Source organism: Ixodes scapularis, unplaced genomic scaffold (assembly GCF_016920785.2).
Source record: "Ixodes scapularis isolate PalLabHiFi unplaced genomic scaffold, ASM1692078v2 PGA_scaffold10__122_contigs__length_95168666, whole genome shotgun sequence".
Taxonomy (NCBI): Eukaryota; Metazoa; Arthropoda; class Arachnida; order Ixodida; family Ixodidae; genus Ixodes; species Ixodes scapularis.
Window position 1 is genome coordinate 44,869,697 of NW_024609836.1, and position 144,179 is coordinate 45,013,875.

General features: G+C 45.4%; 1 protein-coding gene across 1 annotated transcript; it reads left to right on the top strand.

The window, feature by feature from the left end:
* The first annotated feature begins 1,451 nt into the window (after window positions 1-1,451).
* Window positions 1,452-116,124, top strand: LOC8050663 (two pore potassium channel protein sup-9). The gene is made up of 2 exons (XM_029992592.4): window positions 1,452-1,734; window positions 115,253-116,124. The coding sequence occupies exons 1-2, from the start codon at window positions 1,452-1,454 to the stop codon at window positions 116,038-116,040; spliced, it is 1,071 nt and encodes a 356-aa protein (XP_029848452.1). The 3' UTR covers window positions 116,041-116,124.
* Window positions 116,125-144,179: the final 28,055 nt, after the last annotated feature.

Consider the following 144,179-nt stretch of genomic DNA (forward strand, 5'->3'; position numbering starts at 1 on the left):
AAGAGAACATGTGATAAGGCAAAATGGTAGCAGCTGACGTCAACATGTCGCATGCTCCTTAGCAAAAAAAAAAAAAAAAGATGCATAGCAGATGCTTATTTGTTTGCTAGGCTTTTATTTGTGTCGCTTTTTTTATGAACTGATGAGTTCACTGCAATATATTGTGATATATCGTAGCGTAAGTCTGGTAATGGGTGCAATTCCACAAGACACGAATGTTGTTTGATTTCATCTAGTTTATCGGAAAACCGACTTCCAGTTTTTTTACTTGGACATGGGCAAACTAGACTGCCTTCGGGGAGTGTCCTTTTTGGTGATCGAGTGGCTCCTTTCAGCATTATTTTGGCGCGCGCGCGCACTTTTAAAACCACACTCTGGAGAGAGAAAGCATGGGCTAAGCGGGAAAATATGCAAGTCTCCAAGCTTCTCAAACCTGTCATTTGAATGTTCTTTTGTGTGTATCTCCGCTTATGGGCACCTGAAATGTAAGAAATGAGTGGTGTTAAATATCATTTGAAAGCGTCGAGCTCTTCCATTGTAGGAACAGCAAACTACAATTACGAATAACTGTGTTTTTCGTGACTGTCCTCTATGATAAATAACGTCTTTCTTAAAAAAAAAAAAAAGAAAAACAAGAACAAACTTTAGCAAACTTGTTTGTGGCCAATCTTCGTAGCTTCACATTTTTTCGTTTCGAAGAGGACCAGCAGGTGCTCTCGGCCTCGGTCTTCAGAGAGCGATCCATCCAGGCATAAACGTTCATCAGAAACCGTCGGCCAGTCCGACGGAATTCCTTCATCCCACACCGGCCTCTCTGATTGCAAACCGGAGTCGGCAAGCGCGGTCACTCAGCCGTGCCAAAGCCCCGGTTTCCTGGTGTGGCGACTCAGACCAGAGCCTCACTATGACGTCACTTGATCACGTGGTGCTACGTCACGCGATGCGATCGATGGGAAGGGGCGGGTCTTCTAGAGTGCCTAGAGTCAGGACAGGAAGTAACTCAAGCCATGGAGGACGTTGGCAATGTAATGGCGGACGCCTTTTGCTCCGATCGGCTGGATGCGCGCGCGCGTGCGTTGTCGAGAGGCAGTAAAGAGACGAAGGAAGGGGGCGACGCTGGCAGACGATAGACGCTTTCGTCTCCTCCTCGCAGCTCGCGTTGCGAGACGCGGCCAATAGACCACGTGAGCGAGGCTACCAGTTCAAGGAGAGTAGCTTGGAAACACTCTGAAACCTAGGCACACTAGGGTCCTCGAGCGACGGCAGTGCCGCGAACGCGACGGCGGCGATGGGGGAGGCCAGCAGGCTGCAGGGCCGGCAGGGGAGCCGTTCCGACACCGACGGCTGGGCGACGGCGTCGGTGGAGGTCTCACGCTAGGCCTAAGCCCGTCATGCAGGGCGGCCCAAGATGTGCCGGCTCGCTGAGGTAACACTGACCGGGCCGCACTGCCATGAAGCGGCAAAACGTGCGTACCCTGTCCCTGATCGTGTGCACGTTCACGTACCTGCTCGTGGGAGCGGCCATCTTCGACGCACTCGAGTCCGACCACGAGGGAAAGATGAACAAGACGCTAACCTACATCGAGGACATGCTGGTGCGCAAATACAACATCAGCGGTGACGACCGCAAGATATGGCAGACGGTGGTCATCAAGATGGTGCCTCACCGTGCGGGCACCCAGTGGAAGTTCACCGGGGCCTTTTACTTTGCCACCACCGTGCTCACCACCATCGGTGAGTTGCTGGCCTCGTGGTCCTTGTGGGCTGGTCTGGTGGACCTACTCGCGTGGAGGATGCATCGCTCTACTTGTGCAGTTTCTAGCCTACTCGCGAATTGGTGCGGTTCATTCACCTGTTGAGCGGTCCCTGAAGAGCAACAGGGCGGTCGATGGCTGTGACGTTTGTCTGCTTAATGATTCATCTGACCATGATAGCTGGACGTGGATGCGGCTCTGCGCTAGTATGAGTCATAGGCGTACTGTAAAGGTGTGATAGAATACCTCCGATTTTATTCAAATGCTGTCTTAACCTTACCTCGTGCTGTAAGGCGACGATTCGGGAGATGGCCACGCTACGGCTATCAGAATCCATAAAAAGCTAGTAGTTCATAAAAGAAAAGGCGAAAGCCAACGTTGTCTTAGTAGCTCGCTTATTTCTTTTTTTTTTTTCGAAATTTTGTGGTTGATGTAACATACAGTGCAACCTTGAATGTGTAGTTAAATGACCACACATGAGGGGCCGAAAGGAGGCAGGGGCTTTCCGTCTAGCTTCACTAGCACAGTAGAGAAAACGACAGAGGTAGGAAAGAACGAAAGTGATACGTTGCCAATAATAAGAAATCATGCGCATAGAAATGATATGCTGTTTAACAGGTGATTTTAGACCTATCCTCGAACTGTTTATTCGCGCTGTGAAGAGCAACATATATCATATTCGTTCAATAATGAGAGCGATCCTATTTCCAAGATACATATTTTGGGCTCAGTCATACTTGGTGGTGGGATATTGGTTGGCGAGTTTTGTCTTGCACACATTGGCTACATTGATATGTCACAGAAGCCTCATAAAATATTTCTGGTTCAACAGATTTCTGATTATCCTTCAGTAAATCAACGTTTTTTATGTTTTTTTCTTCTTACCGTAATGGTTGGATTTGGGCGATTGCTTTGCGTATGGATTCGTTCGGAACTAACATCGCCGGCAGGTTAAGGATGCAGAAGTTCAACCATCCTGCACGTGTTCCCAGCCTTCCGTCGTGCTTTCGCTCTGCGTGCTCACGATGACACCGAAGTGTTATTGAATGCACGAAGCTCGCGCTGGAGGCACACGTGAACGCGCATCTTCCTGCTCGAGCTCTTAGCTTGGACCGGTGGCTCGCCGCCATTTTTTTCTCACTCTATAATATTCTTTTGCAATTTTCCTATCGATCAGATGCTGCCCGAGTTGAGTACTACAAGTGTCCTTTCCCTAAAACCGTGGTCCCTCTGCTATAAGTACCATCGTGCAAAAAACCGTCTACATGCAGACACTGTCCGTGCTTTTTCCTTGTATGACGTCACATTTGTCATAGACAAAACTGCCTGCAGAAATGTTCGAAGCATGTGTGAAGCAAACGTGCTTCGAATAGACCCCTTTCAAAAGTGTGACAACTCTGTGCGCCTCGGGCAACAGTGTGCGCGCTCTCCATGGTGAAGGAATGTTTGTTTTTTTCGGCCCGCTGGCTGTGCGTGAAAAAGTGGCATGGCAAATGAAGTAACGCGGCTGTTTCCCGCCCCCGGCTGGGAAAATAACCTTGCTAGCTAGCTTGCTGAAACCTGAAAACAAAGATGGTGAGATGATGACAAATCATGACAAATATAATTAAATCATGATGTGTCTGCAAGTCCCCACGAAACTTGCATAAAAAGATGCCCTCAAGGGGAACCTAATGCGGTGCTGTTCCAATTCTGCATGGAAGCATAAAGTAAAATGGTGTTAGTGGATGCCTCAGTAACATAAAAGAAGAGTAAAAAAAAAAAAACGCGCCTGCAAGGTAAAGATTTTTTTTTTTTCGCGCGTTTATTGTTAAAGTGTAGAAAATGTTCGTTGGACTGATACGGGAATTCGACTGCTCGTTTAGCCTCGCCAATGCTAACTGTCTACCGAGCAACACCAAATAAATGTGCGATGAAATAACAACGTAGTGTATGAAGCAACTGCAGGCAAAATTGTGAGGCTGGCCGAAAGGCAACGCATCCGTCGGGTAAAACCGACGCTCATTTGTCCGCGTCAAACGTATACCTGGCTAACAGCAATAGTAAAGAAAACTCAAAGCAGTATAATGCAGAACTAATATATTATCCTGATTAAGCAAATGCATGAGAATTTGTGAGGTTAGCCAAACGGTCGCGGCAGCGGACGGTCCGATAGCTACATATAGGTACTCCCTTCCGTCCGAATTTGTCAGTGTATCCATATTGCGTGCAGACCGGGACACAGCACTGTGTTGGCATCTTCACTGATACTCTGGGGCGCGTAAACTGTCCTTAAAGCAACACATGAAGCGCCTAAAGCTCAGTTGGCGCACAGCGAGATTGCGCCCTGCTTTCCTTCACCATGTCACGCAACTGCTGACCACCTCGCTGTTGCCATGGTTACCATGCCGAGAGACACTGTTGCCGGGTTTTCTACAAGGGGTCTATTGACGCTTCAGGCGTCTCTGAAGGCATGCTTCTTCCGGCATGCTTCTGCCGGTACGAGCAGAGTGACCACGGCACCACGCAGGACAGACGTACTCTGTCTTCTACTCACTATCCCTCGATGGATGAAAGACGACGGGCTCGCGAGGGTTCTGCAGGTGTTGCAAGAGCCGTTTTAAAAAGGGGTTGGAATAAGAACATTCGTGAACTGCAAATCAACAAATGCATTTTTATTAGAATATCTCTGACTACAAAATGCAGAAAAAAGATTAACACACTTTATTTTATTTTATTTTACAGGAAATGATCTGTATCTAGACTCTCGCTTCGGTTGAACGTAGCTTGATTTTTTAATATCAGCCATCTGCTTGCTCCTAGACTCACGCATATATATATATATATATATATATATATATATATATATATATATATATATATATATATATATATATATATATATATATATATATATATATATATATATATACACAGTGCACGAAACCGCTAATGAAAACGTGACATTGGTGTCTGTGTTGCAATTTTTTTTAGTTCATTTTCCGCCCAAGAGAAAAAGTAAGGCGAAAAAATTATGTAATTTTACCACTTCATTTTATTTTTCTTGAGCAGGACATTCCACCACGGTAGTAATCTTGATCAGGACCTTTCAGTTATGAAAAGAAAAGAAGAAAAAAAGTCTGGAGATTAGACGTGCACTATTCTTAACAATGTTTCAAAAGTACATTAAAAAAAAATTTTACGTTACACGGGTTTTATCATAAGCGCCCTTTTTTTATCTGCCATCTTTGTGATCGGGAAAGCAGACGATGAATCGGCACCTGTTCTGACCGGCATACCAGTTCACGACAAATTCACGTAACCGTACTTCGCACGCGTAGAGCAAAGAAGACGAAGAAGAAGAAAAAAAAGCGCTTTTTGTCTGTAGGTGATTTCCTAGGTCTAACGTATACGTTCAACAGTGTGCGTACAGCGTCCTGCACATCCCTCAGCCGCAGTCACACCTCGTACATCATACAGCAGGCACGGAGTTTCTCCGCAGACAAAATGGCAGAATTCTCTGCGGACACGACTCGGCCATCAATTCGAAGCACGTTTCCTTCTTACCTATGCATGCTTCGAATATGTCTGCAGAGATATTTTTAATGACTTATGTGACAGGACCCTAATACAAGGGAAGAAACGCACCTCATACAGTGTTTGTAGACTGTCCTTTGTAGGATGTATTGCGTTTAAAGGCCGACGACCAGACTCGACATTCTGCAAGGCAGAAGATCCTCCTCACCATGGGGGAGGAGGAAACAGGCAACGGTGGACAGGGTAGAAGGGGGGAGAGGAGGAAGCGAGAGAAAAGTAAAGCGCGAACTGGTCGTCGGTCTTTAAGGAAATTAAGAAAACAAGTACAAGCTTGTTGCGTTGGCCCATATGCAACATCTTCGACGACGTGTACATTTTTCGCAGGAAAAAAAGGCTGGTCTAACGGAAAGAAGAACAAATTTAAAGACTCATGTTGCCATATATCCTCCAAATAAATTATAGCGGTGGTAGCAGTGGTGTTTGACAACGCGTCATGCATTCGTACCGTGCAAGGAGGATTCCTATACCACTCCAGAGTTTTAAGCACGAAGCACCTACTCTTAATTGAATGAAACGAAATTAGAAATATTTTGTGGGGAAAATTTCTCCACACTGATTTAAGCGGGATGGATTTTTTCTCTTTCTCTCTAAGTTGAGCTACTTGGCCACGGCGAAGATCACACACGGCGTGAGACACACCGCCGATCAGCTGGTATTACGGACCATGTACGGCTACCGCCGTACAGAAAAAAAAAGGGGAGGTAAAAGAAAAAACGACGACACAGTTTGAAATTTGCGAGATACAGGACGGCACGTCTTTCCCGCGTGAAACAATAAATAACGATACATCTTTCATAGTTTCCTTCGTGAAAGGTGTGTCGTCGCGTCCGTTTCCTTGTTTTGTCCTTACAGTAACGTATCATTTCACCAAAGGTCCTCGCCTTCTGCTTAGAAACTATATACGTCGCTGGAAAATGTTAGGGAAAATACGGTTCTCTTCGCGCTTGCAGCAGACGACATGTCAGATGGAGCACCGCAAGTGCTCGGTCGATGAAAGACGGAGCTGTCGAACTTGGGATTTGCGTGGGGAATCGTGGGGATTGGGGTTTACGTGGGGAATGGTGAATACCACCTGCACGGTGCGACTACGTGAGCATGCTGTAGTTCGCCGAAAAATTTGAAGCCTTTCGTCGATAATCTACAGTTCGTTCAGTTGAAGGAAAGGTTTCGGGCTGGACCAACGCAAACTTCTCAAACTAAGCTAAACATTTTCTTTTTTGTGAGATTTGTGAGCAGAAATGTCTGTCCACATGAGCTTAGTGAGCTTAGTGAGCTTATCGAGCTTAGTGGGCTTTTGTGAGCTTAGCGAGCTTAGTGCGCAGAAATTTCCGCTTGAAGAACGGCTCATTGCGAAAATCTCTTTTTATATATTAATATTAGTGTTAAACTTACCTTCAAACAGTTTTGGAGTTCCATTGAAGCTTTGGTAGGCGTTTGAGAGGTTTTGCTGATGAAAATGTGATAATCAAAATTCATATCGTTGTCATAATGTATTTTAGTGCATATATAATCTAATGGTCTATGGAGTTGCAAACTTACGAAGACTTTCTAAAATATAAAAATAATTTTGCTAAAAAAAAACTGAAATGATTAAGGTGAACAGAAAAACTCCAGCTGTTACCTTAAGTTATCGGTCGTGTAAAGATATGCTGCCGGTGTTATGTAAAATTTTATTTCAATCTCGGATTTTCAAGAGGATGCGTGTCGGAAACTTTTTCAAGAAATTATCACTGTGTTCAGCACCTTGTTTTGATCATATTAATTGGCGTGTTAGCCGCGGCTTTGTTTTTAAGGCTACCAAACCATCCACTATCTACATTTATTATATCTTTCTCTTTCTTTTTTTCTCTACTGATGTGTTAAATAAAAAAAATTCTCGCGGAATTGTTTGGAACTGAACTATTACATAACTACGCATATGAATGATATCTTAAAGGTATAATAAGATTGCAGAATTTACGAGGTGTGTTGATGCCCTGGTAAATACCCCGGTATATATAAAAAAAAAGATTGAGCTTATATACAATCCAGAATTAATAAATTTTAATGTTATTTTTTATTGGTGTTAGAATAAATTAGCGGAAGAGGCGTCGGTGTCAAATTATGTCTTTGTTACAAACCAGTACAGTATCAACAAAAATGCATACGCACAGACAATAGGAATTTGTATGGTCACATCTGCAAAAGAAAAGAACAGACACACGACTATATTTTTTTTAAATAATGCAATACCTTTGCGTAAAAAGCAATTACTATCTACCACTTTACAAGTCTTATCCACCAGTTGACTCGCGCTGAAGAATGTTATCTCACAAAAAGTTTACCAATGCTTTTTGTTAAAAAAAAAAAAAAGATTTTTTACTCACAATTTGTGTGTTCCAATTTTGTAGCCCCATATTTAAATCCTATAACCTATTTATATTTAATTTATCCTTTGGGTACAAAGCGGTGTAATGAGAGCGACATTTTCATCACTAGTGAACATTCTCATGTTCACAAGACGCGGCACCGCGGGCCTCCATATGGCGCGGGCTGCTGCCTTTCCGCGGTGCCGCGGCTCTCCAGAGCCAAATAAATAACGTCTAAAGACAACAGAACAAACAAAATAAAAGTTAAGAATACAAAATAGTTAAACAACGGAGAATACATGGTTTGATACACTTGAACAGAAAGTTTTTTTTTTTCGTTCTTTTCTTACGAGGTTTATTCTTAAAGTAGCGTGTTCCGATTTGTATTAACTGCCTATTAACCGTTTTCTGTTTAATGGTATGCTTGATTAAAATTGAGATGATCAAATTGACAAATACTATAGTGATTTGTTATTTTTTTGTAGCCACAAATTTGTTGATATTTATCGACAGAATTGCGAGTTACGGTTTTAGTGCCCGTGCTGTTGCTGCCTCGTACAATATCTTCAAATACAGAAAATACTTGCCTGCCAAACTAGTTCTTTGAAGTTCTAACGTAAATCACTGACTGATGTATGTCTAATATTTACATCCAGTAAAAAAAATTCTGCAGCAATGAATACATTCGGAATTGTTCCTATTGATAATTTGATCATCTGCTATGACCATGATTTATTCAGGCTGATGCAAGTGTGTCGTGTTTGTGTTTTGAAATTGGGATGTTAGCCCCGCATGGGGGCCTGGTATCTCCGCTGTAGATGAGAAATTTTGCCAGTGCAGTATCCCTGCTAACCTGGGATCGTGAACGTGAATCACGCAGTAGGGACACGAGACAGCACGTCGCTACTATGCTCATCTAGATCAAATCGGGCGAGGCTGGGGATTGAACCCCGAATCCCTGGGTTCTGCCAGCGCGAGCTTTCACTCCATATACTCCGAGCTGTCGTGTGATGACAAACTCGTTCACCAAATCCCCCCTCCCCCCCCTTTCAGCTTGATGGCTTAATGTTTATTCTCATTGTATTATGTACCGTCTAAAATTAAAAAAAAAAAACGCCATACATTCATTTAGTTTGAAATCATTCGGATGCACATTGTCACCAATTCATTGTTAAAACTTGAAAAACTTTTTAATTTTTTTATCATGCAGTGCATTCCGAGATGGTTTCCTCATATTGGCTTTACTCTACGCAAAAAATTTAGGTTCAGGTACCTCTCCGTTCTAGCACGTTGTTTCCATCGCACCCTTGGTACTTTTAACCAAGGGCACAAACGACACCTTCATAAGCTACAAGTGTCTCTAGTTTGGCTTCGTAAAAATTATTTTAATAATTTTCTAGCCTGCTGCAAATATAAAAATATAATTATAATAAAAAAGCGACTCCCGTGTGTATGGCGCAATTAATTTTATTCCTAAAATTGGTTCACCCCCCCTTCTCCATTCCTCCCTATTTTCGGACATAACTAGCTGGCAGGTCCTTATCTGACCCGACAGGTGTTTCCCGGAGTCTTGACCTCCGATTTATAGTACACCCGCATCATAATACGCTACAATTTAAAGGAATCGCTATCGGACAACTTGTGTCATACACGACTTACCCCAAAAGACAGGTAGGCTCATTCACAAACCCATATCCAATTTATGACCGAGAAAGCGTGGAAGCTTCTGTATACGTATGTATTTTGAGGATCGAGATATTATTAGTATGGTAGAAATTCGCATGCAATATGAAGGGTTCAACGTTTTCGGTTTAAACAGATAAGAAACAATAAAAGCATGCCGAATTTGTTCTTTAGAATTCGGTTTGAATCTAAAAAGGTCAGTATTTTACACCCGATATTGCAGCTATTTTGTGTGTGTGTGTGGGGGGGGGGGGGTGGGGGTTGTTAACTCATTGCAGATTTGTTATGGGGCTGGTAGCTTATTATGGGGCTCTCACTTTCTAAAGTCAGGGGAGGATTTAGCTGCAAACACGCAATGTTTGGGCTTGCTTTCTTGGTTAAATCTCTGTTCTCGTTGGGGATCGGTTATCGTGCTCCGAGTTCAGTGTGATTTAAAGAAGTGATTTAAATTGTTCCTTGTCAAAAATGTTTCATAACTTGCCAATGCATAGAGGCAGTTTCAAGATTTGTCAGAGTTCAAAACTGCCTTCTGTACATGTTACTTTGACAACTGGTGTAGACATTTTTTTTTTAATCTGTCTTTTAATATTTCTGGCGAAATTACCTATTTTTTGAATTTTCAAATTTCTTAGGAACTCACTGACCTAAACACATGCATTTTTGACCAGACTCTAATTGTATACATTGCTGAGTGCTTATAAAAGAACAGGTGTAATAGAATACATATAATCGAAGAAAAAAAAAACGCAACATTTTTTGCCGTAAAATATACTTTCCAATGCATACAGAATATTGGATTTTAAAATAAAAACCAACAAATGTACGCCAAATTAAAAAAAAAAGAAAAACCGAATTCATTGAACTTTAATTATATGGCCACAGAGAGCTAAAGAAAGGCAGAGTACCGACAATCTTATTCTTCACGAAGCAAAACATGTGACATTAAAAGGCCACACCCCGCGTTTCTTTAGTTGTTGGCGACTACAGCCTCACGCTCTCTCTCTCTCTCAGCCGTCTTGTGTTCTGATCCTTTGCCAACACAAAACAAAACAGGCCAAAAAAAAGCTGTGTATTAAGTGTTTTTTTTTTTCGTTTTTTCGTTTTCCGATTGCCTTATGTAATCCGTACTCATACTTCGTTTCAGTTTAAGCCGAGACGCAGCCGATGCTACAATCCTGAACATGTGGCCCTGAACACCGCTTGCACTGCGCGAGAGCACGTGGCTGGCAGGGGCACTGAAAGCCAGGAGCTCGCGCCTGTAGCATCTGCTGTGTCTGAACTTAAGCTAAAACGAAGTATAGGAAGTCTCAAATAAAGTTTCGATAAGCGATTCGGGCATATAAAAAACCCTACCAAAAATGCAAAAACCTAACCTAACCTAACCTAACCTAACCTAACCTAACCTAGCCTAACCTAACCAATGACAGCGAAAGTGGCATCGTCATCCCTGGCGATCAAACTTGGCACGGTTTAATGGGCATAATTTGAGAACACACCCCCTTAACAGAGTGGGTATATCTAGAAACAAAACTGAGGCAATACATTTATTTTTCTAAAATGGTTGGACTGTCTTAGAGAAACAGCAGCAACAAACGCGGTTAAGTGTTTCCCGCACTCAAATTCACAATCATTTACGAAGGTGAACTGACGCCATATTGTTCGCACACATTTGTCACAAGTTAAGGTGTGTGTTGCATTTGAGAAAATGAGTCCATACTCCTTTCTCTAAGCATATAGCTGAAAACGCGCAGCAGGCACTATATCTCTTTTATGAGCGTTTAGACTGTCCCAGACGAACAACCACAACAGCCATAGTTGGATGTTCAAACGCAACTATACTGCGCAACAGCCTGCCACTTGCTAAAATGCACGAAGAAGAACAGGCGCCACCTTCTCATGGCAGCAGCGAGATCGGGGAACTCTCCTCGAGAATGAATCGTTACACGAAGTGGCAGCTTGGCGAAGCTCGCTTATCGGAGTAGGTCCGCGGACAAGGCAGGAAATTGAAGTCGGATCTGTCTGGCGCAACAGATGTACCTCAACCCCTCCGGGCACCAAGGGCAACCGTAGAGCCGCGTGCAGACCGGGGCTAATGTTGGTCGGAAAGTGTCTGGTTGCCCCCCTGACATCAGTCGTGGTTATGGCCACGACGTCGTTTTTGCGCCTACTTCTGTGCCACGAAAGAAAGCGATAAGCATGAAAAACAAGTAGAAGACCGCATCGGAGGCTCCAGATGCAGATGAATAGTTGCGCGAGCTTGCAAGAGGATGTTATCTACCCAGTGTAACGAAGATGGTCAAGCGCCTAGTGACTTGTATTCAGTAGGGAAGGGAATGGTATAAACCGACTCGCTGTTTACAAACAAATAATTTCTTAATGGCCCACAGCGCGCAGCAGCTATGGGCACTACGCATGCGCAGAAACCGGATAAAGGTGAAGTGGAGCTTCTGTGCGTGTGCCGTAGAGACGACAGTGGATCTCACGCTGTAAAACGAGCCCCGAAAATTTGGCACCTGCACGTTGAAAGCTCAAGCTTTCATCAAATGTGAATTGAGGTAGTGGAGTTTGCCCGGTAAAATTTCAAACCGTAAGTCTCTACATGTAAAAAAAAAATGAGACCAACAAAGCTGCCAACGCCAACGGCGGACGGGTTCGCAGACGACCGAGTTAGCGATGAATCTAACGTGTGGCGCCATCTCCCGAAACACGCGTTAAGTAGTCAACAAAGAGCGACGTCTGCTCGTTGCGGCTAGTAAACCGGAAGACCCGTAAGAACCTGCCAAAGAGTGTACTGTCAGTTTGATTCTACAGATCATAGGTATAGCCCTGCGGCAGGATGTCGGATGTCCCGACGTGTGTATTCTCGCAATATTTAGACCGAAATTTTGAGCATCCGCGCTTTCTGTGTATTTTGATGAGGTTCTCACATAAGCCTGTTCAAGTTCAAAGACAAATTGAATCCAAAATATGTAATAAAAGATCGGCACGCTGCGAAGCCTGTCCTCTTCTTTCCTTGTGCACATCGAAAGGGAGGGCATTCAAGCATAAAGAAGATGGATGGACTTGAAATAAGACAGACTTAATCGATCAACCACGGGAAAAAAAAAAATGCTGGCAGCGCCGATTTGGTGTGACTGCTTTTTGAGCTGAATTTGCTTTCTTCGCTCCTTTGGCCGCTTTCCTCACTTCATTATTTAACAAAAAATTTAAAAAAAGAATAAATAAATAAATCGCAGAAAGAAAAGAAAGAAACGAAAGTGAATTTCTGCAAACGCGATTTTCATATGGTCCGTGCAGTTAAACTATACAACTTTTTAGGTTTACGAATATCTCCTTTTCCTTTAAGCATTTGTTTTTACTCGTATTTAACGGTATAATATATATCACACTATAATTACTTTTGTGTCGAAGCCAAGTGTTGGAACTATGTAGTACTCACGGTAGTATAAACGTATATAGCTCGGCCATGGCTGTAAAGCGAGCCGCGTAAGCAGGCACCCGACAGAATGTAACGAGTTTTCATTTTCCTCAAAGTCATATATTAGTGGCGCGTGTTTTTCTTTTTTTTCTATCTGGTGGAATTGCAAGGCGCTTATTCGTTCCCGTGAAAAAATGAAAACATCTTTGACATTTTAGAAAGGCGGACGCCGACGCAAGATGACCAAGTGGCGCCGAGATTAATATTTAGAGTGCCTAGAGAGTTTGACGCAGTACGTCATAGTTGAGAACCATGTACATTACGGTGGCGGTCATTCAGGCTTAAAATAATCAGGCGTAACCTAATTTTCCGCAAGAGTTAATCATCCACGCTAGGTAAACTTCGGAGACAATGACAACAACAACAAAAAAGACTCCATGGCTTAGATATTTTAATTAATGCAACAGAGGGGCGATAGTACATCGTAGGGTTTTTAATGAGCAGAATTTAACGCAGATTGCTTTTACGCCAGGATTTAGCGAGGAAACTGTAATGTCACGTCCCGTGGCCACATGTCGACACGTCACGTGTGACATATCGCTTCTCGTGGCAAGGGCTAGTCAAACCAACAGTTTCGCTCCGTTGCTCATCTTTGTAAGTCAATCAATACACGTTTTACTAGTTTGTAAAATCAAGGCCGTTTGATGGATATTATCTAGCCCTGATGGGAAAGGGATAATGGGAGATTCGGGTCATCGTCCTTTGAATGGCACGTTGCACCACCTGTGGGACTCTGTCGTCTGTGTCGACGTCCGTCGTTGTAAATATCAAGCACGTTCTCTTTTTTTCACAGAAACGTAGATATACGACCTCAAATTTCGCAGGGTAACATAAATTTCGGTTACGCGGCTCCATCTCCGCATTAAGCTTTCATCAGATTGCCGGTACTTCGGCCGGGTTTCAAACACGCCAACCCAGCACGCGCAAGCCTGCGCTCTGCCTAGGAACCATCATGGTGTCAACTACGGAGAGCAAATAAAAATACGAAATCCCGACAACACGAGGCCTCGAACACAATCCCGGGTCCGCCAATATGCACCCTGTTGCATGTTACGTTGATGTCGTGCGGTGATGCAGGAAACAAGTTTTCCGGCACATTTAATTCAGCATTGTGGGCTTCACGGGAAAGTTGCACAACTTTTTATGACGCCTAATAAAATTTAAAAAAAAAACGAGTTTCAGCGCGTGGTTACCTGCTGACATCGGTGCCTAAATGGCAACTTGAGATTAGCAGAAAAATCACGGGTTGTCAGTAGCTTCTAACGTAAAAGAGGACGATTCCGATTTTGAGCCCTCGTGGGTTTAACATAGAGGTAAGTAGCGTACAGCATAACCACAAGCTTCTAGCGAGAAAAACAAAATATGGCACAGCAACTCAGGGCGCAAACGAAGTACTGGATATCACTATAGACGTAACACAACTCGAAAGGTGTAGCCCAAAACAACCCAATGCCGTTTGAACACGGGACATTACAACTCATTTCCAAAACGCCGCTTGCATTTGAACCCATCAACCCATTTCGAAAACGCCCTGTACATTTAAACCATTTTCGTACTAGTAGACTTCTGAATTTTCGTCTGAACACCCTTCTTGTTTTAAAAAGAAAGTTGGATTTGCATTTGTTTTCTATTTTAATGCATTCCAAAAACATGTCTCATTCAAACACCTGTCCACATGCATTTTTCAACAAGTTCTTGGAGAAAGTCCTTCAAATACGCTTGTGCGGAACAGACTTTGCGCAATAAGAAGAACCTCTTATGGGTGAATTAGACATGGAAGGGAGGGCTGCGATTAAAACTTTATTTATTATTATTTTTTTACATTTTTAGACATACAATTGAAATGCTCAAAGTGCATTTCAGCAGTATGCCTGGAAGAAGGAAGGCTGTTTTGAGAAGGGCTGAAATGAGTTCACCAAGGCTGATAGCCTCTCGTCAACGGCAACATGACAAGTGTCAAAGCGTAAAGAATGTTTCAGGAAAGGGCGATGTGATTAAAGTCACGAATACATGAAATAAGATATGAACGACTGGACGGAAACAGAACTTCTTTCATTTAGCAACAACATAGATTACACAAAACAAAAAGCACGTCCCAAAGGTTCCAACGCTCTCGAAAGGGGAAATAAAAATTTGCTGAAGGAAAGTTGAATTTACTAGAAATTTTAGTTTACAAAGCACTAGCGTCATGGCAAGGTATCGGTAATCTAGTCGTTTCTGGTGTTGGGAATTCGACCTCTGTTTTTATCAGTCATAATGAAGGTGCTGAAACATTATTGTTGACAAACGACAAACATTGCAAATGATTCATTGATTTTTCTCCCAAAACTGTTGTGCCCGCACAGTATTCTAGTATCTGAGAAATCTGGGGTTCAGTCATCGCACGTGCGTCTGTGAACGACGATTGGATGAGAAAACTCATTTGAAGCTTTTGATGTTTCCAAGTTGTGTTCTCTAAGTCAATGGTCGATGATTATTATTGATAAAAGTTGAAATAAAGTGTTTTTTTTTCTGGGCCGGGTTGAAATGGGGGGCGGCAAAGGAAAGGTTACCGGAGAAAAGCTCACCGGAGATAAGCTCACCAGAGAAAAGCTCACCGCCAAACTGTCCGATGCTGAGAATGACGGATGCGAAGAAAATCTCACCTACACGAATCTAACAATCGAGCGTTGACTCAGGTGACATATTCGTTCACTCAGCTGAAGTATGATGGGATGCCTTATGCGCATACGGTCATTATGCACTTCATTAGCAGAATATATAAATATTTTTAAATATCAAAACGTCCTGTAACACGTCAGGCGTTGCCAAACGAAATTAGAATAAATAATTTCGATAAAACGTCAATTAAATCTAAAAAGAAATACCGGGGGGAAACATAACCAGTGAAGAGGGCTGCAGCTCGAGTAGTTTCTGGATATTAATTTATGAAATTACTTTTTATGTGGTATACCGACACCGAATTTCCAAATCTCCACACTTCACCATTTGTTTAATACGCAGTGGTTTTCATTCTTACCTTATTCGAACGCAAAAGAAAAAAGGTCGTATTTCCTCTATCCCGGCTACGTCATACTCTCACGCGAAATGGGTTAACATAGAAGCGGAACGAGGGCTACAGTCAGCATGGTAAATGAAAATCAAGATGACTTAAATCCAGATTTAAATCAAACTGGTTTTACCGGGATGATTTCAATAGAACCTTATCCGCAGAAATAATCCCAAGATATTTCTTTTTACTTTCCTGTGTTTTTTTTGTTTTTTTTTTCATCTTTTGATGTTTTTTATATGGCCATATATTTTGTGTTTAAATCAAAGAATCATCACGCAAGAAGTATTTATATCGGACTGAACACGAGCAAAAATCAGTGATGTTCGGAGCAAATCGATGCGCTGAGCTTTATTGCAACTTCCTACTTCGTTTATCAATTACGTCACATATATTTTTAATTAAATCAGAACGCAAAAGACTCAAGCGAAAACTGAGTAAGTACTGTCGCACGAAAGAAATTCAGATCGGGGAAAAAAAAAAAGCCAATACAGCTTTTTAGCTATCAAAAAAAAGAAAAAAAAGCGGTTTTTGTTTTAGTATGGCGAATTTTCATGACCAAAAACCTGTAAAAGTTTTCGACATTCTCTTCTCCGCATTGTTTTCACTAATCTCAATATTTGATCAAATAACCTGCCGCGTTTAAAAATGCATATAGTGATAAATATTCAATATTTTCTTATTACAATGAAATTAGTCTGATTTAGATCAAATAAATCTGACTTTAGTTCTTAAAAATCTTGTTTTTTTATTATTTTTATTTTCATTTTACCCACAGCAGAGCGACCTGGTGTGAAGTGTGCACACTGCGTGGTACTGTCAACCTACACAACGGAATAATTTTTTTTTTTTTTACATTTTAGTGATTGTTATTAAAACTACTAGTTTGATGCAAACTGCCGATTCGGGGCACAGACTTATGCGATGAAAGTTCGACGCTTATAATGAGAAAAATCGCTTCGCGCTAACTCTGTCGCACGGTGTACCGCCTGCGTGAAAGACGCCTGAATCCTTCGTAGCACTACTTTTAATAAATGGTAACGACCACCTGACACAATAATTTAATTCGAGGGGAGATTTTCTCTGGGTCTGCCAAAGGACTGGTGAGCTTTCCTCCGGAACCACAGAGAAAAGGGGTGAGCTTTCCTCCGGTGAGCTGTTCTCTGTAATTCGAAATGAGAACCACCCACCCCAAGATTGCAAATAACAAAAAAAAAAAAAAAAAAAAAAAAAACATTTATTTGGGTTGCGCAAATTTTATATTTGTTCGTTTTTCTTCGAAGTCGTGCCGCCGCATTAGCAGATACTATTTTGGTATCAGACGACAGATCGGTATGCGTCGTTTTTTTTTTTGTTTTTTTTTTTGTGTATCTGTCGTTTTTGCTCCCTGCAGTCATGGGGTTGTGTTATCTTTAGTAATTTGGTACGTAACACTTGCCGAAAATTGGCGTCATCCGCAAGAAAAATACGGCTGCCCATCTTTCAGCACATGCTTTTTTGTAGAGCTCAGCTACGCATAATTTTAAATCATAAGCTTGGTTTTGACGACCAACGATCGATACAGGCCCCTTTCACGAATGCGGTCGGGCGTTTTTGGGCGCATGCCTATATGGACGCTCGTGAACAAATACCGCACTTCGTATCTCTTTAAACTTTTATCGCTTTTATAGTAACCGAGAAACCTCGCTTTCGCGAAACATCCTCACAATTGTCAGTTCGCCATCACGAGTTCGATCATCGATGTAGTAAGTTTTTATATCTTTAGACTTGTACTATATACTCATTACAAATCATCAAATGACTCGTAATCAATTACTATATTTTTAGTAATTTGGCAATCATTTCAATACATTTATTACAAAGGAATCACAATAATAATCTGATAACTTTTGGAAGTATACTAAAAAATGCCTGTACTCGCTGCGTTTTCTCCCTCCCTCTTCTAATGGCGCCTGCTCCTTGTTTGTAGAAGTTTCCTCCCGGGAAATCCACAAACCAAGTCTGCCGACAGCAGGACGGTTTACCAAAATTGGTGGATTAAGAATACAAGTCGCCTATAATTAGGTGATTCTAATAGACTATTTGCTAAATTACCCAAGCTCAAGGAGCATGCGCGCGCCTAGTTACACGCTGTGCGCGTACTGCCTTCTGCGACAGTAAACTGTTCTAAAGTAAAAATCCAAAAACAAATGGCACTTTGCACGGGCGTTCATCAACGAAGTTATCTTTGTTATTTACTTCAACTATTTAATACAGGTAAGGCGAACGCCTATACCGCGTGTACCTATTTTCCCAGCATTCTTTTTGATGCTTGGGTAAATTATCCAAGCATGTAGCTAGGTCTTGGGTTGCCAAAGGCATGGTAGCGCTTTTTTGGACGAGGACAAAAGAAAGAGAGACAAGACAGACAGGGTTGGTTGATTGATAGGATCGAAGCGTGTATATATGCCTCATTTTCATGTTGATTAAATAGTTGCAGTCAGCGCTCGTGTCTGTCTTGTCTCTCTTTCTCTCTTTCTTTTGTCCTCGTCCAAAAAAGCGCTACCATGCCTTTGGCAACCCAAGACCAATACCAACTAGCCCAACATACAGCTTTGATGTAGCTAGGATTTTGTTTCGGGGGGGGGGGGGGGGGGGGGGGGTGAAAGGAGGCCCTAGCAAAATGGAAGATTTCGGGGGCGGCCTAGGCCCCATGGATCCCCCCCCCCCCCCCCCTGGCTACGTGCCTGAATTTATCACAAGGTATATATATTCAATAACGGAAAGTACGAAATACCAGTTTTTAAAACGGCAGAAAGTTATCTTTATTTTGAAAATTTGAAGTAACCGGAGAAATAACGGCCAATTACTTTTCTTCTCAAGTAATCTAATTGATTACTTTTTAACCAATGATAATGGTAATTGATTACATTTTACCAGCAACGTGCACAAGACTGCAAGCGGGCACACTCGCGCTGGTCGATTACAACACTGTAATGGCGAAATTACGGTGTGCTCCAGACAACACACTGTTCAGCGTTTGAGAGCTCAACCAGTCACTAGAGATGCCGAGTTCAATGCTCCATCTCACAAACATCTGCAGTGAGTACACAGGCATGGCCACGAGCGCGTGGCTTTAGAAAATGCCTCTTATGTACGATCCCTTGTAAAAACAAAAGCAGCGTTCTGTCCGTGTTTTTCTTCGTCCGGTCTCTCGTCCTATGCGCTGAAATCTCACGTACGTATCAACTCGCCGAAGCTTCAACAAGGCTGAGCTAGGCTCGCGCACGTATTCCTTTGTCTTTACGGCAGACATTTCTGAGATGGCGTAAAGAAAAGGGTCCGTTTGCGGGTATGGAACTTTTGGGCCGCCTTACACGTCCCCGGGTCAGAGATTTCCTAAGGTCCCTTCAAATGCTATCATCATTCCAGACCGACCAACACCTCCCGTATACACTATTTCTGTCGGAAGCGCTGCTCCGAGGTCGTCGTGTTTACTAATTCTTTCTCCTCTTCTAACGCCAGTGTGCGCCGCGAGGCGGCGCTGCCTACGTTGGGAGGCTATAGAAAGCTTATTGCAAAGAGGGTCCATCTCGAACCATGGGGAGTGTTTAGCAATTCAATGGCGGACGCCTTCTGCGGACACTCTCTTAATGCAGGCTCTCTAGGGGCACGAGCAGACCACGCATATCGCGCGCCAAGCCCTAGCGTGAGCCTCCTGGGGGTCTGTATTACTGAGAGTTTTCAACTGTTTCGATCGTGGTCGCGTGGTTTATGGGCCGCGTTTGCAATGCGAGCTGCGAGGAGGTGACGAACGCGTTGATCGTCTGCAAACGACTCCGCCTTTCCTTCCGGCTTCCTCCTCGCCACTCGAAAACGCAGCGCATGCACACTAGCGACCGATCGCCGCAGCAGGTGTCCGCCATTAAGTTGCAAACGCTCCCCGTGTTTTGAGATGAACCCTCTCTTCAATCTAGGCTCTCTGTTTTGCCCCAACGAAGGTGGCGCCCCCACCCTGAAGCAACGGCGGTGGCGTGCAACTTCTTGTACTGTGCCCCCCCCCCCCCTTTTTTTTTTCTTTACTGTATTTTCCTCCGTTCAACAGGCACAGAGAATACAGGAGGCGTTTCACTGATATACCAGCTATTCAGGTGTCGGTGGTGTACGGACCACGCAAAAGCGAGCTCATTCGCACCACGCCTGAATGAGCTCTCGAGCTTCGCGGCTTTTCCTGTCATGTAGCGGCTATCTCAAGGCGAAGCCAGAAAGGAAAGCGAACCTTGGGTAGGCGGCGCCGTTCAGGCGCCCTTGTCTTCTCCCCTGGAAGGCCTATTCTACATTATGTGCCCGTCTTTGTCAGCGTGATCGAGCTAGTGCGTTCTTTCTTTTCTACGTGCCCACGTTTCAATATGCGTGCGTATACTTCCCCGCAGGGGAGTCAATACAGTATTCAGATGTGTACGTCATCCTATAAATAGTAGGCACGCATATCCGCCTTTCGGAAAGGGTGGGTGCCTTAGTGGTGACAGCTTATAAGCACCGAATTCTGGCGCTCTCCTTCAAAAAGAAATCAACAAAAAGTTGGCGAAGATCAATCGGCCGCGCGGTCGGGTGGACTAGTACGTAACAGCTAAAGTATTTCGAGCAGAAAAAAAAAAATTCTCATCACCAGAGATGTCGGGGATATGAAGGAAGGTGCGATCATTTATTCAGGAACGTACGCCGCGCTCGGAATTGGTGGTAGGAGAGAATGCGGAAGTTGAAATAATGCCGAAACTGTACACCCCGGATGGACTCTGAGAACTGTTTTTGAACATCTGCTTTCAGGGAACGTGCATTTTTGTTGCTGCATTCCTTTTTTAAACGCAAGTATTGCCAGTTTTTTTTTTTTTTTTTTTTTGTCAGTTTGAACGCTATGAATGTGCAGTAACACGCAAGGGGCGTTTTTTTTCGTTTTTTTTTTCAACGAGCAGCAATTGTTGTTGGAATAAAATGCAACAGAACGCATGGTGAAGGAATATGATACTTTCAGAAGTTCATCGAGCAACATTGTCCGCCACCATTTTTTGTTTACGAAGCGTGTGGTTGGAACCGACTCCTCGCCGAACGCTGACGTCACACTCGTTTTTCGATACGAGCTGAGCCGAGTTCACGCCGAAGGCTGACGCGACCCTCGTGTCCTATACATGCTCGGAGTACGTGCCGAAACAATGGCGGACTCGAATAAATTGGACGCAGCGGCTACTAGATGGCGCGCACTTCTGAAAAAGGCTATACTGTAAAACCCTTAATGTTCGCGAGTCCTTTCTTTTCTTTAATAACTGATCAAAATAAATGAAAAGGAGACATTGGCTGCTGCTATAGCAGCGCCGGCTACTCCTTTGAACTTGAGTGTTTAGTGTCCATTTCCTTGAGAGTTCACAGCTGTCACATAAACTAAACACTGCACAGAACACCCTGCAATACACTCCAAGTTATAAAAGTACACTATTTACATCAGGGTGCAATGATTTGTCATGCTATTTATATATATTCCTACAGTCAAACGTACGTGGTGCACTGTACAATATATAAACACTAAAAGGGCGATATGCACATTAAATTATTCAAACACTTTTTACATTAAAAGCTCAATTTAGCGCGATAGTATAGAATCAAGGTGTATTATATACAGAATTTTACAGTTGAAGGATGTATGTAACGTAAATTTATCATATAATGATGTTTCCACTTTGGTGTTGCGTTTCTGTTGTTCTTGTTGAAGATGTATAACTCTCAATAACTGTCCGCTATTTTAGTTTCCAAGATGAAATCGCGTAAGGCAAACAGAGCCCTTTTTTGTAGAACTGGCGTAGGCCAAGGTCCTAGCATCTTCTTTAGTGACAAGGGGCGGTCGTCAAGTACCATGAGCCGTAAATTGAGCTCCTTTCGACACTTTACGAATCTCGAGCATTCTAGTAGGAGATGAGTTTCATCTTCGACTGACTCTCCACATGCACATTCTGGAGATTCTGCGCGATGGATGCGGTATAAAAAACTAGCGGTATAAGCAACATTGAGACGAAGTCTATGTAGTAATGTTTCTATCCTGCGTGGGAGAGATATGGGTACGCGGAATTTTATCTGAGGGTCGATTTCAAAAAGAATGGAGCGTTTAGAGTGTTCGTCAAACCACGTGGAACTACACTTTGTGCGTACCATTGTCCTTAATATTTCCCGAGTGTCTCCACGGGAAAGGGGAACTCGTTGATATTGCCCGTCCCAGTGTGCCTTTTTGGCGAGGCAGTCTGCCGCTTCATTGCCCGTGAGGCCACAGTGTCCTGGGACCCACTGAAGTGCAATGTCGTGGCCTGCCTTCATTGCCGACGTGATTTCAATCAGAATTTTGTAAATGTATCCGCCGTTGTTACTCTTATAGTTCATTGATTGTATGGATGTGAGAGCCACTTGCGAGTCACTGCATATGACCCATTTCTTTATCATGCTTTCATGCCGAATATATTGTAATGCTGACAGTATGGCATGTAACTCAGCTGCAGTAGAGGATGATCGATGTGATAGCCGGAATGAACGATGTGTGTCTAAAGATGGTATAACAAATGCAGAAGCTGATCCTTGATCGTCGGTAGATCCGTCTGTGTACACTTGAGTGAAACTGGGGTACTGATTGTATACATGGAAGAGAGCCAGTTGTGCCGCCACCGTACTGCTCACTGAGCTTTTCTTCTCCATTCCATTTATTGTGGTCTGAACTTTAGGCATCGTCAACGTCCAGGGAGCAGGTGAGGCCGGTACTTCCCATTGTGCGTAACTTGGTAGGTGGCGCTGATGTTCTAAAAGAACGTTATGTACTCGTGCGCCTGTTCTGCTCATAATGTTATGAAAAATAGGATGGTCGATATGTTGTGTCTTTAACCGAAAAAAATGCCTGCAGGTTTCTTGTATTCGAAGGACCGAGACTGGCGGCTCTCGTGCCTCTGCAAAAACTAGAGTACCGGATGTTGCGCGAGGCACTCCCAGGCAGACTCTTAGACTACGAGCCAATAAGTAATGTAGACGAGTCTCGGCAGTGCGCGAGAGGCCATGGAGCACTGGTATAGAATAGGCTAGTGTTTGACGTACTAGCGCTACGTGCAGGTGGAGGAGGGATGATGTTGAGCCTCCCCATTTGGTTCCCGCAATGCAGCGTAAGGCATTGATTATCCTATTAACTTTTTGTTCCATCGCAGTCACGTGCGTGTTCCACGTAAGGGTTCGGTCTATAACTATACCCAAAAATCGGTGGGTCTTGACAATTTCTAGTTGTTCTCCGTCTACAGAGAGTCCGAAGTCTTTTAGTCGTTTTAAGGTGAAAGGGAGAACTGCCGATTTGGTCGCAGAGAGGTCCATTCCATGCTCTTTTAAGAATGACACAATAATGTCTAGACCGTTCTGCAATGATGCTTTAACAGTATCAATAGAAACTGCTGACGCCCAGATGCATATGTCGTCTGCGTAGATGGAATACTCTAGCTCTGATGGAAGGAGACGTGACAGCTGATTCATAACCGCGTTGAAGTGAGTGGGGCTCAATACGCTGCCCTGAGGAACCCCATTGTGAAGAGTATGTTCCTGGCTTTTGCCTTTGTTTGTGTCTACAAAAATCTTGCGTTCATTGAGGAAGTCTGCTATCCAACGTAGGGTGCGACCGCGAACACCGAGTTCAAGAAGTCCATGTAAAACATGACTATGATTAACGGTGTCAAATGCCCGTTTGATGTCAAGAAATACGGCTACGGTAATGTTACCTCGGCTTCTTTCGTGTTCTACATGCGTTACTAGGTTCAGTATACAATCCATTGTGCATCGTCGTCTTCTAAAGCCAGCTAGGTGCGGTGAAAGTGCGTTGTTTTCTTCAACCCACCAATGCAATCGCTCGTTAATTAATTTTTCCATAACTTTGCCAATACAGCTTGTTAGACTCACGGGGCGGAATGACTCCAGTGACATGGGCGATTTTCCTGGTTTCAGAAGAGGGACAACTTTCGCTAGTTTCCAGTCCTCTGGTAGACGTTCTTGTTGCCATATGTTATTAAATAGTTGAAGAAGAAGCGTGGTTACTTTAGGTCCCAAGTTCGAAAGGGCTCCGTATGTTATGCCATCTGGTCCTGGCGCTGTTTTTCTACCGGAAATGGTTTGTAAGGCAGCCTCCAGTTCGGGCATTGTGAATGGGAGATCCAACTCTGAATGAGTTGACCAAAATTGTGCATCTATTTTTTGTTTTACTGCGTTGCATGATGTTGTGAATTCTTTAGTACATGTCGCATCGCCCGGCCGCGTGAGCAGTTGGCAAAACTCGTCCGCAACGAGGGCAACAGAAATATCCCGATGTAATGCCAAAGCCCGGAATGGGTGAATCTGAGTGACAGGAGTTCTAAGTGCTCGGAGTATGTTCCAGATTTTGGGTATTGGCGTAAAAGGCGAAAGAGAATCGCAGTTACTGCGCCAGCGTTTTTTGGCAAGCTTTTTTAGTTGTCGACGCATGAGGGCATGCGTCCGTTGAGCCTCTAAGTAGTGCTCAACTTGCCCTGATCGATTGTATTTCCGTTCAGCCCTTCGTCGTATAGCCCGTAGCCTCTCATATTCGGCATCTACTCCAATACATCCCTGAGGAACTGATATTACCCGCGTGGAGCGTTCCATATTTGTGCGAATGCTTGTAACAAGATTTTCAAGTGTGCAGTCAGTTGTATTTATGGTTTTAGTATTTAAGTGTCGATAAACTTTCCAATTTGTTAGTTGAGTTCTACGTTTCTGAGGAGACTGCAAAAGTTTAGGTTGACACACGAGGATAGGAAAATGATCACTTCCCCTTGTCTCGACATCTGTGCGCCAATCCATTCCAGATGATAAGTTGTGGGAGCAGAGTGTTAGGTCTAAACAACTAGAATAAGTAGGACCGCGCAAGAATGTTGCGGATCCATCATTCAATACCGTTAGGTCAAGATTTTCAGCTGCGTTGGAGATCATATCCCCACGAATATCGCATCGATCACTTCCCCAGAGAGGATTGTGGGCGTTAAAGTCACCAGCAACTACGAATGTTTTCCCAAGCTTCCGGATCATACGGGAAAACTGTGTAAGAGTGATGGGTGTAAGGGGTTCAAAGTACACACTTGCAATGACTATGCAAATCTTACCGATGTTCACTTTGCACGCCACATATTCCGGTGCATCCTCTTTCGATGTAGATACGACAGTTGATGGCAGGTCCTTTCGCACACACAACATTGCCCGACTAGGGCCAGAAGGTCGTGTCGTTTGATAGGTCACATAGTTGGGCAGTCGGAATTGGGCTGTGACTCGTGCTTCGGAGATGGCGAGAATTGGGAACTGATGGAGGGCAACAAACTGCCGAAAGTCGCCGCTCTTTGAACGCAAACCATTGGCGTTCCATTGGAACAAAAAGGCCTGTCGGTACCGTTCATTCATTTGTAGAATTTGAGTTGATCGGAGCACTCGAACGTGCAAGGATATGCTCCATTGAAAGTAGCATTTGCACTTCAGGAAGGTCTCTAGCCTCCGGTAGTGTTGTAACAATTGCCTTCAATGCAGCAAACAAAATCGGGAGCAGCAGCTTTTCCAGCTTTTCGGATCGGGCAGTTGTGTTTTGTCGGAGAGACGTTGAATATGGGTTGGTGTCGGCTGTCTGTGCCTCAACTGTTCTTGCGGTCAGAGGCGTTGGCGTCTGCGTCGAGTCACGTATTGCTGGCTTGCGTGGAGGAACCCGTGGAGGAAGTCGAGGTGGTATCGGTGGTGGAGGCGGTGCCGGCGGTGCCTCTGGTGGTGGTGCCCTAGGTCCGGCAGCTCCGATGGCTTCAGCGTAGGTATATCTTGATCTTTTCTGTATTGGGTTTGGAGGCGCAGGAGACACAGATCTCACTGCCTCTGGATTCGGTGGTGGCGAATGACGCTTAGTCGTCTTGCCGTGAATCAGTTCGTGTTTACGTAATGCTCCTATTTCTTTGTTTCGCACACAACCCGCGAATGACGCCGCATGCGGTCCACCACAGTTTGCGCACTTGGGGTGGTTTCTGGAGCTGCACTCTTTATAGTTATGTGGGCCTGCGCACACCTTACATCGCTGTGGTCCGCGACACGTATTAGCCACGTGTCCATGCCTTTGGCAGCGGAAACAGCGTACCGCCTGTCCAAAGTATTCCTCCACCGGATGACTGGTGAATCCCAGGAAAACGCGTGTGGGCATTGGGCTGTCTTCTCTAAATTGTAGGATGACGCTGTCCCGTGGCTGCTTGACGACACTTCCGTCGCCTTGAGGTACGTAGGCAATTTGCCGTTTGACAGACGTAACCCCTTTGTCAGTGAGGTACTCCAGGAGTTGTTCCTCTGTGTACTCGTTTGGGACATTTTTTATCTTGCCCAGATTCCTTGAGTAAGGCTGCGGCACATTGGCCGCGACATCAATTCCAGCAACTGTTTTCAAGGCTAGAAGCTTATTTGCTGATGACAAAGAGGCAACACTTACCACAAGGCTTCCATCTTTGGTGATTTTATGTGAGCTCACTTTCTCTTGTGCTGTGGTGACAATTTCGTTGGCGATTCGGTTAGGGTTCACTTTCCAGAAGGACTGCGCCTTCGTTGACTTGAAGACGATGGGGATGCCTTTCGAGCGCTTTTTGCGGTATGTCACTGTTGTGAAAGGTGTCTCATCAAGATCAACGTCAATTTGGTCTCCTATTGAGTAGTCAGAAGTGCTTGCTCCGTCCGACGGAAGGCATAGTTTCTTCTCTGGTGTTTCTCCAGAGTCCTCCATTGCTTGACGTGTAGGGGCTGAACAACCAGCTGGAAGAATCAATTGAGGTGATCGTAGTAAATGTGGTTGGCAAACGCCATGGAAGGGGAGACGAGCCTCCACCGCCTTGTTTTGCCCGTTGGTGTTGGGACACGATTGTATCTGCGGAGCAGATCTCTTGCTCGCGGTCGCGGATTGGTGAGACAGTTCTTAAATTACCTCTCACGGCGAGGTTTTCCTGTGGTGTTGTTTAAGCAGCAAATAGAAGAGAGCGGAGGAAAAATGGACGTTTCTCGTCCAGACACTTCTTCTTCTTTTCGTTCGCGAGCCCTTAATTTTCGCGAATTTCGCGAATTGAAATATTCGTGAAATTTAAGGGCACGCGAAAATTTTGATCCTTAAGAGTTTCAATGAGGGCGTCTGCAATTCGCGAAATTTAGTGGCGGCGATTATGTCCTCTGTGACCGATTCGCGAAAAATAGGGGCCGCGAAAATAAAGGGTTTTAGAGTATTGTGAATGTGTGCAGGACAGTTCCCTTTTTCGTCCATTAACCCCTTCTTTTGGGGGCACTGCATCATTAAGGTCCGTTCACGCTCTTGCAACCGAGTACGACCGAGAGAGACCAGACCGGTTTTTAATCCTCTTACGACGTCTTAGAACCAGCTCCGCAGCAGCGCGCCCCGTCCTAAGAAGTCGCAAGAGGCTTAAAAACCGGTCTTGTCTCTCTCAGTCGTACTCGGTTGCAAGAGTGTGAACGAGCCATTATAGAGAGCTTCGGAATATGGGACCCCGACGACGCTTCGGGCTCCCCAGAACAGCTTGCGGCGTCGCACTGCGCATGCTCTATATTCGATGCCCTAGATCTGTTTTCTCCGATATGCCGCCGCGCGTATACAGTCTGACTGTGAAATGCTTCCGCGCCTGTTTATTCTACTAATACTCAGTTCCTACTCCCCCTTACGCGGCCCCCACTCTTACGCAGCGGAGGTGGAAGAGAGTGTATAGACCGTTTTATCGTGGGTAGCGCCATTTTGAGAGCGAGAGAGAAAAGGAGAAAGGGCTCCCGGCGCTTTCCCCCTTTCTGGTTGTGTAGAAAGAGTGAAAGTCCCGGATGGGAGGCTTGGCCGGTGTTGTGTGTCTGCTGTGCCCCAACTTCGTTCGCGCTTTCTTTTCTGTTTTAAACTCGCAAACTTAATTAAAGCCACGGGCTACGACGGCAACAGTCCCCCGGTCATCGGGATACCATTGCTCCGTCATAGGGTGCACGAATAACGACAGAAAGCGTCGAATGCTGCACAAGGACCTCGTAGCTTGAATGGAATCCGGCGAGGCAAGTACGGCGCTTTCCGCATGACTGGAAATGATGAACCATTCATCAATTTTTGCTTTCTATAGGCCTATTTCAACGTCCTTTTGCTTCGTATAAGTGAAAAGTGAGTGCACTTTTAGAGTATTGCTCTTTGCTAAAGATTTGAATCTTTAAGCTCAGGCCACTCCCCTTCCTTATAACAACATTAAAAAGGAAATACACTCGCCTTTACCTCAACATGTTAGTTGTGGAATGCTTGCTGCAGCGATTACGAGCGCAGATGAACTTCAGATTGTCGATAAATTTGAGTTAGCGGTGTATACAAATGAAGGAAATGTCATGGAATTTTGAGGCAACAACAACGAACTTTGCGAAATGGCGTTACTTCGTCCGACCTAGATTTAGTTTAAAACGCGTTGGTAAACACTCGTCTAACTTGACGACAGCTCCTGAAGTTGCTATGGATAGCTCACAGAAGCGTGTCGAGTATTCAAGCTAGATATATCTCAGTGTATCAGCAGTGCTGACTAATACGTATACAAACACGGCGAGCCTCAAATACTATCCAAGATGTTTTCCAGCTGCACTCGTTGTCACATCAAGAAGAAAAAAAAAGTTTCGCGCATTATTCATGCGCTGCACGAAGTACTTCTCACAAAATGTGGTAATTGAAGGACAAAACGATGTTTTTAGCATTCGAAACGTTTGTGTCTCGATAAACTAACATAAAGCTAATCTAAGGCGTACCCATACATATCATAAATCAACGCATGAAGAGGAAAATTAATAACATTACGCGAGGAGTCGGACTTTTTTTTTAAATTTTCACTGCGTTTGTTTAGAGTTGATTTCCACACAATGATGTGACCACCGCACTATTTGAGAAGAGCTGTGGCAAAGGCCTCACCCTGGTACATTCGCCCACATTTCAACAATATCTAAAACAAAAATGGCAGAAACGTGGAAACAAATGCGATTTAATTTCTCTCTTTCTGAACGTCAAAGCTAACGACGCTTGTATGCTCGCTGGGCCGTTACGATAGTCACTGTGCGAATTTTCGACACTTTCAATGATCGATTCTAATACATTAAAGAGATTGTCCGGTCAAATTTTGTTTTTGAGAAAAAAAATTAATATCATTGTTATTGCCTCGAGACGCATCGTACGTGCAATTTCTGAATTTTATATGCCCCTCTGCATGAGTAATTGAATTTATACTGCTCCAATCGCACTCTAGCGTAAACGCTGGTTTCGGTGGCAACATGGGAGCTCTGACGTCACACAATGCAAAGAAAGCATTTCTGTCTCGTCGTTTACCTGCGAGTGAACGCCTCAGCGTGCTTCGTTTTTGTTGTGCTCGAGTTGTTTCGTGGTTGGATGAGATTTGTGTTGCGCGGTTGGGTGCCAAAACCACCGGGCAGCACATGCGAGCCAAGACATGACGTTCAGTCATGGGTAAGTTACTTTTAAAAAGTAATTCGTTACAGTTACAGTTACTTTCAGAAAAAAGTAGCGAAGTTACCGTTACAGTTACCGCAACAAAAGAGTAACTCGTTACAGTTACAGTTACTTTTAAAAAGTAACGACGTTACTTTTCAGTTACTTTTCTATAACACAAAAAATTTTTTGAAAAAACTAGAAAACGCTTCTCACAACGTTTTATTGCAAAAAATTAAAAAAAGTACACCTTTTACTTCATATTGTAACTTAGCAGCAGTTGCTTCTTTAAGTTAGGGTTTGAAAGTTTCCACGCCAGAGTAGTGGCGCAAATCAAAATACGAAACATGCGCAGTGCGGAGTAGTGGCGCTAATCAAAATACGAGACATGCGCAGAGCCCTTCACGTGTATTATTGTTTTACGGTTGATTCACCCGATTAAAAAGCGTTTGCACAGAAAAAAGAAAAGACAGCGTAGGTAGTGCTTCAAGACACTAAGATGTAAGTGTTAGGCACGAAGTACAAGCGCGTGCGTACACTCTAAGCCCTGTCCCACTTAGTAAGAGGGACATTTCTTTGATTTTTTCCCACTTAACTTTAAGGGGGGCGACAGACCTCTTAATATTGCATGGAGATTCTCCCTCTTAATTAAGTGAGACACCACCCCTCTTAAAGTAAGCGAGACGGCGTCTCCCTTAAATTTGAGGTCAGAGTCCCTTGCTAAGAGGGACATTTTTTAGATATTTTCTTCCTTAAATTTGGAGGGACGGTGGCCCGCTTAAAATGCAGGGGTATAGTCCCCCTTAAGTCGGGGTCACGCTGCTTATACATCATACAAAACACATTCTGCAGACATGTTCCGGAACGAGTCGGCGCGACATCCGTGCCTCGTACGCCACGAGGCAACCAACTCAAGAGGTTGCTTTGTCACGTGGCATACAAAGCACGGATGTCGCGGTGACTCGGTTTGGAACATGTCTGCAGAATGGATTTTGTATGATGTATAAGCAGCGTGACCCCGACTTTAGGTTATCTCTCTTATTGGATCGTAGAATTTCTGCTCCTTCGTGTTTGGACTGTCGGGTGACATGCTGCACTGCAGTGATGCAGTTCATCGCTCTTTCGCTGATATTGTTAAACCAAAGTTATTCTGTGCTGCGTAACAGAATTGAAATTTGATCTGTATATTATGTTTGAAAAACGGAATCAATGTGTTAAATAAAACAGTAACAATCTTTAAGGGTAAACACGTGTTTTATTTGCCATGACACAAGAAAATATTTTGAAATGTCTTTATCAAAATAGTAATTTTATACCGATGTTCTGGTAGCTTTTACGGATAAAAAAAGGCGTTAGAACGACGCCAGAAATCGGAGTTTCTTGGAAACTATCACAAAAAAAAATTCCGTGCTGCAAAGTGACTCTTTTTGCCTATCATAAACAGCAACATAATAATCGTGTTGAATTTTTTTTTTTTTTTTTTTTTAGGGGGTAACGTAAAAAAAATAAGTATACAATTTTTTCCCCCACAACACTTGGAAAGAAAATCAGCATAACTCTCGGAGGCAGCTCGGCGAATGTAGATGCCGAAACATATGATATTATACAAAACAGAAAAAAAAATGAATTGCGATACTAAGCACCACAAGCGTGACGTTTTAAAATTTTTTGGTCTAATCTTATGTTTCGTCATCGTGATTCGCTGAGCTGCCTCCGTGAGTTTAGGTGATTGACTTTCCAAGTGCTGTTCCGGAAAGTAGATTCCTGTGCTTTTTTTAGAGCGTAGTTACCTACTTCATAGCATTAAAACGAATTATTCGGCGTCTCTTGCCATCAGCAGAAGCTCAGAATTTATGTTGTTTTTGAACGGCCATGAGCAATTGTCTGAGCTTCTCTGACATAAACTGAATCGAAACACTTTATTTTCAACGAGCAGACCCTAGAGGAGTCCAAGGGTTTGTCCATATGCCATAGGGTAAAAGAGTCCCGTTATGTAATACACCCATAAGCACATGACTAGTGCCCCCTCCGTAGTCGTGCTAGCGGAGAGTTTCACTGACCGGTTCCCAGAAACGATCCGTTTCTCCGAACCGAAGAAAGTCGTGGGTCCTGGAACTTTTTCGTCAGGGGTAAAATCGTCCTGCAAGCAGCAATTGTTAAAAAAAAGATTGCGTCAGCGTCAAACTTAGATTTCTATTTTTGCATTCGCTTTTTCACATACCATCAGTGATGAGAGAACTTCTGGCCAATCGAGACCGGAGAATGGTCTTAACGTTCAAGAATGTTGTCGGGTTGTCTCCGCAAAAGGCCCGTTTTTGCCTCCTCCAGTTTTCCCAGCATGGTGACGATCGTGTTATGGAACCGAAGCTGTGCATCCACCTTTAGCTGAATGAAAGACCATATTGTTTTCCTTTAGATGCAGAGAGTGGGAATTAGAATGAAGGTAATGAAGCGCTTTCACCTGTTTTCAAGCAGTCGGTAGGAAACAAATGCGAAAATGAAGTGCAAACAGCTCAAAGATTCGGAACCCAATTTGTATACAATGAAATAGCGAGTGACATTAGCTTATGACGTAACTTCTGCTACTATTGATATTTGGTACGAGAATAGACTGCTGTTTTAAGTAATTTACGAGAATCGTTTTTGTGTTAGCAAGACAAAACGAAAACGCATTTAGTAGTAGATGAACATTAGAAGCCCCGCCCCATGTGCTTTGAAAAGCATGGATTGCATTTGCGGCTCGAAGCTGCAGAAGAGATCTAATGCATGTTTTAGAAAGCAACATAATCGAATAAAAAATTATATTTCTGTAGACATTTCGGCGCTAGCCATTCATTTATTCTTTTTTTCAGAAGCAACGCATATGCCAACAGAACGTGAATAGAGCCTACCTACATACCAGAATACAAAAAGTTCATAATTACCGAGTTCGTTGTGGGCCGTGTGCGGGTGGCCGCAGTAAGCTCACCACTCAGGGTGGTGCGTTCCACCGTGCAGAGGGTCCCGGTAGAGCTCTTTACACGAGCAATCCGAGCAGAACCTCCGTCTGATTCCCTTCATGTCAACATTCGCTGCCATTGCCTCACTCTGAAAACAAGATTTTTAACGGTCAGTCATTTAACGCCCATAGTCAACCTAGCCCTAAGCGCCTAAGAAAAAAAAAAGAATAGAAAAAGAAGTTCTGTTTATATATTTTTCGCAGATGTACCACACAGAAAAAAAAAATATTCAACCAGCTACAGAAAAGAAAGAGCATAATAGACATCATGAATAAAACCTCCAAAAACAAAAGCATGGTCAACGCCGAAAAAAAAAAAAAAAAACGGTAGCTTTGCCGGCGCGACCGTCAAAATATAACGAACAAAAAAGTACGCCAAAAAAAAAAAAAAAAAAAGTACTCCCGGGCCGCCGCTTCACCCTGCCCCTCTTTCTGCAGACGTCGCGACGCCGACGCAACGCGAACGCGCGAAGAAAAAAAACCTTTTTTTCTTCTTTTTTTTTTTTTTTGTGGTGTTTGAATTAAAAGCTCGTCCACCTCCCCCCCCCCCCCCCCCTTTCACATACATGCACACACATTATGGGTTTTTGCTCGCCTCCCACTTGAGAAAAAAGTTCATAATCACTGCAACGCTAACGATGTCTACAACATAACGTTGCAGTGTAAATTGCTGTATTGAATTCTGAAGGCGAACAAACGCAAAATCGCCTACATAGTTTCCGTCAATCAAACGCTCTCGAGCGGTCAACCTCAAGCATTTAGAGTGCACACCGAGAAACAAATCGGCGAGCCAAGCTTACAAACACTGACAGCCCCAGCTAGGGTGCCTTTATGTTGGCTATGCCTCAGGGAGGGCGATGCCATCCTTTGTAGTACCCGATGCCGACAGTGTGCGCTCACGGATAAAGTAAAGGGAAATTGCCGGTAATAAAATGCCGGCGTAGCAGTGCCAAAGCTAGCAGCTCGAGCTGGGAGAAGAACGAACGCGCGTTCAAAATTAAAAAGTAGACAAAAGCGTCGGACAGAAAATGGTCTGATATCACCAGCCTAGGACATACGCGTACACATTGGGACACCCTAGCCCGCTAAAAGTGTTTTGTAGGAAAGAGAGCCCTGCGGCTCACGGCAGGGCAAACGATTAGCGACGCTTTGTCCTTAGCTGAACGAGCAGATCCAGGAAGCGACCGCGTCCGCGGACTACAGCTGAACACCCTCTCTCTACATGCAAAGGTCGTGCATCTCACAGCCAGCGTGAAAATATTGATGGCTCGTTATTCCCACCCGCAATGCACCCAAAACAAAAGCGTCAATATGACAGGATTACTCACCCGAAGGAAGTCAAACGAGCAGCGTGACGCTTGCTGCTCTCCGCCAACGACCGTTTCCAGGTCTCCGTGAATTGGCGCGAAGCCTCAGCACCATCCGAACTCTTTGCCGTGGATTAGTGCGCCTGCCCCTCTCCTCCTGACCGAACTACATTGGTCCAGTTCAGAGGGACTAGTCCCCTCTTAATATGAAGGGAGACGCGTGAATCTTTCTGTCGGTCTTTCCTGTTCAGAGGGACTAACGAAACGGTTTCCTTGGTCTCTCTTAATATGTTGGTGTCCCTCTAGATGTTGCTATTTTATTTTTCAATTTCCCTCTTAAAAAGAGCTGTCCCCCTGAAAGCATTGTTGTCCCCTCTAAAATCAGAGGGACAACGTTTTTTATGAGGGACCGGTTTTAGAGTGTAAAGATAACTAGATATTTTTTTCATAAAATCTACACGTGGCTATATTCGGCTCGTTACTCGCGAGAAAGAACGTATTCACAACTTTGTGCAAGGCCAACTTGACACTCGAAATTTCGGAATAGACGATTTGGACAGTGCAAGGAATGGCTTAATTGCACCTCGTTCAGTGATATATTATTCATAAAACACTGCAAAGTAACGACAAAAGTAACGTCGTTACTTTCATCGTTACCTCAGAAAAAAGTAATAGAACTACAGTTACAAGTTACATTTTTAAAAAGTAACTCGTTACATTTACAAGTTACCAAAAAAGTAACGAAGTTACAGTAACGCGTTACTAGTAACGCGTTAATACCCAAGACTGATGACGTTCCACACTTTTCCGCGAGACGTGCAGTGACGAGCAAAATGGATCATCGCAGTGCTGGGTTCCCGTCAAAAACGAGACCCCGCTTATGCGGCAACCATCTCACAGAAGAGAACTACGAGCTGAGCTCTAAGCGGACAGAAGGCTGGTAAGCTGAGGTGTGATGCTGTGCCAACGATATTAAACAACGTCCATCCACTCCTCGCCCAAATCGGACCAATCAATTTGTTTATGCTGCGAAACCGAAACCAACAGCTACACCACCTGGAAACGATACCAGAAGTTGTATTTCGCACGCGTGCAGCCAAATTATGTTTGACCCGCATGTGCAAAATAGAGCGTGGCTACGATTCACCAAGCTCGTCCAAGTCAAGTGACGACATGTATTTGCACGATTCGCCGGTTGCCTTCGACCCGCGGTCATCGCCTCTGGGGGAAAGACCCGCAGCCTCATCACCGATCTAGGGGATCCGCCGATATGTGTACCCAGATCCCGCGTCGTGTACCTAGTTGCCGCTTCAAAGGCGAAATCTGCATCCTTTGCTTTGTAAGCGCGCTTCTAATTCGATCGGTGGCCGTCGCAGGTGTGTTTGCGCGAAACGGCATACGTTTGCTCGAAGCTTAAATGGCTGTTTTCGAGTAATATCCTGCTAAAAGGCGTTACTTTTTTTGCACACGCTTGGGAACCGCAATAAAAGAACCGTATTTCAGTAGGGTGCAGCCTAGGACAGTCGTTCTCAACCGTCGATGTTTCGCGGACCCCTTGTGGATAGGCGGAGATGATGGAGGACCCCGTTCGTGGTGAGAGGAAAAGAAAGGTATAGGTTAAATATAATAATGATTTAATAAATGGATATAACTAAGGACTAGTGTGAAGTAGATCTCTCTTATTGACGTTCACACGAAAAAAACTCGCCCAAAAACTGCAACATTTCTTTTCGACTTGAAAAAAAAAAAGACAACTTTTATTGCCGGGCTTGACTGATGAGGCAGGGCTTCGTGGACCCCTAGAAGGTCTTCGCAGACCCCCATTTCAGAACCACTAACCTAGAAGACTATATAATTGGAAACAAAATACAAGACATCCATCGACCAACGGTTGTTATCCCGACCATCCGACAAACCTTTGCGTTTTGTGACGTCACGCAGCACCTACGGATGTCAGCCATTGACACTGGTGAAATTCCGGGTGCAGTTTCGTACATACGCTCATGAAAGGTTTAGTTAATAACGGGAGATCATATATCAAAATAAAAATGTTGTTTGTCTACATGAAGGGCTCCCGGCCTCGACGTAACGAGCGCGAAAACTTAAGTACTTCCGGTTTTGACCGGACAATTCCTTTAAGGCTCGTTCACGCATTTCCGTTTTATGGTGTGGTGATACGTTGTGCCGGCTTGTGACCGCCAACTGCGAGACAACACACTGGCGCCACCTATCAGGCAGCTCTGGAATACTTCCGATCAATATTTCTAAACTAAATATCACGCGTCATTTTTTCACCACGACCTTAAAATATTTTTCCATTGTAATAAGCGTCAATTTCTCATAGACGTTGCCCATATTTAATGTCGCAAATAATGAGAAAAGAAAAATTCAGTCGAGCAATACGCAGGTCTGATATGTTCCGGTTCTGGCGCTACACGATAGATGGCGCCAGTGTGGAAGTCTGTTCTTTAGTCGTATATGATAACAAGCGTATTCTACTACTACTACTACTACTGCTACGGTGCCCGGAAATGGTCTTCGACCGGTGTGTTTACCGCTACCAAAAGAAACTGGTCCCTCGATTTCCGTCTGATGACGTCATAAAAGTGTCACGATGTCGCCGGTCGCAATTCTGGCGGCGTCACAGCAGCGGTGGTAGATGTGTTAGACGCCTGTTCTGCCGCAGGTCGCTCTCCACCTTGACGGGCCACGGAAGCTTCAGCAGTCGGGAGTGGGACGCCGCGACGACAGCGACATCGCGCGTTTTCTCGCGCTTTTCTTTTTCCCCCAGAGATTTTACTCCCAACCGCCAGGATTGAAAGATCCGACAACGTAACAGCTTTGTGACGTCATTTGCTGCCATTTCGGGACCCCTTTCGATGCACGGGCGGAACGGAACGCTAAACACTCCGGTCGGAGACCGGATCCAGGCACCGTACAACTACCTCGTCGTAAGTGGCCACAAGTGGTCACAACTCGCTCGCTCACACACAAACCCAAATGCATGAACCAGCCTTTAGTGTTCGACTCAGCCTTTGTATCGAATGCTGGCCTTTCTCCCGACTCCCAAAATATTTCTGAATCGGGGCCAAGTTTTCTACGGGAAGGTTCGCTACAGCCCCGTTGAGTGCGCTTCTTTACCGGACGTTGGTGCACCGCGGAGTAGCGACACCGGCGGAGCCGACAACGCGCAAGGCACGATCTTGCGTGCTATGTTTGCCGAGCGTCGCGTTCACTAAGCGTAAACTGTGGGCCGTATGACGACCAATCGCGAGAACGTGCTTTTCTCGGCGTCTCTGCCTATTCGGGAGCACTGGAGTGCATTAACATCTGTCCCCTTTTCTTTCCGTTTTAAGAACGAATAAAAGAATCGTATTAAGGCAGGGCGGGGCGACCTTGAGAGAGACGGCGTTGCGTGCCGAAGACACCGAAACTGCCCTTCAGAGTCCACTTCGCTCGCAGTAAAACGCAATTTTGAGTATAGTCGTATGTCTGTAAACGTTGACGAGGGAGATGTTATAATACAATCGCGGATACGTTTTAGAGTGCTGCTGAGCCGTTGATTGTAAGGCACTGTGCCACCGCGTCTCATTTTGAACGACTAAACCTTTGGCAGGCTCTTTCTGTCGGACCAGGAAATATTTGTACGCTTCATTTATTCGACGGTTTCGCATCTATTGTCTGGTTTCTAAAGCAAACGTTTTAAAAAGATAAACTTAAAAAAAAAAAAGAAACTAAAAACACTATTGCTGTGTTTGATCTCTTTTTCTGCTTCATGGCCAATTCCGACTAGCAATGTGCGATTGACACTGTGGTGCCGTTCGTTAATTGAAAATCAATTTCCTCGCTTAGCAAGAAATTTATACTCTAGGAAATTAAAAAAAGAAAAAAGATCCAGACTGAAATATTTTGTTTTCTCCAGAAGCAATAGAAAGAATGCGTTGAGAAGCCGGAAATGGGTAAACTATAAAAAGCAAGACAGAAACGTGACTACCTATTTAAGAACTGAAAATATTTTAAATACAAAGTATCGGGTTGCCGCGTGATTCCCTTATTCTTTTATTTTGTATATTTCTTCACTCCGATAAAATCAAATATATTCAAAAGGGTGCTGCATGAAAATTGCCATATATATATATATATATATATATATATATATATATATATATATATATATATATATATATATATATATATATATATATATATATATATATATATCTCGAGGAGACCCGTACCGAAAGCATAATTTTAATTTTTTTTTCGTATAATTTTGTAAAATGAATTTTTGTTTTGTGTTTTATTTGGCTTGTATAGATCCCGCAACCCCTTCAAAATGATGTGAATGAAAAAAAGTTTTTTTTTTTAAAGTGCGCGTTAATTGTTTTATTGGGCTTCAAAAAATCTTTATATTTCTATTTTATTTTTATTACTAGACGCTTTTTTTCTTCTTCTCGTTATAATCACTGAAAGCTTAACAACATAGGGCGTGGCTTGGAATACACCCTGAAAAAAAAAAATAGCTCTTAAAAGGTTCTTTGTCGCTCCAAGAACTTTTTCCGCTCGTGAAAAAAGCACCACCGCCACCTGGCGCACTAAGAAGGCAATTGGGCGATGAAAAACTCTTTCTCATCATAGAGGAAGCTTAAAAGGAACCCTTATAGATTTTTCACAAAAGAACCTTTTTAGGGGGTGCTTAAAAGACCTTTTTAGGGTGCCTTGCATACTATTACCCTGGAGTCTTGAACGTGCATCACGCTGTAGAGAGTCTACCACCGAACGCCGGTGCGTTGGTCATCCGGATCGAAACGGGCAGGAATGGAAACCGAGCCCATGGATGATTTATTAGGCTTGTTTTCATAGATCGCACGGTCTACGAAAAGAGCCCTGTTCATTACAATGCCAAAGTTTAACGTATCCGCAACGCTCAAGTAAAAAAAAAAAGAAGAAAAAAAGAAACTATATGAATGACGTGCAAACATCCTGAACGTGTCACCTCGTGTAGTTCCTTTTTTTAGAGCGGAGCTGTTAAGGGCTAGTTACCTCAGAGTCATGTCCCCCGCTATGAAATGAAGACACCGAGCTATGAAAACCTACCGCCACCTATGAGCGACGGCGGCAACTCACGTATCTGGTTGCCGCCGTCGCTCATAGATGGCGGCAGCCTTTCCACACTGGCGTAAGCTACCGCCCGATCCAAAGGGCTCAGCCGTATTCATCCATCCATCCATCCATGGCGTGCCGACTTGCGGCCGGCCATTACTTTTCATCGAACGCTGGTCTTCCATCTGCACCAAAATAAAAATACTTTTTTTGTTGTTTTTTTACAACGGCAGGTTTTAATTATTTCACGACTGATTTTCTGCTTTCTGTTTTTCTTTTCTCTGTCTGGGGACGGTAATTGCGAAGCTCCAGAAATGCATCTGGAACCCTTCGGATGATGTGCTCAAGCTAAAAAATACAAAAGACGCCTGAAAAACGAATCCGTCGAGAATGCAATTGCGCGAAGAAGCGACGGACAAATGGAAGCTTAGTTGCGTGACTCCTAAAATCGTGAACATAATAATCAACGGCCTGTGACTCTAGGTGCACTGGATATTTTTAGAGTGTTGTTTGAGATCGGTCGCTTGGGATTTGATATCAAGGCTGCCTCGTGCAGTGGGTGAAAAGTGATCTGCTACCTTCGCTAGAGTCCCCCGAAAATGTGTAGCCTTTTGATTATTCTTTAATTTTTTTTTTATTTGTATTTGTCAGGAATTGAGTCATTCTGCGAAAATAAAGTAATTCGTGGGAATGTCTTTCATCTTTTAGACGCGCGTTCGAGAGTGAGTGGTGAGTGAGCTGTTTGTGGAAGAAGTGTACTTTAGGGAACTACACATGCCTTTCGCTTCTAAAAGTAGCTGTTCATCATTGGACAGGGAAATCGGATACATTTCGGGGAACGTTTCCTGCGAGAGATTCGGAGGGAAACCTCGTGTAGCTAAAAATAGCTTCTCTTCTTGGCCGAACCACCCAACGTTGACGATATTTGATGTTGGTTCCTTTTTATTTATTTTTAATTTCGCGGAGGTATAGACATCGAACATTAAACCGACGGAAAGATTAAAAAAAAAAAAAAATCTTTGTCGGCTTCGACCTAGCCGTTTCAAAATAAAACAATAAAATATAGACTCCACGAACGGATTTAAGGTTCAATAGTTTCGAAACCTGGTATCACGTGCCGTTAAAATTTTAGGCGTACCAAAACCTTCTTCAAGCACGAATGTGGTATGTATCTAAGAAAGGGGCGCAAGAGGAGATTGAGAGAACACGGATTGTGTTTCTTCAACGAATATTTTGCCAATCTTTTGTGCCCCGCGTACGTTACCCACCTTGTCCCATAATGCCTTAATGAAAAGAACGTAATTATAATTTATGTAAAACTAAACAAAGTTCAGTCAGTGTCTTCCTTTTCGGTAGTTGAGGGGAAATTCGAGTTCGGGGCTCATGCTTTTGTTCTGCTGGCAAAGTACGTCTATTCATTTAGGCATAGAGAAAGTTTAACTACTACTCCTACGACTTTATTGGCTTCTAATTTTGCTTAAACCGATGTCATATTTGTATGCTCGTAAAACTAAACTTGGATTTGAATTTTTAATGTATAGACCGTGTTGGGGATATGTACCTAGAGACTTCAACAACAAACGTGCCTTGAATCTGATTTTGATCACTTCTCTCTCAATTTATTTTTAATATCCGTCAAAGCACGGCCTACAAAACCATTTTCCGCATGGTAGCATAATCCCTCTTGACACCCTTCCCATTTCCCCCTCTCCCACTGCTTTTGACGGCTGTTTGAGGAACTCCTTTTGTTGCTGCGTTTTGGTGCTGGATAAAACGGGATAAGCTCCAGGCTTATTGAAGAGGGCATCTTAAAACATAGGCTTGTTATGTTTGAACCAGCTCCTTTTCCGCGTTGAAGAAGAATACATGGTGGTTTTTGATTTTTTTATGGAAATGAATGCCTGCTAAAGCTACTTCAATTTACTTATAAAAATTGTTTCGAAAAAATCTTTTTTTTTTCTTGCTGTTTATTATATTTATTACATATTCAACATAATATTAAAGGATGATTTTACAGGATAGCAGTGTCATGAAATAAACTATAGTAACTAAAACATTTCTAAAAAAGACAGAAGCGATTTTTTTTTTTTTTCATATTCAGCTTGATAATTGTTTAGAGGTGCACTTTTTCTATCAGTGAATTCTCGTTTTTCTTCTTTTATTTTTTTTGTGCGCGTGTACCTTGCAAACTTTCTTTTTTTTTTTCTTCTTTTTTTTACGCACTGCTTTAGTCGTAGTTATGTCCGAGTCCCACTAGAGCAACAAACAGAAACAAACGACAGCGACAAGCCTCAAACACATGCAACACGCTCGCGATGGAACCTCTGGCAGGCGTTTAGTCGTTGGGTGCTCGTGAAGTAAGCACGAGTGATTGCAAGCCTGCCAAAGATACCCTCGCGTGCATGATGCTCCGTGTTTGAGCACAGCCTCCTTTATTCTATAAAACCTGCCAAATCGCAAAAGAATCTGGTTTGAGGCTTGTCCTTCTCGTTTGTTTTTGTTTGTCGTTCTAGTGGGACTCGGGCGTTACAGAACAAAGCTGATTAGTCACTCGAGGCACGAGCTCTATGGAAACGTGTTGGAGTACCTCCATCACGCTCCACTGTGAACAAGATCGCGTAGTCTCATTGCAGGTACGCTCGACTATACTTGGAAGAGTCCCAACTAAAAACTAAGTTGCTATTTGAGTCCTTCCGTTCCACAGGGAGATGTCGTCGGTTTTCATCGCGTCTCTTTTTACTACGAGGTAGCAGGCCATGCAACCACTGCACGGCAATCGCAGCTGACGCTGATTAGTCCGTCGAACAAGCTTTGACTTCATTCAGAAAATCCAATATTCTTAGAATAGTGGCAGTCCTGGTGGAGAAAACTAACGAAGTGTGTTTCTTTTAAAGATGCTATCGCGCAAGCTCATCCTTATATCAGCTATTAACGTTGCATCAAGTATCTCGTGGTAATGAGATCAATTAAGCAGCGCCAAAATCGCAAGTCGCTAGGTTTCTTTCCTGTCTATGATTGGTTCAGCGATGATAGAACACGAACAGGAACATGACGAACACCCCGATGGTGAGCATTTGAAGCTGCCTCATTGGACCCCCTAGCTCGTAGCGTCCGCTGTGTCTGGACTTAAGGGGGCACGAAACCACTTTCCGCGATAGTCTATTTATGATCATAGCTCCATCTATGATCTTTAAGCATCACAAAAAATCCAAACATTACATTCATGCGTGGCAGATTTTTTATTTTTTTTATTTATTAAAATCGGTGTCAAAATATTGGTTACCTCGCAACTATCCCAGACATCGGAGAGTGCCGTCGGGTGAGGAGAAGGCCTTCTCCTCGTCCGAGGTTGCTCTCCGCCGTCTGCTACAGTTCCGATGTAATCGATCACTTGATACTGATTTTAGTAGAGAAATAGGCCACGCAGGAATGTAGCGTTTGGATTATTGGGATGCTTAGAGCCCGTTCATTAAGTTAGGGACTATCGCGGAAAGTGGTTAGCGAAGTACAGAACACTATTTGCCGAATTCGACTATAGTGACTAAGATCAATGTTACCGCCTAGAAGGCAATTGGCCTGCGCCACCCCAACTTTCCCCAAACGTCAGTAATGTAGTAACTGACAGAATGATAGCGACAGGGCGTGTCTTTCTTAACGCCCAGTATCCAGCACGTGCTCCGCGTTTTTTGACGTGCTTCGGCTGCGCACGCGCGCTCTGTATATATATATAGTAGTTTCGTTTGCATAGGCCAGAATGGGAACCTCGCGCGCATTCAAGGTAAAACCGCAAACATACTCACTCTGAATGATACTCAGGCAGAATGGTTCAATATACAATGCAAGCAGTAAAGCGAGAGCGGACAGCGTCGCCTAACAAAAGATTTTAGAGGAATGCGTTCACTGACTAGTTTATTAGCCATTAATGTTACGTCTTAGCTGCCATCCGCCGTTCGGCCAGGCGCGACGCGAGTATGACACGCTCCGGTGGTAGCCAGTATGGGACAACGCCCCCTTTATTGCTTGGAACACAGATATATAGAGAACGCCACGACTAGTGACGTCAACAGGGAAACTGCTATCGGCTTGATAACAGCGAATAGACAGGATGTAAACAATGACAATGCAACATTTCTTCTTCTCTTAATATTGCAAACGATCGATCGGTTTCCGTGTCCGCGTTGAGCGTCGTAAGGCTGGTTGGTCTTGACCGTCGGGGGCTGGCACGTCTTGCTCGCTCGGTGGCCCCTGGCTGTCCGGCTGTCCTAGTGTCACTGGCGGCCCGACGTTGTCCGAACCGTTTTTAGGACCACTTAGACTTTCAGTCGGACCTTGTCTGCCACGGACCTGGTCCATGTGTCGACGTACTGTTCCCTCCGGAGTCTCGATGACCAACATCCTTGACCCGAGCTTGTTCTGGACGGTCCCCGGTGACCATCTTTCACCTTGGCCGAAGTTGCGGACCCACACCGGTGCTCCAAGGTCCCAGGAGTCTCCTTGAACCTGCACATCGTCGGACAATAACGCAGGCCGGAACGGTACACTCATGTCCAGGCGCGAACGAATGCGGTACCCGAGAAGTGTTTCCCCTGGGGACTTGCCACACGCTAAAGGCGTCCGACGATAATTTATCAGAAGCTGCGCCAGCCTTTTTCCCAAATCTCCCCCAGTTAACTTAGCGAGGCCGAACTTGATCGTCCTGACTGCCCGTTCAGCCAACCCGTTAGACTGAGGATGATAGGGCGCACAGCGGAGGTGACACACATTGTTTCTTTTCACAAAATCTTCAAAATGCTGACTAATGAACTGAGGTCCATTATCAGAAACGATTGTTCTGGGCAGACCGAACCTGCTGAACAGTTCTCGGAGTTGATTCACAGTCGCCTCTGCCGTTGTTGATCGCATGATGCAAGCTTCAATCCATTTGGAATGGGAATCGACGACTATCAGCAACATCCTTCCCTCAACTGGTCCTGCAAAATCGATGTGCACTCTCGACCATCTTTCTTTTGTTTCTGGCCAATTCACCGGTGAGCACGCAGGCGGCATTGGGGCGGCTTGTACGCACTCGTTACAATTTCCGCTCAGTTGTTCCACCTCCCGGTCCAGTCCCGGCCACCAAAACAACGACCGCGCATTTCTCTTCATGGCTGATACCCCCTGGTGAGATTCGTGCAGCAGCTTCAGGATGTCCGGGCGGGCCCGTGTCGGAATCACGAGGCGCCGGCCCCAGTAAAGTAGCCCACGGCACGTAGACAGCTCGAGCTTCCGGGAAAAATAAGGCTGTACCTCTGTCTGGTTCTTCAGAAGGCTAGCAGGCCAGCCGTTCTGCACGTGCTTGATGACCTGCAACAACGTATCGTCTGTTTTCATCAAGTCTTCTAGCCGCTGCGCGGACATAAATGCTTCGTCTACGCGGTGCAACGTCAGCACAAATTCCGGGAGGTCCTCTTCCACTGGTGGTCCTTGCCGTGGAAGTGGCAATCGACTCAGCGCGTCAGCGTTTCCGTTTTGTTTGCCGGGTCGAAATTCTATTTTGTACCGAAAATCGCTGAGTAGCAGAGCCCACCTTTGAATCCGTCCAGACGCCAGTAGCGGGACAGGCCGGTCTTCTCGAAGCAGACCCACAAGTGGTTGATGGTCCGTGACTAATACGAATTGGCGTCCCAGTAAATAATCACGGAACTTGATTACGCCAAAGATCAACGCAAGTGCCTCCTTTTCGAGTTGCGAATAGTTCTTTTCGGCGGAGGTCAATGTTCTTGACCGAAAAGCTATTGGTGTATCGACACCCCGGATCTTGTGCGATAGGACGGCGCCCACTCCTGTTGGGGACGCGTCACATTCCAGTCGCAGTGGCTTCTCAGGGTCAAAAAATGTCAGGACCGGTGATGTCAGCAGCGCGGCCTTGGCCTGTTTGGCGGCCTTATCTTGCCTTGGTCCCCAATTCCACCTTTGATCCTTGCCGAGCAGCTCGTATAACGGTGCTAGCAGCGTCGACATATTGGGCAAGAATCGGTGATAATACGTCAGAAGCCCAAGGAAGGAGCGAAGTTCGCTTACATTTGACGGCGTCGGTGCATCTCGGATGGCCTCCAAGTTTTTCTCGATTGGATGTAGTCCTTCCTTGTCGATCTGGTGGCCCAGGTAAGTGATGTCCGGCTTCATAAATTGGCATTTTGATCGCCGAAGCCTGACACCCATGTCCCGGAAGCGTTGCAGCACCCTGCTCAGGTTGTCGGTTCCCGGTTGTTCCGCTACCAGGACGTCGTCCAGGTACACTTGCACGCCCTCCAGATCTGCGAGCATGCTCTCCATCTTTCTCTGAAAAATCGCCGGCGCGGAAGCAACTCCAAACGGAAGGCGATTGAAGCTGTAAAGGCCACGATGGGTGTTGATGACTGTTAATTCCTTCGACTCTTCATCCAATACCACCTGGCTGTAAGCATCCCTAAGGTCTAAGGTGCTAAATAAAGAACCGCCCCGCAACGACGCAAACATATCAGCTATGTTAGGTAGCGGATACTGCTCTGTGTTGCACGCCATGTTCGCTGTCAACTTAAAATTGCCGCACAGGCGTATCGAGCCGTTCTTTTTCTGCACCGGTACAGGGGGCGTTGTCCCATACTGGCTACCACCGGAGCGTGTCATACTCGCGTCGCGCCTGGCCGAACGGCGGATGGCAGCTAAGACGTAACAGTGGCGACGAGGATGGGATAACGCCCCCTTTATTGCTTGGAACACAGATATATAGAGAACGCCACGACTAGTGACGTTAACAGGGAAACTGCTATCGGCTTGATAACAGCGAATAGACAGGATGTAAACAATGACAATGCAACAATTAAGACTCGTGAAATTATAATATGCCATCTGTAATCCTTCAAAAATAATGGATCTTATATCGGTATGCTTGAAACTTTGGCCAAGAATGTCACGAAACAGTCAGCTAAAGGCTTTTTCTAAGTAAACTTATAACATGGCGACTTTGCTCAGCTCAGAGTTACAGCACTCCGAGATACTGCTCGCAACATGAATATCGGTCAAAATATTCCGGCCTTGTATGCAGCATGTCTAATGAGGCCCAACAACACTCGTTATCACACACCTGCAAACGGCGAGCTAGGACTTACATTAATATTTTATAGTCAACATTAGTAAGGCTTATTGAACGCTAGGAGTTAACACTGCGAAGCTTAACGGAGTCGTCACGCTTTGGGACTAACACTGTGTGTGTGCGTGAAAAGGAAGGGGGATTTTCTTTCATATGCCTCGGTAAATACTTCAAGTAACACGGATGAAATTTCATGTTTAAATGTGCTGTAAAAACCAGCAGTTAAGCTATCTGGGCTTGGCGATTATCCGGGTTTCAAGTCACCTATCGCTCTTGTTACCTCTGACAAGCTGATTGGTTGTTCAAAGTCCTTATCGGTTTCTTTATCCATCAGCAGTAGACGCAAAAAGGCGTCTCTAAATCTCTGTGGCGGGGCGTTACAACTAAACAACTTTTAAAGTGTTCAACAAACGCCTCTTTAATGTAAACTTTATCGCTTACAAAAAAAAAAGTGTTCTATTTTAACTGCATCATTAGATCACGCTTTTTTCTTTCCCGTCGCCACCATTCTTTTTTTCGGCTGACCTCTTACCAAGAAACGCTCTGAACGCGCCCATATAGCCGCCCCTTTGTATCGGTCACGATCCAGGCTCTCGAGTTTGGCTTTCAAGTGGTTAATATCCTCAATGGAAACGCCAGGTGTTCGGCAATCTTCCTGCAACAGCTCCTCCAATTTTTTTTGGTGCTCAAATTCTTGATTCTTCTCCTGCTACTTGAGGAGACATGTCCTTTCAAGTGCAGATAATTTAATTTTTTGTTAAATGTCTCCCAGCACTCGATTGCACTGCCTCCTTTCAGTTGCACGTCACACCAGGTTGTTTTCATATTGGAAAGAAATGGTTCATCCTTCAAAAGTTGCGCATTCATTTTCCATAATTCTGATGAGCAATCACCCCCCCCCCCCCTCTTTTTTTTTACCTAACTGAAAGGGTATAAAGCAGTGATCGCTAAGCGCAACTTAGTCTACAGAGTAATCCCGACGTAAATATACCAGATCCGATGAGATATCTGCCCGGTCCAGTCTAGCGTGACTGACACCCTGAAAGTGCGTGAAAGGAATAGAGTTTGACTTGGACACACAACGCGCGACGTCTTCCAGAACAAAATCTTCAATAATGTTATTTAATTCTAAGGTACTGCCATCCCTAGAGCGCGTTCGGGTGGACCTGTCTTCAGTCCGGTAGACACAATTAAAGTCACTCAAAATAATGAAAAAACGATTGAACTGGCAATGTTAATAAACGTTTTGAGAAAAAACAACGGCGCTTCTTAGTTTTATTAGGTGCAAAAACACTTCTCATTTCATTTTTCATAAATGGGAAGTCGCACTTGACAAACCTCTTATAGGGGCAGGTCATGACAGTTTGCACGGCAGCGCTCTAGGGATTTCCTGTGGAACAAGCAGCAGCACCAGCTAAGAAACCAACAGCATGACTCACACAAAACTTATACCGCGCCAGAAAAGGCCGCGCCGTGCAGTCGGTCTGGGCCTCGCTCTCGACTTTGGTCTCCTGAATTGCGACAATATACAAGTCGTACTCCGTGAACAGCCGGTAGAGCTGTTGCTGCCGTCGTCTGGTTGAAAGTCCGTGGACCCTCAAAGTAGCCACGTGCAGGGCGTCGAGGAAAACCATTGGAAAGAGAGTCTCCGACCTCGTACGATGGGCTCACCTCTCGCTCTACCTGGGAAGAGACGAGGAGCGGCTGCGGCCAGCACGTTGTCTCCTCTTGCCCGTCGCCACCAACCAGTGACGCTCAGTCTGCTGTAGCGATTAATCGGTTCCCTGCTCCGGGTCGCTGAGCCGCCAGTTGACCGTCTAAGTCGCGAAGCCCATTGCAGTACCATCTCCGGCGTCCAGTGCGTCAGTCGCGTCCTTTGCAGCCAGTGTCGTCTCGATGGCGGTCTTCGCATTGGGCTCATTTTCAAAAACAGTTCTTTCTGACGTCAATGCTACGGCGGACACCTGGCCTGCTAGCATCGCTAACGGCGCGCGTAGCTGCGCACCGGACGGGTAAAGGTCTTGCGAAGAAATCCCCGCGGTTGGAGTCGCGTCCGCCTCGGCCTCGGCCTCTTCCTCATTCATTACGAGGTTTGTGTCCTGTCTGTCGGTGGTCTTGCTGGCAGAAGCTCAAGCGTACGACCGTACGCAATCCGAGGCCTCCTTCCCGAAGGCTCGACACTCCTCGCACCTCGGCACTCTACAGTCGCGCCGTATGTGTCCCGTGCGTTGGAAGCGGAGGCACACCGGTGCGCGTCCCGGGACAACAAGCAGCGTGCCTCCATTGGCGGAGCTGATGCGGCAGGGACTCCGGTGTTAAGTCGTCACGGAGTACCATGCGTACGATGGTGGTAGTAGAATTCACGTCCGCCAGGCCCTCGATTTTCCCCTTGTCGCGGGTGACACCCCTGAGTCCCGTCGAAGGGCGTCTGCAGATACGTCGAGTGCCACCCAGTGGACTTTTACCTTCAGCTCTCGTTTTTCGGGATCAATGACCAGGCATGGTCGCCCCTTCACCAGCATGGTTCCTGCCCGCAGAAGCTTCTCTTTGGCGGAGGTGGTGTGCAGCTTCAGCAGCCAGACGTGCCCCATTTGAAACGCGCCAAGTCCTGCCACGTCTTCCTGAACTCCCACCTGGACCGGAGACCGACGAAGTATGCAGCACGGTATGGCCGCCCCCGGGTATCAGCATGCAGCACAAGGCTGCATTTCATGGCATCTCCTGTCGGCAGGATAGGCAATATCACTGCGTAATCATTCGGAACATTGCCGCGTACTGCATCACCGTGGCTCGGAGTCGCCGTCATCGGACTCGCTGCGGAGCGTTCCATTCCACGTGCGCTTGCTACCGCGTTCGAAATTGGAATCCGGCCACCGATCCCCCCCTACGCACCCTGTACATAATCGGCGCCCCGTGCATAGTCCGCCCTTAGTGCCCGGTCCGAACGTAAAAATTATCATACACAGCACACCTTTACAAATGCCTACTGTATTAGCTCACAAAAAGCTTTATCATGCATGAATCAACATTATTACAGTCCCTTAATCATAAAATCCTTCACGACTTGTCGCAGTAAACGATCTAGAAGAAAACAAATCATTGCATGGTCCGCACCTGTAGATGGTCCGCATTGGTTGAATTTTCTACTTTTAAACATGTCTACTCCGTGGACTATAGTGAGAAAATATACGGTACTTAAAGATGGAGATAAATGTTCGTGTAAGCTACTCTCAGCAATAGGTCATGCGCTATATTCTTGCCAGCTATCATCATCATGACGTCCCGAGTCGCCATATTTGTGTTGTTTTTTTTTTTTTTACATCTTCAAACTGTGGACGAGGCGCATCTACATTAAACTCGATTTTCACGATAATATAGGCCAATGAATTGTACACTTAGTGGGTTGCTGTTTAGTTTTGTTTCAAAGAAGAGAAGAAAATAAACGACCGCGAAATACTGGAAAAGAAATTGTCAGCAACGAGGTCGCAATACTCGTCACTCAGGCAGTGAACTCGGTCATCTAGGTCAGTGAAAGGTCTTTATCGAAGACGCTGTGTAAAAGGTTCATAGTAGATTTGCAGCACGTGATCATATTTTAGACCTACGACTCCCACTTAGCCGGGACCGTGCGCGAGACTATCGCTACTGGATTTCCACATTAGGGGAAATTTGATAATTGATCATTAGTACACTAGATGGCGCTTTTCTTTTTGAATATGGTCTATACCACCGAAAAGACAAGGTCTTCACATGACGTCACCGTTAGTGAATCCCGAAGATATATTAGTAATGTCGGACTGTTAACCACCACAAACAGCGTACTGAGAGCGAAGGGATAGAAAGTGTCAGATCCATGACAGTGTTAGCGAATCAAGATGAAGTGAGGATAGCTTAGACCAAAGACGACAATGAAGAACACGATTGATAGAATTGCTTAGAGGAGAGACTGAATTGGGGCATAGGTCACGTGACGTCAATTTTTCCGCTATATTTAGCGGGGAAACTGAATTGGTCCCTATGTCTCGTGACGCCAGGTCACGCGACATCAATTTTGCCGCTAAATTTAGGTGAGGAACTGGATTCGTCTATAGGTCTTGGATATCAATTTCCCCGCTAAATTTAGCGGGAAATGTACGGACGGACGGAAGGACAATATCTGGGTATTGGGAGGTAGCGTTAAAAAGTATTTCACGCTTCAAAAGCAGGTTGAATAGTTTGCTAGATATGCGCTTTGTACCTTTAAGTACCTTGGAGTTTATCGTATCCGAACGGGCCGTTGTGGTAGTATTTAGATTATCTATCATGTTTTCAATGCCTTGTGTTGATATCTTGATGACACTCATAAACTGTAGTTTACATCATTTATATTTAGTATTGTTAAAATGTCCTCCTGTGTAAATATAGATGCAAAATGGTTGTTCATAACAAGAGGACAATCAACATCAGAAAAGAGTTCACCTTCATGGTTAGTCAGAGATATTCTGTTCGTTGTTTCGTTGGGAGCAATAAGCTTCCAAAATTTTTTAAGGTTTTGATTTAAGATTGATGGAAGGGAGATCATGGCAGTATAATTTCTCTTTAAACTTTCGGGGGTGGTGAACATTTAGATTAGCAGTTGACGTGTACCTGTACCAAACAAGATCGATATGGACGTGTTGGGCAACCCCAAATGACATTTTCTTATTTCGCAGGGATTTTTAAGTTCGATTAAACACAGGTGTATAACTATTGAAAAAAAAAAAAAAAAGAATGAAATAGTAGGACAGTGGTTGACAAGATAAACTATTTTGCTTTGATAGAGTGTCCAATTTTCGTTAACCGTACGATCTAAAAACGATATGGAAAAGTTATTAAACATCTACCAAGTTCTTCACTATGTCCATATTCGACTATGTTCATTCGAACATAGTCGATCAGCTTTGTTCTAATCGTGACTTCAAGAATAACCTTTGAAGTTCTAGGACGGTGAGGCTCGAACATATCTAGGCTAATATGAATTAGTTCATGATCACTCAGGCCCTTTATGTATGTACTTTATTGAAATAATAACACTATAAAAAAGCCCGTGCGTCTGCTTTCCCGCACAACACTCGGAGAGCCAATCACCGCAACTTGCGGAGGCAGCTCAGTCGACGACGATGCATAAACATATGTTTAGAACCAAAAACGCGGTCGGAGTTGTGACATAAAGAAATTCAAGCCTGACGTTTTGCATTGCTTAATGTCACAACTCAGTCACCGTTTTTTGGTCTAAACATGTTTCGGCATCGTCATTCGCTGAGCTCTCTCCGTAAGGTGCGGCGATTGGCTCTCCGAGTGTTGTGCGGAAAAATAAACGCACTTTTTTTTTTTTTTTTTTTTTTTTTTTTTTTTAAGAGTGTATATTAGGGTTAGACACCGGACAAAATTCAAGAATGCTGTTCAGGCGTGTTGACCGATCAATGTCTTGTTCAAGACCGCGATATAACGTCCTCGCAGCTATTTTTTTTTTTTTTATTTGTGTTATTATTATGCGATGACCACTGGGGACCCGGCCAGGCCATACGTACCATACGCGGCCAATCGTCGGATCGGTAATACGACGTCCCAAAAAGGACGGCTGAACCTCGATCAGACATCGGAAATCACGGCCTCGCGTGAGTACACACGATGGGATGATTGAGCGGCGCCCGATGGTGTTTCACTGTCTTTCTGACATTCGTATTCAAAATACGAAAGTCGTCAAGGAAACGACAGATTAACATATAAGCTCTTCACAGCTTCGTTTAAACATTATCGGGTCTGAAAAAGAGATTACGCTGTTTGTTTTTTTGTTTTGTTTTTTCCTTATGTGTAGTTTTTATGGGCAGGGGAAGCGGGCAAAGCAACACTTAAGGCGGTTCGTAATTTAATGCGTTCGACTTTGCATGGATGATCACACCTGGCCGAAATGAACCGAGCAGGTGTGAAGCAGTTTGTTTTGAAAAGTGATTCGCTGTACCTTGCAGAAAACCCGGAGTCGGTGACGTGACGCCAAAATCCTGATTAACCCACATGACTTTTCGCGTAGAATGAAAGTGAATAAAAAAAAACCGACATGGTAATGCGAATTAAAGGTCGCCGCATGTCTCATATGATATCACTGTATAAAATTGAATAATTTGTGGGCGGGATTCGAACCCAACACCCTTCGACTGCGAGCCAGGCACGCCACCGAGTAAGCCACGCAAGGCACGCTTGTTGCGTTCCACTCTTAAAGGCGAAACTTAAGCGTCCTCCAAGTTTTTATGAAAGAAATATCAGCAAGTTTTTCGTCATCTTTAGCTCAACCCAAGTGTTTACTTCATTAATTGAGCGGAACGAACATTGGGGGATAATTCATACGAAGCACTACAAAGACCAAAGGGGCCGTTCAGTTTCGTAAGAGTCCCTTTTCCAAACCCCATCAAACAACATTGGCGGTCGCCATTTGTTAGACAGAAAGCGTGTGATTGGCCCCGAGCCCACGCCGAACGCTGACGCAGAACTCGTTTTCCAATACGAGCTCAGGCGAGCTCAAACCGAGCGCTGACGTAGATCTCGTGCCCAATCTGTGTCAGGACATCGACTTTCTTAGATCCATCGACGCCTCCACGCAGCAGGTAGCACGGGGCGGGGCGCCTACGGCTTTCTTTAGTTACTTATATCACATCGATCCCTGAGTTACAAAAAAAAAGAAAAAAAGAAAAAGCGCATTTAAAAGCGGTGTCAATGCGACAGCGGGAACAGCTCGATGAAACAAACGAAGAGAACGAACGCATAACTCGCGGGAAGTCGTCCATTTTTGTATCTCGCTTCTTGAGTATCACTCGAGAAACGCGATAGAAAGAGATGCGCCCGTCACCAAAAGATTTTTTTCGCTGGAGGGGGTTCGGTTGATTTCGTCTTGTTCTTGGGCACCGCGCGTCAATCGATATACTTAGACAAAGGAAGGTCCCTCCCTTTCTGACATCATCTCTCTTTTATTCGTTACTTTTTCTTGTCTGTCTTCTAGAATGTCGGGATCAAATGCGCGGGGCTTTGTTTCTTTGTGTGTGTGTGAGTGTTTCTACTTTTAGGTCGGAGCCTTTTCGATCACTGCCTGGAAAGCGCCTTTGACGCATTGTTCAAAATGACAACTCGGGGTAATGGATTGAAGAGCTGGCACTTTCATTTTTATACGCCGACGGCCGTGTTTGGCCAGGTTTCGCAGCGGATTCGGTGTGCGTGTCGTGTGTGCGCTGGCCCGCTGCGGGGAATTACACTGGAATGCCACAGTGATATGAACAAAACACAAAACACCGATTGACGGCATATGTGACGTCACAACTTCTCCGCATAATTTAGTGGGTAAATTTTCCCTCTTATTTTCTCACCACGCGGCAAACTTGTGACGTCGCATTCATGTGACGTCAATATACGCCACAGTGTCAAGTGACACTACATCCCGTTATGTCACGCTTTGCCCGCTAACTTTAGCGGGAAGCCTTTTAAATTGTGACGTCACAGTTACTTCACGTGACGTCACGACTTTTCTGTTAGGTTTCGCGCGAAGCGTTTTAAATTGTGACGCCAGATAACAATGTAATTTTACCTTTGCCACACTTTGAATGGTGGTGGGAAACGATTCGTGTGGTTTGTGTGTAGCCCGTGTGCGCAGCGCCTCCGCTGTTGCCTCTATTCGCTCTTTCTCGCGTTAGTTGAAACCTGGTGGCGCCAGTGTGCAAATAGCCCCCAATCACTTCAAGTTCTGATCTAGACCGCAGGTTTCCCAGTATTTACGAAACCAAATATGCACGCTATCTTCTGGAAATGGCCACTTATAGCACCATCAGACTTAATTCACACTTATGATATATTGAGGAGTAAAAAATTGGAAAATATACGGCGACCCGGAAGTGTGCCGGGGCGATGCAACTTATGGCGTCACTTAGCCTGCTGCCTAGCAAAAAATGGCGAATTCATTTGAAGACGCTGAAATGACCCGGCAATTCTTTCTTCACTCTAATTTATTAAAGTATTGTGTCAACGCTATGGTGACTGTCATCTCGCAAATTTGACCCAAAATAGCGTATACGCTTTGGACGGCCTGAAGAATCCTGTAACCATAAATTGACATGCGTTGGAATATTCTCGAGCATGTAATCCGTCTTGCTTATCAGTGCCCTAAAATGTCGCAGCTCACAACGTTATTGGTCAAATATTTATTGACAATTTTCCTTGACAAGAATAACTTTTTTTGTTCTATAATCTATTTGACCTTATCATGTACCGCAGAAAAGGCTAAAAGCGCAAGCTTCTTGCTCTAGTGCTCAACTCGGTGGCTCAAGCTGTCGTGCTTCTAGCCTTCGCTGCGGTACAACATAAGATGAAATAGAGGGTTTGACCTTTCCTTTTGCAGGCCCTGACCTGCTGGAATGTTTCGAGGCGTGCTTATCGCCAAAAGAATTCCCTGTGACTTTAACAGTTCGTAATTGGTTATAGTTACGATTTCGAGTTTTCGGAGTTTATTTTTCGTGAAATTCGTGGGTGTTTTTCGGAGTTCATTTTCGCTAAACATGTGGGGTTGCATGAACTGCGCCACAAGAGTGAGGTAAGGAAACTTATGTTGGTGCAAGTTCCACCACTTCAGCAGATCGAATTCAGTCTCCTGAATTCAGTTGAAGGCGATGCATTTGTCGACTTCGTCACTTGCCGTGTTTGTCATTTCGCCGCCGGTGTTCTCAAATCAAATAAAGTGCTCGTTCGGATGTCTTCTCTTCGAAGGGAGTTATGAAGCGGAGATTTTTCTCCGCTTCATAACCTCGACATTTTCGACCTCATCTTCCTTCGTCACTTGACGTTCTTTGACAGCTGCGATCATCTTCCTGACGTCATTTTAAACGAAACGCCTTTCTGAGTCGTCGAGCAGAAGCAGGCTTTTTTGTTTGGGGTGTAGAGACCCAGCAACCCTGTGCAAGGTGTGCCATTCCAGTTTTTCTTGGAGAAGCCGGGAGCAGTACGACTCTTCGAGCTCCTGCAGGAGCTCAGAATCGTTACTTCCTTTCTCCAGTTGCTTTAGAAGTCACGTTCGCCACACCACCACCAAATAGAGGGTTGGACTACATCAGGGGTCTCAAACACGCGGCCCGCGACTCGTTGGGACGCGGCCCGCTGGCAACCGGCTACGAGTCCCGGTTTCCATGTCTCGAGCGCTAGAAATAGCATGCGCCATCGTGATCTTATCTAGCCGATTCATTTTCGCTCGAAATTTGCTCCGCTCTTTTAACGTATTCACATAGTTTTTACTTAGTTTTGTTCATTTGCACTTTGTTCCCTCAAAGGTTTGCTTCCCAGCTTTTTGTAATGTACACCAATTCCGCTACTAGGCTGCAGGCTGGAGCTCTTTGATAAAGTATGCATTTTGGCTGCGCGAACTCTCACTCAGCAAGAGCAACTGACAAAGATAAAGCTACGAACTCGGGATTCTCGCCTAAAAAAATATCACTATTAAAATGCAAGTATGGGTGTCGTAATAGAAATCGTCAGGAAAGCAAGAAGTGGCAAATTAAGTTATTATTTTCAGAGACATATTGAGCTTGGTTAATACCCGAGTGAATTGAGCAACGAGGACGACGTGTATACTTGCTCTCTTGTTCTATCAAAATGCGAGCAGGTTGGCGGGGCGGTGTCATTTTAATTATTTCTATCACATCAGGTCAGGGCCCAAAGTAGTCATATAAACAAATCAAATGTAGAAATGTCCCTGGCAAAACTGAATTTACACAATGCAAAGGCACGAGGCTTCTTCTCTTTCAAACCGTCTGACCTCCCCCCCCCCCCCTTCCTTTGGACGTTGGCCCTCGGCCTTCCCAGTGCAGGCTATCCGGCCCCCAACGCTCAGATGAGTTTGAGACCACTGGACTACATGATGACTCCAGGGCATCACTAACCGCCTAGGAGGGTACGAGAAAGTTAACGAGATACTCTAAAGTGCCTTTCCCCATGTCAACGACGCGGCTTGTTTCGCCTTCTTATGTCAGAACTGCGACGATTTGGTCCCATTGCTGAAGAATGAATGAGAACATGACTATGTTGCTGTTCCACCTAGTCTTGACGTCTCCCTTGAGCGAGAACTCTAAACAGCACTGAAGCCAACTCGCTTGAAGAACGTAACCAAGGATTGACAGGCTCGGAGAAGATCTGAAAGAGCAATGGCATCATCCCCTTGGTTAGCACGCATTGTCGTCTCAAGAACAGTGCTGAGAACGTGCGCAGAACAATTTAGGCGCACCAGTGATCTCAGTGCCAAGATTAACTCTCTCCGTAACAAATGCAAAGTTTTTAAGACAGTCTTAAAAGTCAAACTTCAGCAGTGCCTGGAGTACTGCAGATCGGATGTTTTCACCTGTTTTCTTGTTCTCTTTGTCGAGTTCTTTAGTGCAAAGCACGCGCTCCGCCAACTTGAAGTTCTTCATGTAGCGCAGCGTACTTATACCAAGGTAGCAGTTTTGTCGGTGATCATCCGTCCACAAATCAAGGGTTGCCGCTGCGCCTTGCAACTCAACGGTGGAACGTAGTTCCGCTTTCACAAGCTTTCTTATTTCGTCGGCGATACGTGCCATATTCCGAGACACCGTGTTCGGGTTCAGAAGCAGTGATGCCGGGTCGAGTTTACCGCACTTAGTTCCAATACCAAGGAAGCACGGCGCCAGCATCCTCAAACCTTGTCCAGCAATCGCTTCAAACGGTCTCCCATCTCTCGCAGTAAATTTCTCCACGGCGCCCTTCACGACACTCTCCTTCATCGCGTTTGTCCCGGAGAAAGAAGGCTTCGGTTTCTCAAGGTATCCCCAAAGGGTTGGATTTACCGTTTTACATCTGTGCCTCAGCAGGTTAGATGTGCCTCTCTTGTAGCTCGAATATTGATACACCTTTCTTGCAAGTGCTGCATGCAATAAAGTCCTTGACAACTTCGACTTTGCCAATTATTTCTCTCAATCGTTTCCACATCTCCGACTTTCCCGTCTTCGCACTCGGTGTGAACTTACCACTTCAACATTTCCTGCTGATGACGTCGTCGTCCATGTCGATTTTCTTGCTAACCACCAGAGGTTATGATCACGTTTAGACTAGCGAAATCAGCAGAAATCACTCTTACAGTTTTCTTCACCACCGAAGGGCGATCGAAAACTTTCACCCCTTTACTCTACCCTAAACCCTAAAGTCAGAACGCCTGGAAAAAGAGGTCATAAAAAAAATTAAAAGAATTCGGAAAGAGAGGAGGAGAAGCAGTGGTAGGAAGACAGAAGCCTTTCTTTCTCCGTCTTTCCTTCATCGTAATATGTAAAACGCAGAAGGAAAAAGAAACCACTTTTTTTTTTTTTTTCGATTTGCTCGGGGCAGTTATGGAAGCAGCACGCGGCAACCGCCTGCATTGCTGGCGCCCTGGCGTCGTCGCCGGACCAATATGGACCACCAGAATTCCTTGGCTAGAATTCTAAGCACAGAAAAAAGAAACACAAGGGCAGTTTACAAGCTGTTTATGCGCGTGCGCTGTTGATTCCGAAATTTTGCATACCTTGACGTCACAGCCTCGCACTCGCTGTCGAAGCACTTCTTTCTGTTTTTGGTATCATGATCACACTACGCTTTGCTAAGAGGAGGAGGTTTCTTCTACTTCCTTGTGACTTATACGTTTGAGGTTGTCTATCCCCGAAGGAAGTTTTCCGTTCTTTTCCTGTTAAGGCATAAGCTTTCCCGTGACGATTGATGCTCTACATTCTTTACTTTTTCTATTGTAGTATTTTTGACAAGACAGGACGCACTAACTAAAGCGATCTCCGGTGAGAGTCAGATTTTCCTTAGGATCCCCATTGTTCCTTCGAAACTCGTTTCGTGAAGACACGCTTCGTGGACAACTTTTCATGGGCATACATTTCATGGACACACGGTTCGTCGTCGCTGTACGTCTTGTGGAAGCTCGTTCTGTGGGCACATGCCCCTGCAACGTTTCGTCGACAACGCATTTCTTCACCAAGCAGCAGAGCGTGATTTACTGAGGCGTGCTTAACCAAACCATACCTCCCCGCTCTCTCTCTCTTTCTTTCTCCCCCCCCCCCCCCCCCCCCCCCCAAATGTAATCCTGGCAAGACGCAAACAGTTTGTTACGAAAACAACAGAGTTGTGTGGGACGAAACGTCGCAGGTTTTCCGATGAAACGAACACGGAAAGCCTTTTGATCAAACGAACTGTAGATCAAACGTCTAATGTCGACGAAACTATCTGTAGATGAAACGGCAGTCGACGAACTGAATGCCTACGGCAAAAATTTAGATCCGGATCCGCGGATATCCGCATCCGCAGGCCCTGACATCCACATCCGATCCGCAATCAGTGGCAGATCCAAGAAGAAGGTGCGGGGGGGGGGGGGGGGGGGGGGGGGGTCCCCCAAAAAAAAAAGTCGACCCCCCTCCCCCCCAACTTCTCGGAGGGCAATTTGACATGGGTGGACCCCCCTTGCAAAAGAAAGAATGGGAGAATAGTATCCTTAAAAATGTTCCGCCCCCCCCCCCCCCACCCCCCTCCGAAAAAAAAGAAACCGGAGTTCTGGATCCGTTCCTGTCCGCAATCCGCCAAATCTAACTCCGCATCCGACAGTTTACTGCAGATATCCGTAGATAGGCAGGGCTCTCCGATGGGGAGCAGCTGGAAAAGCAAAGCGACCAGCGGGTCTGGGAACAACTGAAACTATGGATGAAAGGTTACGTGAGAGTGCTCTCTAAGTGATGACAAACAGCTTCGAAAACGCGAGTCCGCTGCTTGGCGCCACTGTTGTGCGAAGATAGGTGATAACAACGGCCGCCGCACAATATATACGTAATCTCGGGCAACCTAGAGAGAGAAATTAGCATTTATTGAAAGGAAGACAGCGAGGTCAGCCAGCGCTTTGTGCCGGCTTGCTACGCTGTGAAAGAAGATGAAATTAAAAAAAGAAAAGGAAATAAAAAGAAATAGTATAGACAAAGATAGCAAAGATACGAAGAAAGAAGATAAAGAGATGAAAAAAAAATGCGCACGCACACAATACACACACACATACAAACTCACAAAACTGTTATGTTGGCAAGTGTTGGCTCACTTTGCAGCACACTGGACTGCAGTTCCTTAAAGTGTTTGTTGAAGATGTGTCTTCTTAATGAAATGTAAAAGAGCTTCAGTGGCCTTGTAACTGTCTGCAGTGGAAGGCCAGGGTCCAAACAGAAGCTTCAAGTCCACCTGGTCCTCTTCCTTTAATTTCAGGCGAGTCTTCAGTGCGGTCCTTTCAATATTGTAATCCCCGCAGGCACACAGGACGTGTTCGATGTTATGAATTGTTCTACACGATGAACAATCGGAAGATTCAGCTTTGCCAATTTTATGAAGATAATATTTAGTATATGCAACATTGAGCCGCAAACGATGTAACACCGTCTCAAGTTTCCTTGGTAGTCCTCGTGGTATCCGGAATTCGAGTTTAGGATCAATACGATGAAGGCTGTAATAGTGATATTGTGGATTTTCCCATAAAGATAGTGAGATTTCATTTCCGATAGATTTGATTAAATGATTGGCATCAGATCTTGAAAACGGAATAGATACAGAAATTGTGCTCTCGTGGGCGTCTTTAGCGGCTCTATCGGCGCACACGTTTCCAATTATCCCGGAGTGGCCCGGTATCCACTGCAAGATGAAGTGATGTCCTTGATTCGATGCATACTGAATAGCCTGTAAAATATCATGGACTAGTTGTGAGTTAATGTTGTCTTTTCTTATCGAAGATAGAGCGTACAACGCAGATCTGGAGTCGACAAGTATTGCCCAACATCGTGGGCTTTCAGTGCCCGTGTGTACAACAGCTGCACGAATAGCTGCTAGTTCTGTCGCTGTTGATGAGGTGGCGTGGCTTAGTTTAGCCTTTATGTATGTGGCTGTGGATGGAATGTATACCCCCAGGGCTGAAGATGTGGGAATTGTAGAACCATCGGTGTAGATATGAGTAAATGACTCGTAAGTTCTTTGAATATATTCGAGAGATATCTGTGTAATTACCGGGGAAGGAGCTGAATTTTTTTTAGTGATTCCTGGTATGCTTGTTCTTATTTCCAAGTGAGGGTACTTCCAAGGTGGATATTGTGGAATCGCAGCTGCCTCAATTGAACTTGGCATATAGTCTTCTAGTACCATAATAACTTGCGCAAAGCCAGATGATGGTCTATATTTGACAATGTCTACCAGGTGGTGTTTATACACTCTGGTTTTGTGTCGTAGATGAGCTCGCAGTGTTTCTTGCGTCCTTAATATTGCGGGAGATTTCGCACGAGATTCCGCCAGAGTTCCAGAGGTGGAGGTACATTTTGGCAATCCAAAGCAGGCACGAAGTGCTTGAGCTTGCGCGCTTTCAAGTTCTTTAAAACAAGACCGCGAGACACGTTGCATGACTGGCAAACTGTAGCGCATAAGACCGACAAATAGAGCGTTATACAGAGCCATCAGCGCCGATACAGAGCATCCCCATCTGGTTCCACTGATCATTTTGATTATATGTGTAAACGAGGTGAGCTTTTTCTTTAACCGTTTAATATGGGGTCCCCACGTCATTTGCCTATCGAGAGTCACGCCCAAAAATGCATGTTCGGAGACATATGGGATTGGGATTCCTTCTAAGTTAATGGGGTACCTGTATGTTTGTTTCATTGTAAACGCCAACGCCGCAGACTTCTCTGGTGATATGTACAAGCCTCGGCTGCTAAGGTACCGTGCGGCAATGTTGAGGGCTTTTTGTAGCCTGGCTCTGTTTATATATAAAGACTTGCTCGATGACCAGAAACATATGTCGTCAGCGTATAAAGATACATGCACAGAAACAGGGAGTACCTTCAGAAGGCCTATAAGGCATATGCTGAACAGCCATGGACTGAGTACCCCACCTTGGGGAACCCCCTGTTTGACCTCATGGAAGTCAGTGTTGCCATCTTGTGTTGATATATAGACTTTTCGTTCTTTAAGGTAGCTGGAAATCCATGTAAATAAGCGCCCTCCGAAACCAATCGCCTTCATGTCGGAAAGTATGGCCTCGTGTTCTACCGAATCGAAGGCTGCTTTTATGTCAACGAATACTGCGGTGGTGACCTGCTTGACTGATTTCATTTGCTCTATACTAGACACTAGATCTATAACGTTGTCAATACTGCATCTGCCACGTCGGAAACCATTCATGGATGAAGGATAAATGCATCTATTTTCAAGATCCCACTCCATGCGTGCAAGCAGCATGCGTTCCATTATTTTGCTTATGCAGCTAGTTAATGCGATCGGGCGATATGAATTGATATCGAGTGGTGGTTTCCCTGGTTTGAGAATTGGTATTACGCGAGCGATTTTCCAATCTTGGGGTATAATGCCAGTCTCCCATGAGGTATTGAATAAAGTGAGTAGGGCCATTCTAGCAGTTTCCCCCAAGTGACGTAAGGCTGAGTAGCGTATGCCATCTGGACCTGGACAGGACTTAGTGTTGAATGTAGCAAGTGCTATGTCTAGTTCCTTCAAGTTAAAACGGTCGTCCATAGAATTACATGCACTTACAGAAACGTGACCATCTGGGGCACCCTTGCTGTGATTGTTACCGGAGGGGCAGCTTGTAATCTTTATGCAGAACTCTTCTGCCACGACTGTTTCGGGTATTTGCCGTCTCAAAGAAATGGCTCTGAAGGGGTGAATTTGCTTTGGCCTTACGCTGAGGCTTCGCGTGATGTGCCATATTCGGGTAGTTGGCTTCCTGGGATCAAGGCCGGAACTCAGTGACCTCCAGCGTCTTCTTGAAAGTTTGTCTAAGTGCCGCTGTACACGTTTTTGTGCTCGTCTGGAAGCCTGAATATCTTCAACGTCTTGTGTTTTTCTTGCTTTTCGTTCAGCCCTTCGACGGATGGCACGAAGACGCTCATATTCTCCATCAACCGTTGTCTGCGGGTTTGTCACGTTGAAATATTTTGTTGCTTCTGAAGTGGAAGATGTTATGGCATTCACAAAGGATTCTGTTCCAGTGAGCATAAAACTGACAGCTTCCATTTTTTCTTGAAATATTTTCCAGTCGGTAGAAGGTACCGAGAAGCGTTGTTTGGAACAACGCAGACCTCTCACTGTGGTGTATGTCGGTGCATGGTCACTTCCGTGAGTTTCAATGTCAGCGAACCATGTAGTTTCTTCAGCAAGACCTGAAGATGCAAACGAAATATCTAAAGGGCTGTTCACTGATGCACCTTTAAAGAATGTAGGACTTCCATCATTTAGTATTACGAGATCATGGTTTAGCGTAATTCCAAGTAATGCCCTTCCTCGAGCATTATTCTTCGCACTTCCCCACAGTGTGTGGTGAGCATTAAAATCTCCTGTCAGAAGACGTGGTGGCGGGGTTTGTTGGAGAATAGCTTCAAGTCTCTTAGTGTCAAATTCTGCTCGAGGAGGTATATAACCAGTTATAACACTGAATGAGATATCGCCTTTTTTTATAGTCACAGCAATATATTCATTTGTCCTATGGGACGAAATATTGTGCTCAATAAATGTGAGATCTTTTCGAATGCCGAGTAATACTCTGCTAAGACCGGTTTCTCTGTGGGAGTGAAGAAGCTCATAACCAGATAATCTGATGTTAGGTCCTACTCTTGATTCCGAAATTGCTACTACAGGAAATTTGTGTTTGAAGAGGAATTGCCGAAAATTTGACAGCCTATTTCGAAAACCTCTTGCGTTCCATTGAAGGACAGTGGCCTCACTTCGTAATTTATCTAGTGACACCAGAGCATCACGAATGGAAGGACAGCATCAATTAACGTAATAAGCGCTTTGGCTATAGGCGAATCCCAAGAGCAAAGAAGATTGCGGATGACATTGACAACTGTCTGAATCTTGGCCTCAGACATTGGTGGTTGCTGTCGTGTAGACTTCTCTTCGGGTCGTTTGGTTTCTCCTTCTGATTTATCCGTGGATTTTGAAACTTGTGTGGGAAGAGTTGGAAATTCATCTTCACTGTTCCACTTGATTGGGGGACTACTCGTGTTTTTCTTCGCGTATTTCTGCAGGTGTCTCAGGTTGGACTGCTTGGCTGATGAGGAGTCTTCGCTCGTTGGGAGTTCTTGAGCTGCAGATGGTTTCTTTTCCTTTGACGCAGTCGTTTTAGGGGTCTCTTCTGCCAGTTGTTCTTTCGATGCGAGCAGCGCCGCTTTCGCGGACGCATAGCCAACTTTAGCTTGGCTCTTGTACTTGTATATCTTTTGTTCTCTTTGGTATGCCGGACAAAGATGAGATGTCGAGTCATGAGCTTTGCCGCAGTTCGTGCAGAGGGGGTTGTCTGCATTGCAGCCGGTGCGTTCATGTGGTCCTCCACAGCGTGTGCAACGTGACTCTTTCGTGCACGCGGTTCGAATGTGTCCAAACCCATTGCATTTCGAGCATTGGCGAGGTTTCTCTACAAACGGTTCCATCCTGTATCTTGTATATCCAATCGTGATGTATTCCGGCAAAATGTCTGTGTTGAGGACAACCTTAACAACTTGGGACGTGCCTAGCCGACGAACGGAGATAACAGGCGCCGTAGCTCGTATAGCCACCTGAAGTTCCGTGTCGTTTATGTCTGACGGTACTCCGTATACAACTCCGATGGCCGATTCACGGGGAAAAGGCTCGTAGGCCTGGACAGGGATGCCTCCGATGGTGGTCAGTGCAAGCAAAGCTTTTGTCGCATCTCTGTTTCTCGTGTCTATAGCGAGTAGATTCAGCCTTCGGTTTGGCCTGACAAGGATAATTCCATCTGGGGCAGTCATCTCTAGCTTCTCGGTGATTTTCAGCGGATTGATTGTGGCGATTATTTTGGATGGATCTTTTGGCTTCAGTACCACTACAAGGTGGGGATGTTCTTGTTTCGTGTTTCTGACGGTCTTATTACTTGTCTCGGAGCTGCTGGAAGCTTTGCGTTTTTTGCGACTCTGGACCAGATTATATGGGTCGGAATCGTCACCGGGATCGTCAGAGATGCTCTCGTAGTAGGAGATTGTGCTCGAAGCACTTGACGTACCCATAGGCAGATCTTCCATTTCGACTGAAGGTATGTCCAGGCCGGAGGAAGGGCCGACCTCGGCCATGACAGATGAGCGATCGACTCAATTCGAAGAAAATGTTGCCTTTGGCTGGCCAGGGAGGTGAGAACTTTGATTAAAAAGGAAAAATATAGAGACGAGCTCAGGATCAGCAACGATAAGTTCGACTTCTTCTTCCTTTTTTTTTTTTTTTTCTCGGGCAACCTAGATGTCACAAGCACTAATGGAAGGATGGATAGGGTTGCCGCTTCTTCGAGGCACGGGAACCATTGCCTTCTTCCGACGTTTTTACGCTGTGTGTACCCAGTTTTTCCTTCGCCTTTTTTTTTCTGTCTTTACTTTGTCCACTTTCCAGGTCCCACTTCCCTAATGGGTGTAGGAACGGGATAGTGTGCCTAGAGTTCAGAGTGTTTCTGAGTTCTCGATCGGGGACCACGCAGTTTGTGGGGCCGCCTTTGTAATATGAGCTTCGTGGAAGTGACGGAAACGTTGATCGTCTCCAAGCAGCTCCGCCTGTCCGCCTGCTTTCCTCTTTGCCACGCCTCGACGCAACGCGTGAGCACTTGCGCGACCAGTCCTCGCAAAAGGGCGGTAGCCTTTAAAGGACAAAAGCTCGCGAGTTCATGGTTTGAGTTCCTTCTTCTCTTAAATCTAGGCTCTCTTGGTCGGGAAGATCTTACACCGGGTTCGGTGATGTGCAGTCTCGGACAAACCTCCGCATTCCCTTCTCGCCAAACATTGACAGAGCCGATGCCCGAAGGTTCCGGAATCAGTCCCCCAAACTGCAAACCAATAGAGATTTTTTTTCTTTCAGCGATAGTTGTGATGGGCTCTTCACCCCCCCCCCCCCCTCTCCCCCCTCCTGATGCAGGGTATCCGTCGTAAATATCGTCACGATGTCATGTGACATCAGGGTGTCACATGACGTCATGATATTCGTGACAATATACGCTTGGTGAACATCATCTATCTAGTTGTTTTTTTTGTTGTTGTTTTTTTTGTTCTTTTTTTAATAATAATAGGGGGTCATGTACTGCTTATACATCCAACGATTCATCATACAAACTTCTGCACACAAATTGTAACGCGAGTCACCACGAGATCTGTGCTTCGAATGCCGCATGGTAATGAGCTCAAGGAGAAACTTGTCACGCTGCATTCGAACCTCGGGTATTGCGGTGACTCTCGAGTTTCCAAACTGACTTTTGCAGTGCATGTCGATGTTCCAAATTACTCGGGACTATATTGACTTTCTTTTTATCGTTTGCGTTCAGTGGAATTGGTGAAAGGCTGTCTTTGCACCCGAGCAACTCCATATATATATAGTCTCGAAAAAGGTCTGTCTCAGGCCGAAACGTCGACGAACTTTACGAATATTATGTTTTAAAAACTCCAACAACCGTCTCAAGTGCGTTTTCTGCCGCATATATATATATATATATATATATATATATATATATATATACCGGGTGTTTCTGCGAAGACTTTCAAAAATTCTAAAAATTAAAGCGTCAAAAAAAAAAAAAACTTTCTTCTGGAACAAACTACCAGCCACGGCGGACGTCAGGAATTGCCAAAAACATAGTAATTAGCCAACTAATTAATTAAAATGTGTTAATTAACTTTTTAATTAGTGGAAATAGACATATGGTTCTAATTAGAAAATTGCTGAGCGTTATCGAAAACCACTAAATCAGTCATTTTCAAAAAGACTTTCGGCACGCGAGAAGCGTAGTATTGTACTAAAGTTACCACTCGTGGAGCAGGTACAAGGCTGGGGCTAGATAAGAAGCGTAAAAATCGCGCGGGCGCCTTATCGCTACCGCTAGCTTTGTACCTGCTCAAAGAGCGGTAACTTTAGTGCACTACTACGCTTCTCACGCGCTCAAAGTCTTTCTGAAAACGACTGATTTAGTGGTTTTCAATAACGCTAAGCAACTTTCTAATTGGAACCATATGTCTATTTCCCTAATTAAAAAGATAATTAACAAATTTTAATTAATTAGCTGGCTAATTAGTATGTTTTTGGCGATCCCTGACGTCCGCCGTGGCTGGTAGTTTGTTCCCGAAGACAGTTTCTTCTTTTTTCAAACGCCCTAATTTTTAGGATTTCTGAAAGTCTTCGCAAAAACACCCATTATATTATCCGATAGCAAAACAAGTACGGTCCGGCCGGCATAGGCGCGCGCCTGCGCGCGCCTTTGAGTTTCTTAAGAAAACGGCGGTGGGGGACGTGGCACGAAAGGAGGGCGAGAAGGATCGCCCTCGATGAAAAGGGAGACAATGCGTGGAGAGGGGGAGTTGCGCTACTTTTTAGCATAGACCTTTTCGGCAAGGGCGCCGCCATCTTGAATTGTCGTCACTTCCAGTATGGGCGAAAACTTTGTTTTGCCGTCGCCACGCCAATTGAAGGCAATTCGGACATAAACGTAACCGTCACACATTCACCTTTTGCCTCCCCTCTATTTTTTTTTTACTATTTGCAAATTGAAACGTTTTGATATTTTTTCGTCGCCCATACCGAATATGCCTACTTGGCGGTCGGGTGCGAGAGTAAGCGGAAAAGGTTTATACAGTAAACGATTTAATTTTCGCGAGGATCTAATTTTCGCAAATTTCGCAAATTTCCTACCATTCGCGAAAAATAGGTCCCGAGAACAATGCCGGTAAAATGTAAACACATTTGGAATCTATATTGAGATCCCACCGCGCCGCGAAAATTAGAAGCCGTGAACTACTCCAAATCTTCAGCTTTGACCTAAATCGCCAAATATTGATCCCGCGGAAAATGAGTCGTTTACAGTATGTAGGTTAGGGATGTACGTCAAGGGGTTGCCGTCGGCTCAGTTCAGATAAGACGAGGCGCGCTAGTTCGGACGTGTGGTTTTTGTTTTTGTTAATTTTCATATGTGTTACTCCTCAAAACGTGTAGGAAACGTAATAAAAAAGATTTTGCGAAAAACAGTATTTTAAGAAAAAAAATGTTGAGTGCGCCAGATCGGCATATTCGCTTCTTGAAGTTTTCGTTTATGTCATGCTTTGTGACTCCTACCACGCAAACCACAAATATCAGAAATCTCAAATATTTTGCACTTATAATATGTCATAGGAACTGTCGATTTAAGTGAGTACAGCATTGTAAAGGTCATCTCTTTTGCGTCAGAAATGCGCAAACATGGCTCCTTTAATGTTTTGTCACTAGATTTCTACGCCGTTATCTAAACAAATTGAACAGCTGCAACATTAAAACTCATGTCAAATATTTTTATTAAAACGTTCTTTCGAATGATATATAAATCATTACTTTATATCTAAAATTTAACGTTTTATGTCGCTCCAAATTTATCCTAATGTACAAAGGTAAAAAAACTTAGAGGCAATTAAAAACAAAAAAAAAAATTCTTTCATTTTTTTAAATGTATAGCTATACTTCTCCACAATACCCTTGTGTTTATTCATGAAACAAAAAAACACGTTGCATCAAAGAATGAGTAAATAAACAGGCGAGCTGATTGAGGTTACACTTGTTTGAAAAACCGGAGACAACGGACGAAGAAGGGGACAAACACAGAACGTCTCCAGCGCAGCTACTGAACTTTATTGACACAACCATTTATATATCATCTCTCACACATACTTTTCCCGGAATTCGCACGCGTCCTTATGACCTTTATGATAATGAAAAACAGCGCGAACAAGGACGAGGGATAAGTAGTTGCACACAGACAGAGCGCTGATTTTGTAGCTGCTGTAGTTAGGAGATACCTTGATGACATTTTGATATGTTCGGTTGCGAAAGAGGCACTACAGAAGATCAAAGAAGTCATAGTAGAGGCAGCGCCTGAGTTGAGCTTTAGCAGTGAAGAACCCGATGAAGGTATGCTGCAGTATTTAGATCTGAGGTTGAACACGCCCTCGGGTTGTGTTGGGAATGTGGCAAGCTCGAGGCAATTAAAGCCCTTGTTGCCATACAAAAGTTGTCATTTGAAATCGGTCAACTGACAACGCTCTAAACAAATCTTGTCAACACGAGGTACAGGAAGCTGTAAGGATGCGATTGGTACGCGTAAAGCAGGCGGGGTATAGGAGTGACATTGTGGAGGAGGTCGCAAGGAAGTTCTTGGAGAGATTCAGAGGAGTGGAGAGGGAAGAAAGGGAGGAACCAGACAGGGTAGTGGGCATTCCATTTTTTTTTTTTTTTTTCATAATTTTTTACACAACCTGTTGGCGGTGGAAGGGAGGTTCCGACGTTAGGCTGGTTTTTCTCTTCCGACTTTAAGTTGAAGAGGCTTACTCCGTTTGTGGGTGGAGCACAGGGTTGACAAAAAAACTTGTATGACGATTAAGCTTCGCCTTTAAGCGTGGAACGCGATAGCGTTGTCGGACCCCCTTCGCATCGCCTTCTCGTTCGCTTCTCATGCTCTTCCTCTAAGTAAGCAGAAAGTGCCGTGGACGCGGCCTTGTAAGTAGCATATCTGGCTCGCAAACGAAGGGTCGTGGGTTCAAATCATGCCTAAAATTCTTCAAATATTTATTTAAGGTAACCTTATAAAGAGAAATCATTTGAGACATGCGGCGTCCTTTAATTGGCATTACATGTCATGTTTCAGTGGTGTAGCCAGGATTTTATTTAGAGAGGTTTTCAACGGCATTAATCCCCCCCCCCCCCCCCCCCAAATGACGAAGCAGGATCAGCTCGGCGGTACAGACGCTCACGCAAAGATAAGGGAGGCGCTGTTAAGATAAAACGGGTAAAGCTGCATTGTCATTTTTCAAAACAGAGCAGGCTTCATTTACAGGAATACGGGCGTTGTGGCTCACTGTTCTACTGTCGTCGCAGTTGCGGCCCACCAACTTTAAAAGCTTCCTCACAGCACACAACTCCCTCTGCTTTTTGAGGTAACACAGCATTACCAACGCGTGCCGGCCAGACAAAACAAAAAGATTGCGTTACTGTCACAAAAAAAAATAAGCAGCAAAAAAAAAAAAAATCTCGACGCTGAAAAATTAGAGCAAGCGTCCACGCACAAACACTAGGAAATATTCCAAGCCGCCATTAAAATGGCCGAGTCCGCGGAAGTTGAAATTCAGATGCCGCGAGTAGCAAGTCGGCAACGTCATCGCTCTAAGATTCCCGCTGGAAGCACGGAAGAGCATTTTAAGCAATCCGTGTTCCTTCCTTTCATGAATTACCTGATCACGCAGTTAGATGGGAGATTAAAAAAGCACCGGCGTACGTTGCAATTGCTTTCGTCGCTTCTACCTGCAAAGATCTACGAAAGCGGGGCTGCTCCCGGCGCTGAAGAGTTTTCGGAGCTCTATTCAGGCGTGGTTTCAGTTCCTGAACTCAAATGCGAGCTGCTCATATGGGCTGTCAAATGCAAAAGAGAAAAATGTGAAACGCCCGTCACACCTGCGCTACAGGTGGTCGCCCTCTGTCTGGAGGAACTACTGCCAAACGTCCATCGTCTCAAGAAAGATCCTAGCGACTCTGCCCGTAACAACGGCGGAAGCTGAGCGCTCGTTAGTTCTCTTCACTACGACGGTTGAAAAGATACCTGAGAGCGTCCAGTTCGAATGAGGGACTGCTCGGTCTAGCGCTTTTGAATGTTAACCGCGACATTGAAGTTCAATCGGAGGACGTGCTAGATATTCTTTGCCGTAAATGCAGCCGGTTGCATCTTAATGTGTAGGCACTTGGCATAAATGAGATGATCAAGAGAGCCTGTAAATTTTTTTCTGAGATGACTAGTCACAGTTTCTTTTCCATTCGTTGTAATTTCTAGTCGAAAGCACGTAATTCTGATCAGTACTTAAGGTGTGCGTGGGCGCAGCGCCACCCGTTGCTTACGGTGCAATGGCTTTTACAATTCATTTAAAATTCCTCACATTACTGACGTGTTTTGTATTATCACCATGTGCTCTTTTTATTATGTTCGCTTTGGTTTGATAGGACTGTGCGTTTTAGTAACGATAGTTTGATATACTTGGCCTTGAAATTGCCATCCTTCACCCCACAAATGTTTTCAAATATCCGTCCTCTATATGTCTGAGATCAAGTTCCGCATCCCATCAAATAAAGATGAATGAAGAAATATTACCTACTTTATTTATTCGAGCATTTCCTGTACTCCACAAACACTTTTCCCGAAAGCGTTAAGTTGTACATAGTCCGCACTCCCCCTTTTAGTCCATGCCACGTGGAAAACCGACTAACAGGGAGCGAGCGGATCCCGGGCCGGAAGGGGGGGGGGGGGGGGGGGGGGAGGGGGGGTTGTACTCCCTTCCCCTTTTACCTACGCCATTGCATGTTTTTAATCACTTTCATTCCACGAGTGACGTCACGTTTTACGTGAACGTTGTGGGTTGTTTGAAATGCCCGCACGAGTTCATGTGGTTGTGATGCCATGACCCTAGCGACCAATCAGGATTTTTCCATCACGACGCCACCGAAGCCGATGCTGGCTTGTTTCCGACACAAGCTCCTTTTTTAACGCTATCGCGTTACAACGGCGCGGGGAAGCCGCCGTTGATTGCCAGGTGGGAGTAGTGATGATATCCCAATGGTGTGTGGGTTTTGGTACGTGGGACAGACGAAAAGGTGCCTATACTCCGTCTCACTAAAACCGTGCAGTACAGCTCAAGCTGCAGGGGAGAGACCGCGGGCAAACCTTTTCAAAAGGGGGGAAAGGAGGAACGGGAGAGAAGGGCTGGAATCCACCCGTTCCTTCTTTCCCTATTCTTGAACAGGTCGGGGGACACTCTCTCCCCTGCAGCTTTGCACACGAGGGCGCTCAACAACAAGTCTCCGAATTCTGAGATCGCTAAACACGTTCAGGAATGCAATAATTGTTTGTCTAATTGGGGGAAAACTGTTACGCAAAGAGTCTTGAAAGAAAACATCCAAAATTCGTCCCTCGGAATTTGTATCAGTGAACCGTCGACAACACTAGATGGGTACAGGTACCAATGAGTCGTGAGCCGCACTTGGACCCGCGAGGAGCCTTAGTTTGGGCGTCCCTGGTGCAGAATAAAGGGCGATTCACACAATTGCGTCGAGTTCCATCTGGTGCAACTGTAACGGCTTGCGGCGTGCGGGTTGCTATGGCAAAAGCTGCGTCGGCTCAAACAAAACCAGTTTTTACCTCGCTTTGTTGGAGCTGACCCAGCTGTTGCCATAGCAACCCGTACGTCGGTCGGACTCAACGCAAGTGTGTGAATCGCCCTTCCTCTGAAAAGAAAAGTGCACTAAGAGAAAACAGGCGATAATTGCGTGTGCTCTGGGGTCCATGCCGTCCCTGGTTCCCGTAAAGCCCCTCTTTAGGTTCACGAGGGAAGCCATCGCCGGCTTGTGGGGTTTGCTTTCGGTCTGAGCGGCCTCCTTTCTGGTTTAGCGCTGATTAGGTCGGTGCCGATTGCGCGCGTCGCTTTTAGTGCTCGTGGAATTTCGCTTTTGGCGGCGGCGTTGGCTCCTGGGGCCGATAGTATATTGACAGAAGTGTTGCTTGGAACCGCTGCCTCCGGCGAGTCAAAGCGATAACAGTCTCTCTGCAAACTGCGTGCACGTGGAGACAGGGTTACAACGGATGCCCTTCATACCTCGTGGCTCTAAGATTGGTTTTAAAGGGATTGTCCGGTCAAATTTTGTATTCGAGAACACAATTGAATACCATTATTATTGCCTCGAGACACATCGTGCCTGCATTATATGAATTTTATATGCCCCTCGGCGTGAGTAATTGAATGTATACTGCTTCAATCGCATTCTAGCGTAAAGGCTGCTTTCGTTGACAACATTGAAGCTCTGATGTCACAAAACACAAAGTGAGCATTTCTGTCTCGTCGTTTGCCTGCGAGTGAACGCTTCAGCGTGCTTCGCTTTTGTTGTTGTGCTTGACTTGTTTCGTGGTTGGGTGCCACAACCACCGGGCAGCACATGCGAGCCAAGACACGACGTTTTACTCTTTTCCGCGAGATGTACAGTGACGAGCAAAGTGGATCGTCGCCGTGCGTAGGGACTAGGTTCCCGTTAAGATCGAGATCCCGTTTATGCAGCAATCATCTCGCAGAAGACAGCTACGAGCTGAGCTCTAAGGAACAGAAGGCTCGTAGACTAAAGTGTGATGTTGTGCCAACGATATTAAACTACGTCCATCCACTCCTCGCCCAAATCGGATCAATCAATTTGATTATGCAGCGAAACCGAAACCACCGGCCATCTGGAAACGATACCAGAAGTTGTATTAGCACGCGTGCAGCCCAATTCTGCTTGACCGGCCGCGTATGAAAATGAGGCGTGGCTATGATTCACCAAGCTCGTCCAAGTCAAGTGACGATATGCATTTGAACGATTCGCCGGTTGCCTTCGACCCGCGGTCATCGCCTCTGAGGGAACGACCCGCCGCCTCATCACCGCTCCAGCGGATCCGCCGACATGTGTACCCAGATGCCGCTTCAGAGGCGAAATCTGCATCCTTTGATTTGCAAGTGCACCTAGTTCGATCGGTGGCCGTCGCAGTTGTGTTTGCGCGAAACGGCATACGTTTGCTCGAAGCTTATGGCTGTTTGCGAGTAATATCCTACTAAAAGGCGTGACTTCTTTTTGCACATGCTTGGGAACTGCATTAAAAGAACCGTATTTCAGTGAAGTACAGCCCAGACTATATAATTCGAAACAAAATGCAAGACATCCATCGACCAACGGTTGTTATCCCGAGCATCCGACAAACCTTTGCGTTTTGTGACGTCACGCAGCACCTACGGATGTCAGCCATTGACACTGGCGAAATTCGGGGCGCAGTTTCGTACCTACGCTGATGAAAGGTTTAATTAACAACGGGAGATCACATATCAAATAAAAATGACGTTTCTCTACATGAAGGCTTCCTCGACGTAACGAGCGCAAAAACTTAAATACTTCCGGTTTCGACCGGACAATCCCTTTAAGGGTGGGCGCGAGGGTCTTTAGGCTTAGCGGCTTTGCTTTGCTTTCCGATCTATCACGTCGAACGACGCAAGGCGAGGAAACAGCTTCCGCATCGGTAGAACGCTATCCTTTAAATATACAGACACCCTGATTATCGACTGTTCTGCCGAATAAATTTAAGCCTAGTTTTGCCTGTTGTTTCAAGAAGGGCTCGCTGCCACGTTTCTCAACTAATATAATCAGAGAGCCGGAATTCGGCTTACTCCACAAAGGCTTTCAACTTCTCTTCCCGGAATCCTGCGACCGTGAGACAGCGTCAATCAGTTCGTGCATTAATTCCTTATTTGCCACATACGGAGTCGACAAATTTTCTTGCACTCGTTGGAATTATCACAATACATGTGAGTGCTTAGAGGAATTCGTCAGTCTGGTTTAAAGAGGGGCAAAAACGGACATCTCAAGGCACCCTCCTGCCAACGCGTGAGCAGCTAGTGCACTCAGTATCTTTACTCATATTTTTTTTTCCTTTTTTATTTTATATTTGTCATTTTACTCGAATAAAAATTCAAGAATATATTTCTTTTTTAATCTTAACGGACGTCTCAGTGAAAGTTTGCCAGTGAAGTCACAGGTTTACCTGGGTCAGCCAGATCTAAAACCGCCATGAATTGCAGTTTAACAAGCTTGGTGGCTCACACATTCCCACCTCATTGCGAATATAGATCTAAATATATGAATATAATTTGCACCACTGTTCTTACTTTTCTACTACTTTCTGTAAACAAATCGTAGTAGTAGTGGTTACAAGCGGAACAAAATTCGGGTAAAGCTCCTAGAACTTGTAACTTGAAACGGCAAAACGAAAACAGGCTTTTTAGTTAAATAAATACAAACGACGAGCAACGGAGGTATTGTTTTAATTAGTAGAATACTTGAACTGGAGCCCAATACCCAAACACAGGGCAAAAAGATATAGTCATAAAATACACGGAATCAAAAGATATCTCGTCTGTGGCATTAGGAAAAACTGACGGTGTGGAGGCTACATTTTTCAGCTCTGTAACTTCGAAGGAAACAAAATGATGCAAGATTTTTTTTTTTTTTTTAATAAACGCAAGAGTATTGTGGAGAACTATCACTATAAATTTCAGAAAAATCGAAGATGACATTTTTTTTTAATTGTCCCTTGAAATTTTTTTAACTTTGTACTTTAGAACAAGTTTGGAGCGACATAACAATTTCAGTTCTTCAAATAAAGCAATGATTTATATATTATTCAAAATACCGTATTCCTTTTTATAACGGTTCAGAAATCTAGTGACAATACATCAAAGGAGCCATGTTTGCACATTTTTGACGCAAAATACACAATCTCCACAGTGCTCTACATATTTAAATTAATTGATTCCAATGATCTATTTATAAGAGCAAAATATTTAACATTTCTGATATTTTTACTTCGCATAGTAGGTGTCACCAAACATGACATAAACGAAAACTTCGAAAACCGAAATTGCCGTTCTGAAGCACACAAAATTCTTCTCTTCAAATATTATGTTTTTCTGCAAAATATTTTTGATTGCGTTTCCTACACACATTGAGAAGTAACATATAAAAAGTAACAAAAACAAAATAAAAAATGAAGTAACGCCGCATTAGAGCGCAGCTCTTGAGGAGGAGGAGGGGAAGGGTACCGAGGGGAAGGTACATCCTTCTTACCTCCTCCTCAACCTGTCTGCTACTCCTCCCCCCAGCAGCGTCGCCGTAGCCTCACGAGGGTCACGTGACCCCTATGAGGTCACGTAACGATGACGTCACCAGTGACGTCACTGATGAGGTCATCATTACTAGTGACGTCACCAGTCACGATGACGATGCGGATACCGATGACGTCATCAGTGACGTCACTGATGACGTCATCAGTGACGATGACGATGACGATGCGGATGCCGTCATCAGTGACGTCACTGATGATGCCATCAGGGACGATGACGATGACGATACGGATGCCGATGACGTCATCACTGAGGACGTCATCAGTGACGATGGCGATACGGATGCCGATGACGTCATCAGTGGTGTCACCGATGGCGTCATCAGGGACGATGCGGATGATGTCACTGATGACGTCATCAGTGACGTCACGCGTCCCATAATGCACAGCGCGGTTACGCCGACGGCGACGCCGCACAAGCCGGAAACGGGCGCTAAGAGCTGCGCGCTAAAATACGTGCGGACTAACGTGCATGATCTATCTGAACAGAGCCCGTCTCGGGGTCCGTGTCTCGAAATCAGCGGCAATCTCCTTGGTTGTGTGTGCGAGTGACAATTGCATCGCTTGAGTGGGTGTGCCCTGTAATGTCTTCGCCAGTATTTTCGAAGCCGTAGTAAAGAGACCGCTACTTGACCGCGCGAGGAGGCTGAGCGGGGTCCAACCTCTGCCGTTCTGATTCCGGCGGTTGTGTCGCCCGCGTCTGTGTAATACCTGTCTGCGTCTGATGGGATACCCGTGTAAGTACCAAGCAGACATTAGCGAATGTTCTTCCAGGTAAGCAGAAATGTACATAAACGCAAGATACATGAGGACACATTAGGGCCCGATAAGGTGTCGCAGCTTTGGCTGTACCGTAAATTCACGCAGGACTTTTTTTCCTTTTGTGTGTGTGTGTGTGTGAGAAGAGAGAGAGAGAGAAAACGAGAGGGAGCGCATAATGAGAGGGGGGGGGGAGGGTGCTGTCAGTCATTTCTAGGCCTCTACGTCCGTTCCCCTAACTCTGAGCTCAAAGTTTTAGTACGGCTTTAAGCTTCGATTCGGCAGCTGGTTTTCACTAGGACTTAAAAGACTCGCCTCGGTCGACAATTCCGGTTCGGTGACCGTTATTAATCCTTTTATTCGCGCATTGCCACCGCTTGTCACCCAGAAAGAAGCATATTAAAAGGACATGGTCGGGGCTTAACATTTCACGTGATTTAGTCCCCTCGGTTTCAATGTTCTTGTGACTTATGTTTAGGCAGTGCTAACGCGTTAAAGAAGCGGCGTTATCAGTGATGCTTTACTCCCTTCGGCAACCGTAGTAATGGCTTTACTTTGCGTTGTTGAAAGAGTAATGGGTACGTAGCTTACAGTGTGTATAGCAATGGGAGCTCGTAGAGCGGTGTTAGGCTGGAGCGGTAAAAATGTCATGCTGGGAACCCAGCGGGTGCAATATGCTGTATATACATATTACCACTGATTAACCATCGATGAGATTACATCAGGACTTCCACGAGGCAAACATAAATTACATCTAAAAAGATTTAGCAGCGCCCTCGAAATTTTGTTAAATACCCTGGCAGCAACATTCTCGGGAGGTGTTGCTAGGAGGGGGAAGGGAAGGGAGAGTAAAAAAAGAGTGAAGGATGGAGAGGGGTGGGGAGAGGGAACTGGTGTGCCACGTGACTATTTTCCCGCTAAATTTAGGAGGCAACCTGAATGACTGTATCGGTCAGTGGCGTAGAGCACTGCACGGGCCGGAATTTCTAGGCCCGGCCCGACCCGGCCCGGTAGAGACACGACCCGGGCCCGGCCGCGTATAAGCAAACCATATCCCGTACAGCACCTGGCCACGCCCCCTTGTCACGTGACATGACGTCACTTCCGCCAAGGCAATTTGTCATGTCACGTGACCTGACGTCACTTCCGCTCCAAACCGAAACCAGTTGTTTTATTGGTTAGCGAATTGTCACGTGACATGACGTCACTCGCGCCGCTGTGGCAAGGTAAACATGGCGCCCGCCGCCGCCTGAAGCACGAATCGTACGCGGTCGATCATCGGTGCAGTCGCGGCTGAAGCCAGAAACGCTTGAGACGGGAAGCCTACGTGATCGACGCAGTCGCGGCTGAGACGCTGTGAACGCGGTGACGCGAGGGACTCAACACTTGGTGACGCAACTACGCGACGCCCGCAGTATGCGACGTCTCGCATCGTGCTTCTGCACAGGAGTGCGTAAAAGGCGCAAGTACTTCTCTTAGCGTTCTCAACTCGTCGCTTGATAAGAGCGAAGCAAGGTTACTACCAACGCCTACCGCTGGTTTCCGAAGTCGAGCCTTCGGTTTCCAACGTCGGGTCTCGATGTCGCCGCTATTCTTGCCGCGCAGGTTCGTCGCCGACGCGGCGGATGTGAACCATGTCATGCATGAACGCTTGCCTTTTTCGATACGAAAATATGCTCTGTCGTCACGAACGCTTACGCCGACCCACAAGCTGAATTTGAAGTATTGTCAGCATTTTTATTTCGCCTGTACGTTGTCATCGCATCACCGTTACTCGCGGCGACGCAGATCTTCGTGCTTGCCTTCTAGCGGTGCCGCGGCTCTCCCGACCCAAAATAAAAAAAGCTGCTCTACGCTCGAACCGCAAATTGGGGAAGTGGTAAAGAAATTAGCTTAGTACCGTCAGAAACACTCGTATGACGATAGGCATGCCCAGTGGAACTATGAAGAGAAAAAACAAGAGTGCATACTTTGAACTCGAAAAGTTTTTATTTCTTATTATGAAGTTTTTATTTCACCACATTAAATATATTGTTGCAATGCAGTGCTGGTTTCAAAGAATGCTATTTCCTCAGTCCCTTGCAAAATGGCAAGTTCACACTGAAAAGCAACAGTTTACGTGTACAAAAAGAAGTTCACAAATGGTAATAGTTTCTCTCGAGACCTAGGGTAAAGCAAACGGGCATGTCGCCTCAAACGCACATGAAAGCTGTAACTTTGGAAGCTACTACAGCTTATTCATGTAAAAGCAGCTTCACACACTTGCAACAGCTTATGACCTGTGGCTGACCAGTCAGTCACAAGAGGCTTAATTCGGTATGAAGTCATTCCCTTCGTAAGCAGTTTGCAGGTGAGTGAAATAGCCTTAAAGTGTGACACCTTTCGCTGTAAACACCAATTGTAAACAATGAATAAACCTCTTCTGTTCTTACTTAATTTGCACCATGTCGGAATTTTACATCACACTTGTGTGCCTGTGAAATTGTATGTGCATGTGACAAAATGTGAAATTGAGCCCGAAACTGACACGGCTGCAAAATAATCAGTTTTAAGAACTCGTGTCGGATTCAAAATTGCACCCAAAAATCCTGGACACGGAGCAGACGTTTGATTGTATCTGTTCGGATGAGCAGCTGTGTTTTTCCTTTCATTAATCCAGACAGTTCGAATGGATGTAACCTCTGCTTTTGTACATAACATGTGGATATGAGCATAAACAACAGGGGAGGCACCCAGCATTAGCATCAGAAGAATGAAAACAGGTTAGAGAGCAGCTGGACTTAATTCTACTTGTTGGCTGATGAGTTCGTGGACGACATGAAGCGTGGAGTCTTCTGCCGCGCATGTCAACCCTCTGTGTACGCCCCTCTTTCAATCTTTTTTTTTTTTTTTTTGTCTCCGCTTTTGAGGAGATTTGGGGCTAAGGACGTAGGCAACAGGTCACCGGTTCACACTCGACAAGTGCTTCCGGGGAGTCTGTGCCCAACTACATTGCCGTGCTGCGTCGTGTCGCTCAGCACTGCGAGTAGACATAATTTTCGTACAAGTTTTGTGACCGGTTAGTTTGTAGGGTGTGTGAGGAAGCCATTTAGCGACACCTTCTAGCCACACCAGATCTCGCTTTTGCTAGGGCTCAACAACTTGTGATTGCTGTGGAGTGTGCCACAAACGGAAAACCCCACATTTCCGGACTCCAGAGATGGCAGAGGTTCGCCACATGGACAAACACCACCTACACAAGGCATGAAACGGTTCATCAATGCCAAGCCACAGCACTGGCGCACGGAAGACATCTCCTAGTACAGCTAGAAAATGTTGCGCACGGTGCAAGGAGCTATAATTCTGAACACGCCATTTCTGTGGTGGAAAGGGACACATCATACATGCATGCCGTCAGTAGTTGGCCGAATCCCAGCACCAAGCTCCGGAAGTGGAATCCAGTCATCATCTGGATCATTGAACCAAGGCAGAAATCTTCGAAGTTCAAGTAAATGAAATCTTCATCTGCATAGATGGTGAGGCTTGGTCAACAATTGTTCTAAAGAGATAGTGTCGGCTTGGAACGGCAGCATAGACTTAAACCTAAACAGCTCTCCGGACGTATTCACAATGTAAGTTGGTGGTTCTGGGAAATATCAATTTTTCCATGCGGTTCAAGGGAAAGGAGCGTGAGCCATTGTTGCTGACCGTGAAAAGACGTGGAGCAAGCCTGCTTGAAAGAAACCGGTTTGAAGTATTCGATAAGCTACGTGATGCGTGAGCAACAGACCTTTCCAGAAACATGTGGTACCCCCAGCGTCTACTTTATGCACTGCGACGTCCAGATGTATGGCACGAGGAATTGTCCCAGAAGCGAAGACGGAGTTGATGTTTGTTTAACAGTTTGTGATTTCGGAACACGGAGGGGGCAGAGGGAGAGCAAAACAGAGGGTGTGATAACTTTTTTTTTACCACTCACTCAATTTTTAGCATTTTCTGAGCTCCTAATGATAAGAAAGACTGAATCGTGCTAGTTCTACGATATACAAAGTGTTAGAGCCGGCACGAGCGTACATCCGAAGAGCCCCACAATTCCCCCGGTTGCAAGGTCTCTTGGGATTTTCCGGAAAGGTCTATTGCGCATTCAGAAAGGGAGAGAGGGGAGGGGTCCAAGAAGATGACAAATTAAAACACTCTTTGTCGAGGCTTGAGAAAGGATGGTCTTGCTCTTGTCTACCGCCTAACACAACACAAAGCACTACTATTTAAGGTGTCCTTCAATTAGCCGAGCCACTCCCACAGACTCGAGGACTGCCAAAAGAATTTCCAAGGGTCTTCGAGTAAGGACTTGGCGGACCCACATACATTCACACTAAATCTAAACTTCAAACCCAAGTACCACAAGCCTCGACTTGTTCCTTTGGCCCATGAGTCAAAGGAGTAGTACACCATCAGGCAACTCGTGCAACAAGGAATTTTGCCTTGGTGCGGAAATCTGCATGGGCTACGCCAGTTGTACCTGTGGGGAAGTCAAACGGCGTGATATGGCTATGTGAATGTTATAAACGCATCATTAATCCAGTCTTGAAACAGAAGTCGTACCCACTGCCAACAGCACAGCAAATGTTGACTCAACTAGTAGCATAGTCCTTTATTACGCTTTTGGTCACAAAACTTCTCTGCAACGCTATAGAAGGGCTTGGTATGCGACTACGTGTGACACTGGGGTTGACAAGGAGCCTGAAAGATGCAAATCTAGCCAGCACCACTGGGAACTGGGCTATTGTAGTTCCGAACCCACTCTGAATGAGCCACCTTTAGATGACGGTGATGCATCAATGCACTGAGAGCATTTCTGACAAGTCTAAGTGTCTTTGGCTCTGTACGCTGAGTCAACTGATCAAACTTTAAAACCTTGATTGCAGGTGCTATTTGTAAACAGTGTGATAGCCGCGTCCCACTAGAGCGACAAACAGCAACAAACGACAGCGACACACGACAACGAACGACAGACTACACCGACAGACAGCCTGTTTGTCGGAGTCCGCCGTCCCACCTGGGCGGACACGACGCAGAACACGGGGGCAAGGAAATTTGTTTCCTAGTGGGACTGGAGTTGTCAACAAAACACTTCAAAATACACAGACAAACAAAGTCTGGTGACGCGGTTTTCGTGTTTTGCTCTTTGGGCATAAAACGCGCCGACAAACACGGTGAAAGGCGCGACGATTACTTTATTTCTTGATTAAATCTTCAGCTTCTCATCGTTTGCTGTTGGCGACTTTCCGTAAACAGTGCTGACAATCGACACCAAACTTTTTCCAAACTAGAAATACCTGAATCGTTCCTTTTGTGGGCCGTTCGAGGCATTCTAGGTGAGCGCCACGGAGTTTCACGCTGATTTTGAGGATGTTTATAACTTTATATTCGAATGATCGAGGGAAAGCGCTCCTTTGTGGACAATACGGCATCCCGATTATCACAGAACATGATGACAAGTCTCTCGTCTGCCGGAGTGGCTTGCCGCGGAACGTCGTGTCCTACTTCGTGATAAGCGGTCTTACTTTGGTCGGTCCTCGCACATGGGTGTATCCATCCTGATGCAAGGGCGTAGACTTCGGCGTCTTGAAGCACCACCTTGCACACCAAGTTTTCACGAGCAAAACCAGCCAGAGCAAATTCGCTTTTGCAACACGACCGCCCGGCACCAGCCAGCAAGCCTCGCCCGTGACTACTACATGCAACCGAGGGACCGGAACTGCGGGGCCGGGAACGAGGAGTGGCAGTGGCCACCAAGGGCTTCTCGTTCCGGGAGGAAGGGTAGAAGGGTGGGAAGGGAGAAAACAAAAGGCATAAACGGGCGAGGAGGATAGGTTTGTCTCCGAGAGATGTTCCTCAGTGGGACTGCTTGCTGCACTTCAAGTCCAACGACAGACAAGAACTCGTCCGTCGTCAATCGTTTGTCGGCGATTGTCGGCGACACAGAACTTTGTGGTGTCGTCGGACAAAAACCGGTGTTTGTCGCTCTAGTGGGACGAGGCTATGAATGTTATATTCGGCGGCAACACTTATAAGAACACCGTGCAGAGTCCAAGTAACGTCGCTCTTACGGTCCCCCTCGCTCGGATCAAGTATTGTCAGCGCCAGGAAGCCACGAACATAGATCAGACTCTCTCAACAAATGTCGCAGCATCCTGTTCATTGCACCGTCCTTTTAACAAAAATTCATCAATGAAACGCATTTGATCGCAGTATGCGTTCAATTAACGACGGGGAAGTTTCTGGACCCCCGAGGATGGACGACTCGGCTCATCACGGATGAATTATAAAGCTTTCTCCTGGTAAAAACTGAAGTTAGTAGTTGGAATGCCTCGAATCCTACTTCGAGGCTAAGAACATCACAAGCTCCGCAAAGTAGCAAGCCGTCTTCCTGGCGTTCTGCATGAATAAACCTATGACACCGTACAAGCCCTGCTTGCACCGAAAAAGCTTTCAGATCGAGGTTGAGTTTGAGATCATCAAGCGCCTCAATGAACACCACGACCCCAAGCCAGCGAAAGTGCAGAGTTGGTTCAAATTCCATCAACGGAACAAATCAAACTACGACGGGCTCCGTTCTCGAGTACGTGGCCGCACTTCCTCCGCGATTATCAACTTTTCAAGGATTAGCATCATCACAGGTCGCGGCGAGCTGTCGACACAAAAGACGGTTTGCCACGGTGCTGACGGCGAGTGTAGCAGTGGAGGGGGACAGGTTTTGTTCACTTCCGCATATCACACATCAGTTCCGTTAGCCACCACGGCAACTGCAGATTGGCAGATATTTTCTTTTCTTTGCGACTACGCACCGGAATAGCGGTTTTTCGAGGCAAAGTGACACGTTTTTGGTCACTTGAGCTTGGGTAAAAAATATAAAAAATACAAACTGCCAATTCTTTCAACACTAAAATCGTTGCACCACCCCTTTGACGTGCATCACGCAGTAGTGATACATGACTGCGTGCCACTATGATGTTCATCCACATTGAAGCAAGGAGGGACGGCGATTGAACCTCGAATTCCTGGATTCTGCAGTCCAAGCTTCCTGCTTCATGTGCTCCGAGCTGTGGTGCACTAACACGCTCGGCCACCGATCCCCTCAGCAGTGCCATCGAAGGGTTATGCGCCTCGGTCCAGCCCCATGAGCTGACCGCTCGACCAATGTCAGCGACCTTAGTGTAGCTGCATCAGTGTTGGCAACCGTTCTTCGTAAAGCAGTCCTTGTTAAGGAGATGAACAGCTTCACTCTGGTTAGTCTAAAACGTTGAAACGTGCCACCTGTGAGAAGAGTGTGGGTTTCCACGGTAAGGTTTTCCTAGTGTGCCACTGTGAAAAGCCCTCTTTGTGTCGCGACTTGGCTCAGGTTGCCTTTCCGGTTGAACCTTTTTGGTGTATGTTACTTGTACCCTAAGATTTCTTAGCTGACGCGGGAGTCTGCTAGCCTCCCATGCATTATGCACTTATTATAAAGTCGCATTCACTTAAGACCTGACTGCTTCTTCCAACACATTTCAAATCAGAGACTTGGGTTGCCAAAGGCATGGTAGCGCTTTTTTGGACGAGGACAAAAGAAAGAAAGACGAGACAGACACGAGCGCTGACTGCAACTATTTAATCAACATGGAAATGAGGCATATATGCATGCTTCGATCCTATCGATCAACCAACCCCAGGCCTAGCCGCCACTTGCATGAACTGCACCTCCTTATCGAAAAGGTCGATAGATGCAACGCTGACACACCCCAGCCCTGCCCTTTTTATTTTGTCTGCTTCGATAATCTCCCTAACAGTTCTATTTTTATGTTTAGCGAGTATGGAGCATGAGTCAAACAAAGGTTTGCACCCGCAGTCATGGCAATGCATTGAAAGGTGGCCATCCCGATAGTTTTTGATGTTTAGACTATGTTCTCGGAGCCTATCGTTCAGGCATCTCCCAGTCTGACCTACATATTTCTTAGCGCATGTTAAGGGAATCTGATATACCACACCCTCAACACAAACGACAAACGACAAATCCGTTTGTCGTTTGTGTTGAGGTGTGGTATATCAGATTTCCTTAACATGCGGTAAGAAATATGTAGGTCAGACTGGGAGATGCCTGAACGATAGGGTCCGAGAAGATAGTCTAAACATCAAAAACTATCGGAATGGCCACCTTTCAATGCATTGCCATGACTGCGAGTGCAAACCTTTGTTTGACTCATGCTCCGTACTCGCTAAACATAAAAATAGAACTGTTAGGGAGATTATCGAAGCAGACGAAATAAAAAGGGCAGGGCTGGGGTGTGTCAGCGTTGCATCTATCGACCTTTTCGATAAGGAGGTGCAGTTCATGCAAGTGGCGGCTAGGCCTGGGGTTGGTTGATCGATAGGATCGAAGCATGTATATATGCCTCATTTCCATGTTGATTAAATAGTTGCAGTCAGCGCTCGTGTCTGTCTTGTCTTTCTTTCTTTTGTCCTCATCCAAAAAAGCGCTACCATGCCTTTGGCAACCCAAGACCAATACCAACTAGCGCAACATACAGCTTTGACAAATCAGAGACATGTGAAAGAGGGTTGTCCACTTACGCATACTAAGGTTAAATGAGTTTTATTAATGAGTTTCGCTTGAAAGGACGGTGAAGCGAACTGGAATCTGCGACGTTCGTTGAGAAAGTCTGATCTATTTCCAAAGGTCATCCATCCACCAGGAGCGTGACAATAATCCACGACGGGTCCCCTTCACCGACGCTGCTCATTGCAGAGGTCTCCATGCGTCTCGCCTTTACCGTCAACCGACGGGTACGACTTGACGAGCATTCCTTTGACTTTTCGTTGAACTCTTTGCTTGAAACACGCTCTTCCAAGTGTCCCTTGTGGAAAAATTTGCATGCATCTTTAGCGAGCTTGCATTTATCAGGTGAACGCATACCTGCGCAAAGGATACAGGATTTCTTTGATGATCTCGCCCCCTTACTTGTGGTTGCAGTGGAACTGGGCACATTACCTTGTTTCCACATCTGGAATTGCTGGCTGGCGGCCGACTCTGTTTTCAATGCGAGAGTGTTGGCGCAGTCTAAAGTGATGTTCCGTTCCACTAGCAAACGTTGAAGGTGGGAATCCTTGATGCCACAAATTAATCGGTCCCTCATCATCACTTCGAGCGGTAGCACAGCGGAGAATTCTCTCGCTGGGGCTTGAGGGACCTGTCGAGTCTTTTGTGGTGAACTGGCATTTGACACAAGCATGACTGTGGTGGCCGTTGCCAGAGAGGGTGTGGTCGTTGTGGCCGTCACTGTACCGAAGTTGCAGTCGGCAGTGATTTTTTGCAGTGCGACCACATCCTCGGAGACGGAGCCCATCGTAGTTTGATTCGTACCGTTGATGGAATTTGAACCGACTGAGCACTTTCGCTGGCTTGGGGTCGTGGTGCTCATTGAGGCGCTTGATGATCTCAAGCTCGACCTCCGAAGCTTTTTGTGCGCGGGCAGGGCTCGTACGGTGTCGTAGGATTATTCATGCAGAACGCCAGGAAGACGGCTTGCATCTTTGCGGAGCTTGTGATGTTCTTAGCCTTGAAGTAGGATTCGAGGCATTCCAACTACAAACTTCAGTTTTCACCAGGAGAAAGCTTTATAATTCATCTGTGATGAGCGGAGCCGTCCATCCTCAGGGGTCCAGAAACTTCCTCGTCGTTAATTGAACGCAAACTGGGGTTAAATGCGTTTCATTGATGAATTTTGGTTAAAAGGACGGTACTACCAGAGCATTGATGCATCACTGTGATCTAAAGGTGGCTCATTCAGAGTGGGTTCGGAACTACAATAGCACGTCCTGGATGCCCAGTTCCCAGTGGTGCTGGCTAGATTGACAGCTTTCAGGCTCCTTGTCAATTCCAGTGCCACACGTAGTCGCACACCAAGCCCTCCTATAGCGTTACGGAGAAGTTTTGTGACCAGAAGCGTAATAAAGGACTATGCTACAAGTTAACATTTGCTGTGCTGTTGGCAGTGGGTACGACTTCTGTTTCAAGACTGGATTAATGATGCGTTTATGACATGCACATAGCCATATCACGCCGTGTGACTTCCCCACGGGTACAACCGGAGTAGTCCATGTAGATTTCCGCACCGGGGGCAAAATTCCTTGTTGCACAAGTTGCGTGATGGTGTACTACACCTTTGGCTCATGGGCCAAAGGAACAAGTCGACGCTTGTGGTACTTGGGTTTAAGTTTAGATTTAGTGTGAAAGTATGTGGGTCCGCCAAGTCCTTACTCGAAGACCCTTGGAAATTCTTTTGGCAGTCCTTGAGTCTGTGGGAGTGGCTCGGCTAATTGAAGGACACCTTAAATAGTAGTGCTTTGTGTTGTGTTAGGCGGTAGACAAGAGCAAGACCGTCCTTTCTCAAGCCTCGACAAAGAGCGTTTCAATTTGTCATCTTCTTGGACCCCCCCTCTCTCTCTCTCTCTCCCCTTCTGAATGCGCAATAGACCTTTCCGCAAAAGACCTTGCAAAGGGGGGAATTGTGGGGCTCTTCGGATGTATGCTCGTGCCGGCTCGAATGCTTTGTATATCGTAGTAGTAGCACGATTCTCTCTTTCTTATCATTAGGAGCTCAGAACATGCTAAAAATTGAGTGAGTGGTAAAAAAAGTGGTCATCACACCCTCTGTTTTGCTCTCCCTCTGCCACGTCTTCGCTTCTTGGACAATTCCTCGTACCATACATCTGGACGTCGCAGTGCATAAAGTAGACGCTGGGGGCATCACATATTTCCAGAAAGGTCTGTTGCCCACGCATCACGTAGCTTATCGAATACTTCAAACCGGTTTCCTTCAAGCAGGCTTGCTCCACGTCTTTTCACGGTCAGCAATGGTGGCTCACGCTCCTTTCCCTTGAACCGCGTGGAAAAATTGACACTTCCCAGAACCACCAACTTACATTGTGGATACGTTCGGAGAGCAGTTTAGGTTTAAGTCTCTGCTGCCGTTCCAAGCCGACACTATCTCTTTAGAACAATTGTTGACCAAGCCTCACCATCTATGCAGATAAAAATTTCATTTACTTGAACTTCGACGATTTCTACCTTGGTTCAAAGATCCCAGATGATGATTGGATTCCACTACCGGAGCGTGGTGCTTGGATTTGGCCAACTACTGACGGCACGCATGTATGATGGGTCCCTTTCCACCACAGAAATGGCGTGTTTAAAATTATAGCTACTTGCATTGTGCGCAACATTTTCTAGCTGTACTCAAAGATGTCTTCCCTGCGCCAGGGCTGTGGCTTGGCATTGATGAACCGTTTCATGCCTTGTGTAGGTGGTGTTTGTCCATGTGGCGAACCTCTGCCGTCTCTGGAGCCCGGAAATGTGGGGTTTTCCGTTTGTCGCACACTCCGCAGCAATCGCAAGTTGTTGAGCTCAACAACTTGCGATTGCTGCGGAGTGTGCGACAAACGGAAAACCCCACATTTCCCTAGCGAAAGCGAGATCTGGTGTGGCGAGAAGGTGTCGCTAAATCGCTTCTTCACACACCCAACAAACTAACCGGTCACAAAACTTGTACGAAAACTATGTCTACTCGCAGTGCTGAGCGACACGACGCAGCACAGCAATGTAGTTGGGCACAGACTCGCCAGAAGCACTTGTCGAGTGTGAACCGGTGACCTGTTGCCAACGTCCTTAGCCCCAAGTCTCCTCAAAAGCGGAGTCAAAAAAAAAAAAGACGTTGAAAGAGGGGCGTACACAGAGGGTTGACATGCGCGGCAGAAGACTCCACGCTTCATGTCGTCCACGAACTCATCAGCCAACAAGTAGAATTAAGTCCAGCTGCTCTCTAACCTGTTTTCATTCTTCTGATGCTAATGCTGGGTGCCTCCCCTGTTGTTTATGCTCATATCCACATGTTATGTACAAAAGCAGAGGTTACATCCATTCGAACTGTCTGGATTAATGAAAGGAAAAACACAGCTGCTCATCCGAACAGATACAATCAAACGTCTGCTCCGTGTCCAGGATTTTTGGGTGCAATTTTGAATCCGACACGAGTTCTTAAAACTGATTATTTTGCAGCCGTGTCAGTTTCGGGCTCAATTTCACATTTTGTCACATGCACACACAATTTCACAGGCACACAAGTGTGATGTAAAATTCCGACATGGTACAACTTAAGTAAGAACAGAAGAGGTTTATTTATTGTTTACAATTGGTGTTTACAGCGAAAGGTGTCACACTTTAAGGCTGTTTCACTCACCTGCAAACTGCTTACGAAGGGAATGACTTCAAACCGATTTTAGCCTCTTGTGACTGACTGGTCAGCCACAGGTCATAAGCTGTTGCAAGTGTGTGAAGCTGCTTTTACATGAAAAAGCTGTAGTAGCTTTCAAAGTTACAGTTTTCATGTGCCTTATACGTTTGAGGCGACATGCCCGTTTGCTTTACCTTAGGTCTCGAGAGAAACTATTATTACCATTTGTGAACTTCTTTTTGTACACGTAAACTGTTGCTTTTCAGTGTGAACTTGCCATTTTGCAAGGGACTGAGGAAATAGCATTCTTTGAAACCAGCACTGCATTGCAACAATATATTTAATGTGGTGAAATAAAAACCTTTCGAGTTCAAAGTATGCACTCTTGTTTTTTCTCTTCATAGTTCCACTGGGCATGCCTATCGTCATACGAGTGTTTCTGACGGTACTAAGCTAATTTCTTTACCACTTCCCCAATTTGCGGTTCGAGCGTAGAGCAGCTTTTTTTATTTTGGGTCGGGAGAGCCGCGGCACCGCTAGAAGGCAAGCACGAAGATCTGCGTCGCCGCGAGTAACGGTGATGCGATGACAACGTACAGGCGAAATAAAAATGCTGACAATACTTCAAATTCAGCTTGTGGGTCGGCGTAAGCGTTCGTGACGACAGAGCATATTTTCGTATCGAAAAAGGCAAGCGTTCATGCATGACATGGTTCACATCCGCCGCGTTGGCGACGAACCTGCGCGGCAAGAATAGCGGCGACATCGAGACCCGACGTTGGAAACCGAAGGCTCGACTTCGGAAACCAGCGGTAGGCGTTGGTAGTAACCTTGCTTCGCTCTTATCAAGCGACGAGTTGAGAACGCTAAGAGAAGTACTTGCGCCTTTTACGCACTCCTGTGCAGAAGCACGATGCGAGACGTCGCATACTGCGGGCGTCGCGTAGTTGCGTCACCAAGTGTTCAGTCCCTCGCGTCACCGCGTTCACAGCGTCTCAGCCGCGACTGCGTCGATCACGTAGGCTTCCCGTCTCAAGCGTTTCTGGCTTCAGCCGCGACTGCACCGATGATCGACCGCGTACGATTCGTGCTCCAGGCGGCGGCGGGCGCCATGTTTACCTTGCCACAGCGGCGCGAGTGACGTCATGTCACGTGACAATTCGCTAACCAATAAAACAACTGGTTTCAGTTTGGAGCGGAACTGACGTCAGGTCACGTGACATGACAAATTGCCTTGGCGGAAGTGACGTCATGTCACGTGACAAGGGGGCGTGGCCAGGTGCTGTACGGGATATGGTTTGCTTATACACACTTAAAATTTTAACACCCTTATTGGTGTAAATGGCTTGTCCTATGGGGAGCACCCTTATTCGTGTAACAGAACACCCTAGGAAATGGGTGTAAGTCGTAGCACCTTAAGAAAGGGGTGTGACTTTCGGACACCCTAACCAAGGGGTGTGATATTCTCACACCCTACAATAAAGGTGTGATTTTTCTAACACCCTTAGGCATGGGTGTGATTTCGAACACCCTAAAAAGGGGTGTGATTAATGTCAAACACCCTAAAGAGGGGTGTTACTTTCTAACACCCCCCCCCCCGGTAATGTCCACCTCTCAGAAATTCCTGGAGAGAACCCTGCTTGCGACATTTATTCTTTCTAGCACTGGTGACGTAAGCAAACCTCAACAGGCTTGGAAAGGCGGAACGACCGGAAGTTACTTGGGACGCAAGCGGCAGTTCATGTTTTTAAGCATGCTTGCAAAGTACTTACAAATAAGAGAGCGATCTCATGTAATCCGTGATAGATGCATAATCCGAGTCGGGCAGCACAGAACAATTCGCAAACACATTGCCGGGGATGAAGGCGGTCGCTCACATTCAACGGAAGCCTCGCGGTCACCGATGAGCAGCTCTCTGTCGTGATAGATGCACAATCCAATTCGGGCAGCACGAAACACCGCAAACACAATATCGAGGATGAAGGCGGTCGATCACATTCAACGGAAGTCTCGCGTCCGCCGATGAGCAGCTCTTCGTCGAAACTCGTCCAACAAACATAGCACAATAATTCCATAGACTCCGATGAAATAAACGGCCAATAGATGTAAAAGTTGGCATAGATGTATTCCGGCCGTTCACGACGAAAAACCACGGTCGCGAAATGGAACTCGTCAGGACCTGCTTGCACGAAAAAGAGAACACTGACGGACGCTTCTTGTAAACCGGATTCACGTGGTCCCTACAACTCACCATAAACTGGCAAACGGCGAAGGCTATGACCCCAGTAAGCCATCAGCGCGTCAGAGCGAGTCGCGTGACAAATGTTCGTCCAAGCGTTTCTGTCCTACGGAGAGCGGTCACGTGTTTCGCTCCACACCTCTGATTCGCTAGAAGCGGCCTTCGCACTCGCTCATAGCCACACGGACACAAAAGAAAGTGGGGAGGCTTATCAGAAGAAGGGGTCAAAGGGGGGTGGACAAAGCTGCTAATCCCCCTCTGCTGCCTCCTGGGCTGCACAGGGAGGGTCGCCTTGTCTGTGGGACCTTGAAGTTGTTGTTGTTCGAGTGGCGGTTCCCTTTCGAAAAGTTTTGAGCCGGTGAGTGGCTTATGCTTTCTGGGTAGAACTCGTTGATCGTCGTCTTGTTTATGCGTTTGAATTCCTTCTTTCTCTTTCCTTTTTTCTTCATGTGTTTGGAAGCGTATTTATTGGTCAGGTGAGTTTTTGCTACCCAAAAAAAGGCGCCACTGTTTGTTCCAAGCTTCACCGCAGTTAAAAAGAAAATGAATAAAAACATTAAGCTAAGCGGAATTTGCTCGCTTTTTTCCCGAGAAAGACTTCTCGGGCTAAAAGCAAGCAGATTCCGTTTTGGCTAATCTTTTTATTTTTACCGTCGTATTTTAGGCGGCAAAGAAATAGAAATACCTCTCCGGCATAGCTGATTCACGCAGGATACTCTCAACACTCAAATAAAAACGGCGACGCGTACGTTATGTCAGGATATCGTTGGCGCGACTCATCCCATTCGTTAAATATTGGCTAAACCAAAATGGTGTGGGCACAATCTTTTCGAATAGATCCAATATCGGCGACATACGGTGTGTTGCCTGGGCTGTATATTTACACGTCTTCGGTCACCTTTTGCGAGCGGAGGTGATTTTTTAAATCGAAGTTGAACTGATAAAACTGATGCACGCGCGACACGGAATTTTCGGCTCCTCTCGGACGAAGAGTTCGATCGGAGATGCAAAAAACATTCTCTAGCACTTCCTAATCATACGCGCCTTTGTGTGGCGATTAATTATAATATTCGATGTTGGTACCGCCGTACATCAGCAACCGTTTCATCAAAGCAATAAACATGAACGGTTATAAAATCATGGGTGTAATCGACAGTATCAACATTACGCCCTTCTCACACCGTGTTAATGAAAAGTGTGTGGACGTCCGTTAACCACTTGACCGGGGACGGAAGCATAGAGCACTGCTCATCGTCATTTGCGCCGGGTTTTCGGGCAAAAACAGGTAGGAATAAATGGCCTCTCCTCTGGCGTGAAGAAAAACGGCGTCGATGACAATGATATTGACCGAACAGAGGGGAAAGCGGATTTGTGTAAGATTAATGTGACGCGCATTCTTGCACGTTCTCGTTCATGTCCTGAAGTTTTGACGGGACGCCGGACCGATGCATCGCTACATAATTCTAAGCAATTTGAGCTACGTCTTGGTATTGCACAAAGTATAAAATCCACCGCTTAAAGCACATATTAGATAAAAATTCGAGCTTGCTAATGTAGGCGACATTTTTTTTCCGACTCATTTCATAGCTAGCTCCTCGATTTGGGGCACATGCTGCTATACCGCGATGACGATCAATCGATGTCACGATGTCCTTACCGGTTCCTCTCGAAGACAAGGGTTTCTTCGACGTGATTAACTCCGACTCCTTGAAATCATATAAGTCCATCACACCCTTTCTACACGTTATGAACGGGGGGTGTTGCGACGAGTGCCTACACCCTTCTAACACGATTTCCTGAGCATATTTCAAATTGTGGGTGTGACAGGGGTGTAAGAGGGGTGTATGTAGGGTGTAAGCCTTCTCGTACACCCCTGTTACACCCACCAATACTCAAAATCGTGTAAAAAGGGTGTAGGAAGGGTGTTGGTTAAAACAAACACCCTTTTAACACGATTTTGGGTGTTAAAATATTTACTGTGTACGCGGCCCGGCCCGAGCCCGACAGAATTTTTAATTTCTAGGCCCGGCCCGACCCGGCCCGGAAGAGACACGGCCCGGGCCCGGCCCGAGCCCGACAGAATTTTTAATTTCTAGGCCCCGCCCGACCCGGCCCGATGGCTGTAGCCCGAAACAACCCATTCCCGTTTGAACCCGTCCCGTTTCGACACGTTCCCGAAACGAGCTCCCCATTTGAACCTCGTCCTGTTTCGACCCATTCTTTAAACGCCCTTCCCATATGATCCCGCCCGTTTCGACCAGTTCCCTAAACGCCCTTCTCGTTTGAATTTGTCCTGTTTCGACCCATTCCCTAAACGTCCTTCTTATTTGAACCAGTTTCCGAAACACCCTTTGCGTTTCAACGAGTCCCGTTTCAACCTACTTTTATAAGGCCCTGCACATTGCAACCTCTTCGCAAAAAGTCTCCATCGTTCTAAGCCTCGTCTGCGCACCTTTTCTGTTTAAGAATATGTTCTGAAAGAGCTTTACATGTCAACACGTTCTTAAAATATACAACCCTTTCAGGCAAGCTTAAGTTTAATATATTCCTACTTAACCCCTTAAAACGTTTTTTTTTTTTTTTTTTTTTTTTTTTTTTTTTTTTTTTCAAGATGGTTCCCAAAACGTGCAAGCGCGGAACGGACTATGTACACTGCGCGACACTGATACCGCGAACACGACGTTGGCTCTTTTTCGAATTTTACTTCGAAATGGTGTTAGTAGGCACCAAAGTATACCGCTTAGGTCTGTGGCCCAGATGAGCACTTCTAAAGACACTAATAGTTTTGAAAACCGTGTTTTGATTCTATGAGATAAACATAAAAACACGACGATCGCTTGTTCGCGCTAATATAGTGTCGCGCTCTGTGCAATAAGGGAGTCTTAGAATAGCGTACTCAAGCACTTTGGGCAAGCTAAAATTAGCATCGCCATAGGTTTGACATCGCAACGCTATTTTTACGGTACCCAAAGCGCTTGCGTACGTTTTTCTAAACCTTCCTAATAGTGAAATAGATATTTTTGAGAGTGATGAGTCAGACAGGTTGACAAGCATATGACTGGGACTTTATTTTGTTTACAATTTATAACACTGAACCCTCGCTCACACGGAAAAAGCTTGAAGGCTTTCTAGCTTCAAGACGTCTTTTAGTTATTATTTTTAACGACGCTGTACAGAATTTGCACTTCGCTTTTTTTTTTTTGTATTCAATGAACCTAAAAGATTAAAGGGGCACTGACACCCCAAAGGTCGTACTCTTTTTTATTGTCTAAAACGATGCAAGTTGTAGTCATAAACACGCAAAAAAAACCGCATCGCGAAAAAAAATTTCCCCGCGCGCGCGCGCGCCTTTTTATTTTTGGCGTTTATATTTCCCGCGCTCACCTCCTTGCTTCTTTTGATCGGTGACGTCAAAAATCAGGAAATTTAGAAGCTTTGTAGGCGACCTTTCTATAACATTTAATAACGGAAATCGTAAAACATGTTTTTTAACGCAATTGCGAACGCACTACGGCCTTTCTTTTTGAAATACCGAAAATAAGATTTCGGTGTGATGTCGCTTCCTGGATTTGTATGCTCCCTCGGAAAACTTGGCGGCGCTCGAGCAGAGGATTATCGGCGAGTCGGGGACGAAACTGGTTTTCTTTCCCGCGCCGGCACCCTTCTATCCCGCCTGCTCGCCTCCTCCTCGCTTCGGGTCGCGGTGGCAACGGCGCTTAGCTTCACAGCGTGGAGCGGAGGTCCGAAAGAAGGTCAAGTCGCAGGAGACCGCAAAATTTGACTCACTGCACTGGCGCGGATCGCGCGGGAACTTCAAATTCGGCATTTGGAAATTGTTTTTTTAATTCAGAAATACGGAATTCCCAAGTTTCAAATTTTGAGGGTAATGTCCAGGCATCGTTTGCAATCGTTTCGGATAGTAAAATAAAATATTATTTTGATGTGTCAGTGCCCCTTTAATGAGCAAACTTCTTGCTATCAACAACAATTTATGATTTACGGCACAAGATTACCCAGGCACGGCCCGGACCGGCCCGGGCCGGCGCGGCCCGAGAACTTTTTTGTTCAAGCCCGAGCCCGGCCCGGGCCCGAGAAAATACGTGCTACCCGGCCCGAGCCCGGCCCGCGGGCCGGGCCGGGCTCGGGCTTTCGGGCTGGCCCGGGCCCGTGCAGTGCTCTACAGTGGCGTACCAACTTGAATTTGAGTGGGGGGGGGGGGGGTGGGGGGGGCAAACAAGAGGCCCCCCCAGGGCCGGGGGGCGGTGCCCTTGGCATCCCTTGGGCGCTGCCGGCCAGTGTTTGTCCTGCCCAGTGGCGGCTGTTTCAGGGGGGGGGGGGGGGGGGAAGGGGGGGGCAAGCGCCCCCCTTGCCCCCCCCCCCCGGTTGGTACGCCCATGGTTAAGGTCACGTTACGTTAGGTCACGTGACGTCGATTTCCTTCGCTAAATTTAACGGGGAAACTGGATTGGTGTCTCGCTCACGAGACGTGAATTTATCCGCTAAATGTAGAGGGTAACTGAATTGGTCCATAGGTTACGTGATGTCAATTTTCCGCCAAATTTAGCGGGGAAAATGAAATGATGTTTTGGTCCCAAGACGTGAATTTTCACGCTAAAGTTAGCGGGGAAACTGAGTTGACGTTTACGCCACGTGCCGTCAAATTCCCCAAGTTGTGTAGGTCACGTGAAGTTACGTTATGCCACTTTCCCTGCTAAATTTAGCGGGAAATTCACGGACTGACGGATTGGGATGGGGATTCGGGAGGGGGAAAAGGGGGGGGGGGGCTGTACCCGTTAAAAAAAAACATTTTATGCTTTAAATTTTTTTTTGTTAACAGACGTCAAGTTATTAGTAATTATACAGCGATCTTCTTACCCTTACACTCATCCCACACATGTTTCAGGCCATGAAGAATGAGAAACGCGCAATAAAGGCGGTAATTATGCAATATTTGTAATGCAAATATCGTAGCACTTTATCTGTTACAAACGAGCTTAGTGGCGGCATAGTAGTGTGGTTTAATTTTTACGCGTAACGGTGACGGCAACGCGTTATCTATATGTCTTGAGACAACGTAAACTGGTAGCACGTGTTTGGTTTTTTTGCAAGTCACGTGTACATTAAAATGTTTTACAATTTTAGAGCTCTACATTAACTTATCCCTGGGCTTCCATTGTAAGGGCGTAATCCAAGGAAAAATTGCTCCTAAACATGTTACAGCAACAGCAAGGTTGTTGCTGTGACACCCCTAAGGATGTTACAATAACACTCCTAAGGAGCTGCTGAGCCCCCTAAAAACGGGATACCGGCAATCTTAGGAGCCACATAGGGAGATTTGTTTTCACTAGCAACATGTTTCAAGCAACAAACATCGCCAGCAGTTCTCAAGTACACCGAAAAGGTATATACAGACGTAAAGACTTACACACAAGAGTGAAATCATGACTCTGTGAACTGCTCCATCGCCTTAGATACTCGACAATTCATAAACGCTCATTAGGAAGGGACCGACTCCAGAATTTCAAAGGGTCAGCAATTACCACGTAAACCATAATATATCTAACTTTAATGGAGGTATCATAAAGTAAAATGTGTCGATACAGGCAATAATTACTCGGCATATTCGCTAGAACGACCTCCACTAAAGCTGGTCGAAGCGGATGTCAGTGTGGCGAAAACCCCTCACAAAGGGTGCTCGCCTCACTTCATCGTCACCTTTTCTACACCCTTTTAAAACCCTTCGAATTTAAGTATATTTACTTCAGCATCACCATATCTTACGATTAAAAAAGGTGTGTTATCGTAATGTCCCTTCTATAAGCCGCAAACTTATATATGAGTCGCACTCCTGATAAGGGGCTGTTTTCAGAAAAAGGTCGGTATATAAGTTGCACCTGTCTTATAAGTCGCACCTAAATATTTCTACGCTCGGCGCAGCGATCACTGCATTGAAAAGACCGCTATGTGTAATATGATTATTCAATTATCGAATAATAATATTAATTAGTCAATATTCTTGTCAACGAATCGAACGAGAAATACAGCCCCTGTGGCAAATTTCTTCTGTTAAATGCCATACTTACAGGGGAAAGAAATGCATACAAACTACACCACTGTAAAAACACGCGCCGGCGCAAACGAAAAAAGAAACGCGACTTGTGTATACTGGAAAATACGATACTTGAAATGAGGATGCTGAAAGGGTGTTGCCATGGATGTAAGTCTCTGGAACAACCTTTTTACACCTTCGGGGGTGTAAACAAAGGAATTGCTCTCTTAAGGGTGTAAAGGGCGATTCACACACTTGCGCTGGGTCCGGCTAAGTCCGAGGGTTGCTATGGCAACAGCTTCGTCAGCTCCAACAAAACGGGGTAAAAACCGGTTTTGTTGGAGCCGTGCAAGAGACGTGTTTCGTTACTTTGTGGTAGGTTAGGCCTACAGCACTGCTCTAGAGAGCGCGTCAAGAAGGAGATTATTAGTGAATGCCCTTAGCCCCGAACAAGGACATCCTAATTTTGAGCTTTACAAGTAATTGCTGACTGACCTTGAAACGACAGCAAACTTCTCTTCGTTAAGGAAAGCGCACGAACAGGCCGCGCGTCGTGTTGCGGAGTTTCTTAATTGCTTTCTGATTGGCCCCTGATCGACGACCGTCTGCTACCAAAGAAAGGTCTTGCCGAAGCTCGTTTCTGAAACGAGAGCCTTCAACTGCCCTGAAGTTAACGTCTATCAGGAACCTTGTAACTTTCTTCTTGCCTTGTTTTTATTATATACTTTTTTTTTCCATTCGACGAATAAGGAGAGTGTTCTGGTAGTTTCGGTTCTTCCCGCAAGGACCTCCAAGACCCCCATCGCCTTTCGTTTACAACGCTCGTTACGAGAGGTCGCGACGTGACGGGAATTTAGGATACGGTCGCAATAGAAGACATTGAGACGATGCTAGCGGCTCTGTGTGTTTTGAATTTTTATTCGCTCTAACGAAACTATCCTTTCTTGTAAAAGAACAAAATAAACAAAAAAGAGAACAATGTAAAGCCCATCGGTGCAGTTGGTGTTTACGAGAACCCCGACCTTGGAACATGCATTGTTCGCTGAAAACAAATCAGTGCTGTGTTTGTCCGTCTGCTATTTTTTCGCAATGTCCAGGCCGTTGTTTTCCGAGCGTAAATGGCTGAGCTTCGGACCTAACGTTTTCAGAGGTCTTGGTCTACGTTCCCGAGCTTTGGTCTTTGTACTTCCACTGTGGTCTATTTTCAAAAGTGTGCACTCTCCAGTAGCGTCTCCGAAGCCTCCATATTTTGGGCAAGCTCTTCAACCATGCATTAAACACGACCTCCGAGTCAGCGTTCGGCGCGTGCTCGGATCCAATTTTATTTGGCACGAGTGCTGCGCCAACGCTCGGCCTAAACTCGGATCCAATCAAACGCTTCGCGCCGGAAGCGATGACCAATGGATGGATGGATGCTTACAGCTGTACCCTTCATAACGGGCGGTAGCTTGCGCCACCCAGCGTTGGACCAAACTTTGGGCGGCCGCCAGTTTTGCTTGAATCATTCCGACATTGGACACCGTCGTGATCGATACTCCATTTCACCTCCCGATAGATCGCAGAGCACTCTACGAGCCATCGATGTCCTAATCCAATGTCGTGGGAGTGCCACGTGACCTAAGAGAGGGGCGCAGCAACGTGAGGGCTGCACAGTCACATGATATGTTCACAGTGGTAGATTTGGTATAGTATCATCCGCTGAGGTCCATCGTAAGACAGAACCGCCTCCAACTTCAATGAATATACAATTTGTCTTAGTAAAACATATAAAATAGCGCAACAGGAACAAGGACAAGAAGTTGCGCTATTTTATATGTTTTACTAAGATGAACCAACTAGCCCAACAACGTACCTTACTAAACAATTTGTCTTCCAGGCTTGTTTTAGTGAAGGTAACTTATGACGAGTTAGAGTGGTAGTACAACGATTTTTTAAATTTTATTTTGGCCAATTAACTGCGGGAATTAGTCTGTGTCAACTATAGAACGAAGAACAGAAAACCGTGTTCTCTTGCGCACGCTAGTTTTTATTAAAAAAAATGAAACAAATCGAAGGTCAAAAGGCTTCTCTACTCCCACGTCTTCTTTCGAGTGACGTGGTACTCTGGGGGACCACCTGGTTTCCCGTTGGGTCCTCTCCTCAGATCCCCCAGCCGCTTTCCTTAAAGGCTGGTTGACACGGCCCCGATTTCTTGCGGTGACGTTAGCTTACCTTATGAAAGCTTGTGCCATAAGTCATCGGGACATCTGCGCTTCCTTTGAAGTGTGGCTACCTGTTCAAGGGGATAATGACCTGGCACGCGACACTCCAGACACCCATGTTTCGCTTACTCATACGTTATATAAAAAAGCGTAAGAAAACGGTGCTCTGTGAACCAGCCTTTAAGGTACCGAATACAAATAGCACAAAAGGGACAAAGACGAGAGAGTAGACAGAACAGGCGTTGTCCTGTCTACTATCCTGTTCCTTTTGCGTTATTCAATTGAATTGCCAAATCTGCACCAACTACGTACGAATGCAAGCAGGGTATCTGGTCGCCGCTATGTCTATTAATCGCCGCTACAGAAAAAAAAAAAAAAACATTTAGAGCAGTATTGACGGCGCGAGACGCTGTTTAGTTGGTAGTCGCCTCCTTTCCACTTGTTTTCTCTCTCGGCATTTCGATTACGTGGAGGAGAGGTGGATCGACTTGGCCATCAGGTTGAGCCAGTCTTGGGTAAGTTACTTTTAAAAGTAATTCGTTACAGTTACAGTTACTTTCAGAAAAAGTAGCGAAGTTACCATTATAGTTACCGCAACAAAAGAGTAACTCGTTAGAGTTACAGTTACGTTTAAGAAGTAACGACGTTACTTTTCAGTTACTTTTCTATAACAAGAAATAGGAAAAACTAGAAAACGCCCCTCACCAAGTTTTATTACATAAAATTAAACAGTACGCTTTTTAATTCATATTGTAACTTAGCAGAAGTTGCTTCTCGAAATTAGTGTTTGAAAATTTCCACGTCACAGTGGTGGCGCAAATCAAAATACGAAACATGCGCAGTGCCCTCCGCGTGTATTGTTGTTTCACGGTTGATTCACCCAATTAAAAAGCGTTTTCACAGAAAAAAAAAACACAACATAGATAGTGCTTCAAGACACTAAGATGTAAGTGTTCAGTCACAAAGTACAAGCGCCTGCGTAAAGATAACTAGATTTTTTTCATGAAATCTACACGTGGCTATATTCGGGTCGTGACTCGTGAGAAAGAACGTATTCACAAGTTTGTGCATGCCCAACTTGACACTCGAAATGTCGGAATAGACGATTTGAAAAGTGCAAGGAAAATCTAAATTGTACTCGATCAGTGATATATTATTCATAAAACACTGGAAAGTAACGACAAAAGTAACGTCGTTACTCTCATCGTTACTTCAGAAAAAAGTAATAGAACTACAGTTACAATTTACATTTTAAAAAAGTAATTCGTTACAGTTACAAGTTACCAAAAAAGTAACGAAATTACAGTAACGCGTTACTAGTAACGCGTTACTACCCAAGACTGGGTTGAGGTGGAGAGAGCGTATGACCATCTCGTTGAGGTGGAAAGAGCGTATGACCATTCCGTGACGTCATGGACTTGGGGCCCAGAATTTGAAATAAATCTCGCGCCTTCATTATCGATCTGAAGATTTTTTTACGCGTAAAATTAATACTTTGACACGCGTGTCTCACTCAGACTGTTTAATTTTTTTTTTCCTTTCAGGGAATTTTTAAGCTCAGTAGAAGGTCTGCCTCTGGCGCGAGCTCGCTGGCTTCTGCAGTGCTTTGGTTGCGAGTTCGCACTTGAGTTAGCAAGCGCAGAAAGCTCGCGCTGAAGGCGTAGCTTCAGTCCACACCGTGCTTCAGTCTCAGCTTAAAAGGGAACTGAAGCGGTTCTGTATTTGAAGACAAAACACTTAAATCGTTTTCATGTGGCCTTCAGGATCACGAATATCGAGATTATTTTTTTTTCAATTTGGTGCACGGAGGCTGGAGAAAATACATATTGTTTTTTTAAACTTATTTTTAAGTTTTTTCATCTCGGAGCGGGACGTCATATACAGTTTTCGGAATTTACGCTCTCGTGCATCTTCAGTGCCTATCAAGACTAAGTACGCGCAGTCTTGCTATTTTCAAAAAAGGTAAAAAAAAAAAAAAGACTTCACGTCTGGTGTCAGTGCGGGTGAATAAACCTCCCATGCTTGCAATTGCAAGCGCTGTCCACACGCGCGACACGCGTTTGGCTGCCCACAAGTCTCCGTATGACGTAACTAGGGTGCCTACATGTCTGTCTGTCTCAGGGTGAAGACGTCCATTGTTCCCCTGAATGTGTTAGTGCGTGACGCTCTCGCGCACTCGGTGCGTGACTTGGGCGCTAAAATGGCGCCTATGCATTAGCCAAAGCTAGACGCTCGAGCTGAGTGACACCGGATTGCGCGCACTTCAAAATGCATAAAAAAACGAATGGGCGGAAAAATGGCTGAGATGTCACCATTCAAGCAAAAGCGCGCGTGTGTATGAAGGCACTCTAGACGTAACGACTGGTCGGAGGGTTTTCGTGTTTTCTCGCGTTAGTTACGTCTTCTAAAAAAACGAACGTGATATTCGGATTCACGGGATAGAAATACTCCGGAATTTACCTCTAACTGGTTTCCTTCAAGAACCTTTTTAGCTTTCCTTTAAGTGTAAACGGAGTGCAGCCTAGCAACCTAGTTTACTGCGTGACGAGTTAAGGCCATGCACACTGTGGGGGAAAAAAAGCTATAGAATTATTAAATACACACTGAAATACTTTTTTTTGCAATTAACGATGAATATTTTGTTGATGGTATCGTGAGCAATCATAAGCGGTTGCAACGGAATCGGTCGCATTTAAAGACAAATGTGTGAACCAACCTTACTGCGCGTAACATACAAATCGATCGAGGCGTCCCCTATACTAAAAACGCACCCACCAAAAATATCACGAAGATTTTGACAACATGGCGGTGGTTCTTGTTTAGGCTGCTTGATGGTCGTTTCGGCCGACACCGTTATCGCTGTTTGTTTCTTCCTCACCTCACTTCGGGATGCGGGGGAAGTTTGGAGCGAAAAGGAAGAGAACGGGACGAGGGCAGAGTTTATGAGCTGCCGTCGTAAGCATAAGGTGAAGCGCCGACGGAGTTTTGGGACTGCCGCGAGGTCCCCGAAGGACCTCTTGATGGTCGTCGGCGCCGACGTTTATGGCTCGCTGGGCTCGATATACGCGTACACCCGCAAGCCGACCGTGCGGTCAAAGATATATGTGCTCGTTGGACGAGTCGCGCGTCCCTCTTTCGTCACGTGATCACGTTTCCGTCCCGTATTTACGCGTATAGGGAGCGGCGTCAGGCGACGAAAGGAAGGCGTTTGATTGGCCTGGAGCGCGCGTAGACTTCCACCGCACTGTCAGCTCAGGGATGACCGGAGTATAAAGGGCCAGCGCCGCGGCACGGAATGGCTCGGTCCTCTGCTCGAAAATGCCGGGACGTCTTTTGGGGGAGGCTTTTGTCAGCACATCGGCGAAGTTTGGTCGACCGAGGCGCGTGTTTGCGGAAGAAGGAATATGTCTTCGGCCCGTGGTCCTTTTTCTATGCACATCCTGCAGGCTCCTCCTCTTCGGATGGGTAGGGGTTGCTATATATTGATGCGTGTGTTGTGTCTGGGGTTCCGTGTTTTTTGGGCCATATTTTTCTTCGAATACGGAAAGGGGGTGTTTTAAGGGCGTTTTTCTTGTTATTTTTTCCAGAGAGGTTCGGTATTCTTCCGTGTCTACTTCCGTGGTTAAACAACACGACCGTTTTTGGGGCTTATCTGTTGCAAACAAAAAACAGGAAACGGACGTAGGAGTCCTCAACTTCTATAGCGAACATGCTTGTGTCTCCACCACTTGAAAAACGTCCTGGTATCGATAAGAGAAGGAAACATCATACGAGGTACGGTTCAAGAAGAGCCACGCAGACCCCGCGGATAATCAACGGGGGGCCGTGTCCCGGCTCATCACAAAACAAAGCTTTTGATAATTGTTTCTCAAATTGAAACTTTTTTTTCTGTCCAAACACAGCTAAATATCAATTGTTGTTGTTGTTGTTGTTGTTGTTTTTTTTTTTCAGGGGTTAATTGGATTTTTTATAATGTCAGTCTACCCACCCTGTGCAGAGCCAAACCCGACGCTCTAATGGCGGCACTACACAGCTTCTCCCAGCATACAGCAGAAAGGGGAAAAGATGTTGGTTCTCTCACGTCAACGAATTGGATTTGTAAAATCGAGGGTTTTTGATTTAGCCGAGCATGATCTCCTATTTCCGCCATGAGAGCGGCAATATTGGAGCTTTTGTGACTGCCACAGGGTGACTCTGGCTTTTGAAAGGGGTCTATTGTCGGGGCGGCCAAGCACGAACGTAAATACGAAAGCGGGCAATGTAAATAAAGAAAAAAGAGTGTGTGTGTGTGTGTGTGGAGAGGGGGGGAGACATACATATTAATAGGCATCATGGGGTTCTGATGCGTCGAGGGTCAGTCTGGAGTATGACGCGTGGTGCTCTTCCTGCTGGAACGTGTCACCAGTCACGTTTGATTATAACTCGTATATTCATTACGATTATCTCGAGGCACTTTGGTGCGTCGTTGGTTGACGTACCGCGAGGACTGGCATTGTGTAGCAGAGCCGAGTAATTAAAATTGACGGGGATTTCGCACGCTCTAAGATATCCGGTGCGCGCCCACTTTCCCGCGAGGCACTTGGGTTAGCCAATCGCTTTGGATATATGGAGTGAGCTCGGCGAATGGCGATGCTGAAAATATGTTTAGACATAAACAGACTTGTACGTAATCCGTTACAAGTAACGAAATTACTTGTCATCCCTTACATTTATCAGTAATTTAGTAACGGATTAATTACATATTTTCTAGAGTAATTTTAAAGTAATTCCGTTACATTTTTTACGTAACGGATTCCGTGTAATCCGTTACATTTTTTTTTGTCAGAACCAACCCCCCCCCCCCCCCAAATTCTAAATAAAGGTTTTTTTTTTTTTTTTTTTTTTTTTTGTATAGTTGAGCGCAGTGACACTGTCACGCGAATCGACCAGCGCAAAGAGAGGCTTGGCACTCTTCAGTTCCGCAAACCCTTTTTTTGCAACACCAAGCCCCTGCCTGAATCTATCTTTTTTTTAGACCCTAACATCAATGTAAAAAAATCCAAATAAACAATTCTACAAAAAAAAAAGGGGGGGGCAAGTCATTTCCGCTTTTTTTTAGTTCCTTTGTTTTTTTCTTTGTGATCGAAGACGGGGAGAGGAGGACACCAAGTGATCGTGCGCCTCTTCGAGGAGCTCGAGGCGGTAAGTGCACTGAAAATAATTAACAATGTCCTTCTAGGACCATTTTCATAATGTCACAACACGAGACAACGCTCCTACCATTTTTGTGAGTCAGCTTTTTGCCAGCACTTATAAAATGGTAATAGTCTTCCTTTCTTCTTCCTGTTTTGCCCCAGCAGGACGCATCTTATCTCAAGCAGATATTTTTACAAATAAAACATAATGGTGGCTGACGTAGACTTGATATTCTGGGCTTAAGGAGAGAGTGAAATTCGTGAGTGGGGCCATAGCGCGGCTTACTTAGTACTCTGCCCTTTGCAGCCCGTGGCATCAGCGGACGTCTATCTGGAGAACACCGGAGTAAACTGCAGTCGGTCCGTACTCCGTGCGTTTTTGAACGGCACCAAGAAAAGTACACACGGCAAACGTGCGTTTACATTTCCTTGTTTTAACCGACGCTCTAATTAATTGTTGTTCTGAGTGTCCTTCTTTTTTTTTTTTATTGCTTATATTTATATACTGGAAACTTTTTTTTATTCATCAACCTCTCAAGTGAGGCTCGAACTGTTCAGAACCAAAGGAAGAAGTATATCGAGCCAAACCTTATTTATTATTTATTTATCCCCTTACTGTTACAACTACGTTTTGCTGTTGATGACTTCTACAGCTTCGCGATTTAGACAGTGGAGAATTTTAGTAGATCGGTCCGATCTACTAAAGAATGATATCCGATACTTCGCCGCCGTCTTTGCGTATGCATCATATCGTTATCGGGTACCGTTATCGCGGGTATCGGAGGTATCGGAAGGATCTACTAAATCTCTCGAATATTATGGTAGCGGCTGCAACGAAGAAGCTTTGCTCTACATTCGAGGTAAATAGCACTTCCCTTGCTTCGCTGAAAAAGCTCAATGCAGAGCATGACGCATTCGTGAGGAACAATATGGCAGTCCCATCCAGTGCCTCAGCTCAAATGGTATTCAGCGTAGCAGTCGACATATTGAGTAAGAAATAACGGAAAATGTCTGACGAGACTTTCGACAGCCAGCTGTTGCTCAAAATACTCAAGGTTATTAAATGGAACAGGTGGCAACAATAAGAACTTGAACAATTCTCTTCCCTTTGTTTCTTACTTGAGGAGAATAATGTTAAAAGTAACGCCACGAAAGTAACGGATTACTTTTTGGGGTAACGGTCAGTTACTTTCATGGGAGGGTAATTGTAATTGTAATAAATTACAATTTAGCCTCGAGTAATTGTAAATGTAATTCCTTACTATTTTTCAGTAACGTGTACAAGTCTGGACATAAATATAAATGAAATAATACTACAGCGGTTACAGAATCCGCCGGTTCCATGTGAATTTGTTTCGCGTTGTGCGCGGTTGCTACAGCAGTTAAAGACGCCGCCGGCTCCGTTCCATGGGACAGTTAATGCTTTTGCCTTATTAAAGTCTGCGTTGTGGCATTGAGCATGCCCTTTCACGTGCTAACGCTGAGTGTTGTAGTGCAAGCAGCTTAATTTCGTGCTGATCGATAAGTCTAAGCATATTTTTAACCGCATCATTCAACCGATCTTCTGCATTTTTTCTCCGTTTTTATAATCGGAAATTCGCTTGGGAGGTTTTGCTGGTGAAAAGCTCCGTATTAGCCTTATTTGGGTTCGAGTTCAAGAATGTCAGTTTTATGGAGTCGCTAAGTCTTGCATGCTGTCAACTGAGCTTCGTGCTTGGTGCGTATACAACTCGCGTTTTTTGGGTGAGCATTGCCAAGTAAACAGACCCGTCTTCAGCCATGTAAGACCCTTTTCGGACTAACAGATTACGTGGCGGTGCTAAGCATGCGTTCGCCATTAGCACTTTACATTTAGAGCCTTATAGATCGTGAATGTAGAACGAAGCTTAGTTGATTTCCTTACCCCGGGCCCAATGTGGGTCCGACCAAAACCAATCCTGCAAAGCCTCTCGAAATTGCATCGTCGAATGGGTCTTTCTTATTGTTGAATACTGTACTCTCGGTGATTTTTAGTCTCTTTTGTGCCGATGAACGAATCACGAATTAAGAAACGTGACCCTAATATTACGACCAGCGTCTTTCAGGCTGTCAGAGTTACTCGTGTATCCTCTGCTGTTTATTATTTTCCAGATAATCTTTAGTGCGCACTAAGCTTTTTACGCTTGTTGGCAGACGTCTTCGAGGCTTAAAATTGAAGACAGCATGAAAAACGATTGAGATTCTCGCAAATGCCGTTCGCGTCCTTAACCAGCACAACCCACACTCTTAAGAGAGAGAACCGGACGCTTGAGGGCCGAGGCTACAGATTAGTTCCTTCCCTATTAGCCGGAACTGTGTGCAATCGTGCATGCGTTGTGACTTGTCTAGCTCCGCGTCGTTAAATTAAGCGACTTCCGCGACGCCCGGGGGTTGCAGGATGGTAACCAACGTTACTATAGTTGATGATAACGTTCCATGAGCGAAAGAGCATGATGGGACGTTGCGAGTCGACACATTACACCGAAGGCGTGCACATCCGGAAGTTTTGGAATGACGACTTGTATAAGAACTATAAAAGCGCGCAGGCAAGCTGGTTAACTTTCAACGCTGCGAAAACTGTATAAAGAGGAAAGCCGAGTGAGATTGCGTATTGGTGTTTTTGTGTGTCTGTGTGTGTGTGTGCGTGTGCGTGTGTGTGTGTGTGGTCGTTTGTACGACGGTAGCCGGTATTGGCAAGGTTTTGAGGCGGATTATGCGGTGTCTTTGCATATAATATCCGGCGTGGTCCGCTTAATTAAACGGAAAAAAAATGTATCCGCTCAATTTAGCCAAGAAATGTTATCCGCTAAATTTAGCCAGAAATGTTATCCTCTAAATTTAGCGGATAATCACTGTCACGGTACGCCACAATTCTTTCACTATATTTAGGGGACAATATTATCCACTAAATTCAGCGGGAATTTAGTGTCATGTGACGTCACAGTATTGTGTGAGGTCACGGTGTCACGTGACGTCGCAAGGCCTGCGCATAACGTCATCGTTAGTGGATTCCCGAGCCGCTTTTGCTTAACCTCATCCTCAATCCTAGGTTTTCGCGAGATTGCGCGCGTACTTACTTCATTTTGTTTCCTCCTTCCTTACGTATATCATGTTGCGAATTTAGTTTTTCTTTTCTTGTCTCAGATGAAATTAAAGATCGCCTTCACCGTTTTTTTTCTTCTTTTTTCACACTCATCTTCGCCGTTTTTACGTGGCATTGACCACGTATCGGTTTCTGTTCGGTTGTTCTCTAGCTGCTGTATGTTCTCTTTCTGCGTCATTGTTTCGTTTAAGGATTTGAATGGGAAAAACAGTCAAAATCCCGACTAGGCTCTTGCCCAAGATTTTTGGCGCAGGTCAAATACAACTCATATGTGCAAAAATGTAAAGTAAGAACTAACTATTTATCACGGCACCTTGGTTGCGCTGTAAACTTTTACTCTCACAAACTTCAAATTAGCATGAGAGAGGAGGCTATCAGGAAGTCGAAAAATCTAGTGTGAGTGAAACAGAATCTGTCAACGGTATTACACTGTCGCTGCGGAGCCTACAACACTATAGTGCTTACTCAGACTGGATGGACAGGATCAGGAGCGTAAGAGCCTCACAAACTCACGTTTCTTGGACCGAGACACAGCCGGAGCCACAGCCAGGCTGGTGGCCCATAGATGTGCAACAGAGCATGCGCAGACGATGTCTGTGTGTTTAGCGGTTTTCCGCCCATGCGTATAGCGAAAAGTCCCGTATGAGTGCCCTACCCCGAGAGATCGCCCATCCCGTTTTTTGGGTTAAATATCTATAACATAAAAGTTCCGAAACATCGCCGACCCCCGATTTTCATTGGGCATCTTGTGATGTCTGACGGGAGTCACAACGACCGCGTGATCTGCGGTAGCGGTACGTGTGACAAGCGAGTTCATAGCGGGTTCCCGCGTGTTTATTCGTATATCGCACTGTGACACGCGAGGCTGCTGCGTCCGTGATCCGCTTTATCCGTTCCCGTGACATGCGAGCTCGTAGCAGGATCCAGCATTCTTCTTTTCTTTTTTTTTTGGAATTTGCGCGCGCGATATTGTGATATGCAAATTTGTAGCGGGCTCTGGCGTGTTTATAATAATAATAATAGTGTTGATTTCCACTATAAGATGATGGTGGCGATCAGGAAATAAAGCTGTGAGGTACAGCTTGACGGGTTCCTGACCGCCTACAGCAACAGCGACAGAGTGGGGAAATAATACAGTAATAAAAAGAGAAACACAAATGTACAGAAAATGATAGCCATGACAACATGTTAAGCACAATACCTTAGATTATCACAATGTTGACATATAGGGCATGACGGGCAAACAAAAACCAAAACAAGCTCATAGTATTGAGAACAAAACACGGAGTAAAAGAGAGAAACTACGCTATATCATCAGTCAAAAAAGGGTGACCTCACTTCACTCAACGATAACTTCTCCCAATCAATACCTTTAGCTAAAAACAGATTAAATAATTTAGGAACAGCGTAATTCAACGTTTGTGTGCCATAGTTCATTCTCGGTGTGACCACCTCCCAACATTCAGCTCCGCGGGTAGAGTAACTATGAATGTGTTTCGAGATTTGTGCAAGATTTATAAAAAAAAGTTCGTATTTCTAATTTCCTCTACTTCTAGGCTAGTGGCAAGCCTGTAATCATATAATGTGTGGACATTTATGACACGAAATGTTTTGAATAAGCTGGCTGTATGAAAGTCAAACGGGACATCTCCTATAGCTCTAAGTGCTTTCTTTTGCAACACATGCAGCTTTTCTAGGTTAGTAAAAGCCGATGTACCCCAAACTAAGTAGCAGTAACTTAAGAGGGAGTGGAATAGAGAATTATATAATAATAATAATTTTACTTTTTCTGGCAAAATATAGCGATGACAATTTAACATGCCCATAGCCCGGGATAGCTTTGGAATAAGGTAGTTTATATAATTTTCCCAGGACATACTGTAAAACCCTTAATGTTCGTGAGTCTCAATTTTCGCGAATTTCACGAATTGAAGAATTCGCAAAATGTATTCAATGCAGGCGTCTGGAATTCGCGAAATTTAGTGGTCGCGATTATGTCATCTGTGACCGATTCGCGAAAAATTGGGGCCGCGAAAATAAAGGGTTTTACAGTATTCTCGGAGAACACCTAAGAGCTTAAAGGATTTTACCGTTCCAATTTTGCTAGAATTTAAATTTACGTCTTTTGTGATGTTTACAAGTTTATTGTTAGGGCGAAAGAGCACGACTTTGTTTTCTTCATATTTATTTGCAACGCGTTGTTCTCACTCCATATTTCTAATCTAGACAGAGTCAGGTTTGCCATATCAATTAAGGTACCAGCAATATTTGAAGTAAAGAGTATACTTGTGTCGTCAGCGTAGTTGACAAATTTTGCATTTTTGTTAATAATGGTGATATCATTAACATATATATTAAAAAGGAAAGGGCCCAAAATACTACCCTGTGGTACGCCAGAAAGGAGAGGTTTTATGGTGGAGGAGTTGTCATTAATACTGACATATTGCATCCGATGCCCCAGATACGACCGTATTAACTCTAAAGCGTGCCCTTGAATTCCATAATTATCTAATTTAGAAAGGTGAATTTGATGATTGAGACAGTCGAAAGCTTTAGTAAAGTCTATGAATACTCCAAGGGCCATCATTTTGTTTTCAAAGCTTTGCAAAATGAATTCTTTTTGAACGAGTAGGGCAGATTCTGTAGATTTATGCTTTCTAAAACCGTACTGCGACGCTGTTACCAAGTCATACCTATTAGAAAAGTTGGTTAATTGGGTATGAATGACTTTTTTGAGTGCCTTGAGAAACACTGGCAAAATTGAGATAGGTCTGTAATTCCCCATTTCATTTACGCTTCCTTTTTTATGCAAAACTGAGACTTTAGCAATCTGCATTCGCTTAGGAAATACTCCTGTGGCTACACTCTAAAAAAAAAAAGCCCGTGTGTCTGCTTTTCCGCACAACACACGGAAAGCCAATCACCGCAACTTACGGAGACACCTCAGCGAATGACAATGCCGAAACATATGTTTAGACCAAAAAAAGCAGGCTGAGTTGTGACTAAGCATTGCAAGCGTGACGCTTTGCATTGCTTAATGTCACAACTCAGACTGCGTTTTTTGGTCTAAACATATGTTTCGGCAATGTCATTCGCTAAGCTGCCTCCGTAAGTGGCGGTGATTGGCTCTCCGAGTGTTGTGCGTGAAAGCAGACGCACACATTTTTTTAGAGTGTAGAGAAATATTAAATATGTGAGTTATCACAGGTGCTAACAGATGAATCACGTGCTTTACAGGCCTTATTTGAATATCATCTACGTCACAGCTTCCACTATTTTTAAGCTGAAATAGTACACTCAACACTTCTGGTTCTACCACAGGGTCTAAAATATCGTGTCACTGTTTCTTTTATCGCTAAAAATAGCAGCATTATATGTTGCAGACGTACTCGCAACATTTACAAAATGTTCGTTGAAAGCATTTGCCAATGAACAATTAGTAAGTTCAGTGCCGTTATGCATAATTTTTTCAATAAAACGGTGCAAGCCAAGAGAAACGAACACACAGATACACGAACTGGGAGGAGTTTCGGTGTCAGCTCCCAAGCCAGCATGGTAACATTGAAGATATAGAAGCGTGGTCGAAGGCGATAGTAGAAACGACCGAGGAGGTGACGACAGAGATAGAAACGGACGAAGACATACACGAAATGGACAGCAGATTGGCCCACCTCATCGAGGCGAAGACTGCCCTCAAGAGAAGGTGGAACCAACAACGAACAAACAGAAGGCTCCGCAAAAAGATCGCGGAAATCAACAGGGAAATAGAGAAACACAGCAAGGAGCTCGGCCGGCAGCAGTGGGAGCAAACGTGCAGAGAGGCGGACGGCCAACTCCATCTGGGCAAGACGTGGCGACTGCTCCGGCACCTCCTCGACGACACCCAGACCAAGGGAGAACAACAGTACAAGCTCAGCAGAATTATACACAAGGGGAAGCGGAGGTGAAGAGGAGACTCGACGCCAAATACCTCCCGGTTTCCCCAAAGGAAAAGCACCCAGAATACCAGGGGGCAGAGAACATCAAGGTTGACCAAGACATCGAGGAATGGGAGGTCCGAAATGCGATGCAAGACCTGAACAGGCGTTCGGCGTCGGGCCCGGACCGCGTCAGCAACAAAGCGCTCAGAAACTTGAACGACGCGGCCGTGACGGCACTGACGGCGTACTTCAATAAATGCTGGAGGGCCGGCAAGCTACCACGCCAGTGGAAGGAAGCCAAAACCATCCTCATTCCGAAACCAGGCAAGTCGCCCGACATCGAGAATCTACGCCCAATATCCTTAACATCGTGCGTGGGTAAACTGCTAGAGCACATCTTAATGACCAGATGGCAACAGTACCTCGAAGAGGCAGAGCTCTACCCGGATTCTCTCGTCGGCTTTCGAAGCAAGCTTAGAACGCAAGGCGCCATGCTCCAACTCAAGAAGGAGATAGTAGACTACGAAACTCACACCAGCGACAACAGGGCAATACTGGGCCTGGACCTGCAGAGCGCCTTCGACAAAGTCCGGCACTCTGCGATCCTCGCCCAAGTGTCGCACCTGAACATGGGACAGAGATCTTACAATTACATTCGGGATTTTCTGACCGACCGCACGACTCACATCTGCGCCGGGGATCTCCAACTACCAGAGAAAACGCTCGGCAGCGAGGGGACACCACAAGGCGCGGTAATCTCTCCGCTGCTCTTCAACTTAGTCATGATCGAAGTCGCCAACCGGCTGCGGAGCGTCGATGGGGTACGCCACACGGTTTATGCCGACGATGTGACGCTGTGGGTCACCGGCGGCAGCGACGGCCACATAGAGAATACACTACAAGAAGCAGTAAAAACGATAGAGGACCAACTGAAGGGATCGGGGCTGGTGTGTTCCCCCGCAAAGTCGGAGCTGATGGTGATTCCACCCAGGGGAGCGAGCCGCAAGAAGCAAACTATCCGAGACTGCGATAAAATCCGCATACGAACGCAAGGGGGGCACATCATCCCCGAGGTAGCCAAGATTAGAGTGCTGGGCATGATCATCGAACGCAGCAAAGTCAACGGGGCAACGGTCTCCAAGCTCGAAGCTAAGACCGGCACGGCACTGCGTCTCATACGCCGCGTCGCCAATAGAAGAAGCGGGATGAAGGAAGCAAGGCTCGTCAGACTGATTCAAGCCTTCGTGATGAGCCATATCACCTACGTCGCCGCCTTCCATAATTGGCGGCAGTGCGAGCGGAAGAAGATCGACGCGATGATCCGCAAAGCTTACAAATCAGCATTAGGACTCCTAGGATGCACGAGCACGCAGAAGCTCGAAGCCCTGGGACTCCACAATAGCCTGGAAGAGATCGCCGAGGCACAGCAGACGGCGCAGCTCACCAGACTGTCGGGAACCAGGACCGGCAGATCTATCCTCAAACAACTAGGCATCGGAGCCAAGGAAGACGACCACCGGATGCAGGAGCAGATACCGCGGGAGCTGGGCAAGCACATCGTCGTGAGCTCAATCCCGTGGAACATGACTCCCACATTCCATCAAGAAAGAAGAGAGGCGAGAGCCAAGGCGCTGATCGCGCTACACGCCGGCGATGAGGGAGCCGTGTTCGTGGACGCGGCCAGTTACAAGAACATCGGCGACGCCTTCAGCGTCAGCGTGATCGGAGCCAAAACGGGTGAGATCAGGATGGCGGCCAGCGTGCGAACCACTGTGCCCAGCCAGGCAGAAGAAGTGGCGGTAGCCCTCGCCATCGCGGACCCCAGAACGAAGACGGTGTTGTGCGGCTCGCGAACGGCAGTGCGCAACTTTGCGAAACAGCGAGTGTGCAGTGCGCCAGCGCGCATCCTGCGAAAGGCCGAAGTCAACGGAGTCATCACCAGTGCGGTGATAAAGTGGTTTCCCGCCCACGCGGGCGCGGAAGTGGCGGGCTCGCTGGGGCTCACCAACCACAACGAGACGGCCAACTCCGTGGCGCGTGGACTCGCCGGCCGCGCCCCGGTAACGGCCGCCGCCGACGTGGTGGATCGCCCCGAGAAGGACACCATGGACGCTTACAACGAGGTAACCCTGTGGTACCGGTTAGCCAGAAGAACGATGGCCCTGCCCCACCCCCGTCTGACGCGGGAGGAGGCGGTGGTATTCCGCCAGTTACAGACTAACTCCGTGATAACCCCAGTGTTAGCAAAGCACCTGTGGCCGGAGGTATACGTAACAGACTTATGCAGACTGTGCGGGAAGGAAAGGGCCACGTTGGCCCACATCCTGGAAGACTGCGAATGCGCGAACGCGGACAACAGTGCAGACGTTCTCCCGCCCCTCATGGAGGAGGCGAAGAGATCCGAAGACTACGACGTCCAACACACGGCCGTCCAGCAGATCCTAGCGGCACTCGAGAAGCAGCGACCGGACGGGATGGAAGCAGAAAGGGTTAACCCGAGTACGCTGAAGCCCGCCGCGAGCGGCTCTCCCCGCTAAGAAGACGTCCGGCCACGTCGCCCCAAGAACCCACCTGAGAGGGTGGGATGATAGGGGTTACTGCAGGAGACCCATTAAAGTTGCTCTCTCTCTCTCTCTCTTTCAATAAAACTGGATGGGCGATCACGATGATAAAGAGAGTTTAGCTGCTTCCACGTGACGTCTGCACGACCCTGTGCGGCTTTGAACATATATCGAAATGATAACGCTAGTCTCGCACGCCGTAGCTCTTTCGTTAAGTTGTTGCGATAGTTTTTGAATATTGATAGATCATTCTTGTCTCTTGACTGCGAATTTACCACATAAGACTTTTTTGTGTTCATTTTACAAAGTATCTCAGGAGTTATCCAAGGTTTTCTTATGCGTTTATTTGTTTTTATAAGTGTGAAAGGAAATTATGTCTTATACAAAGTTAGAAATAATTCAATAAAAGTGTTGTAAGCACCATCGGCACTAAGTTCGCAGAGTATACTATTCCAATCTGTCTTTGAGACAGCGATCTCGAAGGCGTCTAGTCGATCTAAAGTTATTTTTTTAGTCAGCGCCCGCTTCGTTTTGCAGATCTTTTTCGAGACGTTTTTAAGAGAAATAAATATAGGGATTTGGTCACTCAGATCACAACCAATGACACCGGCCTTTATATATTCAACAGAGCTATTCGAAATGAACAGATCTATTAGCGTTTCCGATAAAAGAGTAATACGTGTAGGCCTATTGATAACAATTGCACAGCCAATTGCACTGATTAGCGATTCTAAAGTCCTTTTTACAGCGGTATCAGCACACATATTAATGTTAAAATCCCCACCACATATTATAATGCAATTTTCTTTATTAACAAAACTAAAAAAGATCTTAAAAATGCAAAAAACGACTCCACGTTGCCCTTTGGTGGTCTGTAAACCGCTGCAAAAAATATGCTTATTATTACGTATACACAGCATTTCGTAATCCGGAGTGGTAACACTGTAATCACTTTTTAATTTACAAAGAATATACTTTGTCAGTATCGCTAAACCACCACCGCGTTTGTCAGTACGATTTATATAAAAAGAACGGTACGAAGGCAGTCTTAGTATACCAGTCTCTTCGGTGTACCATGTTTCAGTGGTACACCGAAACATGGTACACCGAAGAGCAGCAGATCCGCGTTTCACTGTACACCGCATAGTGAAACGCGGATCTGCTGCATCCGCGACCTGCGGAATCCTCTCCCATGATATGCGAATTCCCATCCTGTTCCCGTTTTTTGTTTTTTTTGTCCTATTGCGATTAACTTATTATATATTGATACCCTTGAAACTACAGTAGTTTGTAGCGGGTGCCTCCGTGTTCATAATTTATGTTTTGAAAACTTTTCTGGCGCATTCTCAGAGATCGGCCACCCCATATTTTGCCGCGTTTATCCCTTAATTTTGGGTGGGCGTTCTTATGGAATTTTACGGCTGTCGCCCACAGCTCGTGGGCAAATGTTAAACTAATTTATTCTTAAAGAGATCATAAAATTAATGTTGTATGTTTATAAATAGTGATAAAAATAATCCTGGATATTTATAGAGCAGAGGACAGGGGTCCGTTTTCGGTTTTGCATAAAACTAAAAGTATACAAAAATCTAGTGGATTTTTTTTTTACTAACCAACAAACCAAACGTTTAATTACAGTAAACCCCTTATTTTCGCAAATCAGTCAAATCGCGGCCAATTCGAATTCAATTCGAAAAATTTGCTAAAATTAAGGGCTCGCGAACATTTGAGGTTTTACAGCATGTCGTTTTGTCTTAATTGCTCAAATTCTTTTCGTCAGGGCGGCTGAATGTGGCTCGCTGATTGGACGCGAGCGCTGCGTCACCAGTTGGTTTGGGTTCGGCACCAACCATGCAGTCCGTGGTCCATTTAGTGTTTTGACAAAAACCGCCTAGCTTTTGGGTCGGGTGAACAGAATTTTCTCTAAGCGTTGCAGCCCATGTGTGTGGCTGTGATGGCTAATGGCGGCACGAGCTGGAGAAAAACAAAAACACGACAGCTAAAGAAAGAAAGAAAAAAAGCGTTCACAAAAATAATATAAAATTGCTCTCACTCACTTTCAAAAATTCATACTAAAAAATGTTTTATTTGGCTTTCTCATGGGTCAGTTTCTTTGTGTTCGCTAGGCAATATATGATTTGTAAAATTAGAAATCAGTCTTGTTGCGTGATTCCTTTAATAGCACGGAACACAGTCCCAAGGTTGCAGCGTCTGATCTTGACTTGGCGCTCTTCCTGTTCGCAGGGTACGGCCACTCCACACCGGCCACCTGGGGAGGCAAGACCTTCTGCATGTTCTACGCCCTGGTCGGTATCCCCCTGGGCCTGGTCATGTTCCAGAGCATCGGTGAGCGGCTCAACACCTTCGTCGGCTACCTGCTCAAGCACGGCAAGCGCTGCCTGCGCATGCGCAACACGGACGTGTCCGAGACCAACCTGGTCTGCCTGGTGTCCGTGCTCAGCACTGTGGTAATGACCACGGGTGCGGCCGCCTTTTCCGCCTACGAGGGCTGGGACTACTTCGACTCTTTCTACTACTGCTTCATCACGCTCACCACCATAGGATTTGGCGACTACGTGGCGCTCCAGAAGGAAGGCGCCCTCAAACAGAAGCCGGAGTACGTCGCCTTCAGTCTGGTCTTTATCCTGTTCGGCCTCTCGGTCGTCTCTGCCGCCATGAACCTCCTGGTGCTCCGCTTCCTCACCATGAACACCGAGGACGAGCGCCGGGACGAGGCCGAGGCCCAGTGCGCCGCCCAGGAAGCCGTGCGACTAGAAGGCGATGTCATCACCGCCAACGGTAGCGTCATCTCGGGCCACGGGGGAGGGGACCACTCGGACACGGACGACGTGACGTCCGTATGCTCGTGCACCTGCTACGCGCACGGGGGCGGCGGGGGCTCTAGGCAGGCCTCGCAGCAGCAGCAGAGGTACTCGCTGAGGTACTCGCCGTCCCCCGCCGAGTCGTCCACCGTCCACGACGACGTACTGCTGCCGCTGGATGCGCTTATGATGAAGAGGGCTTCTGTCTGAGTGGTCGCTGTCCGAAGGCGCCGCTGGCGTCGCCAACGCCGGAGCGACCGCCGCTCTTTACCGCTAGAAGACTGGATGACCTTGACCACCCTTTACGAGAGAACCGCACACGATTCGTTTAGAATTTCGGCCATCATTCCTTTGTTTGTAAGAGTAATTGAGTTTCTGTCTTACAACTATTGTTGGTAACATCCGTCTATGCTTGGAGGTAAAGCTAGCGTGTGGCCAACGCTGAAATGACTGCCGCTCTTTTACGCTAGAAGATTGGATGACCTTGTCGGCCCTACTTGACGGATCCGCGTGCGATTCGTTGATAATTACAGTTATATTTACTTTCCTTCGAGTCATTGGAATTTGTTTCTTACAGCATTTTCTGGCAACAAATCTCTTTACCGAGAGGCTGACAGCAAACGGCATTCCCCTCGGTAGTCTTCTTGGCAAGACCCTTCGAGTTGAAAATAGAGTATGTGCTTGTTTGCGCCAACATATTTGTATCTAAACATCTTCAAATGCCAACCTATTTTTATTGTAAGATTTGCTCCGCAGATTCGCTTATTTGACGGCCACAATCAAGGGTGCGCATTGTCTTGGAAATCGGTAGAACGCATCTCCGCATTAGTCGTTTGCTCTAAAAATGGCCTCAGGACAGGTCGTCTTACGAAACGCGCCGCAAGCCAGCGGTTCAATTCTTTCTCGTTATTCCTAAAACAAAAGCAAAAAAAAAAGTGTTTTTTTTTTTTTTTTTTTTTTTGTAATAATGGATGACCTCTGTGGTTTTTGTCTTTGATATCCTCCTTTTTTGGCACAGAAACCAAAGAGTTCGGTGGGCCGTGCATCGCCCAAACACAAGACGATAAACTGCATTGTGTACAGGCTTCGGTCTTCTGAGGTTTTTCACTTTCTGTCTTGAAGAAAAAAAGTACAAAGTAGCTTTAAATTAAATCAAATGCTTAGAAGTGGTTGTCACAAATAGATAAGATGGTAACATATTTTGTGACAAGATTGTGCGAGGTGTAAAACGTGAAAGTATTGAATACTTGCTCGGGATGATGAGCTTAAAGTTCAATAATGACAAAGAACCAAATGTTAAGTAACGAAAAAAAAACTTATAAATATTTTTTCCTTCTCTTTTGTTTATGAATATAAATGCAGTTTGCAGCAGTGAACGAGAGAAGTTCATGCAAATGAAACATGATCGAATATTTACGTCGTGGGTTGCAAGAGAACACCTTGTCATGAGTTTGTAATAACACCAGTGGCACTTTGCTGTTGTGATAGCATGTGGCGCGTGATAACGAGGATTACAGTCGCGGGCAGCTCGGGTAGCACAGAGTGGGGATTATAACGTTCGCGCTTCTTGCTTGGCAGTTCGTTCTTCTTTCTTTTTTTTTTTTTAATTGACTGATGTTACATTTTTATTGGCTGCGGACAGATAATATAAAATACTTGGGGTTCACCAAGCCCTGCCTTTATTAAGTTCTCAGTGACTATCTTATGAGTGGCACTTCTCGAGAGTTGTCCCGATTAATCCTTTTAAATGCAAAATAGCTCGATATCCCGTCCGCAGACTGCGCTCACAGTATTACGCGATCATCACAATGTATTAAATGGGGAGTTCATTACACGCAACATTACTTGGGGAGGCCGGGGGGGGGGGGGGGGGGGGGGGCAGGAAACCGTCTCCTGCGTGCCACATAAAAGATGCAGGGTGTGACGGTCATTCCCGTAATGGCGGGAGGTTTTCAATATTAAGGTCGCCACCAAATTGCGTCGACAAAATCTACCGTGCAGAGCCGCGCTGTGATGGCCCACTACTTTGCGGTAATGTGCGTGTGGACGTCCTCCGCCTCTTGGTTTCGTCCTGGGTTTTTCTTGATTTAATATAACCCCCCAAAGAAGGCGGTCTGGGTACGCTTTTATTCCCTCTAAGAAAAGAAGGATCCCAGTTAGTGACAAAGCTGAGAACTCACACACTTCTTCGTCATACTTCACTAGTATGCTTGTGTGCGAAGTGTATTGAGTTATTTTGGTTTGGATTTTCATCGGTGATTTGGTATAAAATTTATCTCGGGGAAAAATTTATAAACTTGCGAAATGAGACGAACGCACAACGATTTCCTTTTTGTGTGTGTGTGTGTGTGTTGGACGTTCAAAGGATAGTTATTTTATTTGTCAGAATATGAAAGGTTCTAAGTTTGCTCGTTTTGAAATATAATTTCAGTGGTAAATTTAGTTAAAATTTCTTTTTTTTACGCTTCTGTGTGTTCATTTTGACGAGCGGTACCCGACTTTTTTTGCCAAATGATAAATCAAACGAGCTATACAAAAGATGGGGACCGAAATTCCACGACCATCTTTTTCTCGGGTAAACATTATCACGATGTGATTTTGTATTGCATCTCGAATCGCCGGCCTTTGAAATAAAGTAAATAAAACTGTCTTCCCTAACGGTATTGCCATGTAAACATGCTAGCTGAAGCTACACCGAGTTGAGTTTCACTATTTCTAAAAATAAATAACACGCACAAATTAAAGCATCCGTGGGAAGCTTTGACCACCTCAAGAACTGTTCTAGCGAAATTCGATCACTGATTGTGTAAAGGACTTTTACACAACACGATGCATTTACTTTCCTCGCACGCACTAAGTTATCGGTCATACTTTGAAGGAATACACCTTTCAGGGTGCCGAGCGAATCTCGTCAAATCGATTTCTATGCCGAAGGTAGATAAACAGCGAAGTCACGAGCGCAGACAAGCGTAAAAGGAACTTAGTCAGACTGTCTAAAAGATATACATATTTAAAGACACTGGCTCACCTTCCTAAGGCAGGGGGGGTCGACCTTTAATATATATCGGCATTGACGTTTTCAGTGCAGCGATATTGATTTCAACAGCATTTACCCTCTTGCGACCCGGTCAGCACGTGTCAGCAGGTGTCATGCGGGGGTCACAAGGTTGTATCAGTATTGTACCTCCGCCACCGCGTTTTTGGGTTATGCGGAGCCGCATTTTATAGTCTCTTTAACTGCTAGGTACAATACGAAAAGTGCCAATTGAAAATGCCAGTGTATACTCTACCATGGGTCAGAAGATTATGATTATGATAATGTTATATTATCTTATTACCTGCCCTGTGATTGGCCGAGCGCCCTCCGCAGATTTCAGCGATTGGCCCTACAAAGTGCTTTGCGGGACATGCAGACGCTCCAAATTTCTTAGAGTGTGGTAAAATAATTGTATTATTTTAATTTTATTACATTATCTTTTTTTTTTTTTATTTATCCCAGCCGCCATGTTATACAGTCCATTCCTTGAGAGCCGATTTCAATATTCTCCCTGACACACTGTCAAATCACGGGAGGTAGTTGTGAATTATATAGTAACCGAGAACGTAAAGAACGCTGTGCGTGGTTTTTTATGTTCACACTTTCTACTTTGTGATTGGGTCTTTGGCACTGGTATCGTAAAATGCAGCAATCTCATTGGCTGTGGAGCGATAATGAGATGTTCGGGGCTATGCTAAGCATCAACATAATTTCGGATCTTCCACTTTTATGATAAAGATCGTGGGGATGTTGAAGCACATTAGGGGGAAAATGAGACTTTTAATCTGCGAATATAGCCTGGGATGAAGTGTACGATGTAGCACTGAGCTCGTCATTTCACGCGCTCATGCCAAGCCTAAATGCCATATCGCGGACTGCAGTTTTAGGTCCAAAACTTATTTTCGGCCTCGGCATTCGCAAAGCGTCCTTTGTAGATCACTGTAATTGGGTCTCTTAGTGATCTGCGGGAAATTAGACACACAAAGAATGTTTTAGAGTGGGCAATGATCCAAATACACTTGTCTACTTCGTTTACATTATTGTTCGCATTGCTTTACTGCAAATGTATGTTCTTGTATGATCCAACTATTGCATTTAGCGACTGAAGACTGAAAATGGAGAAGATAAAAGAAAGCAAACCAATGTAAGGAATTTAGAAAATACGCTAGAAACAAACGGGCTTACACCTTCGACGGCTTTAGTTCCCTTTTCTTGGTGACATAAGTGTGTGGTATTCTTCAAGCTGGTCGTCCTTGATGAAAGCGTGGAGAGCGGTTCTTTACGGTTGTGTCGTTCTTTGGACGTATCTGCATCAGCAGTACAAATATAGTGCACTGGGACTGTTTTAGCTTTTTTTTTTTCTTTTTATCTGCGGCAACAACGTCTGTGGGTGCATGTGCGTGTGTGCGTGTGTGCGTGTAGGACGCTTGTGTAGGGTGCTCAAAACTGCAGTCGCGGACCTCCAAGACGCACGTCACCAGATTCTACAACTGCCGACTGCGGTATCCCTTGTGTGTCGTGTGTTCTTTTGGGCTTTCAGAAGATTAACTTATCAGGTGGGGGCAGTCTGTCCTGAGTAGTAAGTAGGCAACGTTAGTAGACCAGTTCAGTTGCGTCACTCCCGCGAAAAAGCAAACTCCTTTTCCCCCTCTAAAGTTCCGCCACCCTCTGTTTGAAGCGCCATCTAGAGGCTGTGCTTGAAAACCTGTGCGTTCTACGGAGTAAACTAGCTGCTTTAACAGTCATTTCCCCTCACCTGGCGCTTTGAGTGAAGGGAGGCAGACCTTTGTGCGAGAAAGAATGGGGAGGGGGACGGGGGTATATTCGCGTGGAAGCAGCGTTCATGGTCTGGTAACGTTGGTAGTAGGTTAACCCTCTGTATTGTAGTATTGCTGATCACACATGAGGTAGAACGGGCCCCACATCGTAATACGATCTCGATCGTAATGTAAGTGGCTAGTCAAAACATTTTGTTTAAGGTAGTATTGGATTTTTTTTTTGGTGCTTGTATGGCCATAAAACAAAACGATTGGCCGCCTCCTAGAGCACAAGAACTGCCAATAGCGGGTCATTAAGATATTGGGAAAATGAAACAGGATCGGCTAAATGCCACTGTCACGTGGTGCTGCGAGTACTAGATTCTGGGTCATTATGTTACACTTGATTAGCATTTTACCTACCTTGTAGATCACACCTATCTACAGCCCCCCCCCCCCTCCCCCCTTTTTTTCGTATTGTTTATTATTTCACCAACCGTGAAAAGTAGGCCGAGGCCCCTTGATCAACTTGGAACATTACGCGAACATTGTACTTCACTTTGTAGTCACGTACAGCTTGAAATACGCAGGGCACCGCTTATGATGCTCACGCTCTTTGCTTCCTGGTTGGCTCTTAGGAATTGTTATTGGATTATGCAGCGATTTTAATGACTGCAGACCCCCCAATTAAGGCATCTGACGTTTAATAAATATTTTTTGTTAAATCAATATAATGATTTTGCTAACTTGCCACGTTCTGTGATTCTTTAGTTGTGGTGGAATATGAAGGTTTTCCATTACACGTTCTCCTTTTCCATCCTTCCCTCATCTCATTGGTGAGCCACACTGGTCAAATATAATTTGATTCCTTAATCTAAGGGGGCTTCGACGTCGTCGTTGTCAACGATGACTGACTTTTCGAATGCGATATTGAGACATCGCATGTTAATTTCAGTTCTTCGAGTGCCACGTGGTTAGTGCCATAAGAGTTCAATAACCAAACCCTGCCTCGAAAGTGTTGAAGGGTCCATCGTCGACAACAAGGCCAATTCATGTGACTTCAACTGCCTCACCCACCTGTAGTATCCATTTTTACCTTTGCGGTATATTGGAGTGCTGCTCGTGTGTAACGTAGCTTTCGCCATTACCTTTTAATGATTACCTTGTCAAAACACTGCACCACACACAAAAAAGCGCGATATATTGGCCATGTGAGCCTGCTCCGATCTTTTTTCTTTCATCTCATGGTGCATTGTAAGTTTTAACAAAGAAAAATCATGATGACTTAGAAGGACCTAACGGAGGTTCTTTTAATGTGGCATTTGGCAGCTCTGACTGTTGCCTCAATTGCCCAAGGAAAAGAGGCACAGAAAAGACTTCTTCGCATCCAGTGGATTATGGAGACTACAAGCGCATGCAATAGCCATTGCTGAATGTATATCGACATCAAAATGATGGCTCAAGGTGATCGTGTTCTATCTTCATTCAGATTGTGTCAGGGTTGTTTAAGAGTGTCGCATTTAGAGTGTTTTACTACGTGATTCAACAGCTAAGAATGTGATTCGCAAGAGCTTTGTCTATTCAAGAGTGCATATTGTGAATTTATAAAAACAAATCAGCTATTGAAAACAAGAATATCAAAAAGCTTTAAAAGTAGTTATTTTTCCTACCGTTTTTCACACAGGCATTTCGGGTGAGTAGTTATAAATATGTATCTTAAACAAACATAATTACTTCTGCCCATGTGAAATACCATCTTGAAACGTGGTTGTGTAGATTGGCGATCTCGCCCATAAAACAGAACAATTTATTGGCATTGGAGTTAGGGTGTACCAGTGGTGTGTTTATAAAAAAAAAATTACTCCTCAACCTTTATCTCACTCATGTTTAGTGTGTCGGCTGTGTCATCAATCTTGACAACCGAGTGAGCGGTGGCATATATAAATACAAATAATTAATGCATTTTAATGCGATAAAAATTATCAGAATTTTTTAACGTTATTAACGTCATGCACATTAAGATGGCGTGGAAAGGATTTCCTCATCATTTTAAAGTCCCAATGCAACCAACGTTAAACTTTTTCATTATTCATGAGACTAACATCAGTATGCATTTATAGGGGGTAGCGTATGGTTGGTGTAATGATTGCTTCTCCTTTGGGAATGAATCTATCTATTCGATGAAGAGTGACTGTTCTCCGTTTAACCATGTTAATCTACCACACATGGTTGTTGTTACTACTCATCTCTGTAAACTGAACCCATCTTCATGCTTGTAATTCTAGAGGAAGCGCTGGACTCTGTGTGTATTCCTTCCGGGCAGCGTCGCAATCTTGTCTTCAGCTATTTTCAACGAAGTGTCCGTCTCATATGTAAATATTGCGATCATTAAATGCGGTGAGACTTCTGCCCTTGTCTCGCTGGTCTATGAGAAGTAATCCGTAAAAATCCCGAATGAACGCCCACCCACAGTGAAGAAATAAAAGGCAAAATGTAATTACCTTGATCCTACGTGTAAAGTCCGTATTACGCAGAATGCAGTCTGGAGGGGCGGTTATAACGCGACACCTGAAATTCTTCCGCTAAATTTAGCGGACTGTGATCACGTGACACATACCCCGTAATTACGCCACGTGGAGTCGCTTACGTCATGGAATCACAGGAGACGTTACCAGACGTCGACGTGTCACTTGACGTCAAGCACGTGACACTGACATGACGATATCATGTGACTGTGACGTCAAGTGATGTGGTCACGTGACCAGATAAGCAAGAACATATAAGATATAAGACATATATTAGAAGTTTATTTTTTGAACTCCCAGTATTATCTTATATTTTTTTGATATAGGGTGTTCTTATATCTCTTATATCTTCTCATTTCATGTTATGTGATTATATGCGCTTATTGGGCCAAGACATTTCTTATACAAATAAGAATAAGATTTTTCACTAGGGACAGACTACGTGATTACCTGTCCCCTAGTGGCACCAACCACCAATTATATTTTCGTTACAACTCTTCGTGACGCTCCACACTTAAACCCCCCCCCCTCCCCCCCCCCCCCCCCTTTCCCGCAAAAAAAAATCATTTTGCTTAAAATGAAGTGGGCGATCTTTCGGTGGCAGTCGTTCGTTCGGGATTTTACGGTATTTTTACGTCACACATAATTTTTCGTACAATGCATTTGTCAGCAATATTGGGCCAGGCCACCGCCCGATTCCGTCGTAGGAGATCCCACGAGGTTTTAAGGCACTCGGTCGCAAGCGATCGCAAGTGTACGAACCAGCCGAAAGCCGCATATCATTTTGGTGATGATAGTGTCAGTAAAACTACTACGCGATCTAGAGTAACAACACTTCAGCCATATTGGTGCTTACAATTATTGGTGCCAGTTATAGTTTTACCTGAATGCCGTGGCTCTCTGTCCTCCAGAAGTACTAAAATAGTCCACCATATAGCAAAAACAATATCACTCGAGCTTCTTTTCTCCGCATCTAAAAATCAGGAACTCTGCACTAAGAAGGCTGCGACCGCAGGAAAATTGGGACATGCAGTACCGACACTCTAAGCGTGCATTATTCCATGGCCCTAGTGGTGGTTATGCTGCAAAGTGCGTTCCTTCCGCAGCATACATTTTGCACCCTTACATGTGTTCCTCTAGGTGGGAACAAGCAGGAATGACCACGATCACGTCACGTGCTAGCCACGCATCAACGCTACTAGAGTAGTTCAGATGTGGAACTCCTGCTGGGAGGTTACTCCCCACCCCCTCACCCTTCAGTCCGCCTCCCACAGAGCCGTGTAGTTTGGCCAATGGGCGGAGCAAAGGCCACCGCCAGCGCCGAATACTGCCGCTGCGGTTAGAGCGTAAACTAAAAGGGTGACACAGCGTCGATTAATCACAGACCGCGACGTCACAATATTGAAAACGACATTTAAAAGCCTGAAATAGAACCGTTCAATCTCGGCGTCTCGGTGACAGTTTGCTCTGGGCCACGGTGCTCTGGGCCGGCTTGGTAGAACAGCGTCTTAGCTGAGACTGGCTCAAAGAAAACAGTGTAAAGGCTGGAGCGCGCCAGCGTCTCGAGAAGCGGGTTGGGTCTCGCTCAGCTCGTGCGTTGGCTTTGGCAGCGCTTTCTTTCCCTCCGTCTCAGCTGAGACGCTGTTTCTAGCACGTCGGCCCTGGTTGGGAGCGCACGTCCGTTCATTTTGCCGTTGAATGTGGATGTGACGAAAACCTCACATGCGGCAAGTTTTCAGTCACCGAGAGTTATACATTTTCACTCTAGCGACGCTAAAACGGCTTACATTAGCCGTGTCGCATGTTTAGAGCTCACGACCACCACTAGGGGCTATTTCGAGGCCTGTGGTTGGCCCCGAGATGCTCGCCTATTCAAACCGATGTATGGCCAAACTCTCCCAATAAACGGCTCCGGCCCCCCGCAGAGCCGTTTATTGAGACGAGGGACTGAGCTAATCTAGTAAAGTTGCCACCTATGGAATGGGTCTCCTCGCTTTTCAGTTCACTTTAACGTGTTGAAATTACCACGTGGGTGGGCCTGTCTTTTCATTTATTTATTGTTGTTTTTTCTGATGCATTTGGAGAGCGTTCGTGTTCCCCGACATCAATCTGTAGCAGTCAACCGAGGACCTCAAACAAAAGGTAAGTTCACTTGCAGTTTGCCTTTAAAATAGTTTACTTCGCGAATACAACATTGCTGGCGGAAAACAATACAGAAGCAAGTCTTTAAAAGCGAAGGACCGTCAGCACAGAACATAGCCTGCATGATTCAACAAGTTTCCAATGTCAGGGCATCCGCGATACTTCATTAATTAAAGGGGTTATGACACGCCAAAAATAAAATATTACATAACTATACTGCTAGGAGCCATTGTATGTTCCTATAATCCTGCTAAATTTGTTCTGAAAAAGGCGCGATAATTTCGTGGATAAATCGATTTATATGCGGGCCCCTCGGAGGGGCAGATCCGGGCGGACCTGGAGGCTGATGACGTAGCCAGCCTCCAGGTCCTTGTCTCTGTCTAATTGCACGCACTCACAGACTTGGCTCTCTTGGCGTATCGAGCCTCAGCTTCTTCGTTTACCTTCCACGTTTCCAGCATCCGGTCTGTGACGATTACGTCTACGGCATCGATCGCCTTGTCGAAGTGTTCGACATTGGTCGCAGCAGCGATGAGAGTGATTGCTATCAAGAGATGTTGGAAGCTGTTCATTTTGACTGCGACCCGCTGGCGACGAGCTCCAGCGACGACGAGTTCGCCGTGGTCACCGTCGTCCGGGAATGTATCGCATGCGCATGCAGGCTGGAAGGTCAACTGGCCGGGGGGCGAGAGCGAGAATAGCTTTCAGTTTACCGAGCTGTTTGAGCGGTTTTGTTCGTACCGCGACGAGAAGAGCTTGGGCGATCATGGGGGCGCCTAGAATGAGAGAGTGTTCATGGTCACGTGGTTTATGGACACCATGGTGTGACTAACTTGAGCAGTGTTGCCTGGTCGCCAGATGAAAATTATAAAAATTCGTAAATTGAATATTGCAATTATCAGAGCTCTAAAAATTACGTAACTTGGTGCATATACTAAGTAGCCTATAAGCATTCCATTTCAAGAATAATCTATCCGTTTAATTTTCGTGTCATAACCCCTTTAATACGTTTCGTGGTGCCCATCCCACGTGATGAATTGATATTAAAATTTAAAATGAATTCAGAACTTGGTTGCTGTACGCTTCAGACTAGTTCAGTAATAGAAGTGTCTGACATTAGAATAAATTTGGCGCCAAAGTAAAACCAAACAAAAAATGCTTTCAATATTTTGAGGAAGTTCTTAATGAATTGAAGTGATATAATTTAATTCATTAAAGGGCCCCTGAAAAGAAAAATCTTTTTTTCATTGTCTGGTTGGGACACGCGGGTAAAAAATTAATTTCACGCTAATGAATTGAAGTGATATAATTTAATTCATTAAAGGGCCCCTGAAAAGAAAAATCTTTTTTTCATTGTCTGGTTGGGACACGCGGGTAAAAAATTAATTTCACGCTATTTTTTTTTTTTAGAGCAATATAGACGGCGAGAGATTTATTTGAAATTCTGCGCTCAAAGTCCATGACGTCACGGAATGGTCATTCGCTCTTTTGACCTTAACGAGATGGTCATTCGGTCTTTCTACCTCAACGTGGTGGCCAAGCCGATCCACGTCTGCTCCACACGCCCGAAATGCCGTGAGAGAAAACAAGTGGAAAGGAGTTGAGTACAGACTAAATCGCGTCTCGGGCCGTCATATTGCTCTAAAAAAAAAGAAAAACTTTTTTTTATTATATTTTAGGGGCTTCTTAATTCGGGGAAAGGGGGGGGGGGGTGATTGATGGGTGAATATGTGCATAGAACTGAACCGTATACTTGCGCTACTTATAGTAAACTGTTAGCCTCTACCAGATATTTAAAACAAAAAGCATTACAACTTAGCTTGAAAGAGGTCATGAAACGGTATTGTGTTGGAATGTTCATGACTTTGCACAGGCGTACTGGTCCCGGTCCTGTACTCGCACAGACCACCACTGATTCGGAGGGAACTGTCATTTTTTTTAGCCTAGCCCTCGCAAAGTTTGATGATTTAACTGTGGGACTGAAACCACTCACCTGACGACAGTATCTACAGCTGGGAGACTCGTCGCCCCTGTGAGGCAGACCAAGTTCTAGGCTGTATAAACACACACACAACCTAATTATTAGCGCGGCTCATGGATTGGGCGTGAGCGCTTGACTTCGACACGAAACAATGAGTGCATCGGCCGACACTGGGGTAGTGGCTCGTGTCCAACTACTGCGCGTGATGAGAATAGCCTAACTCTAACAATGCCTGGAGCTCAGCGCGGGTTTTCTACTTTGCCAACCCCATCACGCGGCTATGATTAACCTCCATGGCACAGGTGGCTGAGCCTCGCTCGTTAGATAGCAGAATGCTCTTGTTTGTGCGAGGACTCGTGCATAGAGGGCACTTGTCAAAGCCACGCGCTCGTGCCAATGCCTTTGCTTACACTGCAGATGTTTGTGAGATGGAGTATAGGATAGGCACGAGGCAAAGTGGCCGCTTGTTTTGGCTCCAAGTTGAGGGGGTGAATGATGCTTATATTTCTCGAATTTCATGGGCGACTGCCATTGCCTAGAAATAAAGACAAAGGCAAGATTATTCGGCTATTAACGTTAGGGAGCGATTCTAATTACTATTTAGCAAAAGTGTGAAAACTGTTTCATGGATCCTTTAAAGAAAGGAAAAGGAAGAGGAAGGTGCTCACGTTCAAAATTCCGACGAACACGTCCGTTCAGCAACCATCGCCTCTTGCCTGTTTGCACAAGCGACGCCGAAGCGCTTATCATGCGGCTCTCAACCTCCATCGTTGTTCAAGGCCACAGCTCGAGCACGAAAACCACAACGCGGATAGAGACCAGCAGCAACGAAACTCGGTCCTTGGTTCATCTACGAAGCACCACATCGAGCTTCCGGTTAGAAGAGCCATCAGCACCTTCGCACGAGTTCTCTAAAGGCGAGACCAGAAGGCTGGCCCTACCTCTGACGTCGTACACGAAGAGGACCGATACTCTGTCCCAAGAGACCTCCGCTCTGTGCACCCGGCGGTCCGTTACCATCGGAACCACGGTCCATTGTTCCGATAGCAAAACCAAGATGGCCGTTAGGCCCACGCCCGCTGAAACGCGCTCTTTGGTCCAACGTCGGGTAGTGACGTCGGGTGGCAGATCGGAGGCATTGATGGCTACGATGTTCGCCAAATCGGGCTCGAGTGGCCTGCTTGAGACAGTGTCCACGCTACAGGACTCCAGGACAGGCGTTCGTCAACTCTGTCACGGACGTCACATCGGAGACCGGTGGGTACGGGGGACCAGGGGAACGAAGAGGGAGAGAAAACACCTTTATTAGGACAGAGAGATCGGCCTGAGCTAGTTTCTTTGTTACGCCTAGAGTACGCGCACCCAAATCCCCAATTATCACGTGGACGCCGCCATTTTGGTTCCTAGTGTGGAGCCGGGCAGTTCAGCAGTCTTGGCTAGTAACGCGTTACAGTAGCGCTACTTTTTCACAACTTTTAACTGTACCGCGCTAACATTTAAAATGTAACTTGTAACTGTATAGTTCTATAACTTTTTTTCTGAACTAACGACAAGAGTAACGACGTTTCTTTTGTCGTTACTTTTCAGTTTCTTCGACATTCAGACATTGAACAAGAGCAATGTAGCCATTCTTTGCACTTTTCAAATGATGGTTTTTGCCTCATCATGTTTGCCGTATGCCAACTTGCTCCGACTCTACTTGCACTTCAGCTGTAAGAAACTTGGGGAGAAGAAATTTTCTGCTTCCGTTTTTCTAATTTCTAGTGTTACGAAAAAGTAACTTGAAGGTAACGCCGTTTCGTTCAAAAGTAGCTAACGGTAACGAATCACTTTTTCGTTGCAGTAACAGTTACGGTATAACTTCACTACTTTCATGGGAACGTAACTGTAACTCTAACGAATTACTTTTGAAAGTAACGTACCCAAGATTGCAACTGAGCGCGTGCTGACGGTGAGCTACCACAGTTCTTTTGCTACGTGCATTTCGCACCATCACGATTGCCGGTCATAGCAGCTTATACATGTGAGCTCGTATTGGTCATGAGTTATGAACAACGAACTCAAATATAGCGTCCAGTTAATCACAGTTAATAACCCCGTTGCTTTGCACTTTATGAAAAAAAAAATTGATGTACATTTTGAGCATATAGAAGTATTCTAACATAATATTTTTGCTTTCTTTTTTTCTTAATCCGTCTTTTGCGCGCGATTATGAATCCTGTTTCTGCCGTCGTCCGTGTCTAGCAAGTAAAGCATACACGCCTCAATCAATGCAATCCAATCCAAATATATTCTTAAACTATTGCTAGACATCTGCTTCACATATACTTTCCAAAGTGCATTCATGCTTGTTTCAAAAAAATGCAAAAGTTGTGCATTTTTATTATTCTACTATATTTGTGTCCCGGTTTAGGACACAAATAAGATTAAAATAATGATCCGACTACATTTAGCAGGTGAATATCGCAAAGGAGTGGAAAAAAGCTTAGAAGAATGTTCGGTGCTGTTTACTTTCACATGGTCCGACAGTGCTTGAAAATCACCTATACTGTCAAACTCATTCATGGTTGTCATTATTTTATTTTTATTTTTTATTTTATTTTTTTTTGGTGTGGGGGGGGGGGGGAGTTGTAGTAAATTGGGTGGGTCATTTTTGTGAGGATTTAGTAAAATATTGTCTTCGATGGTTTGATGCGAACCACATTTCTCACAGTGAAGATGTGAGTTCCGTAATTTTAGAAAGTAGCTCTTTGTATACGCACAGTTCCGGTTAAATCTATGAACACAGGTGAGCCGTGTAGGTACTAACTGGCTGCAATAGCTGAGTTTATTGCTGCTGAGCGCACGTTGACTATGCGCGCTTCCACAACGCTTTTTCATATATTTCACTTGTAAGATGGTATTTTTCGGCAGATAATAAGTGATCGCTCGTTTTGAGGATTCATTTTGTGCAACGAGTTTACGTATAGCATCCAGTTAATAAAATCTATTTTAAAATGTTGTACTACCAGTGGCGTCAATTCGAGGGTGAAGGGGCCATTACTCCGGGTGCCGCTGATCTAGTGACGCACTGCATACTGCCGTCTTCATGGCAGGAGTGTGCCATACACTTGAAACAGTTAGATTTTGCATTGTTAGTTCGTTTATTCCTTTATTTAGCCTTAAGTTTATATGACATTTTGGAGAAGAGTCCTTCATACGCAGCAGCAGATCTAAAGGCAATCGCACAAATCTAATCTAGGATTCTGTGTCTCCAGAGTTTATTACTTTTTTTTTGTCAAATTCGGAGGGTGTCTTTTGGAATTAATTTTTCGCTGGAAATCCGGGGTTTATCGGAGTTTATTTTTGTTAGATTCTCATATCTCTGAAATTCAAAGTTTAATTTTAAAATGGTTTTCTTTTTTCTTTTTCAAATTCCAAATAAAATGTGTTTACACAAAACCGTACAGTAAAATCATAAAAAAAATCACCGGTATCAAAATATATTTCTGCAGCTGCATTTTGCATAGGCACCCTTACGATTGGCAGTACTAACTGTCCCTCGACAAATCCTGAAAATAAGTATTAAATAAAAAAAAACGTCGGGTACTTTTAAGTAGCTAAACTCTTTGACGCATAAAATCTTCAGCTGCACTTCCCATCTTATGAAATCTACAGGTTTCCACCTTTCACTATTACAAAAACACAACCTTTCCTCCCTTTAAAAAGAACAAATAGTATGGCCCAAACTGAAAACCGGAGCAGTGGCTTCCGTCGTTGTCCAGAAGTATAGGTACGTTGGCCCATTGTACTGAACGACCCTCTGCAAAATTAACGGGAAGCTACCTTTGTCAATAATTAAAAATTAAAAAAAAAAGAAAACTGAATTGGCCGTGTGCTCTGACAAACTTTATTCGTAAAATACTATCTTTTTTTTTCTTTTTTTTTATCGTGATTTCGAAATTTTGATTTTGTCGGATAAATTAGAATTGCCGCAAATTTTACTCAATGGTGTTTTTCGGAGTCTATCGAATTCCAAAAACACAGAATCCTCTTTATGTCCTAGGGATATATCAGTGACCCAGACTGTCCTACTGTGAGTGCAATATATCCAGGCTGTTTTTGCCTCCGCGTTAGCTTTTATGTAGCAAGAAGAGCCCAGGTTATGTAGCCCAGACTATAGACCATGCATATCTATGAAACGTTTAGTTTAAACTGATCAAACTGTTCAAACGGAGCTGCATTCTTAGAAGAAAAAGAAATATATATATATTTTTATTTTTTTTTTTATTGCACAGCATTTCTATTAGGGTTCTTGTGTCCACGCCTGAGGAGTAGCCTCGACTCGATGATGACGTCACACCGATGACGTCACGGTGTTACCGACAGTTGGTGTCTGACTGTAGCGCGGGAATGTAGTGCGGGTGTAGTGGGACTGTAGTGCGGGTGTCTGACTGTAGTGAGGGTTCACTACAGTTGGTGTTCGGCTGACTGTCTGTAGTGCGGGAGCGGTGACAACTCCTAAGGCAAGAAACTCTCGGGTCACGTGATGACGTCACGTGGCATCATGATGTAACACGACGCTGTGACGTCACGTGATGGTGTGTCGTCACGCGATGCTGTGACGTTACGTGACACTGTGACGTCAGGAGACATCATGACGTGACATCACGTTGCGTGACATTGCTACGCTACGGTGCCATGTGACGTGACAGTCAACGACAGGTGTCGCTATGACGTCAAAGATGAGCTATAAATGCTATGCATTTAGAACCCCTTTGGGATGTACCAACGAGACAGCCTAGCTCTTTGTCAAAAGTGCGCACGTACGCCAAAGCAATTCTCCATATCTCGCGCAGGTCACACGTAATGGAGAAATGCCGCAACGACTACACGGGTGAGGTCTTCGAAAACCTAGACCTGGTCAACCTGTCGTCGGAAGAACTTGCACAGTTTGACGAGGAATGGAAAGGAAAAGTGACCGGCAAGAACTAACCGGAAAGAGGAGCCGCTTACTTCAAGGGCGTCATGAGTACACTATATCCTGTTCGAGAACGACCTTCAACGAACGCGCGAGATTGGTTTCCTGTGTAATTGGTTTAAGGTTCCCTCCTTCGGTGCCAAATTATAAAGATGCATGATTGTGCGAAATTCTTCGAGGAGATATTATCGTGACTTGATTCGTGGAACTCATCATTTCCTATCATGAGAGCGAAGATTAAGGACTGAACTTCTGCCCCAGGTTTTGTTTTGTTTCAGTTTTGTGACTGCTGAAGAATCGGTTATGACGATCATATTCTAAGGAATATGATTGTCACAAAAGAATTAGATTAAAGGTGCGCGAACTTTGCACTTCTATCTTGCTAGGATTTTCTTTTTGTTTTTGTTAAATTGTACCGAAGCTACAATCAACACGCTTCTCTGCGTTTTGATTAAAAACGAAACAAACCGAAAACGCCGAGCGGTACAACACGCAACCCATTTCTTCCGCGTCTTTTTCTTTCTTTTTTCTTTCTAAGTTAATCCTCTTAATTAATTCCCTCTTCACACCAAGTAATCCGCCGAGGATTACAGGAGGGATTATTTTTCTTCAATTTCTGTCCGACGCAGGAAACGAAAGCCATGAAGGTAAGGCATATCTGGTATATGTATTTTTTTCTTTCCTTTTCTTATTTTTCTGTTTTTCCCTCGTTCAAACTCTTTAATACGTTTAGTGTGCTTTTTTTTTTTTTTTGTACGTAAGTAACGAAAGGACTATAAAGTTTTAAGTTGAGCCGATTAATCTATGCACTTTTATAAACATATCGTTCTAGCTGACCTTCAAGTGAAAGTAACGACATAATGAGACAGACACTTCATATGTTCATGTTCTGTAGTTCGTTGTCCGCTTTTCTGCGTTCGTATCGTTTAATCCTGCAATCTCATTAGCTGTGAAGCAATACTAAGAAGTTTGGATTCTCTTACGCGCCCACCCGTCTAGCACAAGAAAAAAAAAATAAGAGGAAAACTTTTACGTGAAACCGGATCCTAATCAAATTACCGCCGTTCGGACACACCACCCGACTAACAACAAGTGGTTTCGAAGATTTCAGGGTCAAAAAGAACGCCGACATACGCCCAGCAAAGAACAAGCAACATGTCCTCCATTTGTTGGCCGTCATCAGTGGGGGGGGAATCCTTGGAGGCATGAAACATTATTCCACGAAACGGAATAGTGTTTCGCTCCTCTCTACACTCGTGTTTCATTCTCGCGGACGCGAAGCACACCAAAACAACAATTGCCAACGTTAATACCTACTTGCACGAGTCACACACTCCGCGGAATGTTGTCACGCCTCTCTCTCTCTTTCCCTCACTCGCTCTCTCTCTCTCTCTCTCTCTCTCTTCCTTTCTTTCTCACTCTATTTCTCTTTGTCTCTCTGGGTCTCGGGCCAATAACACACCCCGTTTTACCCAGACGCTAACAGTCCGGTGGAGGGGCTCTTTGCTCGTCGGACCAATCAAACTGCCCCCCTTTCATCACCTGACCCGCTCCTCCAAAACAGCAACGATGGCTCGTTCCTCGTGCCTTCTTAATCTTGGAACGAGTTTTCATTGCGAGTTCAAGTGGCTCGAAAGAAACGCGTTCCCTGTTACGTTTCTCAGATTGGAACGTGCCGTTGCATTAGCGTTACTTTGTTTATTTTAATGAAATATTGTGGGATTCATCCGTAACCAAAATAGAGCGAGCAAGTGAAAATATTTACATCAAACTAAATGCCATGTCGCCACGATCATATTTATTCCAGCTCTTTGTTTTTTTACTCTCGGACACTTAAGACCCCATTCCTTGAGGTCGGAGGTTGAAATAGTCGATAATAAAAAGTCTAAATGCCTACTAAATTTGGGTAACATTGCAGTGAGATAGACAAAACAAAACAAAAACAAAATACAGGGAACGTCGTTCCTCTGCCGTTCTCTCAAAAAAAAAACGAGATCCAGTTCTAGTCCCACCAAAGAAAAACGGAACGACCGCGTACTTCCGTTTCCTCCTAAAAGGGACGCGTTCCGAGGACGTCGTTCCTTGGAACGCCGTTCCGCATAATGTCTGGCCCCGCTCTTCACTTATGGGTATCGAAGAGAGCGTGATCACGTTGCGCAAGATAGATTTCTGAGAGGTTTAGCGAGCACATAGTTTCCGTCGCACAGTCAGCGAGTGCAGGAGGTGTTGCTCTGGCTCTCTCTCTCTTTCTCTCACCCCCTCTCACTCCCTTTCTTTCTTTCTTTCTTTCTTTCTTTCTCGCTGTGTATCCCTCTCGGTCTCTGTCAAATTAAGGCGGGACGCCGGGCTAACAAGCGCAACCGGAAGCTGCGGCGACCTCCGGGAAGAACCGACCCTCCAGCGTGCCCCCGGGGACCGAAAAGAACGACTGCAAATATGTATCGGACCGAGGAAGTATCGGAATACAACGTTGCCATCGCAAGATGCGACTGTAATGAAATCTGTTCGCTTCTGCACGAGCCAGGGCTGTGAAGAAAGAGAAGGCAAACGTGGAAACAATAAGAGCGACGCTAACAAGAAAGGCTCGAACTACTATAGGCACTAATTAAGTTACGCTTCAAAGTAACGACATACTCGTGTTCACCTCAGAAACTATGGTAAAACGAAACTCCGGCTTCTTGGGAGATGTTACTAATTTACGTCCTTCGTGTGTTGAATTAAGATGCATTAGTGGCATCTTAGTTATTTATGTTATGCTTTATGTTACTTTATCAAAACGTACATGTTAAAAAAAATCATCCCTTTTTCTTTTGGCAAACAAATCTTGTCAGAACTACTCCGCACAGCGCACAAATAATGCGCCAAACGTCTTTTTTTTTTTTTTTAATTTGACAATGAGTATTTCTTTCCGGAATTCAGTCTGGCAACTTTGATCACTATCATCATCTTAAAATTTCATATGTGCTATATACTAATGGCGGCCTTCTGTTTAGCGATAAAGGAAGAAGTTGAAGATACTCCTAAGCAGACGATTCGATGCCCACATACATTTTAGACGCAAGCGCGGCGTGAAGCAAGAATTGGATGCAAGAGCTGCGTAACCGGTTATTTCTAACTGCTTAGTCCATCCGTCAGTAGCACATACTCGGCTTCAAACCCCCTTGATGTAAAGAATTTTATCAGGGTGTCTATGTGGGCTGGCGCTTCGTTCTGACTGGTTACATCTTTTTCGCCATCGACACTGAAAGAGATTGAAAAAGGACAGTACAGTGAAGCGCGCGTTCTCGTTTACCGTGGACTTCCGAAAGTGACGGTGCCCCATAAAATACTCCATACCACCGGCTTATCACCACCATTAATATGGTAAAAGTTAAACTGCCATTTAAGTCACCAGATGGCACTGAATTCCGGAAAGGGTTAGAGTGCCTTCATACACACGCGCGCTTTTGCTTGAGTGGTGACATCTCAACCATTTTTCCACCCAATCGTTTTTTTTTTTATGCATCTTGAAGTGCGCGCAATCCGGTGTTGCTCAGCTCGAGCGCGTAGCTTTGGCTAATGCATAGACGCCATTTTACCGCCCGAGTCACGCACCGAGTGCGCGAGAGCGTCACGCGCTGGCACATTTAGGGCAACAATGGATGTCTTCACCCTGAGACAGACAGACATGCAGGCACCCTAGAAAGGGTCTCTTGAGCCGTTGAATTAATTGGATTTCTTCTTTCTTTCTTTCTTTCTTTATTAAATGGAGGGTTTTGTGGAGATTTCCTTGGCTTCCCCTCTGTAGAGGGTTGTGACCACTGGTTGTGACTAGGGTTGTTGCGAACTTTTGTCGAGCCGGAGTTTTAGCTCGAACTTTCGGGGTTCGACTGGGTCGAACCGGTAGATGAGTCTTCGAACTTTTCACCAAATTCGACCGGTTCGACTTTGTGGACAGTGTGGCCAGACCTTGATACAAGCATGTCTAAGTTTGGAGCATTTTTTTATGGAAAGGGTTATTTTAACTATGTGAACAGCTGCAATTAAAAGAAGCTAATTCTAATCATTGAAGAAGTTAATAACTGAATTTTTTGTACTGTATAACCAATCAGCGCTCCCCTTAATTCATCCCTTAGCCATCACCATCAAATCCAAAGCCAACAGGCCAGCCTGTCGCGCATGCGCACACGAGTCGAACCTCAATACAAGGTTCGTCGAACTTTCCACTAAAAGTTCGAAAAAGTCGACCTCGAACCTCGGCCGGTTCGCCACACCCCTAGTTGTGACAGAGGTTTAGATTCAGAACCTAGCCAGTGTGATCCATCCACCGACGCATCTTGGTGCCTAGAGTCACTGTTGCCAGCCGGCTGAAGTGTTTTCTAAAATCACAAGAAACGTTGATTTTCTTCGCTTTTACAAAAGTGTACAAACAGTTCGCGTGCACGACGCAGAGAAACGATATCACCTTCGCTTCCTGGCACGATATTTACAGCTCAGGAAGCGACATTTTCGAATCGATGATACCGCCAACAGGCCCTTTTCAAATACTCATCGAACAACATTGGCGGTCGCCATTTCTTGGGCTAGGTGGTCTCAAGTAGGGGTGTCGCGAACTTTTGTCGAACCAGATTTTTTTGGTCGAACTTTCGGGGTTCGACTGGGTCGAACCGGTTCGACGAACCTTCGAACTTTTCACCAGATTCGACCGGTTCGACTTTCTGGACACTGTGGCCAGACCTTGATACAAGCATGTCTAGGGTTGGAGAACTTTTTTTTTTTTTTGTATGCAATGGGTTATTTTATTTTATGAACAGTTGCAATTAAAAGAAATCAATTCTTATCACTAAAGAAGTTAAAAACTTAATTTTTTGTACTGAATTAACTGAAAGAACCAATCAGCGCTGCCCCTGATTCATTACTTAGCCATCACCATCCAATCCGAAGCCAACTGGTCAGCCTGTCGCGCATGCGCACACGAGTCGAACCTCAATGCAAGGTTCGTCGAACTTTCCACTAAAAGTTCGAAAAAGTCGACCTCGAACCTCGGCCGGTTCGCCACACCCCTAGTTGTGACAGAGGTTTAGATTCAGAACCTAGCCAGTGTGATCCATCCACCGACGCATCTTGGTGCCTAGAGTCACTGTTGCCAGCCGGCTGAAGTGTTTTCTAAAATCACAAGAAACGTTGATTTTCTTTGCTTTTACAAAAGTGTACAAACAGTTCGCGTGCACGACGCAGAGAAACGATATCACCTTCGCTTCCTGGCACGATATTTACAGCTCAGGAAGCGACATTTTCGAATCGATGATACCGCCAACAGGCCCTTTTCAAATACTCATCGAACAACATTGGCGGTCGCCGTTTCTTGGGCTAGGTGGTCTCAAGTAGGGGTGTCGCGAACTTTTGTCGAACCAGATTTTTTTGGTCGAACTTTCGGGGTTCGACTGGGTCGAACCGGTTCGACGAACCTTCGAACTTTTCACCAGATTCGACCGGTTCGACTTTCTGGACACTGTGGCCAGACCTTGATACAAGCATGTCTAGGGTTGGAGAACTTTTTTTTTTTGTATGCAATGGGTTATTTTATTTTATGAACAGTTGCAATTAAAAGAAATCAATTCTTATCACTAAAGAAGTGAATAACTTAATTTTTTGTACTGAATTAACTGAAAGAACCAATCAGCGCTGCCCCTGATTCATCACTTAGCCATCACCATCCAATCCGAAGCCAACTGGTCAGCCTTTCGCGCATGCGCACACGAGTCGAACCTCAATGCAAGGTTCGCCGAACTTTTCACTAAAAGTTCGAAAAAGTCGAACCTGGTCGAACTCGAACCGCGGCCGGTTCACGACACCCCTAGTCTCAAGCTACCGCCCGTTACAGAGACTATAGCCATTAACATCCATCCACCCATTGGGCACGAGGGGTGTGATTGGATCAGAATCCTCGCCGAACGCCCACACAGCAGTCGCGTCCAATGCATAATCATGGTACGTGCCCAAACAATGGCGAACTCGGGGTTATTTTGGTGCAGCACCTACAGATGGCGCGCACTTTCGAATATGGTCAGAGCCGTTTATAGTTTATACTGAGATAGTTTGTCCAATGGGCGGAGCTTGTTGCCCACTAGAACCAGTGGATTTCGCGATAACACAAAATGGCGTTACTTCTTTGCCTCGTTTATTCCAGAGAAATCGCATAGAGTTCCTATGAGTCAGAGCCATAAAATGGCGGACGGAAGTGGACATCCCCCAGTTGTCAGACTACGCTTCTGTGGTTGCCAGGCTGTCAAAATCTCCTTAAGAAGGCCAAACTCTCTCAGTATAAACGACTAAGCATAAAAATGGCGGCGCCCACATAGGGACACCGGGGAACGGAGAGCCGATACTCAAAGCGAATAGCTCTAAATCGAACAGCCAAGCTTCATCGCGTGTGCCTCGACATTTATTTTTGTCCCTTTCTGATTCAGCGGCCGTAGACGGGCGTAGACTCCTTCTTCTGCAGACTGACGCAATCGTCTGCGACAAATCCCCTTGATCGGATTAAAGCCGGAGTCGCCCCACACACGGTTGCTCGCTGCCGGCACAAAGACCGAATTAGCGGCGGACACGCGTCGAGAATCAATTCGAAGCACATTTGTATGCTTAAAACATGTCTGCTGACAGTTACGCATCGCCCATGTGGCAGGATCAATACGTCTCAATGTGTGCAGGCTGTTTTAAAACAACGGCTGTTAGTGGGACACTTCGCGCCGTCGACCGCGCTCCATATCAACGAGGGCCATTTTTGGCACTCCGCCAAAACATTCCACGGGCTGTTGATAACAAGAGAACGAACAGGCAAGATAACATGCATGGCCAGTAAAACAGTTCTTCTCCGGGCAATCTGACAGGGCACTGGGATGAGAGCCCATGTGGCCCAGCATTAGCACGAACAACCATTCTCGGTATACGCGGATAAAACGGCCCTCGAATTTTACGACGCATTCTGTGTCAAATCGCAGGGGGAAAGCAAGTGCGTTACAGTGTTCGTCAATGGACCTGAGAGATACGGAGTTCTGTTTTCTATTGATAGACGTGCTGCGCTGCGAAGTTCTACAGAACAAACGCGTGACTAAAAATTGAAAGGAAAAGGATGAGTTTACATTGAGATGAGGAGAAACACAACGAACACGAATGGGCGCAGACTAACAACTGTTTATTCTTTTCTTTTTTCTCCTTTTCAATGCATGAGTTTCCCAATGCGTGAGTTTGGAAAGGAGCGAACGTTATGAAATAATGATAAATGTCTTCATGAAGATGTGTGGACTTTCGATTTTTGTGGTGTTTTTCCCTTTTCTGATAAACGTTCAGTTTTTGTGGTGTGAGAGTGGACCTTGAAGCTGGTTCTGGTGTCCGCCTCGTTATGCTATGTAGTGTCTCAGCAGTTCAATTTCCTTTTCGTTCAGTGCAATGGAAGGATTTCCATTGCACTGAACGCGCATCGCAGCTATTTCCAAATAGCTGCGAACCGCTATTTGGAAATACATCAGTCATGGATAGATCGAAAAATAGAAACAAGCGAGAAATCATAGAAGCCTTCCACATGGCATCAGGGAAGCACGGCACGTGTGTCAGTGATCTTTCCATTGCACTGAACGAAAAGGAAATTGAACTGCTGAGACACTAAACAGCATAACGAGGCGGACACCAGCACCAGCTTCAAGGTCCCCTCTCACACCACAAAAACCGAACGTTTATCAGAAAAGGGAAATCGAAAGTCCACACATCTTCATGAAGACATTTATCATTATTTCATAACGTTCGCTCCTTTCCAAACTCACGCATTGGGAAACCCATGCATTGAAAAGGAGAAAAAAGAAAATAATAAACAGTTGTTAGTCTGCGCCCATTCGTGTTCGTTGTGTTCCTCATCTCAATGTAAACTCATCCTTTTCCTTTCAATTTTTAGTCACGCGTTTGTTCTGTAGAACTTTGCAGCGCAGCACGTCTATCAATGTACAACCAACTAGTCCAAACCCAAGTCCAAGCTTTATTAATCTGTTTTCTAAACGAATAGCCAGAAACATGGTGTTAATAGTGTGTGCATTTGTTTCAGTAAACCTTCATTTGAGAGTGCACTTCGCCTCGTCTGCTTCCTTGTCCCTGTTTATTCGGCGCTTTTCGTTTAGCACGCGCGACTATTTGTATCGAAGTGACATATACGAAAACACGCTCCCTTCTGACGCAGACGGCTGAAATTTTAATGGTTCCAAATCGCAACGGAATTTTCGTCCGGTGTGTTCTCTGTTTAATACGAAACGGCCAGTGCGGACAATATGGCGCGTGCCCGCACCTGTAAGCCGGGGTCACACTGCTTGTATGCACACCATTCCCAACTTTCAGCGATGGTGGTACCGCGGTGTGAGAATCGCGCTCCCTAGCTTTTGGATGATCGGCTTCGCCATAAAAGTGCTTGCCTAGACACTCCTGACGTGACAAAAATAAAGTAAGGCTCTAACACTACTCATATATAGCAAAACTAGAATTGCTCGCGCGTCGCAGTTCAAGCCTTGTACTGCTGTTCTACGGCGATCATCCAGATGACAGCCATTTTGCTAGGCGCCAGCACGCCCCCTATAGGTTGTGAAAGTAGCGAATACAAAAGACAGTCTTGATACATATTCGAACGCGAGCCACCGCGAGATCCGTGCTTCGAATATGTCGATGGCAATAAGTTCAAGGAGCAAACTTGGCACGCGGCATGCTAATCACGGATATCGCGGTGACTCGTATAGTTGCAGACCGTCTTTTTTATGATCTGTGAGAAGTGCGACCCCGGCTTTACCACTCGTTCAGTCCTGCTCCGAAATGGCATGCACCTTAGCAGCTCCGACGTCACACCTCAGCTGTCGATGTGTTTCACCTTACGGGTTGCGTAAGTGTTTACAATTTTTTTTTGGTCAATGTGACGGAGTCGCCATGCAAGGATCAAACACACCTCAATGTTTGCAGACTGTCTTCTGGCTGATGTATTAGCAGCGGGACTGCACGAGACGTATACGTGTCGCGGGCGAGGGCTGCAACAACAGCAATGCGTCCGGACTGCTTGCAGGAAGGTCTGGGTTGCTAAACTCGTCAAACACGACTTTCTTTGTGTTATGACATAGTGGGGGGAGGAGCCGAAAAATTACCGCGAAGCTTTCTTTTCTCACAAGCCCGCAGATTTGTGTATCTTCGTGACGCTTTTCAATGAAGGGGCGAACACTCCCTACCACTCCCTACGCGCCGAACAAGAGCAGCACGAGAGAGCGCGCAGAGACAGAGGCTCATACGTGTGACGTCACAACAAAGATTATCAGCTGCGACCCACATGTTTGATTGTCTCTATGATGGAGGCTTGGGTAATTGCATTCTAAAGTCAACACCGTCGAAGTTGATAGTCTGCTATCGTTCTTATATCCGCCGATAAGGCAGAATTTACTGAAAAGCGTCCCTGTCGTTCCTTTCATTTATTTCGGCCATCAAAGCATAGCCCGACGTGGCTACCTCACAACCAGCCGAGTAGCATTGTCCACTTTCGGACGGATTTCGCTTCTGGGCAGTTGTCTCCCCCCATCGGTGGGATAAAATCGTTTTATGGTAGACTTCCAAAGATTATCCAAACAGAAATTAAGTATGCGTTCTTTAAAGGGGCGGTGCAACGATATTCAATTGGAATGTTTTTCACTTTACACGAGCTTACTGGCACTGGTGGGACTCAAGGATACTCGCACGCAACGCCGCTGACCAAGAAGTTCCTTGGTTGCGCTGTAATTTCAAGGACAAAACCGAGTGTTTTCATTCAATCTCTCCTTCGCAAAAACCTGATGACGTAGCTGGGCGGTCGCAGTACCGCCCAGTGACGATATTTGAATGCGGCTCATAGATTGGACCCGAGCATGGCGTAGGACACTCGATTTGGGCTCGTGATAATCGATAGCTCGAGAAGCATTCGGGTAGTGGCCCGTGTCCAATTGCTGCAACAACGACAACAGCCGAACAATAACAATGTCTGGAACTCAGCGCGTGTCCTGTGCCTTGCCAACCCCAGCGCGTGGCTATGATCAACATTGGCGGCATATAATTGGCTCCAGATCACGTGGCCGCTTGTTCTGGCTGCGAGTTGAGGGGGTGAACTCTGCTCGTTTTTACAAAACTTGAAAGTATAAAACATAGAGGACGAGGACGGGAACAGGACATCTTTCATTTCTCTTTTTTCTGCGACTTCGATTGCGTGTGGTTAAAAAACGGACGGGTATTTCACAGGTCATTGACGTCAGGGATCTGTTCTAAGCGGTATTTCCTCAAAATACAAAAGTCGTTGCATCACCCCTTTAACGAAAATAAGAGTCATGTCAGGTTGTCAAAATTGACAGTGATGTTTCGAGAACGCGAAGACACCAAGCTTTCATCGTACACAACCAAATTTGTCACCGTCGACTCGAATACGCACCATCAAATTTGTCGTTCACAATTGGCGACGTGCGCGACCGAAAGCGTCGCTGTGGTCGGCCTTTCACGATTGGCCCAAAAGCTGACTATGACGTCGGAAAGGGTGTACCATCGACGCAAATAAGAAGAATGAAGGAACTTTAATTTCGACGGTGTTGGCAGTGTTCCTTTGAGAGCGCAATGATTTTAGGCTTCCACCATGCTATTTACAAACACCATCGAACTTGTTGTTCGCAAGGTAATGACGTCACAAGGGGGAACCATAGGAGGGCGCCACCAAAACATCTCGCCGCTAATTGATGAGTGAGTGGGTGAGTGAGTGATTTATTTGCACTTAAATTGGTGCGCACACGGCGGCGTGCCAGGCAAAGCAGATAGGCAAAAACCCTTACGCGTGTGCGTCTGCCAGCCTGCCGCCGTGTGCGTTGGGAGTTATAGCACTACCCAGGCTTTAGAAGCGTTAAAGGGGTAGTGAAACGAAATTTTAGCGCCGATCTTGTTGCATAAATATGGGCTAGGGACAGGCACCACCTCGGAAATATAAATATTGCGCTGTAAAACACAGGAGAACTAATTTTAAACATAATTAAACGATTTCAAATTCTCATCTGGTGGATAAGGGGAAGTTCTCGTGACATCACTTGTGCCAAAATAGCAGCGCCGTTCAGCGGCGATACGGCGTGCCGGCAGAATTCGCCTAGGCCTGAACGCGTTTGCAAAGCCTTGGCGGAGAAAGCCAAAGCGTAGTTGGCCACAGTGAGCTCGTTCTCGTTGCGGCTCTTTGCACGACACGGCCCGAGCATGCTTCTGGCACGGCCGGTATTAGTTGCTGCGAGTCGCGAGCTGCAAGCCGACGTTAAAAAGGATATGTTTGAACTACGAGGGTGTCAGCAAGAGCCACGCAAATGCCAAATACCTGTTCACACTCGGAGCGGACACGCGCGTTTGATCGAAGTGCTGGATTCGCTCTGTTAGACCGCGCTTCGGTAAGCGCTTCTGGACCGATCTTTTACGATTGCAACTCGATACTGACATGACACTCGGCAACGAAAGGTTAGACCGACATCGCGTAGCTCCCACAAACTGCTATAGCTCGACAGTGACGTAGCGTCGAGTCAGAATAAAAATGGCATACTAATAACAGAGTGTACATACCGAGTTGCCAAGGTAATCCGTATGGCGTTTATTTGAGCTCTATATCACACAAAACAAGGAGATAGAATCAGTGAGAGTCCCTTTTCGACGACAGCGTTTGTCACCGCTGTCTCGAAAAACAAGGAGATCGAGATGACAAGGGGAAAATATTGACCTCTGAAATTTAGTTCAGGGATCAAACTACTCATCCGGTAAGGGTCCACAAGGGTCGAGCGGGCATATTCCATTCAGCAGGCCAGCCGGTCATGGACAGACGGTCTTGGCCAAGGACCGCCGGAGCAACGGTGCGCCGAGTCGATGTTGCTGCTAGGCCTACTATATTCTGCCGAGCTCGCTCGGT

Coding starts and splice junctions, on each gene's coding strand:
- LOC8050663 (XM_029992592.4), top strand. CDS start 1,452: ATGAAGCGGCAAAACGTGCGTACCCTGTCCCTGATCGTGTGCACGTTC. Junction 1,735..115,252: donor CACCGTGCTCACCACCATCG/GTGAGTTGCTGG, acceptor TCCTGTTCGCAG/GGTACGGCCACTCCACACCG.